Below are 144,179 nucleotides of genomic sequence, written 5' to 3' on the forward strand. Positions count from 1 at the left end.
CGTATTTACTTAACTGTAACCGTTTACCCGTTTATCCCTTTTTTATCCATTTTTCACCCATCTACATATTTTTTTAACAACTTGAAAATTTAAAAAAAAATTATCACACATACACACACACACACACACACATATATATATATATATATATATATATATTGTTTGATAATGAACAGAGTCCTCAGATAAGTTCATGTAGTCTAAATAATTATTCACCTCAAATTATATAACAAAGATACCAACTCAGCCAAAAGAAAAAGACAGAATGTTTAGAAAATAGGATGAAAAATGTATATATTGTCTAGCTTAATTTGCTAGCAAAGACTATAGAAAATCCCAATATGATCAGCCGCAGAGAGAGATGAGCGGCGGAGACGAGAGGAAGGGCAGCGAGGAGAGAGATGAGCGGCGGGAGTCTGGGTGAGAGCGTCAACAATTTAAGGTTTTAGTTTTTTTTTTTAATTTCATATATTAAAATAAACAGTTAAACGGATATCAATTTATAACCGCGGATAATACCCACAATCACTCTTTAAATTTCACTAGTAAACGGTTATATCCATAATCCATAACCGTTTAGATAAACGGTTACCCATGACCATAACTGCGAATTTTAAATAGACGGATAACTACGGTTACCCATAACCGTGGGTGTTTTGCCCATCCTTAAGTCTAGGTACAATTTCTTAATTTTTAAACGTTTAAGAATTAATCGAAGCAATAACCAACAGCCTAACGTCTAGCTGGATTTTTTTAGAACAGAACAAATCACAAGATAAGTCTTGCTTCACTCTCCATTTCCCATACATCTTGCTAACTCATGCTATCTTTTTATAGATATAATATTCCAGTGAAACATCATGGCATTTTTCTTTCAGACGAAACAGTTTTTTGTCGACTCGTGGTTTTCTAAGAAAATTTCACCGACTGACTAATTGGCAACTTCATATACTTTCTGATAAATGATAGTGAAAATGAACATGATCTCAATTAAAGATCTACTACACAAAATACAAAATGCTGTACTAATTGAAAACCAAAGATTAATTGCCTTCTGCCTTTTCTCCAATAAGCTAGTAAATGCTGGAGTGTACGTATACTTGTAAGATATGAACATGTCATATACAACACCATTTTGTCTTCTCCAGTTGCTCAACGTAGAAATTAGTTTATGTGCAGACGTCTTTGCTTCAAATATAATAGCTGATAAGAACGTTCTCCTCAATAGAAGATATCCAACACGATAAGGAATTAGATTGGAACTAGAAGTATTATTCACCTGTTAGATTTGAAAATCTATCACACACGAGAGAGCGTGTGAGAATGAATCCTACATTAATGAGAGGAGGGACCTGGCATGTGCATATCAATATTTGGGCTAGTTCCCATATTACCAATTGATTTTATGATGGAAACCCAACTTTCTTCAAATTTAACCCTTTGCCCACCAAGGTTTTCTAACTTCTCTCTGCTAAATTACTAAATTTTTCTTTTTAATTTTATACAATTCTGTCTATATAACTTAAATTTGAGATGAAGAAGTTGAAAGTGATTTTATACAATTCCGGCTGTATAAACTAAATTTGAGATGAAGAAGATGAGAGTATTTATGTGGATGCTGAGCTGTAGAGGCGTCATTTTGTTGTCTAAAGATTGACGTGAGGAAAAAAATGATATATTTTCTTGAACAAAAAGATGAAATTGTTAATTTTCGAAATGTTCTGATACTGCTGAAACTTCTGAGATTTCCAAATCCAAACAGACTAAAAATTCCAAAATTTTGGAATGGGTAATGTGAAATAAGTGAATGCAACAGTCTTCTATAATTTTTCAAGATCAAAATAAGCAAGTTACAACTACTTACTGTTGGGAAAGTTGATAATTTATTTATTTCTTTTTGGTATTTTACATCTTAGTGTTGTGTTTATTAGTAGTTCTCTCCCTATCAAAGAGAAGCTGCCAGCAAGAAGTGGGGAGAGTGGGATAGCCAACTCTCCTCCAACAGTTATCCTGAATTCAAATTTTAGGTCTTCTAATTTTTCCACAGCTCCATTTATTATTTAATGCCACATGATAAAGTGCCCAACTTACACAAAATGAATGATACTTAGCAGAGCCGGCTTTTAAGGGGTGTGACCGGTGAGATCAAATCTTCTGCCAGAGGGACTAGGGCCGGCGGCAGAGAGAGAGAGAGGAGAGAGATGTGTGTTTGTAGAATTGTAGGGGAATGTGTGTGTTGTTATCCCTCCTACATTGTGCCTTTATTTATAGTAGTAAAGGGAGAGAAGATATTCCTTCTTCTCCAAGTAATACAAGTTGTAATAGGAAAGGATAACTAGAATCAAATCTTATCTAGGATTTACACAATCATACTTAAACTAGGAATGTTTACAACACTCCCCCTTGAGTGTGTAAATACTCAAGGTAGATTCAGCATCATGCAGAAGTTCAGGAAGTCGACTCGTCGGCACTGATTCCAAGGAACAACGCTTATTCTCAATAAGGTAGGAACTTGCATAAGTAGTAAGTCTCACTAAAAAACCCTAAGGCTATGGCAAAAACCCAAGTAGGGACAAAATCCATAGTCTAAGGAAAAATGCGTGAGAAATGCAAAGTCAAAAGAAACGTCTACAGGACGTCATCAGGGATATGACCAGCCCAAGGTGGGTGCCTCGTTAAAACCTAGTTAGGTAGCAAAAACCCAGTGGGAAAAATGCTCCTAATCGTAGGGAAAAAGAGTACATTAAGATCAAGCAAGTATCTAGAAGATACTCCCCCTGAGTTTGACATAATTCCAAAGAGAAATAGCAAAGTTACAACTCAGAAAGTTTACGCATACCAATTCCATGAACAAGCTTCTGAAACGTCGCCTTCGGTAGTGATTTGGTGAAGAGGTCGGCCAGATTGTCTTGTGATCGGATTTGCGTGACTTCAATCTCCTGATGCTCTTGTTGTTGATGTGTAAAGAAGAACTTCGGCGCAATATGCTTGGTGTTGTCTCCTTTGATGTAACCCTTCTTGAGCTGTTCGATGCAAGCTGCGTTGTCTTCAAAAATCGTCGTCGGGGCATTAACGGTGGGATGAAGATCACAGGAGCTTCGAATATGGCCCACTACTGCTCTCAACCAAAAGCATTCCCGAGTTGCTTCATGTAAGGCGAGAATTTCAGCATGGTTAGACGAAGTGGCAACTAAGGTCTGTTTAGTTGACCTCCAAGATATTGCGGTGCCTCCAACGGTAAAGACATAACCCGTTTGAGAACGCGCCTTGTGCGGATCAGATAAGTATCCAGCGTCGGCATAACCAACAAGGCGAGAATCAACCCGATGAGCATAGGGTGCGGCATCACTCGAGGATTCGTAGGGATAGAATAAGCCCAAATCCGTAGTACCCTTAAGGTAACGGAAGATGTCTTTCACGCCAGTCCAATGTCTGCGTGTTGGTGCATTGCTGTATCTTGCCAAAAGATTAACAGCGAAGGAGATGTCGGGTCTAGTGCATTGAGCTAAGTACAATAAAGCGCCTATCGCACTTAGATAAGGAACTTCAGGCTCCAAAATCTCTTCATCATCCTCATTCGGACGGAAGGGATCTCGCTTTGCATCTAGCGTACGAACGACCATAGGAGTACTCGAAGGCTTCGCTTTATCCTCATTAAAACGGCGCAACACCTTCTGGGTGTAGTTCGATTGATGTACTAGGATTCCATCTGAACAATGCTCTATCTCGAGACAGAGACAGTATCGAGTCTTACCTAGATCTTTCATCTCAAATTCTGACTTCAGGTGCGAAGCAGTTCTCGCGAGCTCTTCAGGAGTTCCGATGAGATTCATGTCATCGACATATACTGCAACAATCGCAAATCCGGAATGTGACTTCTTAATGAACACACAAGGGCATAGTTCGTTATTCACATATCCCTGACTAGTCAAATACTCACTTAAACGGTTATACCACATTCTTCCGGATTGTTTCAAACCGTATAGTGAACGCCTCAGCCGAATTGAGAGCGTGTTCCGGGGTTTGGAAATATTTGAACCAGTCAATGTAAGTCCTTCGGGAACTTTCATATAAATTTTCGTATCAAGATCCCCATAGAGATACGCGGTTACTACGTCCATTAGCTGCATATCCAGTTTTTCGGAAACTACCAAACTGATAAGGTATCGAAAAGTAATCACATCCATAACGGGTGAGTAAGTTTCGTCATAGTCAATCCCGGGGCGTTGTGAGAAACCTTGTGCTACAAGACGAGCTTTGTAACGCACAATTTCGTTCTTCTCATTACGCTTCCGAACGAAAACCCACTTGTAGCCAACGGGCTTCACATGTGGAGGAGTAGGAACTACAGGTCCAAACACCTTACGTTTCGCAAGTGAATCAAGTTCGACTTGGATTGCTTGTTTCCAGTTTGACCAATCAGCTCTACGTCGACATTCATCAACGGAACGCGGTTCAATGTCATCGCTCAACATGATCTCAGTAGCTACTGCAAATGCTAATGCATCGTCGACAATCATCTCATTTCTATGCCACACATCATCTAAGCTAGCATAATAGACCGAAATCTCACGATTCTCGGGAGGAGGATTCGTCTCTTCAAGGACGCTTCCATAATCTAGAATTTCCTCATGAGTTGGGTAAAATGAGTAAGCGATAGTCGGATTCACGGTAGGCTCTTCAGGACCTTGTGCCATGGTTTTCCTCTTCCGGGGGTGTGAATCCTTTGAACCAAGGGGTCTGCCACGCTTTTGTGTAGGGGCAGATGATTGGCTAGCCGCTAATGTACGTGGATCACCAGAATTGGCGTCCCGGGCTTCCAGGAGGGTAGTCCGTCGTACATTTGGTACATCCATCTTTGCAGGCGTATTCGCAGCTGGAATATGTGATCTTGTCACGCGCGCTAGATCGGTGAAAGCATCTGGCATGCTCTGAGCTATGCTCTGGAGATCTAATATGCGCTGCACTTCAGCTTCAGACTGAGCGATGCGGGGATCTAAATGAGACAAAGTGGGAGTCGTCCACGATAATTCGCGTCGTTCATTAGGAACGTTGACGTTCTTATCTCCCCCTAACGACGGGAAGACTGTCTCATAGAAGTGACAATCCGCGAAACGAGCGGTAAACAGATCGCCTGTCAAAGGTTCTAAGTAACGAATAATCGAAGGAGAATCATATCCGACATAGATTCCCATCCTTCGTTGAGGCCCCATTTTTGTACGTAAGGGCGGCGAGATCGGCACATAGACCGCACAACCAAAAACGCGCAGATGCGATATGTCGGGTTCGCATTCGGTGACCAACTGAAGGGCACTAAATGGTTGTGTCGCAACAGGCCTCAGGCGGACCAACTTTGCTGCGTGCAATATTGCATGGCCCCAAGCAGCGATCGGGAGCTTGGTACGTATGACCAACGATCGAGCAATCATTTGTAAACGCTTAATGAAAGCCTCTGCCAGGCCGTTCTGGGTGTGAACATGGGGTACAGGATGTTCAACTTCAACCCCAACCGACATGCAATAGTCATCAAAAGTTTTAGATGTGAATTCTCCAGCATTATCCAATCGAATAGATTTGATCGGATAATCAGGGTGGTGAGCCCTGAGCTTGATAACCTGAGCCAACAGTTTGGAGAATGCAGCGTTCCTTGTGGACAACAAGCACACGTGTGACCAACGTGTAGAAGCGTCAACCAAAACCATAAAATATCTAAATGGTCCGCAGGGAGGTTGAATCGGTCCACAAATGTCCCCTTGAATCCGTTGTAGAAAAATGGGAGGATTCGAACGAATCTTGTCATAAGAAGGCTTAGTAATAAGCTTTCCCATAGAACATGTTTGACATGCAATTTCATGGATCGAACCTAAGCTTCGGGTTAGTGGATGCCCGTGTGAAGTTTTGAGGATACGGCGCATCGCTATTCGTCCAGGATGTCCCAAACGATCATGCCAAAGTGTAATTTCGTGCGCGGTCCCTGTGGTAGGGCCGGCCACATAGTGGCATTCTATGGGGCGTATGGTCGTAGTATACAGACCACTCGGGTTACGCTCCATCTTCTCTAGAATACGCTTCTGGCCATATTCGTAGGAAGTTACGCACAGAAATTCAACTCCGTTTTCTACGTGGGTTTCAGCGTGGTAATTGTTATCTCTAATGTCCTTGAAACTTAGTAACGTTCTTCCGGAACGTGGAGAATAGAGTGTCTCAGCAATGGTCAAGATTGTACCATTGGACAACATTATACGTGCCTTACCGTATCCTTCGATCAGGTTGGATGGGCCTGAGAGGGTTGTCAGAGGTGCATTCTTAGGTACGAAGTTAGTGAAATAGATGCGTTCACGCAAAACAGTATGCGTGGTTGCACTATCTGCCAGACAACTAACTTTCCCACTAGTCATACCTAGAATGAAAAATTAATTTGAATCGGTCACATGCATAAAAGTTTATAAAAACAAGTATCAATTCAAAATAATTTCATTTATTCAAGGATTAAAAACTTAATATCCAAAATAAATCGCCAACTAATAATCCAAAACATAAAGGAAAATTGTTCAAAATCAACCAAAAAAAAACAAGGTGGGGTTCGGCCACAAGGTGGAATTCGGCCCCAATTGTCGTATTTTAACTGAAAAATAAGTCTATGTCTAAGATTCTAATCTTCCATAGGAGTGGTATCCTCCTGAAAATCAGAAACCTCCATCTTTGTAGTCTCCGGTTCGTCCACTTGCAGGAAGTTTGATTCAAACTTCGTACGACGAGAATGATATGCATCCACAACCTTCTTGGGAGCACGGCAAATACGGGACCAATGGTCCTTGGAACCACAACGATAGCACATATCGTCATTCATTGTGGCAGGTGCTTTGCCCTTATTCTTGAAGTTCGGGGCCTTGGGAGCGAGGTTTGGGCGCTTCTGGGCTTTGTTTCCTCCCTTGGATGGGCCTTGGCTCTGTTGACCTTGGTGGGATGGCTTTTGGCCGCCCTTACCACGCCTCTTTTGGCGTTTTGGGTGCTGATTAGTGCTATAATGTGCTTCAGGCACAGCAGTAGCCCCAGTAGGTTGAGCTTGATGATTCTTCATCAACAGCTGGTTCTGCTTTTCAGCAAGAAGTAAAACAGAGATCAAATCCGAGAACTTAGTGAACTTCTGAGCTCTATATTGTTGCTGCAGGACAATATTAGAAGCAGAGAAGGTCGAGTAGGTCTTCTCCAGGAGATTCTCTTCAGTCAAAGTTTCATTGCAAAACTTGAGAAGTGATCGGATTCGACAAACTTCAGAATTATATTCATTCACAGACTTAAAGTCTTGGAAGCGCAAGTGCTGCCAGTCGTGTCTTGCTTCAGGCAAGAATATGTCCTTTTGGTGATCGAAACGATCAGCCAAAGCGACCCATAATGCACGTGGATCCTCCTCAGCAAGGTACTCAGTTTGTAGAGCGTCATGGATATGTCTTCGGATGAAGATCATAGCAGTGGCTTTTTCAGCCTCGCCAACAGGTTTATCTGTTGCTTCTTCAATAGCAGGACGTAAGTTCTTTGCAGTGAGGTGGAGCTTCACATCTTGAACCCACTTGAGGTAGTTCCTTCCAGAAACCTCCAAAGCGGTGAAGTCGAGTTTGTTCAAGTTCGACATGTTCCTATCACAAAATAGATGGACAAGATGTGGTTAGTGTAATGGAGAAAAATCAATCCATTCACATAGGAGTAGAACATACAGGTTCTAATAGACATGTATTGGTTTAATTTTGCATGAAAAACTTCGGGTTTTCATGGGTGATATGTTTAAGTGAAAACTTCGGGTTTTCTAACAAGGCATGTGTATAAGAAACTTCGGGTTTCAAAGTAATTATGAACTTCAGGTTCATATATTCCTGCAGGCAAACACAAATATATATGCAAACAAATATGCAAAGAATATATGCAGAAATATTGTATAATGATAAGTGAATTAATTTATTTTTGGTCTTCGGGGCCAAATTAAAGTGTGGGTGAAAATATAAAACCCATATTATTTAAAAGTATTAAATAATAAAATCTCGGGGCCTAAAAATATAGGCCGAGTACCCCCGGGTGTAGGCTGCAGGCCCACGGGGTGAGAAAGGAATGGGCTGCTGTGTGCAGCCCTAAAAAAAATTTCTCTTTTGTTTTCGGTATGGGTCGCTGCAGGCGAGCCCAGGAAAAATAAAAAAACAAATTGTTTTCTTTGTGGGCTGGGCCGCTGCAAGCGAGCCCAGCAAAAAAATTGTTTTTTTTTTCTTTTGTTACACGGGCCGAGAGACAGAGCCCGAGTAGGGTTCGGGAAAGAGACCCAAAAGAAATCTCAGCCGTGCTGGGTGTGCGATGCCGAAGAAGAAAGCCGGAGTTCGTGGACGGCGCCATGGCAGGCGGTGTGTCTAGGGTCGAGCAAGCCATGGTTCGTCGAAGAACCAGGTGTTTGTCGTCGAAGAAGAGATCTCGACGTCGATGGAAGAAAAAAAACCGAATGAATTCAATTGAATTCGAGTGAAGACCCATGAAATTCTTCTGGAATTTCTAGAAATCGTTGGTGAAAACGATGGGTGGTGTCCAAGTTTGCACGACTGCAGGTCGTGTTGTGTCGGAAAATCGACGGCGAGGACCTAGGCTTTAGGCCGTAGGTCGGGACAAGGTGCTTCAAACGCACCGTTTCGGTTCAAGGCTTGCGGCCTGGGTTCTCGGTTTGGGTTGGGCCATCGCAGGCTGCGGGCCTGGTGGCTTGCGGCCTTGCATGGTGCAAAGGCACGGGTTCGACTAGAACCCTAATTCCCCAATCACAAAATTTTTTTTTCAATTCAAATATATTACATGTATAATTTTAATGAATCACATATTTACGTTGATGCATATGCAAATAATAGTTTCAATGCATGTACATATGTAAGATTCAATTCATGACAAATATCAAATTCACATAATTGTAGCAATTTTGATTATGAAGCATACACAATTTATGTAGAATCTAAAATATGTTAAACGTAAAGTTGGGTCATGCATCATGGTGAATGTTCATGCTATCAGGGCTTGCAAAATATCGAGTTAAAAACCGTTGTTTGGAAAGAACCTGATTGCGTGATGATATGGATGAACTGGTTTGATGCAGAAAAAATCTCCAACGTCAGATTCCTAAGCGCAGCGGTAGGAGCGTGCTGATAACGTGTTGTGGTCTATTTTATCTGACAGAGGGACTAGGGCCGGCGGCAGAGAGAGAGAGGAGAGAGATGTGTGTTTGTAGAATTGTAGGGGAATGTGTGTGTTGTTATCCCTCCTACATTGTGCCTTTATTTATAGTAGTAAAGGGAGAGAAGATATTCCTTCTTCTCCAAGTAATACAAGTTGTAATAGGAAAGGATAACTAGAATCAAATCTTATCTAGGATTTACACAATCATACTTAAACTAGGAATGTTTACAACAAAATTGTTAATTTTCGAAATGTTCTGATACTGCTGAAACTTCTGAGATTTCCAAATCCAAACAGACTAAAAATTCCAAAATTTTGGAATGGGTAATGTGAAATAAGTGAATGAACTAGCTGCAACAGTCTTCTATAATTTTTCAAGATCAAAATAAGCAAGTTACAACTACTTACTGTTGGGAAAGTTGATAATTTATTATTTCTTTTTGGTATTTTACATCTTAGTGTTGTGTTTATTAGTAGTTCTCTCCCTATCAAAGAGAAGCTGCCAGCAAGAAGTGGGGAGAGTGGGATAGCCAACTCTCCTCCAACAGTTATCCTGAATTCAAATTTTAGGTCTTCTAATTTTTCCACAGCTCCATTTATTATTTAATGCCACATGATAAAGTGCCCAACTTACACAAAATGAATGATACTTAGCAGAGCCGGCTTTTAAGAGGTGTGACCGGTGAGATCAAATCTTCTGCATCCAAAATGGGTGTGGTCTCTTTGTAGCTTCAATAAGTATTTGACACATATTAAATTTATGACAATAAAATTAAGAAAAGTTAAAATATTGAGTACGTGTCAGACATTTATTGTGGCCACAGAGATGCCACACCCATTTTTGGATGCAAAAGATTTGGTCTCGGTTCCATTGCACAGGGTCCCAAAATTTTGGGAGCCCCCAAAAATAGTTTTTTATTGAATATAATAATATATAAAATAATATTATATGAAAATGATATATAAAAATATTAATCAAATCAAATATATATCTCTCTGATGGGGCCAAAAGGCATCAGATATTGCCCTCAAAAATAAATTTTTACTGAATATAATAATATATAAAATAATATTGTGTAAAAATACTAATCAAATCAAGAAATATATATATCTGATTGATTCTCATCACTGCCGCAGCTTTCTACTTTTCCTTCTCTCATGCCAAATCACATCGCTGCTCCCCACTTTTCTTCTTTCACATCATAGTTCCAGACATTAGAATCCCCCGCCGCCAGTGTCCATTGTACTTTACAGAGGCAGATTGTATGCCCTCCCGTTATGGTGTCATTCCTATCTCCTCCTATTTGTGCGATCACGATTAAATCACGTCAATATTTTATATTAATTTTTTAATAGAGATAATAAGAAAAAAATCAATAGAAATATAAAATATTGACGTGGTTTAATCGTGACAGCACAAATATGAGAGGATAGGAAGGACACCATAACTTGAGGGCAGACAATCTGCCTCCCTACTTTACTTCTCTCTTCTCATTGTTCTTTTTCTCACAAATTATTAAACCTTAATTTATAAGTTCATGAAATTGAAGAAAAACTTCCGAATCATAAAGACAATTCAACTGATCAGAATGATGTAAACTTCGATTAAAGTAAGATATTTACTAATTTAAGTATATTGACTTGGAGTTTGAAGATTTGGGTATTTCTCATTTATAATAATTTTTTCCTTTTGTACTTTTCAGGCAAAATCAAGAGGAGAACAATCACAAAAAATCACTAGACCCACACGTATTGTGGACTATCAGGTTTCATTGTTCATACTAACTATAATTTTATTGTGATCTTGTTTGAAATATAAAAGATGACACCTACTAGAAAATATTCATCTGGCTACTTGAAGCGTCAAAATTGACTATGAAGGTTTAAATGGACTTGCTTTGATATCGATTGAAAGTGATTTTTTAGACAAAATTGACTATGAAGGTTTAATTGATGATTTTGCAGCAAAGAATGCACGAAGAGCCATCTTTAAGTAAAACTTCAGTGCTAAGACTTTTTTAAGTTTTGTTTATTTGGTTTCTTTAGGTTGAACTTATTGTTAGTTATTAGTACTATGGTTACTTTGTAGCTTTTTGTACATTTAATAATTTTTAGAAATAAATGGTTAGTGAGTTTTAAAGTTTATTTCAATATTACTTTTTAGCATCAATACATTGTTCAATTTGTTTTAAAATGTCTTATAAGAAAGACCCCTTTTATGAATTTCGCACAGGGTCCCTAAAATCTCAGAGACGGCCCTGGTGTCACCGCAGAACTTAAAAATCTGCAGCTTTTTGTTGGTCTTCTTCCTCCATTGGTGAGAAAAGAAGGTCGAAGTGGGAAGGGAGAGTGGGGATCTTGCGGGAGTGTGGGAGTGATTTGGTGAGGGTGAGGCCGCAAGGGTGGGTGCAAACGAGAGAGGGAGGGAGGGAAAGAGGAAGGGGTCAGGGAGAATAAACCCAATTTTTTTATTTTTTTTTAATTTTTTTTTAGTTTTTGTTATTTTATTAATTTATTTTTTTAATATCTACGTGGCGCTCAATCATTGTCCACGCGAATGCCACATCATAAGTTAACTGCAAATTTAACAGCAACCTTAACGAACGTATGAAAGTGTCTCAAAATTATAACTTTATATACCATTTAGGAATAAAAAAAACTTCATATATCAAATATTGAAAATCAATAAACTTTAAGATAGTAAATTCAGACTAACCCTTAAATTAATTATACACGTGCATATATATCCACCTGCTGGAACCAATTGACAGTAGCCTTACGACAATGATATTTCCAAACTGAACAATCACATCACTTGCATTGGATTTTCCAAGTGAAAACGGAAGTATCTCAGTTGAGGTTATATGTTTTTTAATTCAAAGATTACAACTTCGATTGATGGCAACGTTCTCTATACAGACACCAGAGTCGGCTTTTACGGGGTGTGATCGGTTCTATTGCACAGGATTCCAAAATTCTTAGTGCCCCCAAAAATAATTTTTTAATAAATATAATAATATATAAAATAATATTATACGAAAATGATATATAAAAATATTAATCGAATCAATATATATCTGATGGGGCCAAAAGGCATCAGATACCTGCCCCCAAAAATAATTTTGTACTGAATATAATAATATATAAAAATACTAATCAAATCAAGAAATATATATATATATATATATATATATATATCTGATGGCTGATTCCCATCATTGCCGATGCTTCCTACTTTTCTTTCTATCACGCCAAATCCCATCGCAGCTCCCCACTTTTCTTCTTTCTATCAGTTGAAAAGTCTACTTTACTTCTCTCTTCTCATTGTTCTCTTTCTCACAAATTATTAAACCTTAATTTATAAATTCATGAAATTGAAGAGAAAATGAATCATGAAGACTTTTCAACTGATCAGAATGATGTAGACTTCGATTATAGTAAGATATTTACTAATTTAAGTATATTGACATGGAATTTGAAGATTTGGGTATTTCTCATATATAATAATTTTTTTCTTTTGTACTTTTTAAAGCAAAATCAAGAGGAGAACAGTCACAAAAAATCAATAGATCACACATATTGCGGACTATCAGGTTTCATTGTTCATGCTAACTATAATTTTATTGTGATCTTGTTTGAAATATAAAAGATGACACCTACTAGAAAATATACATCTGGCTACTTGAAGTGTCAAAATTGACTATGAAGGTTTAAATGGACTTGCTTTGATATCGATTGAAAGTGAGTTTTTAGACAAAATTCACTATGAAGGTTTAATTGATGATTTTGCAACAAAGAATGCACAAAGAGTCATCTTTAAGTGAAACTTCAATGTTAGATTTTTTTTTAAGTTTTGTTTATTTGGTTTCTTTAGGTTGAACTTGTTGTTAGTGATAAGTATTATGGTTACTTTGTAGCTTTCTGTACATTTAATAATTTTTAGAAATAAATGGTCAGTGAGTTTTAAAGTTTATTTTGATATTACTTCTTAGCATCAATACATTGTTCAATTTGTTTTAAGATGTCTTATAAGAATGAACTCTTTCATGAATTTCGCACAGGATCCCTGAAATCTCAGAGACTGCCTTGCCCATGGGTATTTTGCCCATCTCTAGTTTATAGCATGGAAATGCTGGCATATGCTAAAACCTAAACTTTTTTTTCCCTTCACTTCATAAATACTAGCATATTCTACACATTTTGTGTGTAGGAAAAACCAGTAAAGTTTGGATATGTGAAATTATATTAGTACCCATCATTTTTTTTAAGTGATATAAGACTATATAATCACTCTCTTTTAATTGACAGAAAAAATTCTATTAATAAGTAGTTCTATACACACACACAGTTATTTGTTTCTTTATATTTTAACTCTCGTAAGGGAAGCAAATTCTTCATTTGTTTGGAGTTGGCTAATTTCACGAATTCACGCAGTACTGAAATGAATAGAATTATTGGATTTGCTTGATAAACAACGTAGTATTACGTACATAAATTTGTGTTAGAATACAACCTTAGCCATGGAAGTTACGTACGTAGTTTATCATCAATCTTCTTCAAGTCAAAACTTGCTTTTTATTGGTCTCTAATAGTTTTATTATGGTGGTTTTTTTCACACTTATTTTACTTCTCACATACCATGTTAAATTCTGTCATTTGATATTGGGTCATTTTGGTTCTGGTCCCTTATCAACCTAATTTTTAGAATAAAACCTTGTTTGTTTAAATAATTTGATCGAGGTCCTTTGACACACCCCGTCCCGAAGGAGGGCATGCTGGCCGTCACGTGAGAGTGACGTAACCATTTGCACAATACGGAAGCTTTAAGATACAATTTATAAGTTGATACACCCGAAGGTGAGTCCTAATTTTGTCCAATCTGTCAGAACACCGTCAAATTCCTCGTAGTCACCACACCTTTGTGATTCCTGAACCTGGAGGGGCGCAAAACCAAAATTGAGTGGGTCAGTAAAACCATTCTTTTCCAAATCCAAACATTTCTCAAAACGTTGTAACCCCTCTCCGTAAAACCCGTATACTTTCCCAGAAATGTAAAATATAAATATACATATATATTCTCAAGACTTCAAGTCATTAACTCAACATTTTCATCATAATTATGCCATGCCAAATCATCTCAACATTTCTCATATTAATTATGCCATGCCACATCATCTCAACAGTAATAAGGTATGAATGCATCAACATAAATCATATCAGGTGCAATAAAGTAATCAACCGGAGGCCCTCTATTAGCCCGGTTGAACCTAGAGCTCAAAATCTATCACTCTCACGCTCTGCCGGAGTCACTCCGCGTGATCTGTTCGGCCTTCTGCACACAAGTTACGCTCTAGTGCTTTCTCATCAATCATCTGTGCACATAATCTAAGGTCACCCACCAGTCGGAATCTCACTAACACTCTCGCGACTGGCCTGTCGTACCCACTCCGCGTGGACTGTACGACTAGCATCTACTTGGATCCAAGACGAGCGTGCGATGCGGTGAATACTATAAGCACTAAACCATGGTGCAGGATTTGAGCTCAATATACATTAACATCATCATATCAGTATTTAAATACTCACCTGATACTCACTTGTGCGTCCGCCGCACCATTCATTCATATGCATCATATCTCAATTTCATACTTTTCATATCATTTCATGCATGGCAATTCGATTCACATTTCTATATACTTTTCATATACTTTTATGCATGGCATCTCAATTCACATTTCAATATACTTTTCATATAATTTTATACATTGCATTTAAAGCATACTTTCCTTCAATTTCAATTTCTGGGAAAACGTCAAGTATATATATATACGGAAAACAAAACTGCCCACTCACCTGGAGTTCGCCCTACAACTCCCTAGCACAATACGCCAAGGCGTCATGACGATCGGCGCCTAAAACAATAATCAATTCCAACCTCAGAATTCATATCGATAGAATATATAACTTATATAAAATACGTCACTACGTAGTTCAATCCGGAAGATCCACCACTCAGATTTTAAATCCATAACTTCCAGAGGTCCACAATATATCTCTAGGATAACATCCTAAAATTTCATTACCATCCAACGGTCGGATCATCAATTCACATTTTCACCTAATGCGAAAACTATAAAACGTTATTCGAACACCTAACCAACAATCCTTAATAACTTTCTCATACGGTGCTCAACTTGGGTATATGAATATACCACAGTGATCTACTCGACGTCACGGACGTCGACATATTTTTAAAATAATTTTTTACTGTAGCACGCGCCCCCACGCGCCAAGGAAGGCACGGGTCCACGCGCGCCCACGCGCACCTTCTTCCTCGCGGGTTCGCCGGACTGGTTTTTCCGGTGGCCGGAAAACTGGGGAATTTTCAAATGCTTCGTTCTCCTTCGTTTCTCAACCATTTTCTTCGTATAATATATCAATTTAAAGCCCTCAACATGTAGAATCACAATATACTACTTTTAAGCTTCAAAAACAACTAAATCTCACCGGAAAAATCCAAGCAAAACCGGCCAAACTTAACCCTCGTGATCCCGACGTCCAAATCCTTCCAACGAAGCACTCCGAGCTTCCTTGGGACCTCACTAAGCTCACTATGAGCTTGGATTGTCCTAAAAATCAACCAATTCAAAGCTCATGAACAGTACACATTCACGGCAACTTTAGAAACTAGGGTTTTCGAAGTGAAACTTACCTTAAACTGGTACCTACGTGATCGTGGAGTCCTCAGGAGTGCATTGGTGGTTTTAAATCCGGCGTTGGTAATAGTTTTAGGTGGTTTTGATGGTTGCCCGTGTGTTCGAGAGGGTGAGAGAGAGAGAGTGAGGTCTGAGGAAGAGAGAGAGAGTATGAAGGACAGTATACGGGAAATGGGGAGGGAAATAAGGAATGGGGATCCCACGTGGTCCTTTTCCAATCCCCAACTCTAAACCACAAAATTTTAACCTAAAAATCTAAGTTCCATCCTTATTAAATTCCATTTTATTTTCAAAACTTAGGAACCTAGATAATTATCAACTTGAGCTTCACATACTTAGTATTTCTTAAGGGCAATTTCGTCCATTCACAGCCACGAATGTAATATTTTGGAACGGGCTGTGACAATCTCCCCTCCTTATAGAATTTCGTCCCCGAAATTCCAGCAACCAACTAAATCAACCATACTCCAACAATAGCTTCGGGTAAATCTCTCTCATCCGATTCTCTTTCTCCCACATAATTTTCTACTGAATGATTTCCTTCACAAAGCTTTTACCACTTACTCTGTCTTAATTCTCAGGACCTTCTTTTTTCCAATCCAAAGTCGTCCTTGGTTCCTTATCAAGTCGAATCCAATTTAATTCTCAATAGTTGCACTAGAATCTCATGTGACGACTCTGCCACCTAGCGACAACGCATCGAACACAAAATACATTAAGTACCGTTGCCCTGTCTGGGAAAAAGTTATTACTCAGCACTGGAGTAATTGTACTAACTTGGTACATTGACCAACTATCACTTCAAATTCGATCATAACCATCTTGTGTACAAGGAAGCTTGTACACATAATCCAAAGTAATATCTTTCCATTTCCACTGCGAAACAGAAAATAATTATCTCAATCCAAAGGTTTATCTCTTTCTGCCTCAATCTGCTGACCAAATAAAACTGTCAAATGGTATGATAAATCTTATTACTTTTGGAATATTTCAGAAGTTGAACAGTGAACTTCGTCCAATATTTGCTTGCTTCAAATCCTCAGCATTCGGTACATACTTCTTACTTTCTTGTATCCACATACCATTTGATTCACGAATCATTCTTTTTCTTTTCTTTCCTTGCCTTGGTTAATTCTTAAATTCCTCGTCAAACATTTAAGTTTCGAGTACGACCTTACCAAACAGGCCTAACTTGAAAATTAACAAGTATAACTTCTTCTCGATCTTTCATTCTTAACTTTACTTTAATTGATTTTCAATCCACGAGAAGATAATCTTGGCAAGCGTGCCTGACATTAATCTTACTGTAGTCTTCTCACCAAGTGCTTCAGCTAGAACAATTCTACGATCACCCTGATCGTACAATCATGTTCATTAAGCAATACAATTCACTTTCGCTGCCTCATATCAAAATCCTTCCAAGTAATGGATATTGAAGACTTTTGGATTCGTAAAATCTTGCATTCTTATCAACATTTAAGGTCTCCATAACTTCACAACAAGGATGGTAATCGCCAATCTTAAATCACAAGTAGGGTACTTCATCTCATGAGATTCCATTTGTCATGAAACATATGCCATCACCCTAACATTTGTATCAACATGCCTCCAATACCATTCAAGAAACATCACTAAAAATTTATGATTACCACTATCTTCTAGGATTACTAAAATACGTGTATGAGTGAGGAAATACTTTAGTTGTTGAATCCCTTACTCACAATTTCCTTCCCACTTATACATAACTCTTTTTCTCAACAGTCTCGTCAATGACAAAGCAATGACTGAAAAATCTTTCACAACCATCCAAGATAGCCTGGTAAGTTAAGAAATTCCAAATCTCAATTACGACTCGTGGTTGTTCCAAATTCTCAATTTCTGCTATCTTTTAAGGATTCACTTGAATACCTTAAGAATATATAACAATTCTCAAAATGCCACTTGATTCATTTAACTTTAGCCTTTGCTAAACTTAGCATACAACCAACGTTCTCTCAATCTTTGCTTCATCGACTTAATACATTTACATGCTCTGCTCTGGCTTAGAGTATACCAGAATATCGTCAATGACAAATGATATCAATCTATCAAGGCATTATTGGAATACTTCATCCATCAACTCATAAAACAGCATGAGTATCCATATAGCATCACCAAACTTCATAAAGACTATAACAAGTCCAGAAAACCATCTTATGATCAACGTCACTTAAAATATTCAATTGGTAGTAACCAGATCTCAATTCAATCTTTGAATCTTCGCAATTTACTTCTGAGCTGGTTAAATAAACATCAGTACATCACCATGGATAACGGTTCTCAATCGTTACCCGACTCCATTGTCTATAATCAATGGATAGCCTTAAAAATCCATTTTCTTCCTCACCAACGAACTGGGGTTCCCCCAAAGCGTTGTACTAGGTTGAATAAAACTTTTATCAACCAATTCTTTCAACTGAATTTCCAATTCCCTTAACTCATCCTGAACCAATCTCCAATATAAATTTATATCTAGCAACAATTCAATAGCGAACCTCATATCTCTGCCTGAAGGCAATCCAGGTATACTTTCAAGGAAGACATCAAGAAAAGTCTAACCCCTTTTTCATTTTTTCACACTTCTCCGAGCAACATCCTTTAGTACCACATGAACTAAGTATTTTTGGGCAGCCTTTCAAAACAATCTCTTTGCTTTCACAGCATAAATAATGGCTGAACTCACTTCACTTTGCATGCCCACTCATTAAGGTAACCTCTGATCATCCAGATCGATGGAAAGTGACTGGTTTCCCATAACATTCCATCTAGTCACAACTATAAACAATCAATCTAATGGAATAAAATTAACTGACCCAATACATACTTATTATTACTGAACATTCTAAATAAGTACAACACTAACATAAAATAACCTACCGGTTTGCTTGCTTAACGAATCCACAAATGAGTTATTAATATTACGGTCTGCAGCCCGCAATACTGATAAATCATCGTTGTCTCGATAAGTAGGCAACCACTCTCAAAGATATAACATACATAATAAGAAATATATCAGCCGAAGTCAACTAGAATGATCAATACGGCAGATTCAACTCTTATCTCAATAATACGTCGGCCGGATCCACTCCGCGTGGTCGGTACGGCCGAACCTATAACTCACCAATTTCTCATGTGTCAGTCGAATCCATTTCTCATGGTCTGTACGGCTGAACATATAACTCATCAAATCTCTCTGTACTCACGGTCAATCCGACCAACTACTAAGTTCATAAACTTGCTTAATCGACACTACGATGTCATAGAAAACTGTTGGGTACAACTGATTCTAGGGACGATTCACAATTCTGTGTCCCCTCTGTTCACATAAACACATTCATTAATTTCACACTTCCCAAAGTGTTAATTTTGTACCTGCTGCACAAAGTACATTTCCTTTACTCGAGACACCTTGTCTCAAATATCTGGGATTACCAGTATATCCATCACTTTTACTCTGACCAGCGACATTAAAACCTCAGCTGGAAGAATTAACTCTAGCTTCACTTCTTTCGAAGCTCTGAATCTTTCTATATCCTTGATAAGACGAATCATTAACTTTATCGTCTTCTTTTAATTCCCATTCATTTCTTATTCTTCTTTATTCTCGTTGATCATGTTCTCAGAGTCCTCAAGACTCAATAGCATCTCGTATATTCCTGGTAAGAAGTATAATGGATAGTGGTCACCCAAAATACCACTTCCCTTTTTGCCACCCAGCTTAAAACAACATAACACCTCCACCAAATTAACAACCATATCTGGATGGAACGAGGCAAGTCTGAAAACTTTCTATAATATCCCTCGATCATCACCTTCCTTGTCTCATATTTGTAAACTCTTGTTTACTACCATCGATAAATGTCGGAGGGATAAACTTTTCCTTAAACAAGTCCTTAAACAATTTTAAATCGGCTGTTCCTCCGGTGACAACACATCATACTCCTGTTTCCACCGGATACAAATTCATACCCAAAACCAGGTAGTCGTCTCGACCCCCTGTCAGAAGGAAATTTCCTTTGACTTGCATAATCTGAAACATCTTTTCCAAATGGTTAAACCGTTACTTCGCTCTCTCAGGTTCATCATTTCATAAGGTGATTCAAGTTCAACTCATTACCCATCTTAAAATGTCCCTTTAGACAATAGACTGAAACACCATAGTAATAGTTTCCCCCCTAAACCGCTAAATCAGGGAGACTAAGTTCCTCTAACTACGTGGCTTGCTACGAGGCGGTGTAGTTCTGACAGAATTCACTAGAACTTCTCAAGATGTCCAAGATTGCAACCATACTCTGATACCAACTGACACACCCCGTCCCGAAGGAGGGCATGCTGGCCGTCACGTGAGAGTGACGTAACCATTTGCACAGTACGGAAGCTTTAAGATACAATTTATAAGTTGATACACCCGAAGGTGAGTCCTAATTTTGTCCAATCTGTCAGAACACCGTCAAATTCCTCGTAGTCACCACACCTTTGTGATTCCTGAACCTGGAGGGGCGCAAAACCAAAATTGAGTGGGTCAGTAAAACCATTCTTTTCCAAATCCAAACATTTCTCAAAACGTTGTAACCCCTCTCCGTAAAACCCGTATACTTTCCCAGAAATGTAAAATATAAATATACATATATATTCTCAAGACTTCAAGTCATTAACTCAACATTTTCATCATAATTATGCCATGCCAAATCATCTCAACATTTCTCATATTAATTATGCCATGCCACATCATCTCAACAGTAATAAGGTATGAATGCATCAACATAAATCATATCAGGTGCAATAAAGTAATCAACCGGAGGCCCTCTATTAGCCCGGTTGAACCTAGAGCTCAAAATCTATCACTCTCACACTCTGCCGGAGTCACTCCGCGTGACCTGTTCGGCCTTCTGCACACAAGTTACGCTCTAGTGCTTTCTCATCAATCATCTGTGCACATAATCTAAGGTCACCCACCAGTCGGAATCTCACTAACACTCTCGCGACTGGCCTGTCGTACCCACTCCGCGTGGACTGTACGACTAGCATCTACTTGGATCCAAGACGAGCGTGCGATGCGGTGAATACTATAAGCACTAAACCATGGTGCAGGATTTGAGCTCAATATACATTAACATCATCATATCAGTATTTAAATACTCACCTGATACTCACCTGTGCGTCCGCCGCACCATTCATTCATATGCATCATATCTCAATTTCATACTTTTCATATCATTTCATGCATGGCAATTCGATTCACATTTCTATATACTTTTCATATACTTTTATGCATGGCATCTCAATTCACATTTCAATATACTTTTCATATAATTTTATACATTGCATTTAAAGCATACTTTCCTTCAATTTCAATTTCTGGGAAAACGTCAAGTATATATATATACGGAAAACAAAACTGCCCACTCACCTGGAGTTCGCCCTACAACTCCCTAGCACAATACGCCAAGGCGTCATGACGATCGGCGCCTAAAACAATAATCAATTCCAACCTCAGAATTCATATCGATAGAATATATAACTTATATAAAATACGTCACTACGTAGTTCAATCCGGAAGATCCACCACTCAGATTTTAAATCCATAACTTCCAGAGGTCCACAATATATCTCTAGGATAACATCCTAAAATTTCATTACCATCCAACGGTCGGATCATCAATTCACATTTTCACCTAATGCGAAAACTATAAAACGTTATTCGAACACCTAACCAACAATCCTTAATAACTTTCTCATACGGTGCTCAACTTGGGTATATGAATATACCACAGTGATCTACTCGACGTCACGGACGTCGACATATTTTTAAAATAATTTTTTACTGTAGCACGCGCCCCCACGCGCCAAGGAAGGCACGGGTCCACGCGCGCCCACGCGCACCTTCTTCCTCGCGGGTTCGCCGGACTGGTTTTTCCGGTGGCCGGAAAACTGGGGAATTTTCAAATGCTTCGTTCTCCTTCGTTTCTCAACCATTTTCTTCGTATAATATATCAATTTAAAGCCCTCAACATGTAGAATCACAATATACTACTTTTAAGCTTCAAAAACAACTAAATCTCACCGGAAAAATCCAAGCAAAACCGGCCAAACTTAACCCTCGTGATCCCGACGTCCAAATCCTTCCAACGAAGCACTCCGAGCTTCCTTGGGACCTCACTAAGCTCACTATGAGCTTGGATTGTCCTAAAAATCAACCAATTCAAAGCTCATGAACAGTACACATTCACGGCAACTTTAGAAACTAGGGTTTTCGAAGTGAAACTTACCTTAAACTGGTACCTACGTGATCGTGGAGTCCTCAGGAGTGCAATGGTGGTTTTAAATCCGGCGTTGGTAATAGTTTTAGGTGGTTTTGATGGTTGCCCGTGTGTTCGAGAGGGTGAGAGAGAGAGAGTGAGGTCTGAGGAAGAGAGAGAGAGTATGAAGGACAGTATACGGGAAATAGGGAGGGAAATAAGGAATGGGGATCCCACGTGGTCCTTTTCCAATCCCCAACTCTAAACCACAAAATTTTAACCTAAAAATCTAAGTTCCATCCTTATTAAATTTCATTTTATTTTCAAAACTTAGGAACCTAGATAATTATCAACTTGAGCTTCACATACTTAGTATTTCTTAAGGGCAATTTCGTCCATTCACAGCCACGAATGTAATATTTTGGAACGGGCTGTGACATCCTTAGCATCATTTAAGATATTTAACTCATGCATTTATTCATTTAATGTCCCACAAATTATGAAATTTAAACAAATTTAAATAATATTTTTAAAATATAATAAATACTTAAAAATCAATTTTAGAGTAATATTCTTCTTCACAAAAATTATAGCAAAAAATAATGTACCCACATAATTATTAACATATTTTGAAAAATAACTATTGATAGATTTTAAAATATAAAATAAATACATATAATTAGTATGGGTACATTTAGCAAAATTAAAAATGGGTACAAATACAAATAAAAGTTTAAAAAATATGGGCACAAATAGGAATTAATATATGGATACAAATTAAAATTAAAAAGAAAATTGGTACAATTTTTTTTTAGTACAACGATTAAAAAGAACGAGCTGACCTAATATTGGTACAAAATTAAAAGAAGGGTTGCAAATTAAAAATGGGTACAAACAAAAAAAATAAAAATATATAATAAAAAATTTAGCAATACTTATAAATATACCAAATATAACGTTTTTAACACTCATTGAATATATTTAGAAATTAAAAATATTTTATTATTGAAATAATTAATGATGTTTATTAAAATCTAAGGACCTTGATAAAAAATTAAACAACAAGTTAATATAGGTCAACATGCAAGTAACTCGTTTCAACTAGTTTATAACTCACAGTTGATTCTTATAATATTTTTGGATTTTTTGTGTGAAATGAAAAACATGGATTGTGACAATCCGTCCCTAAATTCTACAATATTATTAATTTTAAATAGGTGAATGGACAAAAATACCTCTAGAGACGAGGGTGTTGACTTTCGTTGATTAGCATATAGTGAGATGTACGAAAAATTCTTGTAGTGTTCGACGATGCAAACGCGTAGACGCAATCGAAATCAAATTTGAAATTACGATGAAGATTTTATTGAACTACGAAACTTAATGGTGTTTAATGAAATTTGAAATTTTTGGATATTTTATTATTCTAATATTTTTTGAAGTCGATATTTTAATTATTTTTAAAAAAAAATATTCAGGTCCGTGGGACCCACACCCACACAAGCTCTCCACCAAATTCACGCCACATGTCCCTTCTCTCTCTACCCCTACTCTTCCGGACCTCCTCTCAAATGTTGCCACCTCACCCCCTCACTCAAACTCCCTCATCTCTCTCTCCCTCCCTCTCTGCAAGTGCAGAAAAACGACCATACCACCCTCGCCGTCGGCGAGCACCACCACCACTCGCGACTCCCTGCGACGAGCGTCATACCACGTATTATAGACGAAGACCCGAGCTTGGACTGCCACGTTCTTTCTTCTCTCTCTCCCAGCAGTGGCGTCGCCACTGTTCAAGAATTTTCCCTGGCGAGTTCTCGCAGTTCCCGGCAAAGGTGAACAAACTCTTTAAACCTTCTTGGATCACGTTTTAGAGTACGATTAGGGTAGTTTTGAAATGTTTTGGTGACGTTTGGCGCAGGAATCAACGTTGAGGGAAATTGCCCAGTTTCCGGCGAGAAAGCCGACGGCTGTCGAGCCGTTTTTCGGCCAACTCCGGCCACGGCCGAGGAAACCAAAGGTATATTTTGGTTCGTTGTTCTTTGAGCTTCGATTTGATATTATGCTTAAGTGCGACTATTAGTTTCCATTTATACATTTGAAAAAGAATTTCATACGCATGCCAAGATTAGACTAATGCTTATAAGAATTTGCGAAATAACAGAAAATTACAAAATTATCATAAATCCTAAGGGATGCACATTTATGCATACTTTATGGAATTTTAATTACGGCCATAGTTAATATTTTATTTATTACTACTATGTCAATGTGAATTATCGAATCATTGTGACATGACTATATTTCTGTTATCTGCTCATCATTTGTTGCACCAATGTTAATACTCGCCCGGGCCAGGGTCAGTCGTTCACGTGTATGTTTACATCACAACGCACGCTCGCCTTGGATCCAAGTAGGTGTCGGTCTTGTTATACAGGCTACAATAGGCAACCCAGACTTATATGTGACCGCGCATTAGTGCCAGCTTTCACATGATTGTAGTACTAGACTGTATATTATAGTTACACATAGTCATGTTCATATCAGAATATTTTTGCATGGACTCGTGTGTCAGCATGTGTCAATGAGCATTCGATTATGATATGTTTGCTTATGCAAGATTATACGATAACAATCGTCATGCACTTATTTATGAATTATTGTGCCGTATTGAATTATTGAGATTTTGCAAGCTACGATAGGTATTTCTTTACTATACGTAGTATGTATATTTTGGAAACTATACTTGTTTTACAGCGAGAGGTTATTATGTTTTCAAAAAGGTTTTTATAAAGCTTTATTTTCAGGGCCACTTACCCTTATTTTTCGCCCCTCTTGGTTTTAGCAGCTGTACTTTCATATCGACGAGGATTTTTGGCAAATCTCGGTATAGATGGCTACCTTTGATGGTATAATTCGCATCCTACTTTACTATATTTTACTTATACTCTGACATCACTTGTGAAATTGATTCATTCCCACTCACAAGTGCACTCTTATATTTAGGTACTTTTAGGTTTAAATTTATTCACATTTTTCACACCAATACACTTTATGGCTTCGTCACCCTTCAGGTGTCGGCCAACACAGCTCGATTTGGAGTCCAGGTGGACAATCTAGGTCGAGGTGTGTCATGGATAGGAAAAGATTTATAGGAAGGAAAGAAGAGAAAAAATTTACACTTATTTGGATAATTTTTTTTTTTAAATTTTACTCCATAAAAAATTTAGGGTTGTTGGAATCATTGTTGGAATCGTACGACTAGAGGCTTGCCACGTGGATTGGACTATCCGCTAAATTTGCAATTGACTGTTGTGGTGAGCCCCACACCGGGATACTAGAGGCATTATCCTCTCTCCAGGTAGGTGTGGGGCAAGTGCCTTATGCAAAAGATAGCTACTCCTTATTTTTTTAATAAACAATAACGTTAGTTGGTTAACTCTTGTAAGACGAGGGAATCAGTGGGGATCTCACACCATAGTGCAGCAAATGCATATCTGCACTGCCTTACTCCTTAAGCTCTTGCAAGTTTTTTTGTTCTAAGAGGAAAAAATTGATCTAGAGTATTAGAAATGCAATTCAGATTGCCTTAAGGGTTATGTTTGAGTAAGCAATTTTCAAGTTTCAAGGGATAGAAAACAAATGAGTAAGAAACGGACCAAAAATTGTTGACTCAATTTATTCTAATTGCAAGTAGTGATATTTCTTCACTTGTAATTTAGAGGTTTTTAGTTCAAATCTCGTAAATGACGAGTATTAAGTTCAAATTTCATAAATGATGAGTTTGATACCAATTTATTCTTGTTCACTTGTATTAAAAAAAATTTGTTACAAAAAAAAATCCCGTTCGACCGGAAGCCAATCTCCCTCCAAATTGCGTATCCCTTGTATTTTTCAGCCACTTCATTCTAATTCCAGTGGCAAAGTGGAAACAAACTTCGAATCACAAACCATGCCACAAATCTCACATGAAAATCCCCACCACCCTCCTTAAAACCAAAACCAAATCCCCTCAAATCCAAAGTACCCCAAACAAATCCATGATTTCTGCACAACAAAGCAAAAAACCAAATCCTACAAATTGGTCTTACATTATAAGGAATCACCTCTCTCAAGGATCATCCGCGGAGGCGCTTCTCGTGCACACCCGAATTCGTCGAGGCCCGTGCTTCTATTCCGTGTATAAATCATGGGAAGGAGTTGCACGCTGAGTCTATCAAGTCTGGAATGAATTCTGATGTCTTGGTTGGCACGTCACTGGTTGACATGTATGCGAAATGCGGGCAAGTTTTCAAGTCCAGGGAAGCATTTGGAAAAAATGCAAGCTGAAGGCTTTAAGCCAGACGAATTTACTTTTGTCAGCGTTTTATCTGCCTGTGCTCAGTCTGGGCTGTTGGACCTTGGCAAGGATATGCATACAATGTTAGGCCACAGAAGTATAAAGCTTTGTCAGATTGTTCTGAATGCACTTGTAGACATGTACACAATATGCGACATGGTTTGGGGCGCTATGCTTGGGGCTTGCCGGATTTATATGGATATGGAGATGACCGAACAGGCAGTAAAGGATGTTAGCACCCTCGATTCAAACGTTGGATCAGGCGATAATTCACATTTATGTGCTTCTGTCAAACATATATGCTGCCTCTGATAGATGGGAGAAAGCTGAACGGACGAGGATTGACATGATAAGCGAAGGCTTTCAAAAGACACCAACTCACGGTTCATTTATCCCCAGTGGCACATAACATGCGTATGGTACCTCTTCTAGGTAAACCGTTTGCTCTCTGGCGGAGCAGTGGCATACGACATGGGGATATCTCCCGCCCCAGTTACTGCAGTTCAAAATACCTTTGTTCAAACGACCAGATAGCAAAGAATTGGCTCAGGCTCCACCGTCAAACCAGAGGAGTCAAATCTTGGATGTTTTAGGCATTGAATAAAACTGGAGTGGCAGCATGTGTCCACTTTGAACATGAAATCACGGCAATGGATCTTCAAAAGAGATTTTAGAGGAAAGAAAAAAGGAATTCTGCACATTCAACACAATTTGCCAATGTTCGTAACAATGAACTCTTCTATGCTGCAGACACGTTCATTCTTTTCCCTTTGTGTATATTACAAGTATGAAAATCAAAATGAAGAGTTTCATCTGATGCTACCTCATGAGTCATGTTACAAAAAAAGATCACTTAGACAACACGAAAGGAGTCGGCTATTTTTTTCAAGTCCTTGTAATGCCTCTTCCACTGAAGACCTACAAAACCCAAAGCAAGTATACGGTTACTTTGTCTTCAGGTATGGCTACTGAATCACTTATTTTTTCATAAAAAGCAGCACGTCAAAGTGGAGTAAGTATCCTTACCACTTCCAGTTACGTTAAACAAGTACAGGCGGTTCCCAGCTGCAGTTGCTGTTATCAGAGCATGAGGTGGCTCCAACTCATACTGGTAATATGTTCTTCCAGAGTCTTGTACGACATTTATGCTCATAACCTTTCCTTCAACATTTTCGCCAATAACTTCCGGTCCAAATGCGTTGATTACTGTCTCTGGACGTCCAATTTTTTCAATTGTGGCATCTCCATCAAGATCTGCGCAACAACCAAAGTTTAAATTTCATGTTTAAGATTGATTCAACTAATAGACCTGCACTTGCATCTAAGTTTTTAGGTCCTGTTGCTGAAAGAAACTGAGAAATGTTGATTGTTTCAAGACTCACTATCTGCAAATCTCAGAACGGGAGCAACAATGACAGAAATGCGTCCCTCCTTGGGGCTACCAAATCTCAAATCGATCTCTGTACCGCCTAGATCCGCTATTGATACTGGAACCTGTTGCATGGAATACAAGACAAATACGTAAAATTGAGGCAGGTTTCAGACAGAAGGTAAAACACGATTTCTTGGGGGAGAAGATACAAGACAAGAAAACTCAAGCTTGAATCTTTCGGTGTTCTTTAGCAACACAAATATCATGTACAACGTAAGCTCTTGGCTTTAACGGATTGGATTATTACCTCTTCCCAATCTTGAGGAACTGAAAAGAGATAAGGGATGATAGGGCTCCAACCAACGCCATGCCCTCCGGACTTCTCATCCGGTCTCCGGTACGTCCTCCAACCTGTCTAAGCATATACTTCAAAGTGAATTAGACTGCAGGATTTTGTTGCTAACTTGCTATGAGCACTGTAAGAGGAAGGATACCAACCTTGTTCATCCGGTTCGGACAGACCGGGAATCCGGCCGGCCAGAAGACCTTGTTTCACCACTGCCAATCCCTCTCTCGGAAAACCCAACACTTGAGAAGAAAGCAAAGAAACTCCTGCGGACAGCAACACTGATCGTCTCTTCAAAATCCCGGAGAACTTATCAGCTTCTCCATCAACCAAACCATTTTCTGTCGAATTTGAGGCAGCTTTTGTCCTGCAAGTTCCACGTTCCATTGAAGACTGAACCACCAAACCGTGCGAGAATCTGCAACTGGTAAGCAAGGCTGTTGTCATTTCCTCTACCACTTTACTAGCACAAGAGACAAGTGAGATTTTCAGTAAATTTTTCAGTTTGTGACCAGATAAATTTAAGACCAATAGAATCATGTGGAAGTTGTGGTTCTCGGTGCTTCTGATTTTTTGAGTATTTGTGGTGCACAAATCTTGGATTTTTCCTCAGAATGACACGTGGAACTTTATATCATTTGTGATAAATAAATCTTTTTCTTTACCAACCACACCGTTAATAATATTAATGAGTTAAATTGTTAGTTGTTAAAAAAAAAAGAAATCGGTAAAAGTCAAACTGATACTAAAGTGCATAAATAGAATTGTTTTCTACCACTGCAGTAAAACGTTATCTGCAATAAATAAAGCCCTTTGGCGATTACATTTTTTTGGATACAAGGAGGGAAATTGAAAAGTATAAACACTTTCAACTATCAATACACAAAATACAACAATAAATTTAGATATGAAAAAAACGATATGAAATTTGGAACGAAAGAGAAACTATAGAAAGAAGTTGTACAGATGAATCCATGCCACAGTCAAGGCAAAGGCATCGGCGGTCTCCAATCAGAAAATTCTACCAAGTTTCTATTTACAACAGATCCATTGTGCAACCAGAATGTTTCCGTCGACTGGTGAAACAGCCTCACTTTCCTCTGAAGCTCCCAAAGAATCCCATGCATTGCCGAACACGAAGCTGATTCTGAAGCATACGCCCATAAACATCGTACTTGTCTGCCCCGGCTTATCATCCCCTCTATATTTTTATCTGCAGGAGAGGAATAACGAAGAACCAAAACATTAAAAACAGAAAGAAGAAAGCTACGATATGCTGAAACAAAATTTAACCCGGTGTAAGATGTGATGGAGTGCTGCATTTGACCTGGTATTGACTCTAGGTACTGCAAAAGCTCGGGACCTATTAAAGTAGATGGCCATTTAATTGATATCTGGGTGTAGTCGACAACATTTTGGAAAGGCAGTTCCACTTGATCTGATAATAGCACAGGGACACACTCCTGCAGCAGCAAGAAAAGCATTAAATCTATGACCAAAAGACTTATATGTAAAAAGCACAGAGTGAGAGAGAGAGAGAGGGAGAGACCACAAAAAAAGCCTCGTAAAATCGAAGAGTCCATGATGACTCCCCACGTGGGGCAAGACAGAACTTGGCATTGCGCAGGTGTTCAAAGTAATCTATCCTTCCCAATTTTTCAGGGCCACTGAACTTCAACTCTGGACATTCCAACTGTTTATAATATCAACAGGCATATTTGAATATCTCTCCTTAATAACAGAGTAAAAGCTAAAGTACTAATTTACCAATTAAAGATAATCATGTCCAATGATACAAATCAGGCATTTGAATCCAAAAACAAACACAAATTCCACCAAACCAAACAAAACAAATGCATAAACTAAAGGAGAAGGTCTAGGTCTTTAACATAGCAAAAGTCTAGCGACACAATCACAGCTCAAAGCCAACGTCCAAAGTCAAATGTTCAGTTCAAAGATTAAATTCCAAGGGTTTAAAGACCTGAAGGTTGGTGAAACACGAAGTTGGTACCTTTTTTGTGCCTTCACAATTTCTTCAAACCGCATAAAAACATTTCAAAGATTATACACAAGCTATTTGTATTTAGCGTTCACAAGTTCCAACTAGTTATGTGCTTATCAAGTAAATGCACCAAATGTGCCTTCATTTGCTTAGTTCCACAAACTTTCTAAGTGGATAACCATTTAACAGAATCAACAAATATCTGGAGGGTAAGTAGAATCCTACAAATATTTAAACTTCATATTTGAAATGAACACCGCATCAAAGCTGGAAGAACATCACATGCATAAAATTCCACAATTCATGTCATACAAGGAAATACACCTTATCTGGAAATTTCTTTGAAAGCTCTATCAACTTAAGACGGCCAGCCTTTCCTTGTGCACGGCCTAAATAGTTTGCCAGATACTTCCTCTTTGATATGGGCAAAGGGTGGACCAAGGTGGGCCCGTTTGTAGTCATACCGTCCTCAACATTTCCGGGAATTATGATATCTTTCCATGTATTAAAGGCACTTGTATCTTTCTTATCAGTCCGATCACCCTGCACTAACATATATATTAACTATCTTTAATGCAATCAAACAAATTACAACTAGCATAGCAATGCCATTACCAAACTGCTTGAAATGTGGAAACAACAGATACCAAAGAAACTTGTACGTCCTATATATGTAACATGTTACATGTATGATCTATATATGAAAAACAAAGAAAAAAAGAGTGACAATGAGACATGTTGAACTTTATTTTCTTAACGATAACTTATTTCAGGTGGAATCTTCTAATATAAGTCAAATATTGGATATGTAATACCACCGTATATTAAAGCCCTCTCAACTTATTCTAAGTTAAACAGTTCAACCATGCCCTCTTTTTCTCTGGACTTTCATTGGGAATAGCAACATAGATTGTGACGTTTCAAACACATCTAGCACTAAATTTAATTTTGTTTTGTGCAATAGAACCATTTATTCATACAAGGTAATGTTTAATATCAAATAGTGATAATACAAAAAGGCATGAGGTTTGACAATCAAGGGTTGATAACATCACCACTGTGCCTCTGACATTTACAGATTCCTAATGTGGAAATTGAGGTCAACTTGATTGATACTAAATAGTTATGTCCTTAATGATAATTTTAGCCAATCAATAGCACTGCAAAATTTGTAGAATACCTTAAGCATAAAAGATAAGCTGGAATAGGGAAATACCTCAGGGGTAAGAATAATGGAACGATTTATAAATGTTGCCCAAGATCTAAATAAGTGAGCTCCAGCACCACTGCAGTTGAGAAAGCAAGAAAGTGAGCATCATTGACAGAACAACTTGACAAAGTTTGATATATTACTTTCAGAAGAACAAAATTTTCATAAGTAGTAACTTTTGACAAGTCCTTTGCATTGTTATGATAAACTTTAAACAATTTTCTCAAAATTAAATATAGGGAAATATGATAAACTTATCACATTTTCCATGGAATATTCATGCAATTGAAAGTCCGAAATCTTCATTTCCATAAAAAATGACAACAAAAATATAATGTTCAAGATCTGATTTCTTCCTTCTATCCTAGGTCAGATAAAAGGATCTGCAGGATTTAAGCGTTTTACATCCCAAATCACACAAATAGGGCAATACCGGAACCACTCAGTTAATTCATTTTACTGACTGAGCTAAAGACCCATATTAGTTGTTTCTTATTAGCCTTCTTCCAACATGTGTGCTCAACATTATGTCCCAAATATTGCTCTGATACATATACACAACAAAAAACAACTACTTGTCTGGTTATGCTCATCCCCCAAATAAAAGATTTAACGCTGGCACAAGGTATGATTTCAGGCCAAAACCAAAAGGAAAAATCATTAATGACCTTTAGGAAACAACTATACCTTGGAAATACGAAAATGTGGTCACGGCCACCAGATCGCCTGAAATCCGGCATTTGACTTAACACCTGCAAGGAAAATTTTGACGGATTGAGCATCACATAACAAAATTTAAGCTTATGCAAAGAGACAAGAAACGCGTAGGCTAAAAGTTTTCGAAGGTAACGAAAAAGAATTTACCTTCACATATGTCTGGTTAATCTCCTTATCATTAAGACCCCCCATCATCCGAACGCATTTAGTATATGTAGGCACAAAAAATAGGTCTGCTTCATCTTTCTTCCTTGTCCGGAATCTCGAATTTAGCAGTAGCCTGTGTATTTTAACCTACATTTCATAACCAACCACATTCAAGGCCACATATCTGACCACATACTTGCAAAAAGAATTTCAAAAAAGTTCCTTTTTTCATCAATTAGCAAGTTTTTCAGTGAAAAGACACAAAATCCGTGACCAATAATTCTACAGAAATTAAATTCTCTTAGAAATTTAAGTTCATTAAACGACTAAAAAATTGAAGAAATTTTAATTTCAAGCAAAGCAAAAAACAGTGGGAAAAAAGGAAATTACTTGCGTGCCCCACTGGCCTTTCAAGCAAGCCTTGGGGTCGATGACACCATCGCGACCACGCATCAATGCCTTGAGGCCGTCGATCTCGCGGGCATCGTAGACGTAGATCTTGAGGTCGAGTTGGGGGCCGTACCCTCGTTGGGGCCACAAGAGATCTCGGCCGCCGGTGACTTGGACGGAGCTCCGTGAATTGGGGAGGAGATCTACGGCGGGGAAGTGAGAGGCGCAGGGGCGGAAGGAGCGGTCTAAGAGACTGGTGAAGAAGAAGGTGGCGGCGACCAAGAGGAGGGCTCCGATCTGGTGCGTGCGGGTGCAGAGAGGCTGCTGGTGGTGCTGCGCGCTGAATGGTCGGGGTTTGTTGCTTACGCTTCCCATTTTCAGGGTGTGGAAACGAGTATCATCAGTGCTGGTCCTGCTGGATGGCAGTGAGGTTCTTCCGCTTCTGGGGAAGAAGGGAACGAGTTGAACTCTTCTGTCACAGTTTTATCTGTCCCTCCCTGTCCCTGTCCTATTTGGTTGACACCTGTACAAACTTTACAAAACCGCTTAACCCCGCGAGAAAACTTGCATAACACGATATTGTTATGCTTGTTAATCGCAATTCAAATTCAACTTTGATAACGACTTGCCAAATCTTAAATAGTATGGATGAAAAATGTATCAAATAATCAGTTTCGAAAAGACACAATCTTTGAGAGACCAAAAGGAGGGAAAGAGAGCGAGGTCGAAATCATGGGTTGGTTTCTTACATGTTTTGGTTCTTCCAAAGACAAAAAAACGCAGGAATAATCAGAGGGAGTTATCAGGAGAGCATGGTGGTGTGTGGAAGGGATTACAGGATTTGGTTGGACGGGGAAGGAGATCCTCTGTTCTTTTTTTCATTTTTTTCATTTTCAAATTTATTTAAAAGGTGGTGGTGGTTTGGGTTTGCAGGAATTTGGATGGTGGTGGTTTGGATTTGCAGGGATTTGGTTTTGCAGGGAGGGAGAAAGGGTGCAGGAATTTGGATTTGCAGGGAGGAAGGAAGGGTGCAAGGATTTGGATTTACGGGGAGAGAGGAACGGTCCAAGGAGGGAGGAAGGGTGCTGCTGACTCCTAACCAAGGAAGAAAATATCGGTAATATCGGAAATATCGGTAGTCCGAAAACACGGAAATATCGATGGAAATATCGGGATAATATCGATATCGATAAAAATTACATGGAAACCACGGAAATTGTAAGAAAAACTTGGAAATTTTTATTGAAATTTTGCAGGATGTTTATTTAGTCAATTATCTATTAGTTTATCACAAAAAATTGGAAGGAAATGCATTGCATGATAGATTTAACATTATCAAGTTGATTATATAGCGAGCTGACAAACATTGTGAGTGTAGAAAATATGTAGTAATTAATGAAAGAAGTCTAAACACACCATAATCATTTATATATAATGAATTAGTACAATATTTTACACTTTATACATTGCATTTTTTGTTCTTCTCTGACAGAATTTGGTCTTCACGTGGAGAAGAAGATAAAGTAAGCATATTTTTTTGTTCTTCTCTGACAGAATATTTGGTTCTTCTGAGCAAAGTCACTTTCAATTCTTTCATACAAAACCGTGTGCCACACACACACATCCTCAAAGTTTTTTTCTTTTTCTCTCGGATAACACACACACACATAACCATACACACACACACACACACACACACAAAACCATGGTTTTATACAAAACCATGTGCCAAAACTCTCTCGGATAACACACACACACACATAACCATACACGCGAACACACACACACACAAAACCATGGTTTTATACAAAACCATGGTTTTATACAAAACCATGGTTTTATACAAAACCATGTGTCAAACCGTGTGCCACAAACACACACACACACACACACCCTCAATGTATTTTTTTCTTTCTCTCGGATAACACACACACACACGCACACACCCTCCATCTACAGAGATCAAAGATCTCTCTTCTCCCAAACACACACACACACACAGAGATCGGAGATCTCTCTTCTCCATTCTCCGATCTCTCTTCTCCCTTCTCCGATCTCTCTTCTCCCAAACACCCACATACAAAGAGAGATCTCCGATCTCTCTTCTCCCAAACACACACACACACACAGAGATCTCTCGATCTCTCTTCTCCCTTCGCCGTTGATCGTGGCTCTGGCGAAGTCGGAGTTGGCTCAGTCGTCTTTGGCGGTGCGCCGTTGAGCAAGGATCACGTTCAGTCATCTGGTTCGTCTTCGTCTTCGTCAGGTGAGATTCCATTGAAACCCTAAACCCTAAACCGACTTCACATATGTTGAATCGTTTATGCATGCGTGAAATCTGAAGTTTATATGTGAAATTGATGTTAAAATTCGTGCTTTTGCAAGGTTTTTGGGACGAAATCGGCCCGGGAATAGGCACACCGTCTCCGGCGTTCTTCTTCGACGTCGCCTCGGAGTCCGATTGCACCAAACTCAAAAAAATTTCGCCGATATTTCCAAAATATCGCGATAATATTGCGATATTTGGCCGAAAACCATTCGGATACCACTTAGAATATCCATCACCCGAAAAACCGATAATATCGGCGATATTTCGCCGATATTATCGGCATTTTCTTCCATGCTCCTAACCTACACCACAACTGGGCTCGGCTAGGGATGAGCAAATAACTATTGGTTATGGGTAACCAGTACCCACCTATTTAAGTTAAATGGTTACGGTATGGGTGACCATTTAGATAAATAAACGGTTATGGGTATAACTGTTTACCCGCGAAGTTTAAATGGGCGGTTATGGGTTTAACCCCGGTTATAAACGAGTAACCGTTTATCTATTTATTTTATATATGTAAAATTAACACAAACCATGCTCTTTAGGGATGGAAAAAAATTACCAAAAATTCCAAGCTTAACCGAAAAAATCCTGAAACCAAACCGAAAATTTCAATAGAGAGAAAATCAGCCAGCATCTTATTTTTCACATTTCATACCATTGACGCGTCTAGATAGAAGCTACAAAATTGGTCATAAAGTCGTGTCATTGTTGATCATTGATCCAAAACCAACAAATAATTCAGCCAGCATCTTAGTGGTGTTGCTAGTTTTGCCAAGTTGAAACAGTTAAATATATATATATATATATATATATATTTAGACACACAAAGAGCTTAAGGGGAGAGATCCCTATTTTTTAAAAAAAATAGGGATTAGATGTGGGGCCCACTTCACATCAAATTTCAACGATCCAAACCGTCTATTTTGTTAGTCTCGATTCATAGATCATTATTGCAAAAATTCAATTCAATCCGAAACCATTTGCCTATCTAATTATCACTATCAAATTTCATATTTTCTTATATAACAAAGTATTCGTTCATTTCCTTGAACCTAATTAGATGTCTTAAACATTTCCAATTTAGCTAATATTTTGCAAGGATGATCTATGAATCGAGACTAACAAAATAGACGGTTCGGATCGTTGAAATTAGATGTGAAGTGGGCCCCACACCTAATCCCCATTTTTTTCAAAAAATGGGGATCCCTCCCCTTAAGCTCTCTGTATAGACACATATATGTATATGTGTGTATATATATGTGTATATATATACAGTGGCGAAGCTACGTGAGGGCGAGGAGTGGCATCCGCCCCTCCCCTCGACAGAAATCAAGCCTAGAAGCGGTGATTCCGCCCCTCTAGTCTCGTCAGAAGTGGTGAAATTCCATCTGGTTTTCTGGCGTTTTGGGTTTCCCTGCTCTGTCGCAGAACAGGCTGATTGCAACTTCTGGAGACTGAAAATGAATATCTGCATTTTGTAGCTTCTGGAGACTGGAAATGAAGTTCCAGTTCGGTTTGAACAAAGAAGAAGAGAAAGGAAGAAGAGAGAGACTTCTTTCTCTCCCATCCCACCCCACGTGAACTTTCAGAATTACAATTTGTTTTGTTTATTCTTTTTTAAATATTGGCCAATCAAGTTGCACCACCTAACCTGCTATTGCTGTTTTATCGATAGTCGTTCTGTTGATGGCTCTGCAGTGGAACTGTGGAAGTTAAAACTGATGATCGTTTCGAAAATCAAGAGGATAGTATATTAGTGTGGGTACCGAAAGGAGACATAGAAGAAATTTTCACAAGAATAAAGAGATTAACATTTGTTTTATTTTTTAATTATTGTCCAATTAATTTGACCATTATTCTAATATTTTTTAAACCACTTATTTGACAATATTATTTAGCTTAAAATTCACTATAAATTTATACGAACTTCAAAAAATAATTTGTAAAATATTACGAACTCGTAATTATTTGTTTTTTTTTCTTTCTCTTACCATCAAATTCAACAAAGTAATAAAGAAAATTTGTCATTATTTTTATATATTATATGTTTTATAATCAATTTTTTTTGGATATTATAAGCTATATAATAAATAGACAATTATTTATATGGTATATAATAAATTTATTTAAATTTGCCTAGAATCTGACCTAAGTGTAAAGTCATGTCTATCGCCCGATTAGAGCTTAGCATCTTTTAAAACTTTGTTAATTATACAATTAAGTAATAGGACGATACAACAAGAAACGATGCTAAATCATCCTTCAAATAATATTGTTGTTCAAACCCTCCTTCGACTATTTTGAGTATTCCAAGTCCTTTTTTGAATATTTCGGTTAGTGCAAATTCTTCTATGAATATTACAGGTAGTTCAAATAATCTTCTTGCAAATCCTGAACTTAGACCTCGAATGAATGTTCACATTTTTTAGGGACCCTAAATTTTTTGAATTTCGCCCGTCCCCATGAGAATTCCTGGCTTCGCCACTGTATATATATACACATATACACACACGTATATATTATGAAACAATCAGATGTGGACTTTCCGTACTCACACACACACATATATACATGAAACAATCAGATGTGGACTTTCCGTCCTAGTCATTGCATCCGATTTTCCCTCGGTAGTAATCGTGGACCATATCTGAAAATTTGGTTTGAAATTGGTAAAAAAAAAAAACATGTAGACGGATAAAAAATAGATAATGGTAAAAAAATAAGATAAATGGGTTAAAAAGGGTAAATGGGTAAACGAGTATTAAACGGTTACGGTTAAATAGGTATGCGGTTATGGGTATGGTTAATCGTTTATAAACGGTTATGGGTATGGGTATAACCATTTAGGCAATTACCCAATGAGTAAATGGTTATGCGGATATGAGCATAAACGGTTATGGGTAAATAACCACGGTTACCTGTCCACCATAACTGTTGCCCATCCCTAGGCTCGACGTCTTGGACATAGCAGCAGCTGCGCTGCAGACGGAGGGAGGAATCGGACCTCACAATGGTGGACATGGTTCGGCAAGAACCATGTGGAATAGCTGGGAATATTTAATTAGACTGGATTCCACATATATGCCACGTGAGCCACTATCAGAAGTTTTGACGGAAATTTAACGGAATAATCACATTGATTTTCAACAGTCATATTCAGGGACTACATTGAATGATTTTCAATTTCAAAAATTACCTTGATTGGGTGCGTCAATTTCAAGAATTATTTGTGATAAAAACCCATTTATTAAAGGACCGTTTGGATTATCTCTTCCATAGCACCAGTTAAGAAACCAGCAGGAAACCCACCTTTTCTTGAATCACTCACTGCCACAATCTCCCGAGTGCCTCCATTTTCCTTCAAATTCTTCATGCGTTGAGCTATAAATTGGCAAATAGCTTCAAAAGGAAAGGGCTGTAGGACACGGCCCTTGTTTCGTAGGGCTTTCCTGATTTGAACAGGAACTTCAAAGTGATTGCCAGTCACAATAATGAACCACATTAGGTAGTAGCTGCTTGCTTAGACAAAAATGCTTCGGATTAGTAGGATTAACTGATAACTAACATAGAAAGCTCGATGCAAGAAAAAGCTGAAGTGGGACTGTGGCAATAAGCTGCATGTCAAGGATAACTACTATCTTGACCAATCACACTGAGATAAATAGAAAAGAAATAAAAAGACAGCCCTCAAATCCTAGTAATCAGCAGCTCTCCAAGACACTGTAGGCTACGAACGTTGGTCGAGTTTTGAGTGTCATAGCATTATATGGTATGGTCGAGGTCATAAATCAACGAATTCTATGACGTAGCAGTCCTGCAAGGGACATATTATTTATTGAGCACAAACGACATAAACTGACAATGAAAAAAATGATTTAAACTGCATATTTAGAACGTTTAGAAACTTGACAGTACTCAGGAACTTCGGTTTAAAGTCAAATAACATATCTCAAAACCAATGTGATGCTTTTGGTTTAAAATGTGACTTCAACTCATTTCCTGATGGAGCTTAATTCTAACTAGAGGAAAGTTTCAGTGTAATTGATAAATCTGACCTAGTAATGTGGAACACTTTGTTCCAACTTAACAACAGAGTTATCTTTTAAGCATTCTCGACCATTGATTCGCTAGCACATGATCAATCTAATTATATGCCTAAAAACAATTTTTTTCTTTGATATTTTCCATTGCCTTCATAGATATAGTTCTTGTATCTTCCCCTGTCTCTCTCCCATCTACTATTTACATCGGTCATCCATTACCTTTAGGACTATAGCAGGTGTCATGGACGATAATGGCCTTTTTCCTGGCCTGATAAAATTGGTTGGTGCTGGTGGTTGACTTGTAGAATCATTTCTAGGTATAGAGTGTAAGAGCAACCATATAAGCTTTATAATAAACTAGCCAAGAACATAAGATTTAACCAACTAAATCACAATCATAACTCCAAATATATTCTGTATATGCAAATACTGAAGTAATATCTGCAACACATACCTGCAAACTATTTGCCGAAGTCTTTCCCGTGTGTTCTATCACAATAGTCCTTCATAATTTGTTGTATGATCTCCCTATCCCACACATGGTGAAGATTGGATTTGTGTCTATACCAACGCAAGGCTATTGAGTTTCCTGCCTCATCTGATAGAACCCGACATGCTTGGCTGATGAATATCTCCCACAGCAACACACATGTTCTTCACGGCATTGATCACAGGAAAGAAAGTGCTAGACACCATATCATAACTATGTTCAACAAATTAGGATTAAGAGCCATTAGAGAAATCTACACACAACCTTCTCCTCTCTGCAAAACTCAATGCTCTCCAAGTTATAGGTAATTGGAACAATAAGAGCGTATTTTGTGAGAGCAGGGGCTTGTGGTTTTATACTACAAGACCTGGATTGCCCTATAACAATCCCACAAGAAATACAAGACTGCATTCCTTATATCAATATGAGTCCTATAAACGAGCAAACACAAGAGTCCTCAATATACCAATATGATTGGATTAACTCTTGTCAACATGATTTAGACTTCTTTATAATATCAATTATCCCAAGACTTGCAAGAATCATACTCATACTCTTACATAGAGAAGTCCATTTCATTGTTTAAGACTATTCCAGTACTTGACGATAGTACATGTACACCGAAGTATCCATTCACGGTACTAGTCATGGAGATGGCATTTTCCTGAGGATCTATGACAGATAAATGACTAGTGTCGTGATCATCGATCTGACTCCACTTAGTGTCTCAGCAGATACAGGCTTCCTCAGCTTAACTCTATAATTTTACAGATCCTTCATTCTTAGTATTCCTCCAAGCTTCTGAATATCACCAACCACTCTCAATCTAATCGATCAATTATACAAGGCTATGGGACCAAACTCTGAAATTTGACCGAGTGTCTCTACCAGTTTCATGTTACGGCATGTCTCACCTGTCTTCAAAAGAGTCCCGTTTAATGTAAATATATGACGAAGTCCCTCGTCTGCCAAGGTTCCTGATTTTGTCTTAACCATTTGCATGTGGAGGTATGGTGAAATCATAAATCCTAAACGAGCAGACGAGCAGCAGGTCTTACAAGTCTTTCCCACGAAGCCCTTCCATCCATGTTTCCAAGTTTCGTAAAGACCCGCTAGTTCTCCTAGAATTGCTCCAGAGAGAGCACCTTTACATTTCGGAGTTTCATTTGCCAACATCGATATTCTGGAAATTAAAATAAATATAAAAAAAGCTAAATACGCGATGTTTGTTATCGCAATGTTTTACGCAATAGTGATTGTTTTCACTCAAGTGATAGTCAATTAAGGAAAGAAATTCAGCAAAGCACGTAAAATACAAACCTCAGAAGCAAGCAGGGGGCAGTTTCTCTTATATCAAAGCCTTGTGCTTCACCGCTGGCTAGCCTTACAAGCATGAAAGCTCCGCTCCAAGCCCGCTTGATGCTGGCACAACCTCTAAGCACAAAGCAGCAACTACTGATGCATCAACGGCGTTGCCACCTTCACGAAGAAAATCCATCCCAATTCTAGAACATTGGTGATCATCAGTGGCGAGGTGCACTGAAATGACCCTCTCGCCTTCTTTTGGTGAAACCGCTCGTAGCATCAATGCTTGAGAGGAACACAAGTACGATGGTAAGCAACAACAACGGCATCAGATATGCAAGTAAACGTTGGATATAAGTAAACAATCTGTGATAATTTATATATGCTAATAAATAATAAATGCAATAGGAATTAACAGAATATAAACTAGAATACGAATTATAAAAACAGATAACTTGAAGATCGAGGTTTGCGTACCACAATATCCTTGAAACAGAAATTTCGCCTCTACTAAGTGCTTGTAGTTCTACGGACGTCTGCTTCACTAGGATTCAACGATCTAAGTCAGAAATTCCAGCACCGGAAAATTGACTTCTGGTGAATTTTAATGTGGTTCTCTCAGAAAGGATGTTTATGATTGCAGGAGAAGATTTATGATTTTTCTGTGTATTAAATGTCATGCAGATGGATGTATATATAATGTGATTATACCTGTTCGCAACAGGTATGAGGAAGGGATGCATTTGGGAGACATCCACTGAAAATGGTGTTTTTGTTTTTGCGTTTTCACACTTCAGACTTCATCTGAAAAGATGAGTCTGTTGGTAAAAATAAATAAATAATTAATTTAAATTCGAAATTAAAAATAATTAATTAATTTCGAAAATAATTAATTAATTTAATTATTAGAGCCCAAGAGCCCCAAGGCCTATTTTTTGACAATTAAATATATATTAATTATATATTAATTACCAATTAATTAGTACACCCCAAAGCCCAACCCCAAGGGTGAGCCCAATTTTAGTCTCCAAGCCTATTACTCCAATCACTTTCTATAAAGAACAAAGCCTTATAAAGTGATAAAATCTTTTGGGAATGGCCAATGTGGGACAAAAAAATTTCTACTCAAACTACTCAAATTTCCAACAAAGAATCAACAGGAGAAACATAATCTGATTAACAACTTTTGACTCTCAAGTCTCAACCAAATGAAAATAAATTGGCCACAGGAGCAACATAAACACATTGAAACACATGTTATTTTCATCGTGAATTCATGGTAATTAAAAATTTACTTCTCACATTTGACTCCTATGAGGGTAAGTGATGCAATGCACGACATTAAATATAGTTTTTATATTAAATTTGATTGTTTGTGGCTTTTCATATTTCAAAGCTATGTTTTATTAGGTTTCTAGTAACTATAATGGTTAGTAATAAGTATTTATCCTACCAATGTTTGTAATCTCTCTATTTAAAGGACTCCATATGAATGTTTAGGAAGACTTGAATGAATTAAAATATATTTTGCTTTGTGCAATTGAAGTGAGTGATTTCTCCTTCCTCAATCAAGCATTTGGCTTGGTCGTGTGAGCAAATCCACGATTAGCGACGTGAGCGAGATCCATTGCCCCCCATTGAGTGAATCTCAAGTTATCTATCTCCCTCTCCTCGATACCCTTGCTTTTGTCTTGCATCAGTAAGGCTTTGATTGTTACTCAAGCTATGATCCATTTATATATCATAGAAAGTCTGGTATTATTTAATTTATTTTGGTGGTGCTATTCACGTACTTTTTTTACCTTTTGAACACCATTCTTAATTTTCAATTGTCGGATCGAATGAAAATCAAATAACAAAAATGAAAAGAGGTACATGGAAGATAAAAAAAGGTGTGTGGCCAAGTTATCCTTTACTAGAGTTTCAATGTAGTTTGTACTGAAATGAAACAGTTAAATGATGACATGGAAAACACATGTACTGGCTTGGCTGGCTTTGATGCTTTCTCTTCTTGTATTTTTTTTTTTATAGAAAAATGTTAGTAACCCTTGCACTAAATTTTATATTTGAACTTTTTTACCTTTTCAAATGACACGCCTATTTTTTTACATAAAAAACTATCTTTATGTTGTAGGCCTATTTGATTGAATAATCTAGGGTTTAGAGAGAGAGGGGGCCGGCAATATTGGGGGAGAAGAGAGAGTGATTTAATTGTGAGATGTGTGTGATTCACCTCATTGTGCCTTTATTTATAGTAGTAGGATAGGTAAAAACCTTTCCCTTTAAAATTACAACATTTAATAGGTAATCTACTCCTAATAGGAATATAAGATACATTCCCATATCTACTAGGATTTACACAATCACATTCTTATTCTAAATATGACTACAACACTCCCCCTTGATTGTGTAAATACTCAACAAATCATTGCATCGGATCTTCAACAGATAAGGTAGAATAGTTGATAAAGTCATCGGCACAACGGATGATCACGAGTCTCAAATTTAAGTGAAGTATGCATTTGTAGTAAAACTCACAAAAACCTCGCTATGGTAAAACCCAAGGCATGGGAAAAACCCATAGACTAAGGAGAAAAGTGAGAAGTATGCATAATGTCTTTAAGCAATCATCAAATAAGACAAAGGTAGTGGACTCAGCGGAGTATGATCATCACAAGATGGATGCCTCATTAAAATCTCGTTAGGTAGCAAAAACCCAATGGAAAAAATGCTCCTAATCGTAGGAAAATGGTACATTAAGATCATGTGAGTATGCTTCTAAATACTCCCCCTAAGTTAGACATAACTTCTAAATAAGAGAACTACAAGCGATTGAACTCATATAATTTATGCATATCGATTCCTTGGACGAGCTTCTGAAAAGTAGACTTGGGGCATGACTTGGTGAAAAGATCGGCCAGGTTGTCCTGGGAACAGATTTGCTTGACTTCAATGTTCTAATGATGTTGCTGCTAGTGTGAGTAAAAGAACTTTGGCGTTATGTGCTTGATGTTGTCTTCCTTGATGTATCCATTCTTAAACTACCCAATTCATGCCGCATTGTTTTCAAAGATTGTCGTAGAAAGGTTAACGACTGATGTAAGACCACTAGTGCTTCGAATATGTCCCATAACTTTTCTCAGCCAAAAGCACTCACGCGATGTTTCATGCAGGGCAAAAATCTCAGCATGGTTCGACGAAGTCGTAACTAGTGTTTGCTTGGTAGACCTCCAAGATATAGTGGTGTCTCCAACGGTAAAGACATAACCCGTTTGAGAATATACCCTATGTGGGTCAGAATCAATCCGATAACCATAGGGGGCGGCAACACTCGAAGATTTGTGGGTATAGAACAAGCCCATATCCGTTGTACCATTGAGGTAATGGAAACTGTCTTAAACACCAAAAGATTCACAGCGAATGTGATGTAAGGTCTAGTGCATTGAGCCAAATAAGGCCCCAATTGCACTTAGGTAAGGAACTTTGGGTTCCAAAATCTCTTCCTTATTCTTCTTTGGACAAAAGGGATATCGTTTAACAACTAGAGTCCAAACGACCATGGGTGTACTCGAAGGCTTCGCTTTATCCTTATTAAAATGACGCAACACATTTTAGGTGTAGTTCGATTGATGTACTAGGATTCCATCCGAACAATGCTCAATCTCCAAGCCGAGACAGTATCGAGTTTTCCCAAGATCTTTCATCTCAAATTCTGATTTCAAGTGTGCAGCAATTTCCTCAAGCTCTGCGGGAGTCCCAATGAGGTTCATGTCATCGACATAAACTGCAACGATTGCAAATCCATAATGTGACTTCTTTATGAACACGTATGGGCATAATTCGTTGTTCACATAACCCTGACTTGTCAAATATTCACTCAAACGGTTATACCACATCCGCCCGGATTGTTTCAATCCATAGAGTGACCTCCTCAACCTAATTGAGGGAGTGTTCCGTGGTTTAGAACTATTTGAACCAGTCAATGGAAGTCCTGCTGGAACTTTCATGTAAATTTTCATATCTAGATCCCCATAGAGATACGCAATTACCACGTACATAAGTTGCATATTTAGTTTTTCGGAAACGACCAAACTGATTAGGTAGCGGAACATTATAACATCCATTACGGGGGAATACGTCTCCTTGCAATCAATCACAGGGCACTGAGAGAAGCCTTGCCCTATGAGGCGTTATTTGTATCGTACTATTTCATTCTTCTCATTACGTTTCCTCACGAAAACCTACTTGTAGCCAACAAGCTTCACGTGTGGTGGTGTAGGAACGAAATGAGACATAGTGGGAGCATACCACAACAATTCGCAATGTTCTACGGGAACATTAGCATGCTTATCTCCCCCTAACGACTAGAAGACTATCTTATCAAAGTGACAATCCACAAAACGTGCTGTAAAAAGATCTCATGTCAAGGGTTAAAAGTAGCGAACAATTGATGACGAATCATAACCGACATAGATTCCCATTTTTTCTCTAAAGACCCATTTTGATAAGTAGCGGCGACATTCTTGGCACATAAATGGTGCACCCAAACACTTGTAAATGCAAGACGTTAGGCTTGTATCCAGTGACCAATTGTAACGGTAAATGTGGTTGAGTAGTGGTGGGCCTCAGGTGGACCAATATAGCTGCGTGCAATATTGCATAGCCCTAGGAAAATACCGGTAGTTTGGTTCTCATAACCAAAGTCCAAGCTATCAATTGAAGCCGCTTTATGAAAGCTTCTGCCAAGCCGTTTCAGGTGTGAACATGGGGTACAAGATGTTTCACATAAATCTCTACTAACATGCAACAATCGTCAAAAGTTTGTGACGTAAACTCTCTAGTGTTATCCAGTCAAATCGACTTAATCGGATAATCAGGGTGGTGAGCCCTTAGCTTAATGATTTGAGCTAGGAGTTTAGCAAACGCGGCGTTGCTTGTGAACAACAAGTAAACATGTGACCATCTTGTCGATGCATCAACCAACACCATAAAGTATCTAAATGGTTCACATGTTGGTTGGATATGTCCACAAATGTCCCATTGAATCTTCTGAAGAAACTTAGGGGGGTCGTGAATAATCTTTGTATATAAGGGTTGAGTATTCAACTTCCCTAAAGAACACGTTTTGCATGGTGGGAATCCAACATAGGGATGTAACTTATGCTCGTGTGAAGATTTGAGGATACAGCGCATCATGTCACGTTCAGGATGTCCCAAACGGTCATGCCAAAGCAACAAAATGTCTTGGAACTTAGGCATAAGGCCGGCCACACTGTGGGCTTCTATGCCGCGAATGGTTGTGATGTACAACCCACTCGGCAATCGTTCCAACTTTTCATGAATACACTTCTGGCCATATTCGTATGAAGTGATACAAAGAAATTTAGAACCATTATCTTCAATGGTTTCAATATGATATTGATTATCTCGAATATCTTTAAAACTCAGCAACGTTCTTCCGAAACGTGGAGAATAGAGTGTCTCCTTAATGATCAAGATTGTACCATTAGACAACATGATACGTGCCTTCAGGTTGGATGAGCCTGAGAGAGTTGTCAAATGAGCTTTCTTGGGTATTAAGTTAGTAAAATATTGTCGTTCACGCAAGATGGTGTGCGCGGTTGCACTATCTGCTAGACAACTAACTTTTCCACTAGACATACATAGAAATAAATTGATTGAATTGGTCACATGCATAAATATAAGTCCATTCATTCAATTAAGCAATTCAAGAAAATAATATTCATTCAAATAACAATCCATAATTCAAAACAAACCAAAACCAAACAAATTATTCTAAATACTTAGAAAAATTGTTCAAAATTAAACCATAAAACTAGAAAAATAGGGGGGGTAGGGCCGGCCACTCCTAGTGGGTTCGGCCACTAGGGGTAAACATCCTAAAAACATGTCTACTTTATTTATCCATAGACGCTGACGCCTCCTGAAAATCCGATATCTCCATTGATGTAATTGCATCTTCTAGATGATCCACATGTGCAAAGTTAGACTCACGACGGGAATGATACTTGGCAATAACCTCAGAGGAAGCTCGGCATACGCGTGACCAACGATCCATTGATCCACAATGATAGCACATGTCCAGTTCAGTAGAAGCGGGTTGAACGAGAGCTTTGCCATTATTCTTGAAGTTTAGGGCCTTAGGGTCGAGTGGTGGACGTTGCTGGGTCACATTTCTTCCTTTAGGTGCGGCACTCTGCTTACCTTGGGCCTGTGGTTGGGCTTGCCACCCATTGCCACGGCCACGACGATTCTTTTACGATTCTTTCATTGTTTATAGCTACTAGAATAGGTCGCATGCGCTTCAGGTGTGGCGTTCGAGCCAGTGGGTTGAGCTTAATGATTCTTCATCAAAAACTGGTTCTGTTTTTCAGTGAGAAGTAAAACAGAGATCAAATCAGAAAACTTGGTGAAATTTTATGCCCTATATTGTTGCTGCAAGACAATATTGGTGGCATGAAAGGTGGAATAGGTATTCTCCAAGAGATTTGATTCGGTTAGTTCCACATTGCAAAATTTCAATAGTGAACGGATTCTACAAACTTTATAGTTGTATTCATTCACAGACTTAAAGTCCTAGAAGCGAATATGCTGTCAATTATGTCTTACTTCAGACTCTGGTGGTCGAAACAGTCGGCCAGAGCAAGTCAGAGGGTGCGTAGGTCCTCCTCAACGAGATACTCACTCTGTAGTGCATCATGGATATGTCTTCATGTGAAGATCATTGTAGTATCATTATGAGCTTCGTCAACAGGTTTGTCAGCGATAGGTGCCTCGATGGTGGCTCTAATGCATTTTACAATCAGATGGAGCTTCACTTCTTGAACCCACTTCAGATAGTTTCTTCCAGAGACTTCTAAAGCGGAGAAATCTAGCTTGTTTAAGTTCGATATATCCCTAAAACAGAGGGAAAAACGTGAGTAGTCATATGGTAAGCCATAAACATATATCGTAGAACATACACGTTTTATAGACATGTATTGGTTTAATTTATGCATGAAAACTACAGGTTTCATGTGGTATGTTTTGAATGAAAACTTTGGGTTTCAAATGCACTAAATTTGAACTACATGTTCAATTTAGTTTTATGAACAATTAGTTCATAATGAGAGGTTCCTGCAAGAAACACATAATGCAATATACTAATTTGAATATAGTGGATTTGAGGTTCTTCGGGAACTCAAGTGTGAGAGATTCGTTACTACGAAAGTATGTCACGGTTCAAAGTATAAAAATAAATTATTGAATCGTCAATGTCCAAAAGTGATATTCAAGTCAATAATTTTGGATTCGTTATTAGATTAATGGATTGCATGTCATTTTTAATTAATTCAATAAATCGGGCCATACGGGGTCGATTGTAGAAACTAAATAATGTTAAAATAATATTATTGGGTCGAAAAAATAGCATAGCCCAAAGAATGGGCTGGGTGTCGTGAGCAAAAGGGCTCGGGTGGCTGCTAGAAACAGCCTTCGGGGTGGTTGCAAGCCACAGGTCCAGGGACAGGGGCAGGCTCAAAGGCCTACGGGTGGGGGAAACCTTAGCTGTAGCTAGGTTTCTGGTCTGGGCCGAAGGGGGGCGTATGTCAGGTTCGGCAAAAGCTGGCTTGCAAGGCTGCCCGCGAGGACAAAGCCTAGCCCGTGGGCAAAAAAACCCAACCAACTGGGCTGGTGGAAGCAGCTGTGGGTCGAGGCAATAGCGAGGTCCATGCATGCATAAAAGCTTGCAGGTGCAAGTGTGGATAAGGCTGCAGGCCCGTGGTGAGAAAACCCAAACCAGGCACATGGCCTGATTGTCAGCAAGGTGCCATGGTAATGTGTAACTTTTTCCCTTTGTTGTTTTTTCGAAATCCCCTAGGGTTTAGGAAACCCTAAATATACTTCTAATTTATTTTATATAATTTGACTCACATATTCCACAAAACAATTTAATTGTGCGAAACATGAAACAAATATATATATATTAACAAATATATGAACATATACAATATATATATATGTATATATATTGAAAGGAAAATATAAACATAGAGGGGTTCATGCATCATGGAGAGTGTTTTCATGCTTCGTGGACGTTTCAAATATCTTCATTTATTTTAAGCGTACTTGATTAGCAGAAAACGAATAAGCCGATGATAGCCTCCTCCTACGATGCGTTCATTCCTCAGCTTCTGGCAAGAGGGTGCTGATAACGTGTTGTAGGCCTATTGGATTGAACGATCTAGGGTTTAGAGAGAGAATGGGCCGACAATATTGGGGGAGAAGAGAGAGTGATTTAATTGTGAGGTGTGTTTAATTTATCCATTTGTGCCTTTATTTATAGTAGTAGGACAGGTCAAAACTTTTCCTTTTAGGATTACAACCTTTAATAGGTAATCTACTCCTAATAGGAATATAAGATACATTCTCATATTTACTAGGATTTACACAATCACATTCTTATTCTAAATATGACTGCAACACTTTAATATTTTTCAAATTATATTTTCTATTTTACATCATTAATTTCTAGTGTAAAAAAATGACACGTGTCATTAGAAAATGTGAAAAGTCCAAATATAAAAGTCAGTGCAAAAGTTGCTAAGATTCTCTTTTTATATACTCTTCATATATTTAGGCCATAAGTTATATTTGATGTATGAAGTTGAAATCATTGTCACACTATTGCTAAGTTAGCAACCGTTCGTATTCTCACAACGCTTATCATGTATAGAGCATGTGTAGTCATTAGATTTCACGCATGGACTAACATGTCATTATACCCGAACAAAATTGTAGTTCTACACTAAAATCAATTGGCATAACTTTTTAAGCAAATACAAAATGCTCAAAAACGTAACAAATAAATGCTTTCGACTAGTGAGTGGGCGTAAGAGAGATTTTTCAGTGTGACCGTTATACGGGGTGGTACACTACGTGTCACTATACAAATTGTAGGATATGTGTGCTAAAAAGTGAATAACTTAAAAAATAAAATTTCCCACCGCTCTTATTAAAACACGTGATGTACCACTTATATTCCCGTCACAACTAAAAATTTCTCGTGGGCGTAATTCAATCCATGAGCATCCATTTATCGTAGGACCAAGGGCCCGATATTGATGGCAGAAACACTTATCTCTTGTTCTCCCCATTTAATTGGAGGCCACTGCTCTCTCTGCCAAGCATATGAACCTGATATGAATATGCACACTGAAAACAAGGTGCTCTTAAAAATTTATGTATAATTTTGGTTAGAACAGTAAATAAGTATAAATCGAACTGGAGTCAGTGTGAACCGAACCGTATGATTTTAGTAATAAATTTAAACAAAATAACATCGAACTAAATCATTGATATTTTCCGATTTCAATTTGAGAGTGAAACCAGGCTAAACCGAACCGTACCTACCCCTAATCGTATGAGAAGAAAAAGAACGATGAAGTAATTCACCAATCAACACCCAAATGTCCACATTTGAATGAAACAAATCATGGAAACATATTTTAAAGTGCAAAACCTACTTACATGACATTTTTCTTTGATATATTTGATGAAATGTTGAAAATATGTGGATTAGGATGGTTTCTTAGCTGAATTTGGATTTAGTTTTGAGTAACCAAAGGAAGGAAAAGTCAAACAAAATGAAAAATTTGAAGCGATTACTTATGATGCTATAGTTAGAAGATATAATTATGAGACATAAATTCATGATAGAATAAATACGAAAATATAATAAGACTTAGAAAAGAACTTTAAAGAAAATACATAAAGAACTTTGAGCTAACAAAAAAATTGGCACAAAACTGTGCACAATTACGTTTTATGATTCGTATCACCCACCTTCCTTAGATTGTTGTTGGTGGTGTTATGAAATTAATTAGAAGCAAATTAGCCAATGTTCATGTAATTAGTTTCCTATTTGAATTTGGATGTGGTTTTAAATTTAATGAATTTGATTTGAAAGGGATGTCTGGTATTTGCGCGATTGGCAACACCACACTCTCTCTTACCAAAACCTTGGACCCCAAATTTGATCCGAATCCATCACAACCATGGCTCGTCACAGAGACGAATAAGACGACGAGATGGAGGAAGAGGAAGAATACGACCCGGACCAAGCTATAGACGAGGATGACTAGGAGGAACGAGGAGGAGGAGGAACGAGGAGGAGGAAGACGGCGGCCCAGTCAGAAGCGGAGGAGATCGGATTTCATAGACGATGTAGCAGAGAAGGACGATGACGAGGAGGAAGAGGAGTACGATGAGGATGACGAGGCTTATGGTGGTGGTGGTGGTGCGAGTCGTAAGAGGAAGAACAAGAGGCCCTCTGGGTCGCAGTTTCTCGACAATGAGGCCGAGGTCGATACCGACGAAGAAGAAGAAGACGAGGAGGGGGATGATGGTACGCTCTACTGTTCCTTCTTCTACTCTTGTTTTGTTTAGTTATTAACTATTTTGTTGGTATTTTACAGAAATTTTGTTGCTTTTTTTGAGATTTAGGGTTATGAATTTGGACTGGGTTGGAATTTAGGTTATAAGCTATTTTGGCATTAATGAATGTTATAGAAATTTTAGTCGGCAAATGCTGGTAATGAATTGTAATTAATTTAGGAACGGTAGTGTATTAGTATTGTGGGAATCCTTTGATTATGGTTGTACTTAGGTTCTTACAAGTTTCAAGACTGATCAATGTCTTCTTTTTGTTCTTGTGATATTTCTTATATAAGTTTGAACTACGGTTGTTCCATACGAAATTGAATTTTGGTGCTGGGATTTGTTTTCATTCATAGTTCTAGTTTCTTCTTTTTCTTTTGGTTAAGGTTTAAAAGTTATATGGGTGTATTTGAAGTCTTTGGGCCTTATAAACAGTCATCTGATTTTCCTTGTTCGTCGGATATCCAAGTACAGGTGCAAAATGGTATCATTATGAGGAGAAATGTGTTTAGCACTATTCATGCCTCCTTTGCTGGAGTTATTTTTCGTGGTCCCTGTAATTGCGGACTTATATCCACTAAATAATCTTTGCGACTTTTTATGAGTTATGTCTTGTAATATGCTTCTTTTTATAATTAATTGCCATATCGTTAGGGATGCTATGAAATTTGACCCTCTAGAAGACTGCCTTGTAATGTCACTATCAAAATTATGAAAGATTAGGAATTATGATAAAAGAGGTCTACGAGAAGGTCTATGGGAGGAACTCAATTCGTAGGAGGCATGTGAATTCTTTGTCCAATTTCCATTCCTCTACACTGAGAGCTGAAGCATACACTAGTAGCCCTTAATTTGTATAGAAACTCGTGGTCTCAATAGAATTAGGTTATAGGCCTTCATTTAAAAAATGTCTAGAGATTAAGGATGGCTAAAGGTCAACTTTGGCCGTTTCTTTAGTTTTTTGTTTTGGGGGGTTTGTTAACTTGGCAAGAAACCATGAGAAAACAAACTTGTCCTTTTGCTAGGAAGTTCGTAAATAAGTTGTGTGGGGTGGTGACCTTCACTTGAGTAATGGAGGGACAAGTGTCTCATCACAATGAATAATGCTATGTATGTTCCTGTTAGAATCAAAGATAAAATAAGAAAGTGCTGTTGAATTCAACCATTTTTTTGTTTTTTTCTTTCAGTTTTAAGTCATTTTCCATGGAATTCTTGTCTTCCGTACAGTTTATGTAGATATCCGTTCAAATTTAAATAATTAAATTATTTTATTAAATTGAGTTTGGACATGTGCAAAGAAGGCCTACTGACGCTCCGGTTAGAAGATGCGACTACAGGACAGAGGTCCAGGGCCGAAGGGGTAGAGGAAGACCTAGGAAAACTTTGGAAGAGACTCTAAGAATTTACTTAGGGTACTTGGATCTTGTTGATGCACAAAACCGGAGGTCTTGGAACAACGTAAATCCGACCGTGAATTCTGCACAAACGCTCAAGAACACGAAGAACACAAAGAACACAAGGATTTTATCGTGGTTCACCCCAATGTTTGGGCTACGTCCACACTGTAGTTGATTCTGTTTCTCTGTAATTGTATGGATACAAGTGTTTGGGGGAAGTCCCCCGGAGGAGAAAGAAGAGAAGGGAGAGGAGAGCCTCGGTGGTGTGAGGTCTCTCCTGAATGTAATGATAGCTTCTCTTAGCCTTCTTAGGCTTGGCTCTTTTGCCTCCTCTAGAATGAGGGGAGGAGTCCCCTTTTATAGAATAAGGGGCTCCTCCTCTTTTACAAAGTATGGGCTTTAGTGTGAGGCCCAAATACAAGGCCCAAGGCCCAAATATACGAGGCCCTAAATATGGTATAAACAGTAGTCCCCCAAGTCTTCAGTCAAGAGAGTCTTTTGGCTGGAGACTTGAAATTCAGTCCATGTGTGGGCCGAAGTAACTAAATGTCGTCTAGAACTGATGCTCGATATGAGGCGGTGCCCAATCTGAAATGATGCTCAACTAGAAGTAGCACATGTTGTGAGGCCGCTTTGCTTGTAGCTTGTGTTGCCTTGGTTGGCTCGGCTTGTGACGTTTGAAGGTGAGGGAGTCCCTTTTATAGAATAAGGGCTCTCTCCTCAATACATAAGTGATGGGTTAGAGTTGATGCTCGCAGTGAGACGGTTGCTCAGTAGGCGGCGATGCTCTCTAATGGTGGTGAGGGAGTCCCTTTTATAGAATAAGGGATCGCTCCTCAATACATAAATCATGGGTGATCTTCAATGAAAGTGAGGGAGTCCCTTTTATAGAATAAGGGTTCGCTCCTTAATACATAAATAATGGGCTAGAGTCCCCCAAGTATTTTTCATGAGGCCCAGTTGAGGCCCAATATATGGTACATAATGTAGTCCCCCAAGTCTTCGGTCAATAGAGTCTGTTGGCTGAAGACTTCAAATTGAATCCATGTATGGGCCGAAGTGGCGGTTGTTCGGATGTGGTATTTGTATACCCTGCACTGAAGCTTTGTAAGTGAAGCTTTGCAAGTGAAGCTTTGAAGCTAGAGCTCTGTAAACGAAGCTTTCGAAACTGGAGCTTTTGTAAATGAAGCTTTTGAAGCTAGAGCTCTGTAAATGAAGCTTTTGAAGCTAGAGCTCTTGTAAATGAAGCTTTTGAAGCTAGAGCTCTGTAAATGAAGTCTTTGAAGCTAGAGCTCTTGTAAATGAAGCTTTTGAAGCTAGAGCTCTGTAAATGAAGTCTTTGAAGCTAGAGCTCTGTAAATGAAGTCTTTGAAGCTAGAGCTCTTGTAAATGAAGTCTTTGAAGCTAGAGCTCTTGTAAATGAAGCTTTTGAAGCTAGAGCTCTGTAAATGAAGTCTTTGAAGCTAGAGCTCTTGTAAATGAAGCTTTTGAAGCTAGAGCTCTGTAAATGAAGTCTTTGAAGCTAGAGCTCTTGTAAATGAAGCTTTTGAAGCTAGAGCTCTTGTCAATGAAGCTTTTGAAGCTAGAGCTCTTGTGAATGAAGCTTTTGAAGCTAGAGCTCTTGTGAATGAAGCTTTTGAAGCTAGAGCTCTTGTGAATGAAGCTTTTGAAGCTAGAGCTCTTGTAAATGAAGCTTTTGAAGCTAGAGCTCTGTAAATGAAGTCTTTGAAGCTAGAGCTCTTGTAAATGAAGCTTTTGAAGCTAGAGCTCTGTAAATGAAGCTTTTGAAGCTAGAGCTCTTGTGAATGAAGCTTTTGAAGCTAGAGCTCTTGTGAATGAAGCTTTTGAAGCTAGAGCTCTGTAAATGAAGTCTTTGAAGCTGATTTGACATGAATGATGCTCATGGATGTTTATGTTGATTGACATGAGTGATGCTCATGGATGTTGACATGAGTGATGCTTATGGATGTTTATGTTGATTGACATGAGTGATGCTCATGGATGTTATGTATGATTGGCATGAGTAATGCTCATGTATGATTTGAAGTACTGGGCGTACTTTTGATCACCTGATTGGTGGTAATAGTGGCAGGTTGTCGAATAAATGTGGAGTACTAGGCGTACTTTTGATCGCCTGGTTGGAGCTATTTTGGGCTTATGAGCCTTCGATCTCCACACAACATTCCAGCCCATTTATTTTGGGCTTTGCCTTTTTTTTTTTTTTTTTTTTTTTTTTTTTTTTTTTTTAACCCTCTGATGGGGTTTATACATATTACTCTCTGATGGAGTTTATACAGATATCTCCGAAAGATAATAAAAATAAATTACATCATTCAAAAATACTGCTTTTGAAGGTGAGTATGGCAGATGGTTGGATAATGAGATAGTATCTGCATAATTGAAGGCTGGGTAGTGGAATGGCAGATGGCTGCAAAAGCTTTTGCTTTTACTTTTTCTTTTCCTTTCTGCTTTTCCTTTCTGCATGATCCCTGAGTCCCCCGCAATTATCTCTGGTCTTCCGCAATTATATCTGTCCACCCATGTTTTATGGCCTTTGGAGACCATCTAATTTTAAGTTTTTAATTGCCATTGCTTTCCTTGCTTTTCTCTAGGATGACAGCTGCTTGGACAGACACCACCCATATGCCTTTCTTTATCTCTCCACTCCTTCTCTGCCCACCTTGATTTGTAAGGTATCTTTTGCCAAACCCACTTGCTTTGGTCGTGCCCATCCATTATCTTTTGCCAAACCCACTTGCTTTGGTCGTGCCCATCCATTATCTTTGTCTCTGTCTTTTCCTTTTTCTATTTTACTTTGCTTTTGCTGTCTCTGTCTCTGTCGTGTTTGCCTACACCTTGCAGCTGCGTTGAACCCGGCTTGCTGTCATTGGGAACGAGCTCCTGCAGAGCCTTCATCCTCTCTGCAATTCTCTCTCTCCGTAATCTTTCGGCTATGTTGTGCGGGTCAGTGACTTGACCTCTTCTCGCCTTGATTCTGGACCTTGATTGAACTTAGTTGCTTATATCAGCTTCCATCAACATCACTCCCTTGCTCTGGTAATAATCATCTAGCGCTCACTGATGTCTTGACTGATTTAATCCAAAATAGCGTGCCAATGGTCGTCCAAACTTGAATGAGCCTTCTGCACTTTGGTGACCGCATTCTTAGAAAATCCTTGACATCGAGCCATCGGACGAGGAATCTGAAGATACGGCAATGGGCTTCAGCAATTGCTGAGGCGTCTGCTGGACCGGGGGCGGGGCCGCCTTTTTGGGGGACTCAAAGACCGGCGTGATCATTTTCCGGGGAGATTCAAAAACCGGTTCGGGCGGCGTCATAAAGACAGTGTAGGACCCAATCTTGCCAATCATTGGAAAGGAAGTGGAGTCCCTGTTGATGGCCATCTGGGTTGTATTTGGTTCGGAGGAAGATGGGAGAGAAAGTGAGGCTCTGCTGAGCTGCTGAGCAGCAAGAAGCGGAAACAGCTTTGGGAGACATAACCGGCGACGAGACTCTATTAGTGGGCGATCTCCTCAAACAGGTGCTGGGCATGGAGATTTTGGCCCCGGAGAGATGAGAGAGTGAATAAACTGGGCAGCTACGGTGGTGTCGGCAACGGCGGAGTCGTGCGGCTGGCCCTGGAGAGACAATAGAATCTGGAAATTGGAAGGGAAGCACGGTCTGGAAATTGGCCTGAACCTGGCGATCGAGCGGCTGGGTGGAGAGAGGCGAAGAAGGGTCTCCGAGCCTCCTCCCTCGTCGTTATCTGCCATCTTAAAGGACTTGAAGCTTCAGGAAAGCGTAAAGTGATTCGATCTAGAAGGTCCGATCGGGGATCGGAACAACGCCGTTTTGATATGGTTGAAGGTTGGGTATCGAAAACTGTCAAGAAGTGGGGATCTTGTATGCAGAGATTTCATACTGCAAATATGCAAGAGGCCCAAATGCCAAATTCAAAGTCAGAATTGAAGTTGAAGAAACCATGGGGAGAGAGAAAGAGGCAGAGAGAAAGTGGTGTTCTTGGTTTTTATGCTTTTGCAGATTCACAGTGGTGAGATTTGATGAAAAAATGAAAGAGAACCGATATAGTTTTTTGTGTCGATTCCCACAGACGGCGCCAAATGTTGATGCACAAAACCGGAGGTCTTGGAACAACGTAAATCCGACCGTGAATTCTGCACAAACGCTCAAGAACACGAAGAACACAAAGAACACAAGGATTTTATCGTGGTTCACCCCAATGTTTGGGCTACGTCCACACTGTAGTTGATTCTGTTTCTCTGTAATTGTATGGATACAAGTGTTTGGGGGAAGTCCCCCGGAGGAGAAAGAAGAGAAGGGAGAGGAGAGCCTCGGTGGTGTGAGGTCTCTCCTGAATGTAATGATAGCTTCTCTTAGCCTTCTTAGGCTTGGCTCTTTTGCCTCCTCTAGAATGAGGGGAGGAGTCCCCTTTTATAGAATAAGGGGCTCCTCCTCTTTTACAAAGTATGGGCTTTAGTGTGAGGCCCAAATACAAGGCCCAAGGCCCAAATATACGAGGCCCTAAATATGGTATAAACAGATCTAATGGAGGACATGACACAGAACCGAGTGCAATGACGTTCTAGGATTCATATAGCCGACCCCACTTAGTGGGAAAAGGCTTTGTATGTTTTTTTCCCCTTCTAAGTAATGTTTATAGAACGGCTGTAATTATCTCTTCATGTGTGTGTGCATGATGGTTATTTTCCACTTGAATTTGATGGGGATGTTGAGTAAATAAAAAATCATGGTGATTTTCTTTCCGTTCCTGTGTATTGGTGATGATTGTTAAATTGTCTCTGTGCAGACTTTATTGCTGATAATGCACCTGATCTACCTGAAGAAGAGGATGGTAGAAGGATACGTCATCGGCCGTTGATGCAAGAAGATGAGCAAGAAGATCTTGAAGAGATTGAGAGAAATCTTCAAGAGCGGTATGGGAAGTCAAGTCATAGGGAGTATGATGAAGACACCACAGATGTGGATCAGCAAGCTCTTTTACCTTCTGGTAGGGACCCAAAGTTGTGGATGGTGAAATGTGCGGTATGATTATTTCTCTTAGCATCTTAAGGTCGTAGTTCCAATTTTTGAGGGAACGCTAATGATTTATTTGCTAATGCTTACCAGATCGGTCGTGAGCGGGAGGTAGCTGTTTTGCTTAATGCAAAAGTATATCGATAAACCTGAACTGCAGATCAGATCTGTTATTGCTCTTGACCACCTTAAAAACTATGTCTACGTTGAAGCGGACAAAGAAGCCCATGTGAGGGAGGTATGCTTTTGTTGGTATATGCATAAATTTGTGATGGTTTATTTATCCACATAAGGCTAAATTTGACATTTGCACCATATGGAAATTCTTACGTCTTTGATTATTGTATTTGTTTTGGTTTCAGGCTTGCAAAGGTCTGCGCAATATATTTGGCCAGAAAATAATGCTTGTTCCAATTAGAGAAATGACTGATGTTCTTTCGGTTGAAAGCAAGGCTATTGATCTTTCTAGGGATATGTGGGTCATAATGAAGATTGGGACATATAAAGGAGACCTTGCCCAGGTAGGGATGGTATTTTTCTTACAGTGTCCTGTGATACTTTGTTTAACCGCAACACTTATTTTCTATAGGTTGCGGATGTGGACAATGTGCGGCAGAGAGTTACAGTTAAATTAATTCCAAGGATTGATTCACAAGCTCTTGCAAATAAAATGGTAAAGTTCGTCGTATATTTTTTGTTGCGTCTGTCCAAGTCTTCTCTGTGTACATGTGTAATCTTTTTATTTTCATTCCTATTTTATCCATTTATTGAGGTATGCTTTCATCAAATTGATTCTTGGAATTATCATTTTTGGTAATATTTCCACCTCCCCATAAGCATGTATTATCCAATAACATTAAAAAGGTCGTACCCAGTGCACAAGGCTCCTGCTTTACGCAGGGTCTGGGAGAGGTGAATGTCGGCTAGCCTTACCCCCATTTATGGAGAGGCTGCTCCCAAGTATTATCCAATAACATTGATCAGGGTAATTTGAGATGACTTGTTTATGACACAGGATGGAAGAGAAGTTGTAGAACAAAAGCATTTGTTCCTCCTCCACGTTTATTAAATATTGAGGAAGCAAGGTAATACTGTAAAACTTTCTTACAATGGTGTCTCCAGTCAATGTATTGTTAGATTAACTTCTTACACTGTCCCTTGTAAACTTTTTGCAGGGAACTGCATATTCTTGGAGATCGTAAACAAGATCGGATGACTGGTGATTATTATCAGACGATTAATGGCATGATGTTTAAAGATGGTTTCCTGTGTAAAGCAGTATCAATCAAATCAATTAGTACTCTGAACCTACATCCCACGTTTGACGAACTTGAAAAATTTCGGAAGCTCAGCGAGAATGGTGATGAGATATTGCAAATCTGTCAACTTTATTTTCAAACAGAAAGAAGGGACACTTTCTAAAGGGCAATGCAGTTATTGTTGTCAAGGGAGATCTAAAAAATTTGAAAGGATGGGTTGAGAAAGTTGAGGAGACTGTTCATATCAGACCCGAAATGAAAGAACTCCCAGTAAGAAGTACTTATTGTGGTGTTTTTTTGATGTGATATCTGAATTAATTTTCAATATTCCTATTGATCTATTGATTTAGTGGTGTGGCTACTTGTTCTTACTGGGATTTGATTTTCCAGAAAACACTTACCATCAATGAAAAAGAGCTTTGCAAATACTTTGAACCTGGGAATCATTTGAAAGTTGTATCTGGCGCTCAGGAAGGTGCAACTGGTATGGTTGTTAAGGTTGAGCAGCATGTTCTCATCATCTTATCTGATGTAACGAAAGAACATGTGAGGATTGTTATCTTCTGGTTTTTCAGGAGCAAAGTCATGGACTTCAGGAATAGTTTTCTTGTAAAATAGTAATGTGGAATTTAAATGATTCTTTCTTGTTTGAAGATCTGTGTGTTTGCTGATGATATTGTGGAGAGCTCTGAGGTGACATCTGGTATTATCAGAATTGGGGCATATGAGCTTCATGATCTCGTGCTACTGGACTGAGTTGCTATTCCATGGTGACCAGTCATCTGTTCTTTATCATGCTTAATTATTTAACTTTAATTTGTGTTTGATGTGATGCAGTGGTAATAGCTTCGGTGTAATCATACGCGTAGAAAGTGAAGCATTCCAGGTAAGCACTAAGTTTATTTTTTATTTTTGACAAACATTTCAGGTATTTAATCTCAATATACAGTCTATCTTGTGCTCTTTTGTGCGTTTCATTATTATTACCTGTTTCCGGGTTCTTAAGAGCAACTCCACTGTTGCTAAGACCCCCTAGGGCAAGTCACTATTGAATAGCCTCAAATGAACAGTAACTGTCTTTTGCATCTCCATCCCTACACTAAATAGTCTTGGCAATAGGCAATAAAATATTAGTATTTTTTATTTTATAAAATAATTTTATTCTTCGTCAAAACCCTCTTCAACGTCACCCACTTCCGCACCTTGCTCGGCACCAACAACTACCCCTTCGCCATTGACCTGGCTTTACCCGTCCCTGCCGGACAAAAGGTCATCGTCCCCTCACTTGCCTCTGCCGCAATGGCACTGGCGTCTCCAACAAGCGGCCTCAGTACATAGTCAAGTCCGATGACGACCTCGACCACATAGCCACCGTCCTATTCTCGAGGCTTGTGATGTACTAGGAAATTGTGACGGTGAATAAGATATCCGATCCCCAGTCTGATTTGGATTGGGTAGAAGCTGTGGATTCCGCTGCTGTGTAGCTGCAATGTGGTGGATGGTGAGAGGGTGGTTCATTACGGACACGTGGTGGCGGCTAGGAGCTCGATGGAGGCGATTGCAACAGAGTACGGGATGACCCAGGACGTCAGCCTGACGCAAATATTTTTAAATCGTGGCTGACGTCAGCCATGCATCACTTGGGCCTCAGGCTCTCGGGCTGTGGATTCGTGCCTGGCCTGTCCACCGGGCCTCCCCTGAGCCCCATTGCCCGCATGGGCTGGAGCTGATCACTAGGGCTATTGACTCATTTCTGTCGCTTGTCCATCGAGCCAAATACCTCGATGGAGTTGCTCTAAGGGAGTTCTTGGTAGACTTGTGGTTGCCCTTGTCAAGTTAAGAGAGATCAAATGCAAGATTGAGAAAAGTTTTCCTGTGGAAGTTTAGTATAAACACAAGGTATCTGTGAAGGATGTTGCAATGTGATGAGAACACCTCAAGTTGCAATGTGATGTGAAAAAACAAACAATTGACTAAAAATTGGTCATACTGTTGTTGATTTTCTGAGTTAGTGGTGGTTCTGGTGATGGTGATTGCAGTTAATAGTTCTAAGATCTGATGTCATATTATACATGGAAATGCTTTTTCTTCCTTTATTTTTTAGTTTAATTTCTCTCCTTTTTTTTTTTTCCATCTTTGATCATCTTACCTTTTAATCCAAGTTAATTAGGGTTAGGGAGTATTTATAGATAATATATTTAAAGTAATTGGGGGAGGAGATGGGGATGTAAGTGGAGGGAGAGGAGATGGTGCTCTGCACTGCTCTCTCTTTGTGTTTTTTATAAGGATGTTTATATATGTTTATAAGCTGCAGAAATAAAAATAAGATGAAAAGAGAATGGGAGGCCCCATCTCTCTCTCTGCCCATTTTCTCTCATAATTTCATTTCCAAATCCTCTCTTATTTTTATTTGATCAGAATTGTTCATGTGCTTTGCTCATTATCTATGTACAAACTTCAGTGATAAGAACACCTCAAGTTGCAATGTGATGCCATGGCCATGAAAAATGAACTGCAACAAACTAAACTAAGCGAACTGCCACATGACTGAACGTTTCTCCGTGATCCAAACTTTGATGTTCGTCATTCATCACGCTTTTGAGCATTGACAACATGTGGGATCAACCAAATTGGCAACAGTAAGAATATTAGCATACTTTGGACTAGTTAAAAATACCCTTGCGTGATGAAATTTTAAAAATCGTCGTGCAATGTATTTAAAAAATATTTTTGTTTAATTTTTTAAAAACCTCGACCTGAAATGTCCACTAGGACTCCGAATTAAGCTGTGCTGGCCGATACCTGAAAGGTGACGAAATCATAAAGTATAGTGATGTGGAAAATGTGAATAAATTTAAACCTAAAAGTGCCTAAAGACGAGAGTGTGTTGTGAGTAGGAATGAACACATTCTACACGCAACGTCAGAGCATAAGTAAAGTACAGTAATATGGGTAAAGATCATACCCTCAGAGGTAGCCATCTATACTGAGATTCACCAAGAATCTTCGTCGATACGAACTTTCAGCAACTAAAATCCGGAAGAGTGAAAAACAAGGGTAAGTGGGACTGAAAATAAAGTTTTAATAAAAAAACCTTTTGAAAATGTTATAACCCATTGCTGTAAAAGCGTATAGTTTTCAGAAAATAATACTATATATATACATATGAAAACCAATGCATAAGGCCAGTAAAAACTAAAGTATGCCATGTCATAATATTTCCGCACCAAAAGATGTAAGATAGGTAAATCAATATAAAATAATATGCCAGTCAGAGTTACTTAATGTGAGCTGTACGATTGAACCCATAGCTCATCAAGTATGCCTGCACACTAGTCGGAACCACCTATTGTGGTATGTACGACAAGGTTGGGTGTAATTAAGTACGCTCAAGTGTTACGATCACTTGAAGGCTGTGCGAATAATCGCGAGTCACCTACGAGTCGGAACCACCTATTGTGATCTGTACGACAGGGTTGTGCACCAAACTTGGATCCAAGGTGAGCGTACGGTGCGGGAGGTGAACATCACGTGAAGAACTGTGTCCTGGCCAGAGGCAGGAGCACTAACATCGGGCTGCAGGATAATGAGCTCAAAATGCATCAACGTATAACCACACACAACGCAACCAATACCATCATGATGCACTAACATCAGGAAGATCCGTACATCAGATTTTCGATCCGTAAGTTCTTATGATCCTCAAATATTATGTACTATAATGTATTAATGTCACGTCCCGATCCCGACATACGTCCATGATCGACACGTGACGTCACCAAATACTTGTATCTCTTACATACCCCATCTACGGAATGTGGCAAATCACAACTCGAGAATCAAATTGCAAAGTAATTTTTCGTTTATTTTATGGCTGCATCTAACATTCTCGTTAGACTGTCTACGTACCCTTAATAGGGATCAAGCCATTAGTAGTTCCACAATCGTCAACTCTAATCTTTCCGTAAAATACTTCTAACATAAAATCATAAGGCACCATATTACACATCAACCTTACGTCAACAACAATTATCATCTTTCATACACGCATGTAACCCATTCTCACACATATACTTTCCAATTCATCCATCATATAAATCACTCTGTTTCACATAATACCGCAAATCATAGTATGTAACATATCAAAGAACCAATGAAGCACAATGTTATTCTCAAGTCACATTAATCAATTACTCTAATCATAATAATCTCAATCATACCCAACGTCATTCCACAATCACATCAATTAATTAATCATGAATAAAAGATACATGATCTTAGCATTTAATTGTTTAATCAATGAATAACCACCACTAAATGAAACCCAAGTTAGATACGATTCCGGAACATCACTCAACGGAATCGTGGAGTAGAAGGGATTCTGGATCATCTCTCAACGAAATTTGAGTAGATACGATTCCGGATCATTACTCAACAGAATCGCGGAGTAGAAGGGATTCTGGACCATCACTCAATGGAATCCAGACCATGATACGATTCCAGACCATCACTCGACGGAATCGCAGAGTAGAATGTGTAACACCAATCAATGAAACAATACATGGATCAAGTTCTTCAAGGTACAAAGACTCAACGAAATGAGAATGAAATAATGACACGAGATTTGAAACATGTTTCGAAGTAACAAACCCCATAACAATGGGTTAATGGTCCATTACTAGCCCTCACATTTCATCACATCAATCAAATCATACAATACAAACCATATTTCCAATGTACAAGTCAAATTATACTTAATGAAAATAGATCAATGACCAAAAATAAATAACACTTCAATAGAATTCACATTTAATTAACATGGGTCTATGGCATATATATATAATTCACATTTCAATATGCAATTCGAATCACCTTTTTCACAAATAATACTCATCCATGAATTAAATCACATTTAATAAAAATAGATCGATGACCAATTATAAAAGAATCACATTTAGTAGAAAACACATTTATAAAACCATGTCATATCCACAAATGATATTAATACCATCACTCAATTAGTAGTAAAGAAGATTAGAAAGGAATCTGGAAAGAAACTAGGTGTGGCAAAAACAGTACTCTGCTTCTCCACAAAATCTGCAGAAAACAGCACCACTGGACCATGTTTAGGCTCCCTTTGGAACATTCAAAACTAAACTAAATCATGTAATATTATATGGGTTTTGAAGCTTGTGTTCTGTACTTTAAAAGCATACAAAGTTTGTAGAAAACAGAGCTCTAAATAGGAAGTTATGCCAAAAGAAAAACGGAGTCTTGAAACTGGACACCCAATTTTCTGCTACTGTTTGGCAGCTTGCGACCCAAGTTTAAATAAGGTTTTGATCAACCAAAACTCAACGGATCTGAGTGAAAACAATTGGGTTACGACCATGAACATATGTGCTTTCAACACACACAAATTTTTCTCCAAAGGAGCACATAGAGGCCTAGAAATTAAGAGCCAAAGAAGGCTACTCGAAACTTGAGTTTTCTTTGCAAAGAAATCAATTTTCTGCAGCTTACATAACAGCCCACTTCCAATTCATATAACAAATCCCAAAATACTTCCAAGTAGTCCAGAAGTCATGTATACAACATCCAAAACTAACATGACTCAAAATTAACAAGAAAATGACCTTTTGAACCAAACCCTTGATTAAGAAAGTTGATCTACACACTCAATCCGAAATACCCAACTCTAATTCATGTTTAGACTAGTTCATTGAATGGTAGAAAACCCTAAACAAAACCAAGGACTCCAAATATATCATGGTAGTTTCAATTCAAATATATATGTAGCAAGCGTCGACAACACCGACTAAAACCATAAAAGAAATTGAAGTAAAAGAACCTCATGCTCATTCATTGAATCTGATCAACATACACCACACACAAACGTAGAACAACAAATATTGTAGGACATGTGAAATTAACCCATGGATATCAAACACATTTTAAGGCATTCCGTCTGTTATGCTACTCACCATTTATATGTATAATCTCTTGGTAGTCTTGCTAAACTGAAGGGCATCAGAGTGATAGGACCAACATGGAGTCCATTGAATTTGCATCGGCATCAATCGAAAGGTGAGAGTGTGTGAACCGAGAGAGAGACTCCTCCCCCTTCCCTGAAAGAACAGAGATCAGAGAGTCCTTCCCTCCCCCTCATTCCTTCTCGATAGTTCTCATTCTCTCCCATTTTTCTGATGGTCCCTTTCCTTTCGCTCTCATCTTCTCATTGGGCCTCCTTCCCACAAAGTGGGATTTTAATTAATTAAAAACTATAGTTTAGTAAATGATTTCAAATGTCCATAACTATACCGTTATAATCCGGACTCGTAAACGGCTTTCGCCCATGCGTTCGTGGTTTCAAGATCTATTCGAAAACGTTACTTGTGACCTCGAAAGGTCAATGAATTTTAAATAATTATTTTCTAAACTTCACTCTTGGTAACTAATTTAATTGAAATCTAAATTCAATAAATTAATATAAATTTTAGAAAAATAATGTAAAATCTCAATAATGCAAATACGTAGATTATAACAGTGAAATCCGGAAATGAGATTTCACAATTAAAGTTTGGTGACGATCCAACGGTCGGATCGTCGACTACCATTCTAATCAAGTGGTGGACCTTAATGGAACTAGGTTCAAACGACAGAAATTCGTCAATTGGACTTCACAAATGGAATCAGGGTATTCAAATTTAGCCTAGGAAGGTCAAGGGATGTCTCGGCCCACGTGTTGTCGTAGGTGGCGGTTGGTCGCCCTGACTCGCCGGAAAAATCAATTATTTCCAAAAATTACCAAATGTTACTGACAAGTAAATTTCAGTAATGGGAACATTTTCATACCTGTGGCCAAGTCCAATTTGGTCGGGAAACACCTGAAAACCATCCTGGATACGTTGGAAACCCTTGAAATGAGTGTTCTTGAATTCGACCAATCCGTAACACCACCGCCCCTAAATCTGTTTGGGCTTTGTTCCTGGCCTCAGGAGAAGTGGTTTGATGGTGGTGATGGTCGACATTACTTTCACGATCGTCGGATTTCGTCGTGGCACCCTCGGAACCCACAGGTTTCGTTCTACTCGAATTCAAGCTCAAACCCAATAAAATTTGGTTGGAAATGGAAGAGGGGAAGATAAGGGTTAGTTTGCAAATGGTGGTGAGGTTTAGATCGTCGAAAAACCGACGGAAAAGTGTCGGGAAGGCGGCGGTATGGGTCGGGTCCGATGGGTTACATGGGCCAACCCGTGTCTCCCCCTTCTTCTTCTCTCATTTCCCTTCCTTTCTTTCGTTTCTTATTGGTCGGTTCCATTCCTCCTTTCTTCACTTATTAAAATTATAAAAACCGTAAAATTGGGAACAAGTCGTTACATTTTTTGTGCAGCGAATCAACATTTCATTGCATAAATGCATTTTATTTTATTTTATATTGTTAAACTAAATTATTTTCTTTATTTTTTTTGTTATTTTCTTTGCGTGACGAATTAACATTTCGTCACCTAAACACTATTTATTTAATTTAATTTATATTTTAAATTGCAAAATAAAATTATTTCCTTTTTTATTTATATTTTAAATTGCTAAATATTTCGTCGCACAAAGTACCTTCGCGCAATGAAGACTAATTTTCGTCGTGCAAACCCTATCTTACGAGCTTTGTGTAATGAACCCTGCAGGACAAAAATTTCTTCACGCAAGGTTTTGAGTGACAAAATCATACTTTGCACGACAAAACTTATTTCGTCGCACAAAGGTTTTTTTGTAGTAGCTATTACCACAGGATGAGAGGTAGTATTAACCACAAGTAGAATTCATTGAGAAGATAAACCAATCATGAAAGTATTAAAAGGAGAGTGATGTAATTGCTCAAATCTAAGGAGGTTTTGTGAAACCATGTGCACAAGATAAACCTCTTGTTGCAACACTTGCAATTCATTTCTTGTATTTCAAGTCCATTTTTGACAAAAAAGACACGAGGTTTGACAAACAAGAAAAGAAAACAAAATACAGGAGGAAAAGTATATTGGTATCACTATCTATTATCTCACATATTTGAATAAGATTTCAGAATTATGATCTTAAGTTCTAAACTGTCTTATCAACATTGAAATTGTAAGAAAAAAAATCATTTCATCACTAAAACAGGATTCAACTACGTAACAGTCTTCTAAAACACAATCCTCTAAAACCACTCTCTCCCTATTGGGAACAAGGTTTTAAAAAACGTTAAGCGCTAGTTGGACGGCGGGTTGGGACCTAGCGCCTAGGCGGCTAGACGGGATCTAAACGGTCTAAGTGGATTTAATTAAATCTATTATCATATAACTGGTTCTACCTCAAACAACACGTTACATTTGCTCTAGTCAAAGTGTAGTCTACAGACACGTTACATTTGCTCTAGTCAAAGTGTTGTCTACAAGTCAAAGTGTAGTCTACAGACACGTTACATTTGCTCTAGTCAAAGTGTAGTCTACAGACAGGTCCTACCAACCACAAAAGACCAAGACATTTATATTTTCCACAACGACCAAGACTTTGGTATTACGAAGGTCACTCTCACTCTCATTCTCTTTCCAGTTTTGGACAATGAAAAAAACTGCACGGCAATCTCACCGTTCATTATCAAATGTTCAAGAGTTTCGCTAGCTATATATATGGACCCCTTGATCATTGATCGCAACATTCTCCCTTAAGACCATCTCCAATGATGGCTTATAACCTAAATTTTTCCTTTTTTCCCCCCCAAATCCACTTCAACCCAAAACCTAAACCAAACCTAAAACCTAAAACTTAAAATGAAGGTAAATATAGGTCACAAATTTAGCCCACAAAAGCTGCTGAGACCCACGGATGAGAGTGAAAAGTGGGTCTTGTCTTGTAGCCAACGGCTACTTTTCTTTATCGGGTGGTGGTGGTAATTGGACCGTTGGTTAATCCAACGGTCCACATTCAATTTATTTTTTGTTTTATATTTATATATTAATTGAATCCAACGGTTTAAATCGAATATAATCAAATCTAACGGTAACGGTCCAAATTTAAATCCAATGGCAAGAATAATCTTAAAATTTATCGGAATTTAAATATTTTTTTCCAACAGCTAGAATAATTTTTTTTATTTAAGTTTATGTGGTTTATCATGATTTTCATGTATTGATTTAGTGATTTTTCAAAATTTATCGGAATTTAAATATTTTTAGGTTAAAATGTTCATAAAATTAATTTAGGATAGTCTACATAAATTTTTTTTTTAAAAAAAAGTTATAACAACAACAACAACAAAGCCTTTTCCCACTAAGTGGGGTCGGCTATATGAATCCTAGAACGCCATTGCGCTCGGTTTTGTGTCATGTCCTCCGTTAGATCCAAGTACTCTAAGCCTTTTCTTAGAGTCTCTTCCAAAGTTTTCCTAGGTCTTCCTCTACCCCTTCGGCCCTGAACCTCTGTCCCGTAGTCACATCTTCGAACCGGAGCGTCAGTCGGCCTTCTTTGCACATGTCCAAATCACCGGAACCGATTTTCTCTCATCTTTCCTTCAATTTCGGCTACTCCTACTTTACCTCGGATATCCTCATTCTCAATCTTACCCTTTCTCGTGTGCCCACCTAAACCCTTTTAAAAAAAAGTTAATTTAAAAAAAATTAGCCTTAATTCATTTTGTGATAATCTGGGGCTAAAATTTTAGGCCAAAAGGGTTGGAGTAGAAAAACTGTTTCTGGGTTAAAACTTAAATTTTCTGGGCTAAATATTTTTAGGTTTTAGGTCAGGATTGGAGATGGTCTAAAAGAGAAGATCTTGAGTACGGTTGCCTTATGCAGCATCACGATTATAAGAGATCCATAACTGTGGTTCCGACATATTGGGCACCCGTACACAAGAGTCTTAATGGAGAGGCTAAGTAATTTTATTTGGTATCCATAGGATTGGGACTTGTAAGATCCCAGCCTCCGCATATTTGACATGAGAAAATACACATTAAACCTGTGAACAATATAGAAATCAGCTAAGTAATATGATTGATTCAATCAGGACGTCTAATCAGAGTGGCATTGTCATTAAAACATCATTAGCTGGAAATTTAAGCTACTACAAGTACAACACTAGAACAACAAGAACTGGAAAATGGAAGTTTGGAGATGCCACTGCCACGTGGCAATAACCCATCGTAGGAAGCAGACGGGTTCTTAGACATGCCCATCTTGGGCGCCATTAATGGTAATTGATTCGTCAGCAGTAGTTGCAGCACCATTGGGCTTCGTGGTGCCACTGCCCTTGCCCTTGTTGTCACGGTAGATGAAGTACAGGATCAGCTGCAGTGCCCCTAAGACACTCCCACACCCATTTGGAATCTGCACCACACATCAGATCATTCATAAGACGAAAGGTCTATTAACGCAAAAGTTTAGGTTCAATCGGATGAATATCATATTGTATGTCTATATCTCTTTTGTCGGGTGATAGATAATGCGAGAAGGAAGATAGTTATAAAGATATGCATATTTTGTCACACCTAAATTATTATCGGGTTAACAAGTTCTAGTTTTCAATTTGAATTGAATCACATCTCAATTTGTGTATTAGTCAATTAAGAGGTTAGCGAGAAAAAATGCCGAGAAAATTTAAATAGAAAAGTTCATATATATGGTTAAAAGACAAACATAAATTCAAAGAGGTGGATACTTACAGCAACAAATGGATCACGGCCAAGCAGGCCATAGATAAACCATGAAGTTCCACACAAGAAGGAGAAAAGTGACAAGAAAAATGGCATAAACTCAACACTCTTAGTTCTCACCACTGTGCTCTGCATTACACACAAATTAACACATAACTAATCCCAGGCAATTCCACATACTTAAGGTATCGTTTGTACGCAGACGGGATAGGACGGGACGAAACGGAGGGGGAGCAAAGATGCCCTCGAATGAAAATAAGGAGGAAGAAGAAGGAGACGGAAATGTTATAATTGTGTTCCACAGATGTGGAACGAGTCATTCCAGGGGGTGAGTTGGAACGAAAATTCACCTAAAATTCGTCCCGTGAAACAACGCGTTCCACCCGTCTTAGGCGCACCAAACGTAGGACGGAACGCCTCGTCCCACTCCGTTTCGTCCCGTCCCACGGACCAAACGGTACCTAACCGAACCATGAAAATTGAATGAAAGTTATGAGTGAATAATACAAGTAAACTTACCATAATCGACAAAGGAGAGCTGAACATGATGATCGCGAAGACGGTAGCAGCGAGGCCACAGAAGAGTTTCCGGGTCTTGTCGTGGAGGGCAAAAAGAGAGACCAATGCCACAGCAGAGAACAGAGCAAGCACAGCAGTGAAGAGACCAAGAATTTTGGCTCTCTCCCTTTTGGGGGCGAAAATGATGAAGACCAACACATATATGAGTTCCATGGCTGCACCAGTCCCATTGACTGTTGACACCAGAAAGTTGTTCGCGGACACAAATGGCAGCCCATACCTAATATAATGCAAATCATACATAATACATTAATTAAATTAATCCAAGTTATTAATTAATTACACAGAATTAACTAATTGTACAAACTGTTACGTCACACACAAAACATGGTATAACATGTAATACACAGACGACAATAGTACAGCTTACTCTGACCCAAATATCAAGAATCATATATTTTACGCACAAATCCAAACCATTTTTCAACCAAAATTGCCAATTTTAGTGATGAAATGCATTGTGATTACATAAAACAGTAATAGCAGAAACAGAGGTAAAACTGCTATATAATCCAATTTTTAGTTATAAAAACCATTGTGATTAAGGCAACAAGAAATCTAAGAGAGAGAGAGAGTTATAAAAACCATTGTGATTAAGGCAACAAGAAATCTAAGAGAGAGAGAGAGAGAGAGAGAGAGGAGTGAGAAGCAAAGCAGCATACCAAGCGTAGAGGAGGCAGTTGAGCATAGTCATCACGTAGGGAATGCCTGAGAACTGCTCTGTGCATTTCTTCCTCATGATCCTCTTAAATGTAATTCTACACATTTTAAAACCAAAACTACTCTATAAATTGCACAGAAAATTAAAGAAACCCTGTAAAGATTCAACCTTTTTTATTATCCAACAGATATACATAAACCCATTTAACAAAATCCAATTTATGACACAAAAGACATGATCTTTAGCCACAAAAAGCAAGAGAGAGAGAGAGGGAGAGGGAGAGGGAGAGATTGTTGCTCTTTGAACAATGCAGAATGTACAGAGAATCAAAATATCATAACCCATTGAACAAAATGAAAATTTAGGCAAAAAGGCATCACCTTTAGAACCCAAATGAAAGAATGTGAGAGAGAGAGGGCTTACGTGGGTGACAAGAAGAGGAAGAAAGCGGTGCCATTTCCTGTAAAAATGAAGAAACAGAGCATTAACAAACACAAACGCACAAATCTCAAAGGAAATTGGTAAGAAAGAATCCAATTGAGAAAAAAATCCGAAAACCAGAGAGGAAAAATTCAGAAACTCACCTAAGACTCCGAACAAAACCTTGAAAACATGCACTGTTTTTTGATCCATTTCAAACGAATCTTGAAACGAAAGAAAGAAAAGTAGAGAACGCAGTTGAGGACAATCCCCAGAGAACCAGAAACTACACTGAAAAGGAAAAAGGGCCAGAGAGAAGATGATGGGGGAAAGAGCAAGATGTTTCTTCACGAAGTGGGAAATGGGGTTTTTGAGAGGAGTGCAAGAAGCGGTTGGGGTTTTAAAGGAAAATCTAGTCTCCGCATGCGTTTGAGCGCATCACGCGCATGCGGAGATGCCTTTTTTCTAATCACGGGCGCTAAGCGCCCTAAAGATGTATTGTGTTAGCTATTTACCATAATTGTTCATTGGGCATAGACATTAATAGTGTCACTATAGTTTTAACTTAAGTTACAAACAAACTAAAATCCTAGTTGGTCAAAATAGTATTTCTCCAAGTTCAATGAAAATTGATTATTGCAAAAAAGCACATGCTCTTCTTCTTTTAACCAATCCAAGGTCAAATAAAATTGGCTCACTCTCTAGAGTGTTTTGTAACAGCCCACATAGAATAATAAGCATGGAGATCATAGTTAGCTACAAAAAAAATAGCAATTTCTACCTTGACTAAAAAACTTAAAACTCGTTCAAATGTTGTTAATGAGTATAAAATTAACAAATAAATAAGACAAAATGACCTAACAATTCAATCTCTATTCATTTCTTGACCTCCCAAATTTTATTTCCATGGGATAATGGAGAGGTCAATATTATTAGTCTTGAACTAATATTGTTTAAACCTTCTTACCTGGAAGAGAAAAACACAAACAGAGTGAAGCTAAACATGATGTTCCAAATCAACCTTGCAAGGAAAAAAAATGGAAACTATAAAATAAACCTAGCAACATATATTTAGTATTTCTTCTTCTTTATTTAATTTTTTAAGGCTAATTTGATATTAAAACTGACCTAATTTGAGCCTCCAAATCATCGAGCTTGGTAGCGTAAACCAACTCCACAGCCTTCCTGTGTTTTTCTTCTTTATTCATCCACTCCTCCCTCATTTTCTTCACCTCATCGTTCAAGCCACGACTTGAGCTGTGGCCATTGCCAACATCCATGCTAATATTGACACTCTTAGAAGGGAACTATGACACATGATTTTACTTATGTTTTTCAACCCACTTTTGTAAATATATATCAAACTTAAAGAATAGAGAAGAAGCTAAACGCAAATATTCTGTATGTTTACTCTTCCTCAATTTGGAAAGCTGCTTTGAGATTCCAAGTATGATATTGGAAGTGAACACAATAAAGTGATAAGATAGAAAGGCAGCAAATTAAACTAGATGGTGAAGAACATGAATAATTAAAATTACAGTTGGGAAAAATCGAACCTGTATGACCACGCTAGCGTTTGACAAACTCAGATTGTTCCTTCAAACATGCACAGTAGCATATTATTGCCCAAATTTCTATCCCTAATGAAAAAACTTGTGTCAATAAAATTAATAAACAAAGAAAAAAGGATAAATGAATGAAAAATCAATAAGAGAAACCCATCAAATGTCAGTCTCTCCTCTCTTTTTGTGCAAAACCCTATGATTTGAATACTTTATAAGCAATCGTGGCCTATAGTTATAAGAAAATTTGCTGGAAAAGGAAGAAGAACAGCTAAAAAAAAAAGAGAGAGAGAAAAGAAAACTCACCTACACTTGAAGTACCAAATGTTTTCGTTTGCCCGTTCAGGTTTCACGTTACTTTTCCTCAACTCAACCCTACACATCAACATCCAGTTTCTAGGGTTTTCAATCTCCGATCACCACCAATCCCCAGATCCATGGTGATGGCTTCAATGTATTTTTGTTGCTAAAGTTAATCACCAATGTCACTATCGTTTGGATGAGAGAGTGCAAACCCTTTGTGGAAAACAGTAACGAATGCATTAATCACTGTTGATGAATTACATATATCCAACATTGAAGAATAAAAATAAACAGTCGAACTACAAACAACAATTGTAGAGAGCGTATATATCAAAATGCAAACAAAAACATATGCAAATAAGAAAACTAAAGAGGAAGCAAAGGGTAGCTTTAAATAATAAGTCGCAACTGTTTGGGATAAAACTTGAACTTTGGGTTAAGAAGATGTTAGCTCAAAAGAAAGCCCAAAAGGAGGTTCAGAAGAAGGAAAAGTCCAAGGCCCAGCCGAAGTCTAGAAGCAAGAAGGGGCTTGTTTCCCGACCAGGTGCAGCTCATTTAAACTACCTGCTCACCTACCTAGGGGTCAAGTGGTGTAGACCAACCAGCTAATCAGCCCAAAAGTACTTTACAATGGCAGTACAAGTAAAAAGTTGATGAGTTATTGCCCTTCAGATGCATTCGGGCAAAATCAACACTCCAGACAGCCAAGCCAAATCGTCTATAAAAGGAGGAAGAAAAATCAGAGACAAGGACACTCAATCAAACAAACAAATACAGGCACAAACTCTGCTCAAACCAGATTTGCCTTCACGAAGCTGTAGTCAGCCCCTAGTTTTCATCCCTTTCGGGATCAACCTTCACCAGAAATCCTTTGTAAAAGCTCTGCTACCTTGTTTAAATCTTGCTGTAGTATCGATCACCTCATATAGATTCATCGTCCAATCTCCCCTTCTAGCATTCGAACATTCTGTAAATCACAAAAAGAGGAAGTTGCAAGACGATCAGCCTTGCCCGACCTTCTTTGTTGTTGTCTTTCATTCATAGATCTAGTACTATGATGTATGTTTCCATCTGCATCCAAGTTATTGCTAGTCAGTTTATGATTAAAAGACTTCTAATTGCATGTGAAAAAGAGGCATATGAAAAAGCTAGATGGACAGCAGGAAGATAGACTTCTCGAAGTGTCTTTCAGCGGTTAGGAGGGGATTCCCAACCTAGAGCTTTATCAGAAGTGTTTCGAAATCACGAAGCTTCTGAGGAGGCAGAAGATAAGGAGGCTAAAGGTATAAAAGAAAGGGAGATAAGGCATCCTCAATATGGCCGTGCAGGGAGAGAAGATAAAAGAAATGATAGGATATTAAATCCTGTCAAAAAGGAGAACCCTGCCCGTCTCGGACGAAAATGGTACGTGGTCGGGAAAAATGGCCAACCCACCAAACAAATGGGAGCCTCTATGATCAGAAGGGTCCAGAGGCAGCATAAAGCTTATATGAATTCTTTAAAGATTCCCGTGACATCTGAAGCCTCAAAGAATTAAAAGTTTGAAAAAACACCCTCTGGGTGAAGTAGTCAGTTTAATTGGAAGAGTAAAAAGGAGGTGTAGAAGGCTAATAGCAAAACAAGGGGTGAGGGAAACCATGTACCACAAAGCCTACACCCTGGAAAGTACAGGATATTGAGAAGAGCTCAAGAAGATATGATAATGATGCCCACTCCTGGATTGAGGACAGAGCCTATTTGTTTTGGAATTGTTTCGCCTGAGAAGAAGCTCCCTGGTGTATCATTGGATCCTTTCGGTGAAGTTCCCAAGCAGATTCCAGATTCGGGCATAAATCAACAGGGGGAGCACCAGAACCTTTACTCCTAGAAGATGCGATGACCTGGTTAGACGAATTTATGGAACAGATCGGGAGCAAGAAAGAAGACTTTCCAGAGCCTAGTACCTTTCATATCAACATGACATATGTGTTATTCGCCATGTTTGGTGCTGAGCCTGATCAGCCCGCTACTATGGAAGGTGACTATTTGACAATAGAACCAATGATGGCCCATGTTAGCGTTGAAGTAGCCGAAGAGGAAGAATTGGGAAAAACTGAATCATCCAAGACATTCCAGAATGGTCTGTTAAGAATTTATACTGATAAAATGGTGTTCAGCCGCCCAAACATGTTACTAGCCAACCATCTTAAGCCAATATATGTTACAGCTCATTTGGAGGGAGTTCCCTTCAAAAGAGTTTTGATTGATGGAGGAGCAGCTGTTAACATATTGCCCGCCAAGCAAATGAAGAAGATAGGAAGAGGTGTAAAAGATCTCATTCCCACAGATCTCACGGTCTCGAGCTTCTCCGGCGCTATCACCAAAACTCATGGGATATTACCTTTAGAAGTGGACTTGGGATCCAAGCGAATCATGCTGGCATTCTTTGTGGTGGATTGTGCTTCCACCTATGGAGCATTACTCGGAAGGGATTGGATCCACTAAAGTCTTGCCATACCCTCCACTCTACATCAACAAGTTGCAGTTTACTACAAAGTAGGAACAGGGGGACCAGGCTTTTGGGAGATGGTGGAGGCCGAGTCACGACCATTTCTTCCTACAGCCAACGTAGCGAAATCAAATTTCTACGATCCCAATGTAGGAATTCTGCAATGTTCAGGAGCAGATAAGAACAGCCGCCTTACCAAGGTGACGACCCAAAAGCTCTTAGAATAAGGAATGTTTCTCACTAGAGAAGAATGTGATAGACCCTGTATCGTCCCAACACCTCAATATCATCAATGACAGAACAAAAGAGGAAGGATCAGGTAACAGCAGTCAGGTTCCTGATCAAAAGACTGTTGGTGTATGGGAGAGACAGAAAACAAGAAAGAGAGCTCTTAGGAAAAGAAGAGCATGAGCGGCAGCTAGAAACTTCAATCGGCCAGGATGAAAACAGGGAAGAAAGTTGCGGAGAAGAATTGGAGATGGCTATATGAATGGCCGAGTGCATATATGATTTGGATGGACCAGACAACTTGCCCGAGAGCCCGGAGTTAGTCGAATTTTTGTGTACAGAACCTGACAAGCCACCACCAGAAGTGCAAGATCCTTTGGAAGTTATTGACCCAAGACCTATACAAATCAGTGGTTTATTAGAAACTAATTATCGGGCAAAGATTGTCTGTCTTCTGCAAGAATTTAAAGATTGTTTTGCGTGGCATTATACTGAGATGCCAGGTTTAGATTCAACCTTGGTGAAACACAGAATGCCCATCAAGGAGGGATATAAACCTGTCAAGCAAGCACCATGAAGGATGTCAAAAGAGATAGAAGAAAAGGTCAAAGAAGAAATTGAAAGACTAGTGAAAACTGGATTTATTAGGCCTGCCAAATATATAGAGTGGTTGGCCAATATTGTACCCATTTTAAAAGCCATAACAAAAGCAGTACGATGTTGTGTTCATTACAGAAACATTAATGGCGCCACACCAAAAGATGAATATCCCATGCCCATGGCTGACCTGTCCATGGATGTGGTAGCAAAACATAAAGTCTTATCTTTTATGGATGGAAATGTCGGATATAATCAGATAAAGATGGCCCAGGAAGATATACATAAAACAGCTTTTAGGTGTCCGGGTCATGTGGGGGCATATGAATATCTAGTCATGCCGTTTGGACTCAAGAATGCTGGTGCAACCTACCAAAGGGCGATGAATGCTATTTTTCATGATTTGATTGGCTATAACATGGAGGTGTACATCGATGACATCGTGGTGAAATCCAAAACAGAAGAGCAGCATCTGATAGACCTCAGGCAAGCATTGACAAGGATGAGAATCCATAAACTCAAGATGAATCCAAAGAAGTGCTCGTTTAAAGTAAGAGCGGGCAACTTCTTGGGATTCCTGGTTCATCAAAGAGGTGTAGAAGTGGACAAGAACAAGTCTCGGGCAATAATGGAGTCACTTCCGCCCACCAACAAAATACAACTTCAGAGACTGCTAGGAAAAATTAATTTCTTAAGGAGGTTCATTGGCAATTTAGCAGGCAAAATTCAGCCGTTGACTCCTCTATTGAGACTGAAGGATACAGAAAGTTTCGAATGGGGACCACCACACCAAAAGGCTTTTGACAGCATCAAAGCCTATTTAACTTCTCCACCAGTGTTGGTACCACCTCAAAGGGGAAAACCCTTAAAGCTATATATCTCTGCTTCAGAGAAATCAATCGGGAGTTTACTAGTTTAAAACAATGAAGGCAGAAAGGAGCAGGCAGTATACTACCTCAGTAGAATTTTGACTGAGGTAGAAACAAGGTACTCCCCTATAGAGAAGTTATGCCTAGCTCTGTATTTCACTGCTAGTAAGTTGAGGCATTACATGTTACTTTGTCATATGCACATCAATGCCAAAACAGATGTGATAAAGTATATATATTGTCAAAACCAATGCTAACATGAAGGATTGGGAAGTGGATTCTAGCATTATCAGAGTTCAGCTTTCAATATGTACCCCAAAGGGCGGTCAAAGGCCAAGCAATTGCTGACTTCTTAGCAGAGCACCAAGAGTCTCAAGATGAGATCGTCAATGTACCATGGATCCTGGAAGTAATTAATGTTTGGATCCCACCAGGCAATGGCATCTCGGACAAAGAAGAATGGGTCCAACAAGAAATAAAAAAGGGTAACTGGTCTCTGGATTACTCCTTGGAAGCTTTATTTTGATGGTTCGTACACTCAGAAGGCTTCTAGAGCAGGGATTGTCATCATAAATCCCCAAGGAGTTCACAATTATTATTCATTCCTTCTAGATTACCAAGGGAATACCAACAATCAGGCGAAGTATAAAGCCTTAATAATTGGCTTGGAGATCTTAATAGAGTTGAGGGCAATGGAGGTAGAGGTATTTGGTGGTTCAAAGTTAGTGATAAACCAGCTAAATGGAGAATACAAGTGCAGACATATCATCATGGCTGGGTATACTTGGCGACCACACAATTGTTGAGCTATTGGGATTCTGAAGTATCAGTTAATTATGTTCCCAGGGAAACGAGATGGCTCAAATAGCCTTGGGAGTACCAATCCAGGAAAGGAAGTATGGAGTAGATGTCGAGGTTCAAAGAAGAAATCTTCCTTCTATCTTAAAAAGGGGATTCAGTCTAGATATAATGGTCCTAGAAACCGAGATGGAAGACTGAAGATCACCTATCATTCATCATTTGAAAGATCCTTCTGCACCCACAAGCAAGAAGAATAGACAACAAGCAACTAAGTATGTCTTATGGGAGGAGAACTTGCTAAGGAAAACTCCGGATGGGCTCATACTGAAATGTCTAGGTCAAGAAGAATCTATAAGAGTAATGGCCGAGGTACATGAAGGGATATATGGGGCACATCAAGCTGGAACGAAGATGAGGTGGTTGATTAGAAGGTATGGGTATTTCAGGCCTGACGTAGAAAAAGATTGCAAGTTTTATACCCGAGGCTGTGAGGAATGTCAAAGGCATGGACCCCTCCAACATGTGCCTTCAGTACCTTTAAATCCGGTGGTTAAACCTTAGCCCTTTAGAGGATGAGCAATGGACTTCATCGGATAGATTTATCCATTTTCTAGCAAAGGGCATACTTTCATAATTGTGGCAACGGATTATTTCACCAAATGGGTAGAAGCATCAGCTGTAAAGACCATAACTTCAGCTGCAGTCAAGAAATTTATTGAGACCAAGATTCTGCATAGGTTTGGGGTGCCCGAAACCATAGTCACGGATCGTGGGCCATCTTTTATATCAAAAGATGTTGAAGAATTTGCAAGCAAATACAAAATAAAGATGATCTAGTCTAGTCCTTACTACCCTCAGTCAAATGGTCAAGCCGAAGCCAACAACAAGATTTTAATAATCATTATCAAAATGATGGTAACAGATAGCCCGGAAAAGTGGCATGAAACGCTAGGAAATACTTTGTGGGCATACCGAACCTCTAAACGGGCAGGAACGAGGACAACTCCTTATGCTTTGACGTTCAGGCAAGATGCGGTTCTTCCTATGGAAATCAATGTAAGTTCTGTCAGAATTCAAAATCAATTCGGGTTACATAGTGAAGAGTACATAGAAGCTATGTGTCAGAGGATTGAAGATTTAGATGTAACCCAAATTGAGGCCTTGAACCAGATTCAGGAAGGGAAGAGAGCTGTTGCCCGAGCTTATAACAAGAAGGTAAAACTGAAGTCTTTCAAGGAAGGAGATTTAGTATGGAAGGCAGTCCTCCCTCTAGGAGCTCAGCTTATGGGCTTTGGGAAATGGAGCCCGACATGGGAATGTCCTTTTATTGTTAGTCAAGTATTAGACAAGGGAGGATATTACTTGGCTGATCTTGAAGGAAATTGGCAAAAACATCCCATCAATGTCAAATTCTTAAAAAGGTATTGCCCTACATTATGGGATGTTAGGGATTGTTATATTGAAGAAGATGAGAAATAAAGCAGGTGTTGGAATGCAGTGTATTCATCAACCATTCAAGAAGACAAAAAGATAAAAGTTGTTAAAATGATGCTTCATTCATTTCGACGAATTGATAAAATTACATTGGAGCAAGTCTCAATGTGTCATGTTTCTTTCCTTCTACGTTGTGTTGGTGTCTTGACTAGTTTTTGGTATCTTCATGGACAAAACCTGGTCAGGCAGGTGATCGGGTTGTGCGGCCAAGATGAGCTTGGTAAAGGACCCTCGATAAGGATCATCACCGGATATGATGGTGAAGCCCAACTTATCAAAGCAACGAGCAGGAGGGCAAACCCTCAGGAGAAAACCGCCTGACCAAAGGTGTTGGGGATAGCGGGGTGTCTGACCAAAGGTGTTGGAGATAGTAAATATTTGATGAAAATCCTTTTTCTCACGAAAAATGAGTTTTAGGAACCTCCAATTGAATCCAGAGGAACCTATTTTCCAGGTTTAGAAGAAGACTAAGAAGGCAGAAACGTCTGAGGGTGATAAAGAGAATGTTGAAGATGATCTGTTGGCTGGACATGAGAAGTTTTGAGCTGGAATTTATAGGAACCTCAGAGGATAGCTCAAAGGTCATGAGAAGAGCAAGAGATGCAAGATTGCATTCATCCCATCTGGAAAACACAAGTTCCGAGAGTAGGTATACAGGCATGCAGCTATTCAATTAATATTGGCGCCTGGAATTCCAGCCTGAATATTAATTGAAGGGGGCACTGTTTGGGATAAAACTTGAACTTTGGGTTAAGAAGAGGTTAGCCTAAAAGAAAGCCCAAAAGGAGGTTCAGAAGAAGGAAAAGTCCAAGGCCCAGCCGAAGTCCAGAAGCAAGAAGGGGCTTGTTTCCCGACCAGGTGCAGCTCATTTAAACTACCTGCTCACCTATCTAGGGGTCAAGTGGTGTAGACCAGCCAACTAATTAGCCCAAAAGTACTTTACAATGGCAGTACAAGTAAAAAGTTGATGAGTCATTGCCTTTCAGATGCATTCAGGCAAAATTAACACTGCAGACAGCCAAGCCCAATCGTCTATAAAAGGAGGAAGAAAAATCAAAGACAAGGACACTCAATCAAACAAACAAATACAAGTACAAACTCTGCTCAAACCAGATTTGCCTTCACGAAGCTGTAGTCAGCCCCCAGTCTTCATCCCTTTCGGGATCAACCTTCACCAGAAATCCTTTGTCAAAGCTCTGCTACCTTGTTTAAATCTTGCTGTAGTATCGATCACCTCATATAGATTCATCGTCTAATCTCCCCTTCTAGCATTTGAACACTCTGTAAATCACAAAGAAAGGAAGTTGCAAGACGATCAGCCTTGCCCGACCTCCTTTGTTGTTGTATTTCATTCATAGATCTAGCACTATGATGTATGTTTCCATCTGCATCCAAGTTATTGCTAGCCAGTTTATGATTAAAAGACTTCTAAGTTCTAACCATTTAGGCAGACAAGATTGACCAATTAAAAGTCCTTGGTCTCAAGGCATAAAAAAGAACTTTATGTGGACTTAACCCATCCACGACAATCTTTATTCACCAGAAGTCCGAAGTTACTTGGGGCGCAAGTAATTGGCTTATTCTCTAGTTTTACTTCTGTTATATCATAATTCCCACATAACGTTTGAGTATAAAATTAACTCTGATAGGAAGCCTCAAGGCCATTACCTAAGGCCCGACAAAGGCACCTATTTAACTTCATTCTGCTCTGCGGGCTCGGGTAATTAACGTATAACGAGAGTGATACGTATGCAAGAATGAAACAACCAAGATGTGTTCAAGTATTCGGTTAGTTTTGATGGGAAGCCTCAAGGCCTACACCTAAGGCCCCACAAAGGCACCTTTCATAACTAACTAGGTCGCTCGGGCATATATATATATATACACCATAAAATTTTTACATCTGTCATGCTAAAGATGACAGTGGCACGCCTGGATTCTCAAAGTTAATTTTGATTGTGAGTCTCAAGGCCTACACCTAAGGCCCCACAAAGACACATTTTAGAATTAACTCTGTCCTTCTTTTACAGGCCGCCAATAAGCAGAATCCCGACAGACGATATCAACCGGCGCCAACCTCTCGGGGAGCTGTGTGCTCGTTGGCCAGAGAACCTCCTCACTGGATATTCCTCTAGACGAACAGCAACCATCTGGAATTCATCATCCATCATCCCAAATTGCACACTTTGGACAAAGATTGAAACTATAGCCTTTACCAATGGCCTCCGGATATCTGCAGTTTGAGATAAACCAATGGAATGGCCTCCGCCAATCCTCCTCGGCAAGGATATCTAATGGTTTGAGAAAAACAGATTTGCAAACATGGTGTAATTTCTCTCTTCCACGTTTGATTTCTAAATGGTACTATATTTACTATTTTATCCCTATTTTGTTGGGTAGTTGTTAATTATTTTCTGTATCAAAGTAAGGACATGATTGGAATATTAAAAACTTCACCTATTTGGGCTTCTCACTTTATATATACTAAACTCTCCGCACGCACGTTATGCGCCTCTAAAGGTGTATTATGTTAGTTTTTTTTTTTCTATTGTAATTGTCAAGATATATTTTAAATGTATTGTACAAAGAGGAACTTTTTCTTTATCTTGCATATCCTAAAAAGTTGTCATGTTTTTCGTAGATTCATAATGAAAATTTGAAGCATCAATCATGAGAAGATATGTGACATTTACTAACATTTAACAAACAGTATTGTATATATTTACCATGACAGAATACAATATAAACTTACACCTTAATCCATGTGATAAGGAGTAGTATTTTACAATATAAAGCTATCAATCTCATTGTTTATTTCAACCATCTCCCCATAATTGTTTCCTGTACAAATTTGTAGATGATCTTGCAATTGAAAAACCCAAATGTGCAGTAAAAACAACCAAGAGAAAACAGAAGCTAAAAGAAATCACACTAAAAAAAAATCAATTGAAATTAAACAATCACTGTGCACTTGATCGACCCTAAAGTGACGTACAAATGCCAATTGCCAAAAAATTTAAGAAACAATTTTGAAATTATGCAGACAATTGTTGTAATAAGAAAAAACCTCAACTGTGCAGTATAATTGAAATTAACTCCATTTGGAGGGAATTAAAGAATGCCAAAACCACAATAACTTCATATTACATTAAACATTTTGACTAATATGTTATAAGCACAACCAGCTCATCCATACTAAGAACCCAACATAAATAGAAACCAAATGATGCAATCTGCCAATTAATTGTTTCATGCATCAACTTGTGAACGAAAGGAAGATATGAACAGAAAATAACTTCAACAAAACTGGAAAAATGAAGAGAAGAAATTCCACTTATGAAAGGTGGTTAGGAAAAAAAACCAAAATGAATCAAAAGTAGAAGAATTCCATGACAGACCTGCGTATTTTTCCTATACAGCATTCGTTGTCAAACTCTTCAGTCGAAGCTCTACACATTGCTTCTATTTGTGAGATGAATACAAGCCGGTCCCAAGCCCGGGTAAAGGAGGAGGGGGAGGGCGTCAGGTAGTCGACAGCCGGCACTCCACAGTCACGTCGAATCCTTATGAAAATGAATTCAGAACGAAATCGCGCTAAAGCTAGGGCGTCACCCGTAAGTGGCGCGCTGTGTGGCCCGAGCATAGTGACAAGTGAGCAAGGGTCGCTGTATTTCCATAGGCACCCGGATGCAGTGTTAAATGAGCAAGGGGGCCATAGAAACTTCTTTTCGAACGACTCCACTCAAAGTTGTTTGGGAGCATATGCACCTATCAACTTTACACGGGACACACAAAAGAAGTACTTTGATTCCATTGGACGGGGGAGGGTGAAGAAGCTAGGACAGAAGGGTAGAGTTCAGGAGAGTAGAATGCGTTTAGGAACGTGGAATATAGGAACCTTAACGGGAAAATCTATGGAAGTAGTGGAAGTTATGGTGAGGAGAAGGATAAATATTATGTGCCTACAAGAAACTAAGTGGGTTGGTCTTAAAGCAAAGGATAACTCAGGGTTTAAACTTTGGTACTCGGGCACAAATAGAACGAGAAACGGTGTTGGCATCATCGTGGACAAGACCTTGACACAACATGTTGTAGATGTCAAGAGGGTAGGAGATAGAATCATGGCAATCAAGATTGTAATAGGACAAGAACTTATCAATGTGAATAGTGCGTACGCACCTCAAGTAGGGTTGGATATGAGTTCGAAGGAGAAATTTTGGGAAGACCTTGGAGACTTGGTGCAAGGAATTGCTCAGACGGAGAAGTTATTTATAGGAGGAGATTTAAATGGACACGTGGGCAGGGAGACAGGCAACTATGAAGGTTTTCATGGTGGCCATGGTTTTGGGGAGAGAAACAAGGATGGGGAAGCTATATTGGATTTTGCAATGGCATATGATCTCTTCTTAGCCAACACCTTCTTTAAGAAGAGAGAAGAACATGTGATCACCTACAAGAGTGGGTCGTCAAAAACACAAATAGATTTTCTTCTAATGAGGAAAGGGGATCGTATAACTTGTAAGGATTGCAAAGTTATACCAGGAGAGAGCGTGGCTAATCAACATCGCTTGTTGGTGATGGATGTACATATCAAAAGAGTGAGAAAAAAGAACAAGACTTGGAAGTGCCCAAGGACTAGATGGTGGAATCTAAAAGAAGAAAAACAAGTCATTTTCAAAGAGAAAGTAATCACCCAGTGTGTGTGGGATAGAGAGGGGGAAGCTAGCCAAATGTGGGATTCCATGGCTAGTTGTATCCGAAAAGTAGCAAAAGAGGTGTTAGGAGAGTCCAAGGGCTTTGCCCCACACCAAAAGGAATCTTGGTGGTGGAATGAGGAGGTACAAACAAAGGTGAAGGCTAAGAAGGAATGTTGTAAAGCCTTATACAAGGATAGGACCGATGAAAATGGTGAAAGGTATAGAAAAGCGAAGCAAGAGGCGAAGAAAGCTGTGAGAGAAGCTAAGTTAGCGGCTTATGACGATATGTATAAGCGACTAGATACCAAAGAAGGAGAGTTGGATATCTATAAACTAGCTAGAGCAAGGGACAAGAAGACAAGGGACCTAAACCAAGTGAGGTGCATCAAGGATGAGGATGGAAAGGTTCTTGCTACAGAGAACGCGGTTAAAGATAGATGGAGAGGTTATTTTCATAATCTTTCCAATGAAGGACATGAAAGGAGTGCTTCTTTAGGGGAGTTGAGTAACTCAGAAGAGTGTAGAAACTACTCTTTTTATCGTCGAATCTGGAAGGAAGAAGTGGTTGTAGCTTTGAAGAAGATGAAGCATAGAAAAGCAGTAGGCCCAGACGATATACCAATCGAAGTGTGGAAAGTTTTGGGAGAGACAGGTATAACATGGCTCACTGACCTTTTCAATAGGATTTTGAAAACGAAGAAGATGCCAAATGAGTGGCGAACGAGCACTTTGGTGCCTATCTACAAGAATAAGGGCGACGTACAAAATTGCATGAACTATAGGGGTATTAAGCTAATGAGTCATACAATGAAGCTCTGGGAGAGAGTCATTGAGCATAGATTGAGGCAAGAGACACGGGTTTCGGACAACCAATTCGGGTTCATGCCAGGGCGCTCAACCATAGAGGCAATCTATCTCTTACGAAGATTGATGGAAAGATATAGAGATGGGAAAAAGGATTTACATATGGTCTTTATAGATTTGGAAAAAGCGTATGATAGGGTCCCAAGAGACATTCTTTGGAGGATTTTAGAGAAGAAAGGAGTACGAGTAGCATATATCCAAGCTATAAAGGATATGTATGAAGGAGCAAAGACTGCCGTAAGAACTCATGAAGGACAAACCGAAAGTTTTCCCATAACTGTAGGATTACATCAAGGCTCATCCTTAAGTCCTTACCTTTTTGCGTTGGTAATGGATGAGTTAACAGGACATATTCAAGATGATATTCCTTGGTGTATGCTTTTCGCAAACGATATAGTGTTGATAGATGAAACTCAGGAAGGGGTAAATGCAAAGCTTAACCTTTGGAGAGAAGTGTTGGAATCTAAAGGTCTTCGCCTAAGCCGATCAAAGACAGAATATATGGAGTGCAAGTTCAGTGCAAATGGAGGCCAAAACGAGTTAGGGGTGAGGATCGGAGATCAAGAAATACCAAAGAGCGATCGTTTTCGTTACCTAGGATCTATCTTGCAAAAGAACGGAGAATTAGATGGAGATCTCAACCATAGAATACAAGCTGGATGGATGAAGTGGAAGAGTGCATCCGGCGTATTATGTGACCGCCGTATGCCACTGAAGCTCAAGGGAAAATTTTATAGGACGGCAATAAGGCCGGCGATGCTGTATGGCACAGAATGTTGGGCGGTGAAGCATCAACACGTACACAAAATGGGTGTAGCGGAGATGAGGATGCTTCGTTGGATGTGTGGGCACACAAGAAATGATAAGATTAGGAATGAGGATATCCGGGGTAAAGTAGGAGTAGCCGAAATTGAAGGAAAGATGAGAGAAAATCGGTTACGGTGGTTTGGACATGTGCAAAGAAGGCATACTGACGCTCCGATTAGAAGATGCGACTATGGGACAGAGGTTCAGGGCCGAAGGGGTAGAGGAAGACCTAGGAAAACTTTGGAAAAAAACTCTAAGAAAAGACTTAGAGTACTTGGATCTAACGGAGGACATGACACAGGATCGAGCACAATGGCGTTCAAAGATTCATATAGCCGATCCCACTCAGTGACTTGGATTTTCCAAGTCTCCAACCGAGAAGTTTTCCTCACTCGGGAAATTAAGGGAATACTACCTCAACCTACATGCTCCACTCACAAAGCTTCAACATACAAGCTTCAACAAAAGAAAATTCAGAGAACTTAGCGAAGAAGGCTTTGGTGTATTCAACACAATACGTTGAAATGAAGGAAAGCTATTTATTGATATCCCTGATAAGTCACAAATATGTACATATACAGGAGTCAAAATAAACAAACAAGAGGGAGCCTTCACAAAGGTTGCTTAGGAGAAGTCTCAGTAGTCGGTAGAGCCCCAGAAAGAGCAGGCACTGGAGGGGGATCATTTGGAGCCTCAGTACTGGACAGAACCCTAGAAGGAAGAGGCAGCAGAGGTTGATCATTTGGAGCTTCATTACGCGGTACAGCCCCAGAAGACGAAGGCAATAAATGCCTTTGGAACAAACCCACAAATCTCTGATGATCAAGTAAAACCTGACCATCAGATTCCTTCATCTGGTCAAGCTTCCTTTTCATGTTTGTAGCATAGTCATCTGCGAGCCGATGCAACTGTTTATTCTCATGCTTGAGCCCTCTAATCTCCTGTTTGAGACTCATCACTTCAGCCGCCAATGATTCAACTTGGCGGGTTCGAGCAAATAGGCGTTGGGCCATGTTAGACACAGAACCTGCACACTGAACACTGAGAGCCAGAGAATCCTTAACAGCCAACTCATCAGACCGTTTGGAAAGTAGTCTGTTATCTTTGGGAGTGAGAAGGTTCTTGGCCACTACCGCAGCGGTCATATCATTCTTCATCACGGAATCCCCAACAGTAAGAGGACCAGTAGGGGAGACGAAGGATGGGCGCCATATGTTGTCTGGAGAAGGCGTGGCTGCCTCTTCAACAAGGTTCAAGTCAAAACGACGGTCGGAGGGGCCAGACATTTTCAAAGGTGTTGAAGAGAGAAGAGGTCGGACAAATCAAGATCTTAGAAGTGCAAGAATGGAGCTTCTACTGGTGGAGATTCAAGTGTGCTTTGGAACTTAATGCCAGCCTCTATAAAAATCTGCACTCGACGGAGCTTCAGAAATCGAAGAGGCGTTTGCTTTCTCAAAAGCTGGGCTGCTCAGAGACCACGAGACGTTTGCTTTCTCAAAAGTTGGGCTGCTCAAAGACCACGAAGGCCGATCTCAGAAATCGAAGAGGCGCTTGCTTTCTCAAAAGCTGGGCTGCTCAGAGACCACGAGGGCCGATCTCAGAAATCGAAGAGGCACCTACTTTTCCAGCCTTGTCAGCACCTGTCAGCTTTGCGGAAATTATGGGCATTATGTCGAAGATTTCTGGTGAAGTAGAAAGCACATGAATCTTACTGTTCAATCACCCACTTCCCACACGCAACATTAGCTCATGGGTACCACAGATAACTTTGCCAAAATTCTCTGACAAAGTTGAGACACGTGAAGCTTGCAGCTCCCAAAGTTTAGACACATAAATTTTGAAGGTCTAGCTACCATATTATTACCCACAAGGGTAAAGGAACAGTACCACTGCTGGATAATTGGAAAATCCCTGTGTGTCAACCTCTGTGCTTCGTGGTAAGATAGACTAGCAAACATGCCCAACTTTTTCTCACATTCGAGAAAACACTCCCAACAAGACTGCTTGCTCCAAAATCGAAGAGGCACCGCCCTCCGAATCTCGAGAGCCAGACTCCCAACATGATTACTTTCTCAAAAATCGAAGAGACACCGCTCTCCGAATCTCGAGAGCCAGACCCCTAGCAGGATGGCTTTCTCAAAAATCGAAAAGGCATCGTTCTCCGAATCTCGAGAGCCAGATCTCCGACAGGATTGCTTGTTCGAAAACCGAAGAGGCACCACTTTCCCAACTTCAAGAGCCGGATCTCCTTGGATAAAGCTTGTCTGTAATCTTTACACGCAACATCAGCTTTCCAGATACCACAGATCACTTTTTCAAAGTGCTCTGACAAAGTTAAAACATGTGAAGCTGGCAGCTCCCACTACCGTGTTATGACCAAGCAGGGTAAGGGAATAGCATTACTACTTGTTGTTAGGGAGACTCCTATATATGTTGACCTCCATCCCCAACAGACAGGCAGACCTGCAAAAATGCTCAACCATTCCTCATATCTGAGAGGGCACTCCCAAAGAAGCCTTTCGAAATATTCAGCTTTCTTTCCCCCCGATAATACCTCTGCAAACAAGCTATACTAGAGCAAGAATATCTCATATCATCAGGGTTAAAAGCAAGAGTATCCCATATCATGTTTTTTCCCTGTCTTTTCCTTTGGCCTTGTTCTTACCTACAAGACAAGGAGAAAGAGAGCAATCAGTCAGCACTTGGAATCAAGCTTCCAGTTAGGAACTGACTGCCTGGAACCCCTTACTTGATTACTTACCTGGCATTGCTCTCGAGTACTCATCTTCAACATCTTATGCTTCCAGGGAAGATACCGCATCTGCCTGAGGAACATATAGGGCAAGTGAAAAGGATACAAGGAAGCATGTGGAGACAAGCGTAACAGCACACGTGCCGATACATCCACTACTCTGTCAAAAGCAAAAGTATCCCATATCAGCAGGGTCGAACGTACTATAGATTTGATGGACTTGTTTTGACCCTCAAATTCTTCAGTCGGCCTTATACTCTGGAGGAAACCAGAAAACCCTCCAGCCCAGTTCAAGAATAAGCCTGTGGAAAGTTACTTCTTCAAAAGCAAAAGTATCCCATATCGTCTCTTCTCATTTTTCTTCTCTTTATCCTTCATGCTGCCTGCAAGATAGGGAGAATGTGAACAATCAGCCGGAACTCGAAATCAAAGTTCTGATCTGAGACTGATTGCTTGGAGCTCTGATTGCTTACCTTGTCTGTCACCTCTTTCAGCAAATCGCCTAGCTTGGCGACTTGGAGGACTCCTACTACATGGTTTGTATCGCGCTTGACCAAGCCTGAAACTACAAGTAAGCTTCAAGTGAAATTGATACATTACCTTGTGCATCTCCACCAGTTAAAGATACCACCCCTGGATGGAGGAAGAGTGCTTCCAGAGAAGATGCCACATCTACCTACGAGACAGATAAGGCAAGTCAAGACGATACCACACTCCGGAACTTAGAAGTTTCATGATTACGAGATCATTCTCCCACAATATTTCCTAATGTCATTTGTACTAAATCATTCACTTGTACTCACTAAAAGAGAGCTTGAACCTATGTACTTGTGTAAACCCTTCTCCAGATCGCCTAGCTCGGCGACTTGGAGGACTCCTACTACATGGTTTGTATCGCGCTTGACCAAGCCTGAAACTACAAGTAAGCTTCAAGTGAAATTGATACATTACCTTGTGCATCTCCACCAGTTAAAGATACCACCCCTGGATGGAGGAAGAGTACTTCCAGAGAAGATGCCACATCTACCTACGAGACAGATAAGGCAAGTCAAGACGATACCACACTCCGGAACTTAGAAGTTTCGTGATTACGAGATCATTCTCCCACAATATTTCCTAATGTCATTTGTACTAAATCATTCACTTGTACTCACTAAAAGAGAGCTTGAACCTATGTACTTGTGTAAACCCTTCACAATTAATGAGAACTCCTCTATTTCATGGACGTAGCCAATATGGGTGAACCACGTACATCTGGTGTTTGCTTTCCTATCTCTATCCATTTATATACTTATCCACACTAATGACCGGAGCAATCTAGCGACGATCACAAAAAGCGACCGTTTTCGCTACCTAGGATCTATCTTGCAAGAGAACAGAGAATTAGATGGAGATCTCAACCATAGAATACAAGCTGGATGGATGAAGTGTAAGAGTGCATCCAGCGTGTTGTGTGATCGTCGTAGGTCACTGAAGCTCAAGGGAAAATTTTATAGGACGGCAATAAGGCCAGCGATGTTGTATGGCACAGAATGTTGGGCGGTGAAGCATCAACACGTACACAAAATGGGTGTAGCGGAGATAAGGATGCTTCGTGGGATGTTTCGTGGGATGTGTGGGCACACGAGAAAGGAGAAGATTGTGAATGAGGATATCCGAGGTAAAGTAGGAGTAGCCGAAGTTGAAGGAAAGATGAGAGAAAATCGGTTACGGTGGTTTGGACATGTGCAAAGAAGGCCTACTGACGCTCCGGTTCGAAGATGTGACTACGGAACAGAGGTTCGGGGCCGAAGGGGTAGAGGAAGACTTAGGAAAACTTTGGAAGAGATCCTAAGAAAAGACTTAGAGTACTTGGATCTAACGGATGACATGACACAAAACCGAGCGCAATGGCGTTCTAGGATTCATATAGCCGACCCCACTTAGTGGGAAAAGGCTTTGTTGTTGTTGTTGTTGTTGATAGAACACTCAAGATTTGTCCAGATTCTTACAGCCTTTCAGAAAGCTTTGCACTGTTCACTTTTTTTGCCTGAAGCAGCAAAATGCCCACTCCTCGCATCATGATCTGCCACAATTTAAAGAAGTCGAAGTAGTAGAAAGTCTTAGCAGAAAAAATTGAAAACATAAAGCATAAACCCAATTAGAGTCATAAACTAATGAAAAAAGAATTTGTCCCGCCCACGCAACACACATCACATTTATCTCCACCGCCTGCACCAATACAAATGATTTGAAACGTAATGGAAAAAGCATGATAAATAATTGGAAAATGGATTAATATAAACAAAAACTCCCCAGAGCCAAGAGTTTCCTTGTAAGCATAAGAACCTCAACAACGGGCTCAATTGGAATGTAACGAATGCAGAGGGAAACATAAAGACACTTACATGGAGAAGAAACAAATCCAAGTTTTTCACTCAAAAGGAAATAACCAACAATCATAAATGAAAATAGAAGGAAAAATGAATTTGGTTAATGGTGGACAACCGCTGGAAAGAATGCAGAGATCATGGAGAATCTGAGATTGAAAGTTACATGCGATAAGAATCAGTCGATGTAGAGAAAGAGTCTTCGTCAATATATCTACCTGTCTGTTTCTCCCTCCCCCTCATTGTCTTCTCCTTGATTTCTGCACGACTACAAATAAACTGCCAAAATTAATATGAAACTAAACTTACCCAGTGAAATTTGAACACAATGAATTACTTCTCCAGTAGAGTTCAATCTGCAAATATTTTCAATCAAATAATTTATTTTTCCGTGGTTGTGCTGTCATATGAGACGCATTCACTTCTTGGTCATATTTTCATAAAATCCTTTAATGTCATATAGAGTATGTAAGCTTAATGTCATATGTTAATTGTTTATTGATTTGCTTCATATGTGAAAAGGATTTAGTTTATGTTTCTATCAATTATTTTGCTCAATTCCAAATGGTACATAGCTTAATTATCGAACTAAGAAGGCACACAGCACACCACTCCATTACAAAATTGGAAAAAGAAAAGTGAGAAATATTCAAGGAATCAATTCCAACTATCTCTGAATCACATCACACGGCACAAAGCACACCACTTGATTCCAACTAAAATATTGAGCATTCAAGGAATCTAAACTCATACATGATTACTAACTTATTTTCCACTCAGCCAAATATGTGGTAAACTGCAAAAAAAATATCCAAAAGTTAAAAGCTGTACTGAAAAGCTGAAACATGCAAGGAGGGCTTTTGAGATCGATGAAGAGAAGTTAAGAAAGGCTTTTGAGATAGAAGATGAAGACTGTAGACATTGAAATTTCGGTGAAATAAATGTTGACCAATAATTAAAATTTCAACGCTCACGTGTCACATAAATTTTACACATAGCATGTGACTCAATGAAAAATCGAAATAAATCAGAAATGTCATCAAATAGAATACGTGTCAACACCTGGTAGAAATGATTCATTTCATATGATTATTCAAATCCAAAAATCAAGTTTTGGAATTCTATAAATAGGAAGCCTAATTCACATCACACCAAAACCTTGAAGCTTTGAAACTCTAAAGCTCTCAAGCAAATCCCGAAGGATCAAGAAAACCCTCTTCGTTCTTCGTCAAATCCTCCTTCAAGATCAAGCCCCGACGGCCCTTGAAGAAAGTGTTCATCGTTCATCATCCATTCATCCTAAGATCAAGCCCCAACGATCCTTTGGATCAAAAACATCAACAAATTCATACATCCAACCGTTCTTCAAGATCAAGCCCAAAAGCCCTTGAACATCCATTCATCAACTGTTCATCAAGATCAAGCCCCAAAGGCCCTTGAAGATCCGTTCATCAACAGTTCTTCAAGATCAAGCCCAAAAGCCCTTAAAGATCCTTTCATCCATCAACCTTCAAGATCAAGCCCAAAGACCCTTGAAGAAACTTCATTCAACCTTCAAGATCAAGCCTTAATGGCCCTTGAAGAAACTTCCAACCGTTCATCCAAGATCAAGCCTCGACGACCCTATAATCAATTGCACATCCAAAAATCAACACCTTACCGAGATTGAATCAGATGATCAAATTTGAGAGAGATTGTAACCCCAAAATATTATTTTGTACACGTATTTTTGTTCCATTCATCGCAGGAATTTCCGTGTTCACAAATTTGGCACGCCCAATGGGACTATCTCTACCTCTCATCTCTTTCTCCGTTCAAGAAATCAAAGCGCACCTCTAAAAGCAATGGCATCAAGCAAAGGACAAGCCGTTCTCGCAACCACCAAGGGAAAGAGCCTGAGCACTTCCTCCGCGAACGGAGCATCCATTGGCACCATAACCACTCATCAACACGCCGCTTCAAAGTTTGTGCCATTAAGGGAGCAAGGGAAGCATAAAAACATGAACCTATCATCAACCTGACCTCGCTGGGGGAACTGAAGCATGTTGCTGAGGCGCACAAGATGACACCCCAAAACAGCCAACTGGGTTCTTTGTCAGCACCCTGGATGTCTGAAGGAAAGCCGCGTCTGTTGGTCGCACAAGTCATGACCATCGCCATTACCTCCATCGAAGAACGGCTGGCTCAAATGAGCGAAGCAATTGCAAAGCTTACAAAGATCGCGGAAGAGAAAGACTTGCAGATCGCTGCACTCGTCAACCGACTGGTGGTGCAGAATGACGAAAACCCTAACCCAAAGGTTAATCCGTTAGAGAGAGGAGCTTGATGCGGAGAAAGTCGAAAAGAAGTCGGAGCCATACTAAGCAGCGGCATTCATGAGATAACTTTCTATCCAGTAGATGTAAGAGATGATCACCAACATCATCAAGGTGCAGTACGAAGGGAACTCACATACCTTCGTGTTGTACTCAAAGCCCTACTCCAAGAAGATTGACGCCCTGAAGATGCTAAAGGGTTATCAACCACCAAACTTTATGCAATTTGATGGAAAGAGAAACCATAAGCAGCATGTCGCCCATTTCGTTGAAACTTGCAACAATGCGGGTACGGAGGGAGACTACCTCGCCAAGCAGTTTGTGCGCTCGTTGAAAGGAAACGCCTTTGAGTGGTATACGGACCTAAAGCCTGAGTCCATCAATAGTTGGGAGCAATTGGAAAGGGAATTCCTTAACCGCTTCTACAGCACCCACCGCACTATAAGCATGTTGGAGCTTACAAGTACGAAACAATGAGGGGACAAGCCAGTAGTGGACTACATCGACCGATGGCGCACTCTAAGCCTCGACTGCAAAGACAGACTCTTGGAGATCTCCTCGATCCAGATGTGTGTCCAAGGCATGCAATGAGGATTACACTGCATCATTCAAGGCATCAAACCGTGGACCTTCAAAGAGTTAGCCACCCGTACCCATGACATGGAGTTGAGCATCGCCCATCATGGGCAGAAAGAACCGATCGCCGACTACAAGAACAATAAAGTTTTTTTACCAAAGGTGGAGAAGGCTGCGTGGAAACCTACCTAGGAAGCAATGACGGTCAACACAGCTCCTGTCAAAATCTCTACACGAGGCAAGGCGATTCAAGTCGAAGCTTTTCGTGATTAAGAGATGCGTAGACGCACTTTGAAGGAGCTTGAAGATAAGACTTATCCATTCCCTGACTCTGATGTGGTTGTCGTGTTAAAAGACTTGCTTGACAAAAAGGTGATCAACCTACCTGAGTGCAGACGGCCGGAAGAGATGAATCGTACTGACAGTCCAAGGTACTGTAAATTCCACCGTTTTATCAGTCATCCAACGGAAAAGTGCTTCGTGCTAAATGATCTCATCATGAAGCTGGCTCAGAAAGGAATTATCGAGCTAGATCTTAACAATGTGGTGAAGTCAAACTATACCACTATCACTTCCGGCTCTTTCGACTCAAAATCTTCACCTCAACTGCTGGGGGCATGCTCCAAAACCATGTCAGTCAAGTCAAGTAAAGTTGAAGGATGGGCTCATGTCAATCCAAAGAAATTGCACAAGAAGCATACGTCTCCCCCCAAGTTCATCAATCTGAAAGGGGGCAAAACAACTCTCGTTAACCTCCAAAACTACATGAAAGTGTTAAGGATGATGAAATTGCAACACGAAGATCGCCCGTTGCCATCACGATGAGCGATTTCTTCCCGGAAGACTTCTTCAATCACTCGGTCAAGACTTATTGCTATGAAGATTGCAAGGAATGCCTCTCTAAGATCGTTTGACAAATTCACATGCTCCTCGTTCGTACCAGCCTAAAAGGTGACAACAAAGCTCCTCATCCGCACGAGCATAAAAGGTGACAACCAATGCTTCTTGTTCGCACGATCATAAAAGGCGACAAACAAAGCTCCTCGCCTGCACAAGCCTAAACTGGATACGGCAACAACGCTCCTGGTCCGTAAGAGCATAAAAGGCGACACCAATGCTCCTGGTTCGCACGAGCATAAAAGGCGACACCAATGCTCTTTGTTTGGACGAGCCTAAAAGGTGACACCAGAGCTCCTCGTCCACACGAGCATAAAAGGTGACAACCAAAGCTCCTTGTCCGTACGAGCCTAAAAGGCGACAACAAACGCTCTTTGCCTGCACTGAAACTGCAAACGGCACCAAGATGTTCCTTGCCTGCACGAGCTGAAACTGCAAAAGGCACCAAATGCTCCTTGCCTGCATGAGTTGAAACTGCAAACGGCACCAAGATGCTCCTTGCTTGCACGAGCTGAAATTGCAAAAGGCACCAAGATGCTTCTGGCCTGCAAGGGCATAAACTACGTACGGTACCAAAAAAAATACTAAAAAAAATTTGTATTTGAACTACGTTTTGACTTTATCTCTTTCTTTGGAAGGGTACGTAGGCAGCTCGAGCATTCAATTTCGAGTTCAGTCACATAAAAAAAAAAGGTTTGATTAAAGTTTCATTGATGAAGTTCAATTTTATAACAAATTTATTTTGTTAAAAAAAAAATTGCAATTTTCTTTGTACAAAATTAAGTTACAGTTTCTTTGAAAAAAAAATGAATACATATGTTATTATGTATTTACAGAAAAAAGAAAAAGATACAATTTCTTTAAAAGAAAAAAAGAAATATATATATATATGTCTAGGCCTAGCAGCAACATAAGGCACTAGCCCAGGCCTCGTTCTTTCTCGATCTATACACCCCTCAAGCCACATGCTCTGTCATCTTCTTCAATGCCTCATAGCTTCAAATTGTCTCCCTTTTTCTTCTCTCCTTCCACGACGGATTCAACATACTCCATAACCTACAAGGTGATGTTGTTGCTACAGATATCGTTGAATTCAACCCACAGCGCGATACTGAAAATGGGACTGGAATGGTTGTCGCGATACTATCTAGAGGGAGGAACTTTTCGATGGGGTCACAGCACCCGCGAGGTCAGAGTTTGAACTTGGGGCCAAATGACTAAGATGAAGGCGGCCTGGATCTCTTCTCGAAGAATCGACGGATTCTTTTTGTAGCTTCCTCTTCCTCCGAAGACAGTTACGATTCCCTCTCTCTGTTCTCCATAGCCGCAGCCGCACATTCACTTAAAAAAATATGTGGTAAACTGCGAAAAAAATATCCAAAAGTTAAAAGCTGTACTGAAAAGCTAAAACATGCAAGGAGGGCTTTTGAGATAGATGAAGAGAAGTTAAGGAAGGCTTTTGAGATCGAAGATGAAGACTGTAGACATTGAAATTTCGATGAAATAAATGTTGACCAATAATTAAAATTTCAACGCTCATGTGTCACATAAATTTTACACATAGCATGTGACTCAATGAAAAATCGAAATAAATCAGAAATGTCATCAAATAGGACACGTGTCAACACCTGGCAGGAAATGATTTATTTCATCTGATTATTTAAAGGATTTTTTTAATAACACCCCACTTAATATTTAATGTTAAATTACTTGTATAAAATGACTATTTAAACCCTATTTTTCTCAAAAAAACCTAAAATAAAAAAAGAAGCAATTATTTTCTTCCTACACCCCAAATCATGAAAAATAAAATCCTAAAACCACCCGTAAGTTTATTTATAATTTTGTAGTTTGTACACACCCTCACTCACAATGTCTTGTCATTATGTTTTTTATTAACTGTTAAATATTCTACAACATAACAGATAAAGATATATTCTGAAATATTCAAATCTTCTTTGAGATAGTTTAGTGGTGTTTTTTATTCTTTTGCTAATTTTTTTTAAGCATGCTTGCTGTTTATTTCTTAGGATGGGTGGGGTTGCATTACCATTCAAGCATGATTGCAGAACCGAATTTTTAACCTAGGAACAATAGGGTATAAATGGTCTCTGGTAAAAAAATGATCTTTGTGGCTAAATTGGTAGTGGGCACTGAACTTTTTGGATTTGACATTTAGATAGATTAGTAAATTATGAGCTATGGTAAAAAAATTATCTTCATGGCTAAATTGGTATTTAAACAAAGCAAGTGAATACCATCATCCCTAACCAAGATGCTAACACATAGTCCCCTACGTTAACACGAGCCACCGAGAGATAGTTTAACATGTTAAATGAAAGCAAAGGAGAAAACCAAAGTAGCAAAACTATCTATTGGACAAAAAGAAGGAAACGAAAGATCATTCCATGGAAAATAATGAAAACCACATAAGCAAGAATATAAACTCAGATTAATTTTTATAATGTTTTATTTAAGGTAACAGATGCATTGACTAACATAACTTTAATATAATAAGATTTAAAAAATGTGGGGTGTAGGTTGAGAATGTGGAGTGTGAGGGTATTATGGAGAAGTATGTGGGGTGTGTTAGGATAATTTTTAGTTGAAAAAGTAAATATGGGGTGTATTAAGTATGTGAGGTTTATTCAACAATATGTGGGGTGTTAATATAATAAGTCTTATTTAAATCCAAAAATCAAGTTTTGGAATTTTATAAATAGGAAGCCTAATTCACATCACACCAAAACCTTGAAGCTTTGAAACTCTAAAGCTCTCAAGCAAATCCCGAAGGATCAAGAAAGCTCTCTTCGTTCTTCGTCAAATCCTCCTTCAAGATCAAGCCCCGACAGCCCTTGAAGAAAGTGTTCATTGTTCATCATCCGTTCATCCTAAGATCAAGCCCCAACGACCCTTTGGACCAACAACATCAACAAATCCACACATCCAACCATTCTTCAAGATCAAGCCCAAAAGCTCTTGAAGATCTATTCATCAACCGTTCATTAAGATCAAGTCCCAAAGGCCCTTAAAGATCCGTTCATCAACAGTTCCTCAAGATCAAGCCCAAAAACCCTTGAATATCCGTTCATCCATCAACCTTCAAGATCAAGCCTAAAGGCCATCGAAGAAACTTCCTTCAACCTTCAAGATCAAGCCCCAACGACCATTGAAGAAACTTCCAACTGTTCATCCAAGATCAAGCCTCGACTGCCCTAGGATCAATCGCACATCCACAAATCAACACCTTACGGAGATTGAATCAGAGGATCAAATTTGAGAGAGATTGCAACCCTAAAATCATTAATACAAAATATTATTTTGTACACGTGTTCTTGTCTCGTTTCATCGCAGGAATTTTCGTGTTTACAAAGACGACACAGTAGGATACAAAAATTATCATGCACATTCATTGTTGTTCATCTCATGCTTCTGAAAGTTAACATGCCAACTAAACCTATCATATTACATTTTGCAAGTGATTTCAGCATAAATTGTAAAGGAAATGATGTCGATGGAATGAAAACTCTTCTAATTAACTTCCAACCAAAATAGTGGGAGTGTAATTAAGTTGTTAGATGTGGTAAAAAAACATCATATAAATGTTCTGATAACCATTTGCATGTATAACATAGGTGGCCATTCATAAAATGCAAACACATAAAAAAGTGCCAATGCTAAGGTTAGGGGAAATTTTGGAATGATTGGTTTGGTGGGTCAGGAACTGTTGTGCCAGCCATCCCTGCTACTGGTGCAAGTGAGATTAAAGTCAGTAAAAAGAGGGGGAGGAATGAGGTGCCCACTGAAATAATTGAGGTTAAGCAGGAAGAGTTGATGGAGAATCGGCCAAGAGAAGACCAGGCTAAGTTAACAGGAATAACCTTCAGACATTCTTATCAGGTATCAACATTATGTCCTTGTTTTTTTTTTTTATGATCTTTTAGTTCTATCAATTGAAAGTGATTTATATCTTTTGACTTCTGCATTAACACCTTTTTTTTCATTTATATTGTTGAGAGCTCAAGGAATTGTGTTGCTAAATTTTAATGCATAGTGAAACTATTTGCAGTATGTTTTTATTACTATGCTATGAATTTGAGATAGATAAAGAGAAGTTAAGGAAGACTTTTGAGACCGAAGATGAAGACGACACAGAAAAATAAAATATCATGTACAAACAGGACATGTTCGTTCATCTCATGCTTCTCAAAGTTAACATGCCAACTAAACCTTTCATATTACATTTTGGAAGTAATTTTCAGCATAAATTGTAACGAAAATGATGTCGATGGAATGAAGACTCTTCTAATCAACTTCTAACCAAAACAGTGGGAGTGTAATTAAGTTGTTGAATGAGGTAGAAAACATCAGATAAATGTTCTTATAACTATTTACATGCATAACATAGGAATTTGTATTATAAAATGCAAACACATTCGCAAAGTGGTAATGCTAAGGTTAAGGGAAATTTTGAAAATAAGTCGGTGCCAAAAGCAAAAAGCCACCTATTACGCTATTCTCACCTTGCATTTTCTTCAAGGCTCACTGCCAACAGGACTTTTACGGCAAGAATAGACTTTCTCAACTTTCCTTTTCTTCGAGCCCCGACGAATGGGTTAGCAACCAATAAGCCTGTACAACCATTAAAAACGATGAATTTTTTTGTTAGTAACATGAATTGATGTGTTTTAAAAACTTTAGTCGTATTTACGAAAATTTGAAGACAACGAAAAAAGAACATGTGAATCACAAAAAAACAGTAATAAAAATTATTCATTACTCCAGCAAAATTTTAAAACACCGATTTTCTTTTATCTCTTCATGTTGCTTCTGGTGACATGGGAATCAAATGAGGATGGTGGTATGTTGTTGCCGCAGTGAATCAGAGAGTCAAAGTTCACTGCCTGAAATTTTCTTCATCCTTTGCCCCTCCCCTCCATTAAGGTTAGTAGGTCAGAAGTTGATTTGAAATGTGAAATCTATCCAAAAACTTAAACTGCAGCCGAAATCATATCCTTCATAAACAAAGAAATCGAACATTTCTAGAAAACCCAATTCGATGAACAAATAACTTTGATTGAATTTACAAAAGTTGAATTTGTTTGGGTTAAAACTTGAACTTTGGGCTCAAAAGGGAGTCGGCCTAAAAGAAGGACTAGGAGGAAAGGAGCTCGAAGCCCAGCAAAAGCCCAGAAGGCAGAAAAGGCCTTTTCCCGACTAGGTGCAGATCATTTGAACCACTTGTTCACCTACCTAGAGACCAAGTGGTGTAGACCAGCCAGCTAATCAGCCCAAAAGCACTTTACAGTGGCAGTACAAATAAAAAGCTGATGAGTCATTGCCCTTCAAGCTGTATTTGGGCAAGATTAAAGCTACAGGAGGCTAAGCCAAACTGTCTATAAAAGAAGAAAGAGACAGAGATGAGGACACTTAATCAAACAAACAAATACAAGCACAAACTCTGCTCAAACCAGATTTGCCTTCACAAAGCTGTAGTCAGCCCCTAATCCTTCATCCTTTTCAAGATCAGCCCTTACAAAAGCCATCTTTTGTCTAGTTTATTAGCTCTGCTGCTCACTTGTAGTATCGATCTCCTTTATAGTTTTCATGTACAACTCATTTTCAGTCATTTAAATTACAAGTAATCTGCAAAATTAGTCACTTTCCTCTGTCATTTACATTTTCGAGCAACCTTGTCATTTACACATTGTTCTATCTCTCCATATAAGTAAAGTCCTTATTTTTAAGGCAAAGAAAGAACCTTGATTTGAGCAATTCCCACTCAAATGGCACAATCTCTTGATTTGAAGTCAAAAGGTGCAACCTCAATTATTCAAATCCCGTCTACTAGCGGCATCTAGTAGTGGCACGCCCGCACCCACCAATCTCGTATGTGAAGTAAATCCCCGCTATGCCCGCAAGGTACCATGGCGGATTTAGGGAGTGAACATATTTTGGCACGCCCAGTGGGACTCCTTTAATCAGATCTTACTTACCAAAGAAATATGTACAGAAAACCTGAAGATTTAAAAAGAGCGGATGTTCTAGAACATTTTGATGAAGACTTGCAAACTACCTTGTTGCAAATGTTACAAAGACTGGAGAGCGCCTCTGCAGGCTTCAGAAGGAAAGCAGACCTGGTTGTAAGACCAACTATTCATATATCTTTACCTCAACTTGGGGAAAAAGATAATAGGGAAAGAGAGAGACTTAAAACCAACCAGCCAGAGGAAGCAGTGGTGGGCAAACATACAGATCCCTTCTTAGAAGCCCTAGTAAATATGATCAGTATGGCATGGGCCGAGAAGGGGAAAGAAAAGGTCGCAAGGGAAATAGAAGAAGGAAGACTGGCTGACAAATCCACAAAAGGGGTGATCAGATTGACCGAACATCCAAAAGCAGCTATAATCAAAAGGATGGTTCTTTGTAGTAAATGCCAATGCGAGTGTGAGCTCGAAATACCACCAGCAGGAGTCCTCATGGATCATAAGCTGATCAGGAGGAAGGAAGAAGAAGAAAGAAAAAAGGCCCGTGAGAAAGCTAGGCGGACTGCAGGAAGAGATAATTCTCGAAGTGTTTTTCAGCGGTTAGGAGGCGATTCCCAACCTAGAGCTTTATCAGAGATATTTCGTAATCATGAAGCTTCTGAGGAGGCAGAAGACAAGGATGCCAAAAAAACCAAAAGAGAGGGGTGTAGAACATCTTCAATATGGCCATATAGGAAAAGAAGTCAAGAGAAATGATAGGATAACAAATCTTATCAAGAAAGATAACCCTGCCCGCCTCGGGCGAAAATGGTACGTGGTTGGAAAAAATGGACAGCCCGTTAAACAAATGGGAGCCTCCATGGTTAGAAGGGTCCAGAGGCAGCACAAAGCTTACATGAATTCTTTAAAGACCCCCGCGACGTCTGAAGCATCCAAGAATCAAAAGTTCGAAAAAATGTCATCTGGGGGGAGTAGTCAGTTTGGCTGGAGGAGTAAAAAAGAGGTGGAGAGAGCTAATAGTAAAACAGAAGGTGAAGGAAACCATGTACCGCAAAGCCTACACCCTGGGAAATATAGGATCTTGAGGAGAGCTCAAGAAGATATGATCATGATGGCAACTCCCGGATGGAAGACAGAGCCTATTTGTTTTGGAACTATTTCGCCTGAAAGAAAACCACATTCTCTATCATTAGTGGATCCTTTCAGTGAAGTTCTAAAGCAAACACCATATTCGGGCATGAATCAACAAGAGGGGGCACCAGAACCACTGCTTCCAAAAGATGCGATGGCCTGGTTAGATGAGTTCATAGAACAGATCATGAGCAAGAAAGAAGAACTGCCAGAGCCTAGCAATTTTCATATCAACATGGCGTATGTGTTATCTGCCATGTTTGGTGCCGAGCCTAATCAACCTGCCACTATGGAAGGAGACTATGTGACGACGGAGCCAATGATAGCCCATGTCAGTGTTGAGATAGTTGGAGAAAGAGAGTCGGGAAAAGCTGAATCTTCCGAAGCATCCAAAGATGGTCCTTTAAGGATCTATACGGATAAAATGGTGTTCAGTTGTCCAAACATGTTACTAGCCAACCATCTTAAGCCAATATATGTTGCAGCTCATTTGGAAGGGGTGCCTTTCAAAAGAATTTTAATTGATGGATGAGCGGTTATTAATGTACTGCCAACCAAGAAAATGAAAAGAATAGGGAGAGGCACAAAAGATCTTATTCCTACGAACCTCACGGTTTCAAGCTTCTCGGGCGCTATCACCAAAACTCATGGGATATTGCCTTTAGAAGTGGATTTGGGGTCCAAACAAATCATTTTGGCATTCTTTGTGGTAGATTGCACTTCCACCTATGGAGCCTTACTTGGAAGGGACTGGATCCACCAAAGTCTCGCCATACCCTCCACTCTACATCAACAAGTGGTTGTTTATCATGAGGCAGGGACAGAGGGACTAGGCTTTTGGGAGATGGTGGAGGCCGAATCACGGCCATTTCTCCCCATAGCCAATGTTGTGGATGCGAGTTTCTACAATCCCAACGTAGGAATTCTGAAATGTTCAGGAGCAGATGAGAACGGTCGCCTTACCAAGGTGACGGCCCAAAAGCTTTTAGAACAAGGAATGCTCCTTACTAGAGAAGAGTGGGATAGACCTTGTATCGTCCCAACACCCCTACACCATCAATAACAGAATAAAAGAGGAAGGATCAGGTAATGGCAGTTAGGTCCCTGATCAAAAGACTGTTGGTGTATGGGAAAGGAAGAAAGCAAGAAAGGGAGCTCTTAGACAAAGAAGAGCAGGAATGGCAGCTAGGAACTCCGACCAATCAGGATAGAAGCAGAGAAGAGCTTTACGGAGAAGAATTGGATATGGCCATACGAATGGCCGAGTGCATATATGACTTGGATGGGCCAAACCATTTGCCCGAAAGCCTGGAGTTAGTTGAATTTTTGTGCGCAGAACCGGACAAACCACCACCAGAAGTTCATGATCCTTTGGAAGTCATTGATTTGGGGACAGAAGAAGATCCAAAACCTATACAAATCAGTGGCTTGTTAGAAACTAATGATCGGGCGAAGATTATCTGTTTTTTATAAGAATTTAAAAATTGTTTTGCTTGGCATTACACTGAGATACCAGGTTTGGATTCAACCTTGGTGGAACACATAATGCCCATCAAGGAGGGGTATAAACCTGTTAAGCAAGCACCACGAAGGATGTCAAAGGAGATAGAAGAGAAGGTCAAAGAAGAAATTGGAAGACTAGTAAAAGCTGCATTTATTAGACCAGCTAAATATGTAGAGTGGTTAGCCAACATTGTACCCGTTTTAAAAGCCATAACAAAAGCAGTGCGATGTTGTGTTGATTACAGAAATATTAATGGCGCCACACGAAAAGATGAATATCCCATGCCCATGGCTGACCTGTCCATAGATGCGGTAGCAAAACATAAAGTCTTATCTTTTATGGATGGAAATGCTGAATATAATCAGATAAAGATGGCCCAGGAAGATATACATAAAACAGCTTTTAGGTGTCCCGGTCATGTGGGGGCATAATAATATCTAGTCATGCCATTCGGGCTCAAGAATGCTGGTGCAACTTACCAAAGGGCAATGAATGCCATCTTTCATGATTTGATTGGCCAGAACATGGAGGTGTACATCAATGACATCGTGGTAAAATCCAAAACAGAAGAGCATCATCTGATAGACCTCAAGAAAGCTTTAACAAGGATGAGGATCCATAAGCTGAAGATGAATCCAAAGAAGTGCGCATTTGGAGTTAGAGCGGGCAACTTCTTGGGGTTTTTGGTTCATCAAAGAGGACTAGAAGTGGACAAAAACAAATCTCAGGCAATAATGGAGTCGCCTTTACCCACCAATAAAGTACAACTTCAGAGGTTGCTAGGCAAAATTAATTTCTTAAGGAAATTCATTGCCAATTTAGCAGGCAAGATCCAACCACTGACTCATCTGCTGAGACTAAAGGATAAAGAAGATTTTGAGTGGGGACCACCACACCAAAGGGCTTTTGACAGCATCAAAGCCTATTTGACTTCTCCACTAGTGTTGGTACCACCTCAAAGGGGAAAACCCTTAAAGCTATATATCTCAGCTTCAGAAAAATCAATCGGAAGTTTGCTAGCTCAAAACAATGAAGGTGGGAAAGAGCAGGCGGTGTACTATCTCAGTAGAATTCTGACCGAGGTAGAAACAAGATACTCCCCAGTGGAAAGATTGTGCCTAGCTCTATATTTCACTGCCAGTAAGCCGAGGCATTACATGTTACCTTGTCACGTGCACATCATTGCCAAGGCATATGTGATAAAGTATATGTTGTCAAAACCAATGTTGACGGAGCATAAAGAGTTTCAAGATGAGATAATCAATATCCCGGGGACCCTGGAAGTTACTAGTGTTTAGATCCCGCCAAGCAAAGATATCTCGGGTAAAGAGGAGTGGGTCCAGCAAGAGATAAAAAGAGTGACTGGCCTCTGGATTACTCCTTGGAAGCTTTATTTTGATGGTTCTTACACTTAGAAGGCCTTTGAAGCTGGGATTGTCATTGTGAACCCCCAAGAGGTTTATCATTATTACTCGTTCCTCCTAGATTACCAAGGGAACACCAATAATCGGGCAGAGTATGAAGCCTTAATAATTGGTTTGGAAATCTTGATGGATCTAGGGGCAGTAGAGGTAGACGTGTTTGGTGATTCAGAGTTAGTAATAAACCTGCTAAATGGGGATTTCAAGTGCATACATATCACCATGGCAGGGTATTACTTGGCGGCCATGCAATTGCTGAGTTATTGGGATTCTGAGATATCAGTTAATCATGTTCCCAGGGGATCCAACCTAGCGGCCAACAAGATGGCGCAATTAGCCTCAGGCGTGCCAATACAGGAAAAAAATATGGGGTAGATGTCGAGATTCAAAGAAGAAACCTTCCTTCTATCCTAGAAAAAGGATTCAGTCTGGATGTAATGGTTCTAGAAACCGAGATAGAAGATTGGAGGTCGCCTATCACTCATCATTTAAATGATCCTTCTTCACCCACAAGCAAGAAGAATAAACAGCAAGCAACCAAGTATGTCTTATGGGCGAAGAACCTGCTAAGGAAAACTCCAGACATGTTACTATTAAAATGCTTGGGCAAAGAGGAATCTATAAGAGTGATGGCCGAGGTACATAAAGGAATATGCGGGGCACATCAAGCTGGAACGAAGATGAGATGGTTGCTTAGAAGGTATGGGTATTTCTGGCCCGACATGGAAAAAGATTGCAAGTCCTATGCCCGAGGCTGTGAAGAATGTCAAAGACATGGACCGCTACAACATGTGCCTTCAGTACCTTTAAATCCAGTAGTCAAGCCTTGGCCCTTAAGAGGATGGGCAATGGACTTCGTCGGGCAAATTTATCCAGCTTCTAGCAAGGGGCATACTTTCATAATTGTAGCAACGAATTACTTTACCAAATGCGTAGAGGCATCGGCCGTAAAATCCATAACCTCAGCTGTAGTTAAGAATTTTATTGAGACCAAGATTCTGCACAGATTTAGGGTGCCCGAAACTATAGTAACGGATCGTGGGCCATCTTTTATCTCAAAAGAAGTTGAAGAGTTTGCAAGCAAATACAAAATAAAAATGATCCAGTCCAGTCCTTACTACCCACAGTCAAATGGCCAGGCAGAATCCAGTAACAAGATGTTGGTAAACATTATCAAAAGAATGGTGACAGATAGTCCGGAAAAGTGGCATGAAAAGTTGGGGAATACTCTGTGGGCATACTGAACCTCTAAGAGGGTAGGAACAGGGACAACTTCTTATACTTTAATTTTCGGGCAAGATGCAATGTTTCCCATGGAGATCAATGTAAGTTCTGTCAAAATTCAAAATTAGTTTGGGTTACACAGTGAGGAGTATATCGAAGCCATGCGTCAAGGGATTGAATACTTAGATGTAGCCCGAATTGAAGCCTTGAACCAGATTCAGGAAGGAAAGAGAGCTGTTGCCCAAGCTTATAACAAAAAGGTAAAGATAAAGTCTTTCAAGGAAGGAGATTTAGTGTGGAAGACAGTCCTCCCTCTAGGGGCTCAGCTTAGGGGCTGTGGAAAATGGAGCCCGACATGGGAGTGTCCTTTCATGATTAGTCGAGTATTAGACAAGGGAGGATACTACTTGGCGGACCTCGAAGGAAATTGGCAGAGACATCCCATTAATGTCAAATTCTTAAAAAGGTATTGTCCTACATTATGGGATGTTAGAGACTGTTATATTGAAGATGATGCAAGATAAAGCAGGTTTCGGGATGTCAAAGTACAATGTTTGTTCATCAACTATTCAAGAAGACAAAAAGATAAAAAGTTGATAAAATAATGTGTTATTCATTTCGACAAATTGGTGAAATTTACATCAGATTCTGCCTCAGTGCACTATGTATGGTTCCTTTTGGATGCAGTAGTGTCTCAACCAGTTTTCTATTATCTTCATGGATAGAACCCGATCAGGTGATCGGGTTGTGCCGCCAAGATGAACATGGTAGAGGACCCTCAATGCGAATCGTCACCAGGTATGATGGTGAAGCCTGACTTATCAAAGCAACGAGCAGGAGGGCAAGCTATCAGAAGGAGACCACCTGACCAAAGGTGTTGGAGATAGCGGGCTGTTTGACCAAAGGTGTTGGAGATAGTAGACATTTGATGAAAATCCTTTTGCTCATGAAAATGGAGTTTTAGGAAACCCCAATTGAATTCGGAGGAACCCATTTTCCAGTTGAGGGAGATAAAAGAGAAGGCTAAAGAGGATCTGTTGGCTGGACAGGAGCAATTTCGAGCCTGAATTTATAGAAACCTCAGAGGATAGCTCAAAGGTCATGAGAAGAGCAAGAGATGCAAGATTGCATTCGTCCCGTTTAGAAAACACAAGTTCCGAGAGGAGATATACATGCATTCAGCTATTCAATCAATATTGGCGCCTGGAATTCCAGCCTGAATATTAATTGAAGGGGGCACTGTTTGGGTTAAAACTTGAACTTTGGGCTCAAAAGGGAGTCGGCCCAAAAGAAGGACCAAGAGGACAGGAGCCTGAAACCCAGCAAAAGCCCAGAAGGCAGAAATGCCTTTTCCCGACTAGGTGCAGATCATTTGAACCACTTGTTCACCTACCTAGAGACCAAGTGGTGTAGACCAGCCAGCTAATCAGCTCAAAAGCACTTTACAGTGGCAATACAAGTAAAAAGCTGATGAGCCATTGCCCTTCAAGCTGCATTCGGGCAAGATTAAAGCTACAGGAGACCAAGCCAAACTGTCTATAAAAGAAGAAAGAGAAATCAGAGATGAGGACACTCAATCAAACAAACAAATACAAGCACAAACTCTGCTCAAACTAGATTTGCCTTCATGAAGCTGTAGTTAGCCCCCAAACCTTCATCCTTTTCAGTATCAACCCTCACAAAAGCCATCTTTTGTCTAGTTTATTAGCTCTGCTGCTCACTTGTAGTATCAATCTCCTTTATAGTTTTCATGTACAACTCATTTTCAGTCATTTAAATTACAAGTAATTTGCAATATTAGTCACTTTCCTCTGTCATTTACATTTCCGAGCAACCTTGTCATTTACATATTGTTCTATCTCTCCATATAAGTAAAGTCATTATTTTTAAGGCAAAGAAAGAACCTTGATTTGAGCAACTCCCACTCAAATGGCATAATCTCTTGATTTGAAGTCAAAAGGCGCAACCTCAATCATTCAAATACCGTCTACTAGCGGCATCTAGTAGTGGCACGCCCGTACCCACCAATCTCGTATGTGAAGTAAATCCCCAGTATGCCTGCAAGGCACCATGGCGGATTTAGGGAGCGAACATAATTTACAAAAGTTGAAGAGAAAGAAAACTAAAAAGATGAATCACTAACCCGATGAAAATTTTCAATTTTCGGAGAAGAATTTGTTCCGAAAGCTCCAATCTTTTATGAATTTCTGTCATTGAGTTTGTTGATCTTTTTCTATTTGGAATGAACTGAAACCACACAGTGAACTTTTGAAAACTAAAATTAGCCTCCTTCCAATTATTCATCTCTAAATACTGGTGGTATGCAGGTGGTTAGCGTTGAACCTCCCAACTCAGATTGTGGAAATCTATGGGGTAGGAGAAAACTGCCCACTACCGCTGAGCAGTTTGAAAGGCTTAAGCACATCTACTTGTTTTGCTTATTTTTTTCAATTTTCCATTTTCTTTTCCAATACTTTTTGGATTTTTTTAAATTTGTGTTTTTAAATTGTTTTAAAAATTTGGGGATGTTCGTGACGTTGAGTAGGTCATGATGGTATATTTAAACCCTAGGTTTGAGCAAACTATGAGGGTTTTATTTTGTTTTCCGTACATGTGCTTTAATTAATTATATTTTAGTTATTTCGCATATAGGGGAAACGTATCCCGAGGACGTTTGAGGCCAAGCTAGGCTCGGGTGTTACGACCCAGCGACGTACTTGTGAGTGGGCAGTTTATTTTTATATCTATATGTATTTATAGTTTCCAGAATTGCATAAATACATCACTTTACGTATATATTGCCAAATAATTGATTATTGCGACATAATTGTAATAAATGTTGTTATATGGTTGAGATATTACTGTCATGACATTCATACATAATTGTACATGCTCATTTTGCTGCACTGGTGTTAGTACTCGCCCCAGGGCCAGGGCTAGTCCTTCACGTGTATGTTCACACCACACAGTTTACTCACCTTGGATCGAAGTTAGGTGTCAGTCATGTCGGGCAGATTGCATTAGGCAATCCGACTTGTATGTGATCGTGCTTCTGCACCAGCCTTCACGTGATCATAGTACTAGAGCATATTGATTACACCCAGTCATGTTTGTGTCAGAAATTATCTGTTTGAACTCGTGTGTCAGCCTAGATGGATGAGCACTTAGCTATACTTGATTATCACATGATTATATTATTGTGGCATTTGGTACATCATGATTTGGCATATTTCTGATTTCTATACTACTATAATGTTGTTGATTTTATTGTTTACATACGTATGTAGTATGTTTTAAGGAAACTATACTTGTTTTACGGCAAGGGGTTAGTATATTAAAAAAATAAAGGATTTCGTATAAGCATTGTTTTGCTGACTCACTCAACTTTGTTTTTTGCCACTCCAAGACCTAGATAGCTGTACTCTTTGTGGCACTCGAGGAATCTCGGCAGTTCTGACATTCTCTTCTGTTTAGACATACGAACTTATCACTGTTGTGTAATAAGTATACTTAGTTGCTTTGACTACTCTTATGTAGTCTCACTGTCTATTAGCTCTGAATATTTGTAGCGGGTTCTTCCCACGATTGCGCACTCTTTTACTATTTAGTATAATTAGTTCCAATTATTTTTAAATTTAATCACTTTTACGTCACTTACCATTATGGTTACGTCACCTCACGGTGATGGCCAGCATGGTTCGACCTTTTCAGGTCGGGTGTGTCAGTCTAAGAACTAAAATCAATTTTTAATCTTGTATAAGACATTTTTTTAAACTTCATCTTCTTTAAGGATTAAAATTTAATTTTTTTATTCTTTCTTTTGTATACCGTAGTATTAGCTGTACTTATATCCTCATGTTTCAGCTCTTCAATTTAATTTCCAGCTCCGGAAGTCCATGTTCACAAACAGCCTTCAACCTTCCAATCAATAATCATGTCAGAGCACATAACAAATCAATACTGTCCAGACATATTAAGCTATTGGGTCCTATAAAATTGAAGGGTTTTTGCAGTCGCTCCATAACACGAGCCGAAGGTTCAAAATTTACCCACTCGAGTTATCATAGTGAACCTAACTAACTTGAATTTGAGTTGGTCTGTATAAGAACAACTTACAATATAGCATCCCAATTTTTTCCGAGACACGAGCTGAATCCAACTTGAAATTGCTCCAACTCTTAATTGAAACTAATCGAATTCTCTCACCTGGAGCTTAATCCGGATTCCCAACTTCAGTTTATAACAAGTTATTAATTGGATTTCCCGCTTGCAATTTGAAAAGAAATCAAGCTCGTTTTATTTGGAATTGGATCCTCTCCGAGGCATATCCTCAGGATCCTCTTGACCGGGGTTATTGGGCCGTTGGATTTTTATCCAACGGTTACAATTATTATAACTTTTAGAGAGTCTCTTATTTGTAGCTGTTGGATAAAAATCCAACGGCCCACTAACACCAGTCAGGAGGATCCCGAGGGGTTGCCTCGGAGAGGATCCAATTCTGTTCTATTTATGCTCAATAAAATGGAAGTATTATGTTATCATATTCTTAGGCTAGGCCAACTATGATTACATAGCTGTTGGAAATTATATATTATAATATGAAATATTTTAATATATAATTTTAATAATTGAATGAAAAATAGTGTTAACCAATTTCTTAGAAAGGTTATGTTGTTTAGGTGTATTCCCTTGATAAATGATGTATACTTATAGATGAAAAGTTACATCTCTTTAATAAGTAGAAATTGGATTCTATATAAACCCATGAAACCATTGGTATTAAATATAGAAGATTATAGTTAATTTTTACTCTTGAGAAATAGGGTTTCCCCACTTTGTTTCTCTCATGTTTCGTGTGTCAAATTCCGAATCGTGTCTTGGGAGTACGAAATATATAAAGTTCGCCAGAGTCTGAAGATTGAAGTGCTTTGACTTCAGATTATAGATTATTGAATCCTGGGAGATGGACGTCTGTCGAACTACAAGCACAAGAGTATGGGCGAAATTCTATCTTTAGGACATTGCATTTATGCAAGCCTCAATCTTCAAGTTTGTCAGTTTTTCTAACTTTATCTCTAGTTGTTCATATTAATCTCATATATAATTGATGTTGTGAAATTTCTTTATGATTATTATTATTGGAATTTATTTATACCATATTTAGGGCCTCGTATTTAGATCTCGTACAAATACTCGGATGACTTAAATGTAATTATGTGATAAAGGAATGGGCAAATATGTAATAAGTGAGGAGTCCTTATTCTATAAAAGGACCCCTCACTCTCACAATTAGGAGAGGCCATTTTCTGAGGCCAATTTCTAGGCCCTCTCACCCCCTCTCAACGCTCTCACTCTCAGAGCTGTCTCTCCCTCAAATAAATACAATCAGTGTGGACGTAGCCTAAACCTTGAGGTGAACCACAATACATCTTGTGTTATTTACATTTCATTGCAGATTCACGGTCGGATTTACGTTGTACCAAGACCTCCGGTTTTGTGCATCAACAAAATTCTTTTATATTTCTCATATTTTCTAATATTGCTCCAACAATCTAAAGATAGAAATACTTTATGGAACAATTAGAAGATATGGATGTGTGAAATCTCATAATGTAGAACAACTAACATCATGAGATATTGAATGAGTCTAGCCATCATTTGGAAGAAAGAAACACTTCTCTAATACATTTGCAGGTTCCTAAGATCGATGTGCATATATATATGTGTGTGTGTGTATGTATGTATGTATGCTGCTATAAATACATTTGGAGAAAAGTAGTTATGATTCTATGTGGCTTCCTTTTATTGATCTGGTTTGAAAAACACGGTTAGATAAACATATATGATACTTGTTATGTCGATTTTGTCTACGTTAGATTAAAGATTAAATACTTGAGTATCAGAATGAGTGGAAATTGTCTGGAATTAAACTCTGAAATTATAATTACGTAGTTACGAGTTTTCAAATTGAAAAGTTGGTTACTCAATGAAACTGTATGCGACTCTCCTAATATGCTTTGATCAGTTTACAGTTTGTATCTTTGGCCAGATAAGGAAACAAATTGAGAGCCCATGTATGATTTGAACTGAGTTCATACGGAAAGGCACGATTGTTTCCATCGTAGGGTCATGGATTTGGTTCATTCAAACCGTAACAATTCGGTTACTGGTTATGGAGATGATAGTTCTTTCTCAGGCTGTAACCTTTGGTAGTTGTGATGGTGCCTAGATGCACGTCTTTGGGTGAAAAGCCATCATATGATGTTTGTTGCCGAAACCGCAAAGACTTCCCCAAATGCTTGAAGCCGTGCTTCATGCATATAGTTGTTCTGATGTAACAAGAAGGCAAGCAAAAATATGACAATAGTCAAAATGTCTTGTCCTTGTATATAGTCATGGGAAGTTCTTGATCTTCGATATGTGAAGATACACTTGTGGGCACTGCATGTATATATAGAGGCCTCCATCAATGTAGGCAAGAAGTCAAGCAATTGAGCAAGAGTTTTGTCCTGAATTACCACATGACGTTGTACCAAGAAGCTTTCATACACACGGCATCAGAAGTGATGTTCCATTAGTCAAGGCATAAAGCTTCATTATTTGGGATGAAGTTGCTCTCCTCTTAGTAAGATGACTATTAAATTGTGGGGGTCAAGACTTATGTTGAAGGAAATAAAGAGACTTCAAAAGTATTAGAATACTTTGCACAGTCACTTTGATAGGCCAAAGCCTAAACTCAAAAGGGGATGACATTTCCTTTGTGAGGATTCCAAATCTGTCATCCATGGCAATTTGAAAGTAGGCATAGGATGAAAGCCAATAAGTGCTTTGCCTAGAATTGTGTAGTGAGGCATATTAAGGCCTAAGATGTTAGATAGTCTATATATAAGAAGATAGAGTCTATATCTTAATCATTTCCTTCTTCTTAAACTACAAATGTGATCAATTCAACGATAAAGTTAAGAATTACCCACAATTATGAAAGAATTGTGGGGGTCGCTTATTTATCTTTGAGATATGAGATATGCATAAGAAGAATGGAAATGTAATTTGTTAATTGAGTGAGACAATCAAAATGTCATCTCTTGTAATGAGTAATTGTTTAATGTATGACAAGGTTAGAGACCATCTTACAAATACCTTAAATGTGGGGGAGTTTACCCAAGTGTTAGCAAATTACATAGTAATTAAGTCCTAATATAATTTTGAGGACTTGACATTTCAAACAATGTCAAACAACTACTCTCATATGAAATACAGCTTCATAAGATGGATTGTGCACACCATTAAAGATAGTCAACCTAGTAGTGGATCCAATTATTAAAGGTTAGACTAGAGAGTAAGTTGATCATCGAGGGGAATGAGGCTAAAGCCAACATAACTACTGAATTAGCCGAGCGGAAACCTAATTTAGTTGATTGGAGATCTCATGGTCTAAGTTCAATAGGCAAACTGGTTGGGCATGATTCAAAGAAGTTAACACACTATATACCTCATTCCTATGATGGAAGAAGTGTGTTGTCTGCAGACGTTTTAGGTTGTATATTTATACTTAAAGACAGTGATATCTTATAAATAAGAGGAATAGAGCATACTATTCTTAATCAGTGGTCACCTATGTGAGAGTAGAAGTGGATCGCTTCTATGAGAATGAGATGGCTAAATTCTCTAAAGCTCTCAAGAATCCGGGATTTGTCCAGGACCAAAATGAACACAACCGTATGAACCATAATATATTAGGATTAGTGATGTGTGTTGCTTATTGTCTCGGTTTACTACTGCGGTGAACAGTTCAAGATTTTATATTCACTGCGTCACCAAGTAAATCCGATAAGTATTCACTAGGGTAGGTTCAAGTCCAAAAGACACCTCTTTCGATGCATCTCTTGTCCGCCTGTACTCTCAAATTCTTCCAAATTTTTCATTCATGTGGGAGATTGTTGGAAATTATATATTATAATATGAAATATTGTAATATATAATTTTAATAATTGAATGAAGAATAGTGTTAACCAATTTCTTAGAAAGGTTATGTTGTTTAGGCGTATTCCCTTGATAAGTGATGTATATTTATAGATGAAAAGTTACATCTCTTTAATAAGTAGAAATTGGAATCTATATAAACCCATGAAACCATTGGTATTAAATATAGAAAATTATAGTTAATTTTTACTCTTGAGAAATAGGGTTTCCCCACTTTGTTTTTCTCATGCTTCGTGTGTCAAATTCCGAGTCGTGTCTTGAGAGTACGAAATATATAAAGTTCGTCAGAGTCCGAATATTAAAGTGCTTTGACTTCGGATTATAGATTGTTGAATCTTGGGAGATGGATGCCTATCGAACTACAAGCACAAAAGTAGGGGCGAAATTCTATCTTTAGGACATTGCATTTATGCAAGCCTTAATCTTCAAGTTTGTCAGTTTTTCTAACTTTATCTCTAGTTGTTTATATTAATCTCATATATAATTGATGTTGTGAAATTTCTTTATGATTATTATTATTGGAATTCTTTTATATTTATCATATTTTCTAATATTGCTCCAACAATGGCTAGGTCGTAGGTTTTTGATTAAGTTGATTAATGATTTCTCCCAAAGTAACTTATGATTCACATCCACCCCTATGTGAGAATGTGGTGTGAAAGTAAAGAGTCTCATATCAGTGAAAGGATTAACTTTGTAAGAGTTTATAAGAAGTTGCTTCCTATATTGTCGATTGATCTTATGGTCAACCTTCTTCATAGTATCAGAGTAGGTTGACAACCACATGTGTTCCACGTCACTCAATTCGTATTGTTCCCCACTTGAAAATCAACAACACTTGAAAGGTGTGTGAAAATGTGTGAAAGTAAAAAAGTCTCAGGTTAAAACAAAAACCTTACAAAAACTCATAAAGAGTGAATATTATTCTCTATATTATTAATTAATTTTATAATAGTACCAACTTTCTTCATCCTCGCCACATAAGTTAAGACATTAAGGGTGCGTATATTGCACCGGATTATTTCATACTGGACTAGCTTCAAGGACTAAGCTGGACTGATTTAGTGAAGTGTTTGGTGCAGTGTCGGACTAAAAAGCAAGATTCTAATATTATATTATTTAATCTATATCTATAATATGTTATTATTATTTAATATAATCTACTAATATCATTTTCTGTTTTCTAGAATCATCTTCCACTTCCTCTATCTACTTGGGGGGTGTAGTCAATTTGGATTTTAGAAGATTTTAATGGATTTTTTTAAGTGACAAATTTCATAGGATTTTAATAGATTCGACAATTCCATATGGATTTTGACTGATTATTATGGATTTCTATTATAGATTTCTATGGATTTGTAAGGATTTCTTTCATGAATTTTTTAGGATTTCTTTTTTGACTCCTACAACATAAATTCTTTTCTCAGTGCACAATCTGAAAAAGACACAAACATATATATATGGAAATATAAACCAATCAAATATGTCTTTTCTTTCCCTTTCTCATTTGAATTGTGATTTCTTTACGAAAAATAATTTTAACTAACCAAAACAAGTAGTGCTTCTAAATCAAATGTCTCAAAATTAACCCTTTTTCCTCAACAATTGATTAGTTCATAATGTGTTGTCCAGTCTAAGTACATCTACCATTATAAATAGGCTTTGGAAGATGCTTGCACCCTTGCACTAACATGATTACACAAAAAAGAACATAAAACTTGAATTGGCAATAAGATTCTTAGTAGTAATTTCCAAGAGTTCAATTAACATGGGAAAAAAATTAACACCTTCAAATAGAATGCATAATCATTACAAGAACTATTAGTAGCCATTAACACTTTCCATCAAAGCATTACAAGAAATACTATTACACAGTCCAAAATAAAGGAAATAAAAAATTCAAAAAAATATTGTACAATTCAAAAAATATAAGTTTGCAATTGGGACAGTGACGAATGAACGTGAAAGGAAATCATGTTGATAGGTTCTATGACCGGAAGAAAATGGAGAGTGAGAAAGAAAGATCGAGTTGCATTATGAAGAGAGGGAGAAAGAGAAACAGCCAGGGGGTTGAAAAAAAATCCTAGGGGTGGAGGTAGGATTTTGTTATGCTTATAATCCCTTCTCAAATTCTACAAAATCTCTTATTGAAAGAAATCTTTCAAAATCTATGAATTTTTTAATACCTATATATTTGCATGGACTCTATAAAAATCATTTAAAATTCTAGTTGACTGCACCATGATTCTAAAGTCCTAATTGACTACACCATGATTCTAAAGTCTTTTAAAATCATTTAAAATCCTCTACAATCCTTATTAAAGAACTTGCTCCTCCGATCTTGTCAAACCCTAGTCAGTTGGACCATGTCCTCGACATTGATACCTTCCATTACACCCAACCACATTCGACCCCACGGACTCCTCCTTCCCTTTCAACACCGATTGTCGTTACCTCCCTCCCTCACTCCCTACCGCTACCTACCCCAGCCTTCCATTCTCACCCACCACCTCCCACTACTCACGTGAATATTGAACCTGCCAACACCACTTCACATACTGGTTCATCCACTCATCCTATGATCACGCGTGGTCAACAAGGAATTCGCAAACCAAATCCCAGATATGCTTGCATCACTAATGTTACTAATACTTTGGTTGAGCCCACATGTTTCTCATAGGCCAATAAGTCTTCCCAATGGCGCCAAGCAATGGCGGATGAATTCAACGCTTTACAGCGTACCGGCACTTGGACTTTGGTACCCTACAACTCTTCTATGAACGTGTTACCTAATAAATGGGTGTATCGCATCAAAAAGAACTCTGATGGTTCCATCGAGCGTTTTAAAGCTCGCCTAGTTGCCAATGGCTTTCATCAGCAAGAGGGCATTGATTTCTGCGAAACCTTCAGTCCGGTGGTCACACATACCACCATTCGGCTCATTCTCTCTATTGCTCTTCACTTTCAGTGGCCTATCCGCCAGCTTGATGTTCAAAATGCCTTCCTTCATGGCACGTTGAATGAGGAAGTTTATATGCGCCAACCTGCAGGGTTCGTTGATCCACAGTTTTCGTCTCATGTGTGTCGACTTCGACGGTCCCTATACGGTTTGAAACAAGCACCCCGTGCTTGGTTTCAATGTTTTTCCCAGAAACAAGAAGACTTGGGCTTCACGGCTTCCCAAGCTGACTCGTCTCTCTTCACCTATTTTGATGGCTCAACAATCATTTATCTTCTCATCTATGTGGATGACATTTTAATCACAGGGAACAACACTGCTCACTTGTCTCAGTTCATCATGCAGCTTCGTACTCATTTTGCAATGAAAGATCTTGGGCCCTTACACTACTTCTTGGGGATGGAGGTTTCCCGGACGCCTTCTGCCTTCTATCTCACTCAATCCAAGTATATTTTGGAACTTCTACAGAAAACTAATATGGCTGACGCCAAGCCCATCTCAACGCCAGTTCCCAGTGGTAAACGCTTGAGTTTATATGATGGTGAGCCTCTCTCAGATGGATCTTCTTTTCGCAGTGTTGTGGGCGCCCTTCAATACCTTCTATTTACACGACCTGATATTGCTTACGCTGTCAACCAAGTGTGTCAGTTCATGCACTCTCCAACTACTGCGCATTGGGCTGCAGTCAAACGCATCTTACGGTATTTGAAAGGCACACATGATCACGGCTTACTTTACAAACCCAGTCCCCTCACTCTCACTGCCTTCGCTGACGCTGACTACGCTGGCGACCCTGATAACCGTCGTTCCACTGGCGGTCACTGCATATTTCTTGGTGAAAATTTAATCTCCTGGAGTTCGAAAAAGCAACGTGGAGTGTCACGGTCTAGCACAGAGGCGGAGTATCGTCAACTTGCCTATACTTCTGCCCATCTCTCATGGTTTCGCAATCTATTCCGTGATTTATATCTTCCATTACAGCCACCTCGTCTCTGGTGTGACAATATCAGCGCCATTGTTGTTGCTTCCAATCTTGTTTATCAAGCTCGCATGCGCCATGTTGAAGTGGATTATCACTACATCCGGGACAAGGTCATCCGCAAGGAAATAGAAGTTGGTTATGTGGCTACCACATACCAAATTGCCGATTTTTTAACCAAGGGTTTGTCCTCTGTCCGATTCCATTATCTTATCTCCAAGCTTCATGTTCGTCAACGCCCCGTCAGCTTGCGGGGGCGTGATAAATCTAGTTCGGATAACCCTAATAACAACTCCACTTCAGCACCACCAATTCCACCACGCTGCAATCTGTAATCAACTTGCTGTACAGCTTGGACAAAAGGAATGTTGCACATGGAACCCTGACAGCTAGACTACCACATGGTTTCTGCACCTTGTGTTCTGGTTGCTGCATCGTGGGCAGCAAAGACATCACTTGTAATGCAATTGTTTATTGCATGCGTATGTAACAGTGTCCACTTGTATTACATTTGTTTATTACATGCATATGTAACTGTGTATATAAAAGCTGATGTCCATTGCAGCAAGATTAATAAGGGAAAACATTATTGAATACCAAGTTCTTCAAAGCATAGTCATCACGTAGGGAATGCCTGAGAACTGCTCTGTGCATTTCTTCCTCATGATCCTCTTAAATGTAATTCTACACATTTTAAAACCAAAACTACTCTATAAATTGCACAGAAAATTAAAGAAACCCTATAAAGATTCAACCTTTTTTATTATCCAACAGATATACATAAACCCATTTAACAAAATCCAATTTATGACACAAAAGACATGATCTTTAGCCACAAAAAGCAAGAGAGAGAGAGAGAGGGAGAGGGAGAGATTGTTGCTCTTTGAACAAGCAGAATGTACAGAGAATCAAAATATCATAACCCATTGAACAAAATGAAAATTTAGGCAAAAAGGCATCATCTTTAGAACCCAAATGAAAGAATGTGAGAGAGAGAGGGCTTACGTGGGTGACAAGAAGAGGAAGAAAGCGGTGCCATTTCCTGTAAAAATGAAGAAACAGAGCATTAACAAACACAAACGCACAAATCTCAAAGGAAATTGGTAAGAAAGAATCCAATTGAGAAAAAAATCCGAAAACCAGAGAGGAAAATTCAGAAACTCACCTAAGACTCCGAACAAAACCTTGAAAACATGCACTGTTTTTTTATCCATTTCAAACGAATCTTGAAACGAAAGAAAGAAAAGTAGAGAACGCAGTTGAGGACAATCCCCAGAGAACCAGAAACTACACTGAAAAGGAAAAAGGGCCAGAGAGAGAGAGAAAGAGAGAGAGAGAGAGAGAGAGAGAGAGAGAGAGAGAAGATGATGGGGGAAAGAGCAAGATGTTTCTTCACGAAGTGGGAAATGGGGTTTTTGAGAGGAGTGCAAGAAGCGGTTGGGGTTTTAAAGGAAAATCTAGTCTCTGCATGCGCGTGAGCGCATCACGCGCATGCGAAGATGCCTTTTTTCTAATCACGGGCGCTAAGCGCCCTAAAGATGTATTGTGTTAGCTATTTACCATAATTGTTCATTGGGCATAGACATTAATAGTGTCACTATAGTTTTAACTTAAGTTACAAACAAACTAAAATCCTAGTTGGTCAAAATAGTATTTCTCCAAGTTCAATGAAATTTGATTATTGCAAAAAAGCACATGCTCTTCTTAAGTTACAAAAAAACACATGCTCTTCTTCTTTCCAAGGTCGAATAAATTTGGCTCACTCTCTGGAGTGTTTTGTAACATAGAACAATAAGCATGGAGATCATAGTTAGCTACAAAAAAAAAAAATAGCAATTTCTACCTTGATTAAAAAACTTAAACTCATTCAAATGTTGTTATGAGTATAAAATTAACAAATAAATAAGACAAAATAACCTAACAATTCAATCTCTATTCATTTCTTGACCACCCAAATTTTATTTCCATGGGATAATGGAGAGGTCAATATTATTAGTCTTGAACTAATATTGTTTAAACCTCCATACCTAGAAGAGAAAAACACATAAACAGAGTGAAGCTAAACATGATGTTCTAAATCAATCTTGCAAGGAAAAAAATGGAAACTATAAAATAAACCTAGCAACATATATTCAGTATTTCTTCTTCTATATTTTATTTGTTTTTTTTTAAGGCTAATTTGATATTAAAACTGACCTAATTTGAGCCTCCAAATCATCAGGCTTGGCAACATAAACCAACTCCACAGCCTTCCTGTGTTTTTCTTCTTTATTCATCCACTCCTCCCTCATTTTCTTCACCTCATCGTTCAAACCACGACTTGAGCTGTGGCCATTGCGAACATCCATGCTAATATGAAACTAAACTTACCCAGTGAAATTTGAACACAATGAATTACTTCTCCAGTAGAGTTCAATCTGCAAATATTTTCAATCAAATAATTTGTTCTTCCGTGGTTATGCTGTCATATGAGAAGCATTCACTTCTTGGTCATATTTTCATCAAATCCTTTAATGTCATATGAGAGTATGTAAGCTTAATGTCATATGTTAATTGTTTATTGATTTGCTTCATATGTGAAAAGGATTTAGTTTATGTTTCTATCAATTATTTTGCTCAATTGGTACGTAGCTTAATTATCGAACTAAGAAGGCACACAGCACACCACTCCATTACAAAATTGGAAAAAGAAAAGTGAGAAATATTCAAGGAATCAATTCCAACTATCTCTGAATCACATCACACGGCACAAAGCACACCACTTGATTCCAACTAAAATATTGAGCATTCAAGGAATCTAAACTCATACATGATTACTAACTTATTTCCCACTCAGCCAAATATGTGGTAAACTGCAAAAAAATATCCAAAAGTTAAAAGCTATACTGAAAAGCTAAAACATGCAAGGAGGGCTTTTGAGATAGATGAAGAGAAGTTAAGGAAGGCTTTTGAGATAGAAGATGAAGACTGTAGACATCGAAATTTCGGTGAAATAAATGTTGACCAATAATTAAAATTCCAACGCTCACGTGTCCCATAAATTTTACACATAGCATGTGACTCAACGAAAAATCAAAATAAATCAGAAATGTCATCAAATAGGACACGTTTCAACACCTGGCAAAAATGATTTATTTCATTTGATTATTTAAATCCAAAAATCAAGTTTTCGAATTCTATAAATAAGAAGCCAAGTCGTTCATTTTGATTCACTAATTCACATCACACCAAAACCTTGAAGTTTTGAAACTCTAAAGCTCTCAAGCAAATCCCGAAGGATCAAGAAAGTCATCTTCGTTCTTCGTCAAATCCTCCTTCAAGATCAAGCCCCAGCGGCCCTTGAAGAAAGTGTTCATCGTTCATCATTTGTTCATCATAAGATCAAGCCCCAACGGCCCTTTAGATCAACAACATCAACAAATCCACACATCCAACCGTTCTTCAAGATCAAGCCCAAAAGCCCTTGAAGATCCATTCATCAACTGTTCATCAAGCTCAAGCCCTAAAGGCCCTTGAAGATCCGTTCATCAACAGTTCTTCAAGATCAAGCCCAAAAGCCCTTGAAGATCCGTTCATCCTTCAACCTTCAAGATCAAGCCCAAAGGCCCTTGAAGAAACTTCCTTCAACCTTCAAGATCAAGCCCCAACAGCCCTTGAAGAAACTTCCAATCGTTCAAGCCTCGACGGCCTTAGGATCAATCGCACATTCACAAATCAACACCTTATGGAGATTGAATCAGAGGATTACATTTGAGAGAGATTGTAACCCCAAAATCATTAATACAAAATATTATTTTGTACACGTGTTCTTATTCCATTCATTGCAGGAATTTCCGTGTTTACAAATTTGGCACACTCGGTGGGACTATCTTTACCTCTCATCTCTTTCTCTGTTCAAGAAATCAAAGCACACCTCCAAAAGCAATGGCATTAAGTAAAGGACAAGCCGTTCTTGCAACCACCAAGGGAAGGAGCCTGAGCACTTCCTCCGCGAACGGAGCATCCATTGGCGCCACAACCACTCCTCAACATGTTGCTTCAAAGTTTATGCTGTTAAGGGAGAAATGAGGGCATCAAAAACACGAGCCTATCATCAACCTAACCTCGTTGGGGGCATTGAAGCATGCTGCTGAGGCGTACAAGATGACACCCCAAAACGGCTAACGAGGTTCTTCATCAGCACCCTGAATGTCTGAAGGAAAGCCGCATCTGTTGGTCGCACAAGACATGACCATCGGCGTTACCTCCATCGAATAACAGCTGGCTCAAATGAGCGAAGCAATTGCAAAGCTCACAAGGATCGCGGAAGAGAAAGACTTGCAGATCGCTACACTCGTCAACCGACTAGAGGTGCAGGATGACGAAAACCCCAACCCAAAGGTTAATTCGTTAGAGAAAAAGCCAGCGAAGCAGATGAGCCTGTGGTGGAGAAAGTCGAAAAGAAACCTGAGCCAGACCAAGCAGCGGCACTCATGAGATTTCTTTCTATCTAACAGTTGTAGGAAATGATCACCAACACCATCAAGGCACAGTACGAAGGGAGCTCACATACCTTCATGTTGTACTCAAAGCCCTACTCCAAGAAGATTGACGCCCTGAAGATGCCAATGGGTTATCAACCACCAAAGTTCATGCAATTTGATGGAAAATGGTAACCCTAAGCAGCACGTCCCCCATTTCGTTGAAACTTGCAACAACACGGGGACGGATAGAGACTACCTCGCCAAGCAGTTTGTGCGCTCGCTGAAAGGAAACGCCTTTGAATGATATACGGACCTAGAGCCTTAGTCCATCAATAATTGGGAGCAATTGGAAAGGGAATTCCTTAACCGCTTCTACAGCACCCACCACACTGTAAGCATGTTAGAGTTGACAAGTACGAAGCAGTGGAAGGACGAGCCAGTCGTAGACTATATCAACCGATGATGCACTATAAGCCTCGACTGCAAAGACAGACTCTCGGAGATTTCCTCGATCGAGATATGTGTCCAAGGCATGCAATGGGGATTACACTACATCCTTTAAGGCATCAAATCGCGGACCTTTGAAGAGTTAGCCACCCGCGCTCATGACATGGAGTTGAGCATTGCCCATCATGGAAAGAAAGAACTGATCGCCAACTACAAGAACGACAAAGTTTTTGGACCAAAAGTAGAGAAGGTTGCGTGGAAACCCACCAAGGAAGCAATGACGGTCAACATAGCTCCCGTCAAAATCTCTACACGAGGCAAGGCGATTCAAGGCGAAGCTTTTCATGATCAAGAGATGCGTAGATGCACTTTGAAGAAGCTTGAGGATAAGACTTATCCATTCCCTGACACTGATGTGGTTGCCATGTTGAAAGACTTGTTTGATAAAAAGTGATCGACCTACCTAAGTGCAAATGACCGGAAGAGATGAATCGTACTGATAGTCCAAGGTACTGTAGATTCCACCGCTTTATCAGTCATCCGACAAAAAAGTGCTTCGTGCTTAAAGATCTCATCATGAAGCTGGCTCAGAAAGGAATCATCGAGCTAGATCTTAACGATGTGGTGAAGTCAACCTATACCACTATCATTTCCGGCTCTTTTGACTCAAAATCTTCACCTCAACCACTTGGGGCATGCTCCAAAACCATGTCAGTCAAGTTAAGTGAAGTTGAAAGATAGATTCATGTCACTCCAAAGAAACTGCACAAGAAGCATACGTCTCCCCCATAAGTTCATCAATCGGAAAAGGGGCAAAACAACTCTCGTTAACCTCCAAAACTACATGAAAATGTTGCGGATGATGAAATTGCGACACGAAGATCGCCCGTTGCCATCACGACGCGATTTTTTCCTCGAAGACTTCTTCAATCACTCGATCAAGACTTATTGTTATGAAGATTGCAAGGAATGCCTTTCTAAGATCGTTTAAATTCACATGCTCCTTGTTCGTAGAGCCTAAAAGGTGACACCAAAGCTCCTCGTCCGCACGAGCATAAAAGGCGACAACAAAGCTCCTCACTTGCACGAGCCTAAACTAGATACGGCAACAACGCTCCTGGTCCACACGAGCAGAAAAGGAGACACCAACGCTCCTGGTCCGCACGAGCCTAAAAGGCGACACCAAAGTTCCTCGTCCGCACAAGCATAAATAGCGACAACCAAAGCTCATTGTCCACACGAGCCTAAAAGGTGACAACAAACGCTCCTTGCCTGCACGAGTTGAAACTACAAACGGCACCAAGACGCTTCTTGCTTGCACGAGCTGAAACTTCAAACGGCACCAAATGCTGATTGCCTGCATGAGTTGAAACTGCAAATGGCACCAAGATGCTCCTTGCTTGCACGAGCTGAAATTGCAAACGGCACCAAGATGCTCTTGGCCCATAAGAGCATAAATTGCGTACGGTACAAAAAAATACTAAAAAAAATAATATGTATTTGAACTACGTCTTGACTTGATCTCTTTCTTTGGAAGGGTACGTAGGCAGCTCGAGATTCAATTTCAAGTTCAGTCACATAAAAAAAATGGGTTTGATTAAAGTTTCATTAATGAAGGTCAATTTTATTACAAATTTATTTTGTTAAAAAAAATTTGTAATTTTCTTTGTTATTATGTATTTACAAAAAAAAAAAAACAAAGGATACAATTTCTTCAAAAGAAAAAAGGAAATATATATATATATGTCTAGGCCCAGCAGCAACAAAAGGCACCAGCCCAGGCCCGATTCTCTCTCGGTCCGTACATCCCTCAAGCCACAGGCCCTGTCATCTTTTTCAATGCCTCATACCTTCAAATTGTCTCCCTTTTTCTTCTCTCCTTTCGTGATGGATTCAACATACTCCATAACCTACAAGGTGATGTTGTTACTGTAGCTGTCGTTGAATTCAACCCATAGCTCGAGACTAATAATGGGATGATTGCAATGGTTACCGCGAAACTGTCTAGAGGGAGGAACTTTCCAATGGGGTCGCAACACCGGCAAGGTCAGAGTTTAAACTTAGGGCCCAATGTCTACGATGAAGGCGGCCTGGATCTCTTCTCGAAGAATCGACAGATTCTTTTTGTAGCTCCATCTTCCTCTAAAGACAGTTGCGATTCCCTCTTTTTGTTCTCCACAGCCTCAGCCTGAGCCTCACTTCAAGTTCCTCGCGACTCGGCCCAAGTAAACTCCGCTCCACCGACTGCTCTGCATCATTCCTCTACTCCAAGCTCTTCCGCCTTTCATTTCATGTAGCACCATGCAGTGGCTTCCATGCAGTGACGAAGCAGCAAGAAGCTCCGCTTCAACTCAGCCCACGTCATCTCTATCCACTCCAAGCTTAATAAGCGGATCTCGTCGGTCCTGAAGTGCAAAAATTGTCGGTGACCTCTTGGTGTTGTTGTCACTTACAACCAAGGTTCTAAAAAACGCTAGGCGCTAGTCGGGCGGTGGGCTAGCGCCTAACGCCTAGGCGGTTAGGCCGGGTCTAAGCTAGCGCCTAGGCAGCCTAAGCAGATTTAGGTAAATTTCTTGTATATTATATGAATTAATTAAATTTACTATATCAGATGTAAATAATTATTGAATAATATGCTATTTCTTATAGAAGAACATACATATGTGAATGTTTTATGTACATATATAGTATGCTTGCCTAGAAAAAAAAAGCAAAATATTATCTAAATAATTTATAATTTTAATTTATATAACATTTATATATATAATAATAATATATTTCTCAAACTTGTAAGTGGATGATGACACATAACATTTATATAAAAAGCCCCCACAAGTGGGTGGTTTTCATAATTAAAAATTTAAAACCATCTGACCCTTGTAGTAGTTGTCCACCCTATTTCACCTCATCCAAGGTAGACCTCAGTCATCACTCATCACCAGCTTTTTACCTTGGAAAGTGAAATGCCATTCGTTTCTTCTTCTTTACGGTTTACCTTTTCAAATCCAAAAAATTTGATCTTTTAGTCTCTCTCTCTTGTTCTTTTTCTAGAAACCTCTAGCACTCTTTTAGTCTCTCTCTCTCTCTCGCTCAGTTCTTTTTCCAGAAACCTCTAGCAAAGCAACCATGGCTATATTCAGATGCAGATGCAGATGGGAGTTTCGATGCAGATGTGAGAGTTAGAGTTGCAGATCCGATGAGAGTTCGAGACGGCAAGAGTTGCAGAGCCTTCAACATTGGCAAGAGTGGAGACCGTGAAAACTGGAAGAGATGATCGACGACGATGGCCCAGAAAACCTCTCGAAGTCGCTATGGGTGAGTGCACTGCAGTTGAGGAAGAAGAGACGAAGTGGCTGACGACGATACTTGGTTTCTGAAATTGGTTTAAAAAAAAAAATCGCCCAGCTTCGCCTAGCCGCCTAAGCGAACGCCTAGAGCCCGGCCGATTTTTCTGGCCGATTTGCAAGAAAACGCCTCGGATGGTGACCGCCCAGCGCCTAGGCGGCCGCTTAGGCCGTTTTTTAGAACACTGCTTACAACGACGAGAGGCTGTTCGATCCTAAAAGCTCAGCCCTCCTCATCAGCATTCATCAACTACCTCAAGCTTCATCATGCTTCTCCGTCATCCTTAACACCATTGAACACCCAGCTGCAAATCCAAACAGCGTCGCAAACACCAGCACCCCCACAGGTCTTCTGCATCTCCTCCTTGCTGTTGAAGTAGACCAAGTCACCATCTCCTCCACTTATGCCATTCGCAGTGATCAGCCTGTTGTCAACTCTTCTTCCCCAAACGTATCGGCAACATCAATACGAACAACGCGCTTCTTGACTCAAAGCTCAACAATGGCAGTGCAACAGCTTTCGTACAGCAGCCTTCATGCTGCAGCAAACGGTGGCAAAACACAGCAACGTCACCACCAAAGGAAAACTGTGACCAAAAGACACTACACAGCAAAATCTCATCGTAGTCTTTTGCATAGCACCACACGGTAACGTCACCACCGAGGGAAAACTATGACCAAAATGCATTACATAACGAAATCATGTTGCAGTCTTCTGCACAGTGCCACACGGTAAAAAAATGACGCACTTCATAACAAAATCCTGTTGCAAACGTCACCACCAAGATCAAAGTTGGCGAAGAACTTCAGTGATCGCCATCAAACGACTAGCCGGTCACGAAGCTCGACGCTTTGCACTACCTCAAGCTTGTCACTCTAGGCGCCATGATCAAAGTCGACGAAGAACTTCAGTGACCGTCATCAAACGACTAGCCAGTCGTGAAGCTCGACACTTTGCACTACCACCAAGCTTGACTCCAGCTCTCCGTCCATCTTTGTCCTTCCCTGCAAATTCCCTAGCCCATCATCAAAATTTATACAAAAAAAAAGGTTAAACTATGTTTACTACCCTCACGTTTTGTGATTTTCAACATTTAGTACATCAAGTTTTTTTTGTCCCAGAGTCATACTTAAAGTGTAAATTTTGGGACAATCGCATACATTTGTTAGTCAAACTGTTAAGTCTTCCGTTAACTGATGACGTGTTGCCCACGGGGACAATGACTGGGCGCCACGTGTCAATAAGGGTTCCGCATGGATATTTAAAAAAAATTGAAAATTACAAAAAAAAAAAAAAAACCCTTCATCTTCCCCAAAAAGCAACCTTCTCAGAAGAATTAGGCCCCCTCTTCTTCTTGAATCCAACAACTGCAAATCCAATCAAAATTACAATCAGAGCCATCCAAATTATCAACCCTTTTGTTCCCAAATCCAAAGAAACCCTAATTCACAAAACCCAAATCCATTTTCAAATCAAACACGCAAAACTCACAAAATCTAAAAAAATGAAGCAGAAACAACCCACTAAGAACCGGATCGTGTTCACCAGCTTCTCCATCAACGACGTCTCTGTGGTCTTGTCCAGAGTCTCTACCGTGGCGACCCAGACAGGCCGGTTCGCACTGAGTCGGCGGTGTGAAAGGTGGGAAGTGGATGGCGATGACGACGAAGATGTAGATTTCAGGCCGGCGAAAGAGGGGACCTTGAGGGTGGCGGAGAGGGAGACCTGGTCGAAGGTGGAGTTGGAGCCATAAGGGGAAATGGCTCGGGCTAGGAAGACCTGGGACAGAGCCACAGAAGTAGACGAAGTCATGAATTCTGCTGCTACTCTGTGGTAGGAGGAAATGTTAACCCAGACCTTCTAACCTCTTCTCTCTCTGTGTGGCTTCAATTCCCATAAAATCCATTCCTTAAAAATCAAAGGGAAATGAAATCGAAAGCCCAGAAAATGCAAGAAAACCAGAGGGACTTCGAGAGGTAAAATTGAATTTCTCCTTAATCAAAATTGAAAATCTTCAAATCCGAAACGATTGATAAGTTTTTGGGAAAAATTTGGGTTTTTAAATTGACTCTGACTCGGAGCCATTGGAGAAACAAATTTGGAAGGTTGGAGAGAGAATAAGATAAGAGAGAGGGAAGAAGAAGGATGAGGAACTTACACGGCGAGACGAAGATGGATCGGTTGAGAGAGGTCGGGCGGTCGAATGAGAATCGTATGGACTGGGCAGAGGGGGTCGCGGTCGCGACATTAAAGTGCAGGGGGGGAAGTGGGAGGAGAAGCTGGAAGTAGGGGAGGCGAGGGCGCGTGGGATCTGGGTTGGGTGGTTCTGCTTTTATTTTAGATGTTGGGTCAGCTGGGATTTAGAGAATAGAGGGAAAAGAATAAGATGTTCGAAAGAGAAGAAGAGCGTTTTCTTTTTTTTTAATTTTAAATTTTAAATATCTACGTGGAACCTTTATTGACACGTGGTGCCTAGTTATTATCCACGTAGGCACCACATCATCATTTAACGGAAGACTTAACAGTTTGACTAACGGATGTATGAGACTGTCCCAAAATTTACACTTTAGGTATGACTCTAGGACGAAAAAAACTTGATGTACTAAATGTTGAAAACCACGAAACATGAGGGTAGTAAACAGAGTTTGACCCAAAAAAATAAAAAATAAAAAAGGGGGATAGTGGAGCAAAGTGATGCGGCACCACGTTAAAAGAAAGAAAAAATAAATAAATAAATAATATATATATATATATATATATATATATATATATATATATATATATATATATTAAACTTTGGGTGCTTCATGCACCATATATATATATGGCCGACAAAAGATTAAAAAAAAAGACAAAAGGTGCCTCAGGCACCATGTAAAAAAAAAGTATATATAAAAAAAAAGTTTGGTGATTCACGCACAAAAGAGTAAAAAAAAAAAAGAAAGGTTCATGATGGTGGTGGGTGTGAGCACCGTCGAAAGCAAAAAAAAAAATTAATAAAAATGATTTGAAAACTTTGAGTTTTAACGATAAGGACAAAATAAAGGGTAAAGTGAACAGTACCAAGATTGACTTTTTAATGTAAAAATGTGATTTTTCGTTAAAGTGAACAATACCATGGGCTTTTCGTTAAAGTTCTCTAAAAAATGATGGTGGACGACATCATGTGAAAAATAATAATAATAATAATATAAAAAAAATCATAAAGTCCTTTCGTGCTTCTGGCACCATGTGAAAAAAAAAGTACACTAAGTGAAACAAAGCTCATTTATTAATTTCTCTAAAAATTTACATAAATGTACATTTTACATGAGTCAAAAAAAAAAAAATATATATATATATATATAATAGGAGCATTCATAAAGGTTGATCAAGTAGCGCCTCATCACTCGGCGGAACTCCAGGAAGAAGAGGCACTGGATGTTGATTGTTTGGAACATCAACACTCGGTAAAACTCCAGAGAACGAAGGCAATAGGTGCCTTTGAAGTAAAGCCATAAACATCTGATGGTCACTCTTAATCCGACTTTCAGATTCTTGCAGCTGGTAAAACTTTCTCATCATGCTCGTCGAGTAACTATTGGCAAGCATGTGCAACTCTCTGTTTTCACGCTTAAGCCCTCTAATCTCTTGCTTAAGACTCGCCACCTCAGCCATCAGTGACTCGACTTGACAAGTTCGAGCAAGAAGGCGTTGGCCCACATTTAATACGGAGCCCGCACACTAAACACTAAAAGTCAGAGAGTCCTGAACAGCCAACTCATCAGACCGCTTGGAAATGATCATGTTGTCCTTGGGGGTGAGAAGATTTCTAGCTACCACCGTAAAGATTATGTCATTCTTCATCGCAGAGTCCCCAACTGTAAGAGGACCGATGAGGGATAAAAAGGATGGGTGTCATATGTTGTCTAGAGAAGACATATCAACATCTTCCCCAACATTCAAATCAAGACGACGATCAGAAGGATGGGTACCATTACTAGCTGTCGGGAAATTCCTATATATGTCGACCTTCATCCTCCATAGTAAAGCAAACCTGCAAAAATGCTCAACTCTTTTTCACCTTCGAAAGTACACTCCCAGCAGAGCCTCTCGAAATACTCAATTTTCTTCCTCTCCGGGAATGCCTCTGCAAACAAATGACACCAAAGCAAAAATATCTCATATCACCAGGGTCGAAAGCAAAAGTGTCTCATATCATGCTTTTTCCCTGTCTTTTCTTTTACCCTTGCTCTTACCCACAAGAAAAGGAGAAAGAAAGCAATCAGTCGAAACCTGAAATCAAACTTCCAATCTGAAATTGATTGCCCTTAACCTTTGCCTGGTTGCTTACCTTGCATTGCTCTCGAGTATTCATCATCGCTGAGAAGTAATGCTCTGAAGGACCATTTAAATGCAAAAGTTGCATTCCATTCCTGCATTGGGGACAAATACTGCAAGAGATTGAAGCAGAATGATCAATGATGAGCCGGAGCAAAGCACTATAGCACAATGCCCTTCCTTGCAGAACCGTATAACTTAGATGAAGGAGTCTAAATCAAATCCAAACTCAGCATCGTTGCCCTAATCAAAGAGCTTAAAAAGCTTCAACAGCCTTTCGCTAGCACCGTCACTGAAGAGCAAAGCCTCGTTGTGCAACGTTATCAAATCACCACCACTTCTTCGAAAGTAAGAGTATCTCATATCATGCTTTCTCCCTGTCCTTTTCTTTGTCCTTGTTCTTACCTGTAGGACAAGAAGAAAGAGCACAATCAGTCGGAACTTGAAGTCAAACTCCCAATCAGGAATCGACTGCTTGGAACCCTTCCCTGATTACTTACCTAGCATTGCTCTGCCGGGGAAATAGACAAGGTAGTAGAAGATACCACATCTGCCTGAAGAACAAATAAGGCAAGTAAAAATGATACATTGAAGCATGTGGAGACAAGTACAAGAAAACACGTGCCAATTCATCCGCTACTTTTTCAAAAGTAAAAGTATCTCATATCATCAAGGTTGCAAGTACTCTAGATTTGGCGGACTTCTTTTGACCCTCAAATTCTTGAGTCGGCTCGCTAAAGCATGGTGAAATCACAAGTCTAATTCAAGATCAAGTGTCCACTACCCTTGAATCAAATTCAACTCTAGATAAAATGAGTAAATTCAGACATTTGGTGCAAGTTTGGCAGAAGAAACCGCCCAACCCAGTGCAAGAATGAGCTTGTGGAAAGTCAACAATTGGAGGAAACTAGAAAATCCTTCAACCCAGTTCAAAATCAAAGCTGTGGAAAGTTAACAAGCACAACAAAATATTGTTGATTCATCCACTACCAAAGCCAAAGACCATCTACCACGTGAAGCTCCTTATGGTCCAATTTCATTCAAGATCAAGCCTCGACGGCCCTTGAAGAAATTTCAAACAAAGTTCAAGAACAAGCCTCAACAACCCTTGAAGAAATTTCCAGCCTAATTCAAGATCAAGCATTGGCGACCCTTGGATCGACATCTACATTAAGGCACTTCAAAACGCATCTCCTACACATGACAAGCACATGTATACGACGCGCCTTGAAGTGGGGGCATTTGTAGACATCGAAATTTCGGTGAAATAAATGTTGACCAATAATTAAAATTTCAACGCTCACGTGTCCCATAAATTTTACACATAGCATGTGACTTAAGGAAAAATCGAAATAAATCAGAAATGTCATCAAATAGGACACGTGTCAACACTTGGCAGAAATGATTTATTTCATCTGATTATTTAAATACAAAAATCAAGTTTTGGAATTCTATAAATAGGAAGCCAAGGCATTCATTTTGATTCACCAATTCACATCACACCAAAATCTTGAAGCTTTGAAACTCTAAAGCTCTCAAGCAAATACCGAAAGATCAAGAAAACCCTATTCGTTCTTCGTCAAATCCTCCTTCAAGATCAAGCCCCGACGGCCCTTGAAGAAAGTGTTCATCGTTCATCATCCATTCATCCTAAGATCAAGCCCCAACGACCCTTTGGATCAACAACATCAACAAATCCACACATCCAATCATTCTTCAAGATCAAGCTCAAAAGCTCTTGAAGATCCATTCATCAACTGTTCATCAAGATCAAGCCCTAAGGGCCCTTGAAAATCCGTTCATCAACAGTTCTTCAAGATTAAGCCCAAAAGCTCTTGAAGATTCGTTCATCCATCAACCATCAAGATCAAGCCCAAATGCCCTTGAAGAAACTTCCTTCAACCTTCAAGATCAAGCCCCAACGACCTTTGAAGAAACTTTCAACCGTTCATCCAAGATCAAGCCTCGATGGCCCTAGGATCAATCGCACATCCACAAATCAACATTTTACAGAGATTGAATCAAATGATCAAATTTGAGAGAGATTGTAACCCCAAAATCATTAATACAAAATATTATTTTGTACACGTGTTCTTGTCTCGTTTCATCGTAGGAATTTCTGTGTTTACAAAGACGACATAGTAGGATAAAAAAATTATCATGCACATTCATTGTTGTCCATCTCATGCTTCTAAAAGCTAACATGCCAACTAAACCTTTCATATTACATTTTTCTAGTGATTTCAGCACAAATTGTAAAGGAAATGATGTCGATGGAATGAAAACTCTTGTAATTAACTTCCAACCAAAACAGTGGGAGTGTAATTAAGTTGTTGGATGAGGTAAAAAAGCATCATATAAATGTTCTGATAACTATTTGCATGTATAACATAGGTGGCCATTCATAAAATGCAAACACATTCGGAAAGTGCCAATGCTAAGGTTAGGGGAAATTTTGGAATGATTGGTTTGGTGGGTCGGGAACTGTTGTGCCAGCCATCCCCGCTACCGGTGCAAGTGAGATTAAAGTCAGTAAAAAGAGGGGGAAGAATGAGGTGCCAACTGAAATAATTAAGGTTAAGCAGGAGGAGTTAATGGAGAACCGGCCAAGAGAAAACCAGGCTAAGTTAACAGGAATAACCTTCAGACATTCTTATCAGGTATCAACGTTATGTCCTTGTTTTTTTTTTTTTTTTTTTGTGATCTTTTAGTTTTATCAATTGAAAGTGATTTATATCTTTTGACTTCTGCATTAACACCTTTTTTTTCATTTATAATGTTGAGAGCTCAAGGAATTGTGTTGCTAAATTTTAATGCATAGTGAAACTATTTACAGTATGTTTTTATTGTTTGCAGTATGTTTTTATTACTATGCTATGAATTTGAGATAGATAAAGAGAAGTTAAGGAAGGCTTTTGAGATCGAAGATGAAGATGACATAGAAAAATAAAATATCATGTACAAACAGGACATGTTCGTTCATCTTATGCTTTTGAAAGTTAACATGCTAACTAAACCTTTCATATTACGTTTTGGAAGTAATTTTCAGCATAAATTGTAAAGGAAATGATGTCGATGGAATGAAGACTCTTCTAATCAACTTCCAACCAAAACAGTGGGAGTGTAATTAAGTTGTTGAGTGAGGTAGAAAACATCAGATAAATGTTCTTATAACTATTTACATGCATAACATAGGAATTTGTATTATAAAATGCAAACACATTCGCAAAGTGGCAATGCTAAGGTTAAGGGAAGTTCTGAAAATAAGTCGGTGCCAAAAGCAAAAAGCCACCTATTCCGTTGTTCTCACCTTTCCTTTTCTTCAAGGCTCACTGCCAACGGGACTTTTACGGCAAGAATAGACTTTCTCAACTTTCCTTTTCTTCGAGCCCCGACAAATGGGTCAGCAACCAATGAGTCTATATAACCATTAAAAACCATGAATTTTTTTGTTAGTAACATGAATTGATGTGTTTTAAAAACTTTAGTTAGATTTACGAAAATTTGAAGACAACGAAAAAAGAACATGTGCATCACAAAAAACAGAATCAAAATTATTCATTACTCTAGCAAAATTAATCAAAATTTCAAAACACCGATTTTCTTTTTATCTCTTCGTGTTGCTTCTGGTGACATGGGAATCAAAGGAGGATGGTGGTATGTTGTTGATGCGGTGAATCAGAGAGCCAAAGTTCATTGCCCGGAAATTTTCTTCATCCTTTGCCCCTCACCTCCATCAAGGTTAGTAGGTCAGAGGTTGATTTGAAATGTGAAATCTATCCAAGAACTTAAACTGCAGCCGAAATCATATCCTTCATAAACAAAGAGATCGAACATTTCTAGAAAATCCAATTCGATGAACAAATAACTTTGATCGAATTTACAAAAGTTGAAGAGAACGAAAACTGAAAAGATGAATCACTAACCCGATGAAATTTTTTTATTTTTGGAGAAGAATTTGTTCCGAAAGCTCCAATATTTTACGAATTTCTGTCACTAAGTTTGTCGATCTTTTTCTATTTGGAATGAACTGAAACCACACAATGAACTTTTGAAAACCAAAATTAGCCTCCTTCCGATTATTCATCTCTAAATACTGGTGGTATGCAGGTAGTTAGTGTTGAACCTCCCAACTCAGATCGTGGAAATCTATGGGGAGGAGAAAACTGCCCATTACCGTTGAGCAGTTTGAGAGGCTTAAGAACACCTACTTGTTTTGCTTCTTTTTTTCAATTTTCCATTTTCTTTTCCAATACTTTTTTGATTATTTATTTATATTTTCTTTATACTGTAACCTTCTTTTATACTTCGTGTTTACATATATGGTAAAGATAATATATATATATATATATATATTTTTTTTAATTTGTGTTTTTAAACTGCCCACTACTGCTTAGCAGTTTGTGAGGGTAAATCGTTAAGCACGTTCGTTTATATAAAAAAAAAATTAATTTGTTTTCTGTTCAGTAATGGGTTTTTTTACAAATTTGTCCTCATTTTTGAAACTTTTGTGGTTTTTTATTGTGAAGGAAGCAAAGGGCAATATTGGGTTTATATTATATTATATGTACTAGCATATGGGCACATACAAAGTATGTGAGAAATTTTTTTATTTTTGTTTTTGAAATAGAAGGAGAGAGGAAAAGAGTGATAGAGAATGTGGGAGTGAGAACTTTTTTTTTAATTTTTTTTATTAGAGATATGTTATGATTACATGTAGGTGGGGCTATGAAAAAAAATAACAAAATTTGGTTGTGTAAAATTACATTTCTGCCTCATATTTCTTAAAGAAAACTAATAAAAAGGACTTCAAAATTTTGAATTTTAACAAAAAACCAAGTACTAAGTTTATTTAATGGTTAGGACAAAGTCCAACATCAAACTAGCCCAATAAGACTAGCCCAAGAAATGAGTTTCCAGTTTTACCCCTAAAGGCAACTCTGTTCCCGTTTAATCCTCTCTCCCTTTCTCGATCTCTCCAGACTCCACCGAATCTCTGCTTGTCGATCTCCAGGTCTCAACCTCTCCGCCTAATCTCGATTTCTCTTTTGCACAGAAACAATTCCTCCGCTTTTGTAATCGAATTGATCTCTGTACCTCTCTTTCGATCTCTCCACCTTATCTCTGTTTTCATTTTCAATACCATTTGAATTCACCATTTTTCGAATCACCATATTAGGAGTCTTTGAGGATGAAGGAATTTAAGGCTATTGGGTTCTGGGCATCCGCAGCATGAGCATTCGCAGCATTGGTGGTACTGCTAGGTACAGACACTTATCCATGACATTTCTTAACAAATTTCTCCAATATTACAGTTTCCCTTAATTTCTTCAAACATTTTTAAGTTCTAATCAATCTTTTTCGACCTTTAACATTCCCTAATACAATTGTTAATAAGTAAGTTCCATGTCTGCAAATAAAATAAAAAAACACATTTTTTACTTGTTATCTTTATATTTTGAAATTTCTCCAGCAATCCGTCATGATCTACCAAATATATTAGTTTTTAGACATGTATATATGCAGGTGTACCCCTTTGTGTTTGTATGCATAATTTTTTTTTAAATTATTTATATTGCTATGTGGAAATTGCATATTTTTTGTTATTGCTTCGTTGAATACGAAGTCAGTGCTTGGAAACGAAAACGCCAAAGCAAATTAAAGAAGAAACTTAAACAAGATTAATGATTGACAGCTCAATGGAGCATTTTAGGTACTTCATAGTAAAACCCATGTAGGAAATGTGGATAAATCGCCCCGAATTATGGAGGACCCGGAGTTCTCTGCAATTGTCTGGCTTAAAGAGAATTTCATGAATTTGAATATCAAAATAAAAGTTGTTTTCTAGGAATGATAATTTATGGTTTTTAGTTTGGTATTAGCATTTGCTGTTTGGACACAGGTACTGTTTTTGTGTGTTAGGTAGTGTATAATAACTTCAAGAAGGATAAAAATGGCTACTGGAAGTGGTTTGTTGGGAACCTGGCATCAGGCGGTGCTGCTAGTGCTTCATCTCTTCTTTTTGTATATTCTCTAGACTATGCAAGAACACATTTGGCAAGTGATGCCAAGGCTGCCAAGAAGGGTGGTTGAAAGGCAGTTTAATGGTTTAGTTATGTTGGAATTATCGTGTATCGTGGACTTTACTTTGGAATGTACGATTCTCTAAAACCTGTGGTTTTAACTGGTGGCCTGCATGATAGCTTCTTCGCTAGCTTCTTGTTTTCTTGTTGGGATGGGGAATTACGATTGGTGCTAGATTAGCTTCTTACCCCATTGACACAGTGCGCCACGGATGATGATGACCTAAGGAGCAGCAGTTAAATATGGTAGCTCTTTGGATGCATTTAAGCAAATTATAAAAAAACGAGGGTGCTAAGTCGCTGTTTTAGGGTGCTAGAGCAAACATATTGCGTGCTGTTGCAAATGCCAGTGTGCTTGTTGGCTATGACAAGTTGAAAGTCATACTTATTGGCAAGAAGTATGGGTCTGGCGGCAGTGGTTAATGATGCTATGTTGACATAAGCATTAGTTATTGTGTAAGCACCAACTCTAGTTGAAGAATTTGGATAAAGGAAGTGCTTTTATGTTTCCAAATGTTTGTATGGATCTGTTATTAGAAAGTCATAGTTACTGGGATGAAGAATTTTGAGTTTTGTGTGCTTGTTATCTGATTGATCTCTGAATGGAAGTGCTTTTACGTTTTTAAACGTTCCTTTGCTGATCAAAAAAAAAACTATTAAGTGTAGACGGATATCACTGCAATCATTATCGGAACGTAGATTTCTAAAGGAAAAACTAGAAGAGTCTGATATATTGAGAAACGACCAATGCTTTGATAAGTACTAATTTTCTTTTGTAAAATTTGATCTGACCACTATTTGATAATTACTAATTTTCTTAATACAATCTAATTAACATTTCAGGTTGTTCTGATTGTAATTAATTATGTTAATTTTGGAGTTTTCATGTGTTAATTACAATCAAATTGGGGTTCACAAAATAAATCATGTTAATTTGATTGTAATTAATTATGTTAATTTAAGGGTTTACAAAATAAACACCATTTTTGAAATAATATTTATGAAACTGAATCAAAATAACCCACATTATTTTGGAACTATAACAAATTACCCACACTTTTTATAAAACTGAATCGAAATAACCCACACTATTTATCAAACTAAACCAAAATAACTCACACTATTCTGCAACTATAACCAAATAACCCACACTATTTATCAAACTAAACCAAAATAACTCACACTATTTCTGGAACTATAACAAAATAACCTACACTATTTATGAAACCGAACCAAAATAACTCACATTATTTATGAAACTGAACCAAATAATCTACACTATTTCTGAAACTGAACCAAAATTGCCCACATTATTTATGAAACTATATCATGATAACCCACACTATTTATGAAACTTAACTAAAATAATTCACACTATTTTTGGAACTATAGCAAGATTACCCATACTATTTATGAAACTAAACCGAAATAGCTTACACTATTTCTGGAACTATAGCAAAATTACCCACACTATTTATGAAACTGAACCAAAATAATACACACTATTTCTGGAACTAAAACATAATAACCCACACTATTTATGAAACTAAACTAAAATAACTCACACTATTTCTGGAACTATAACAAAATAACCCACACTATTTATGAAACTGAACCAAAATAACCCACATTATTTCTAAAATTATAGCAAGATAACCCACACTGTCACAGCCCATCCCAAATATATATTTATCGACGGCGTGAATTGATGAAAACACCCTTGAACATTAGTTGTGTAATGTGGTTTAAGTGTAGCTTTGGGTTAATATTCTTAAATCCTAATTGTTTGAAACCAATTAGGATTAAGTTATGGTACTTTTTGGTGGTTGACCAATCCTAGGCCACACACACACATTCCTTATTTTCTCTCTCCCGTACCCTCTCATCTCTCTCGGACTCTCACTCTCTCTCTCCTTCGAACTCATACGGACGTCAACCAAAACCTTTGCAAACGCGACGGATCGAAGTGGAAAATGGCACCATTGTGTTCGTGAAACTCAGACGAACACATCCATACCATTTACAGGTAAGAACTACTTCGAAATCACGTGAAAACCCTAACCCCGAACGAGGTATTGTTCATGCAAAAACTTATGGCTTGTTTTTATGGAATTTGAAGCTTATAGGAAACTTTGTGATGTCCCTAGGAGGCTAGGGATAGTTCGTTTGAGGATTTTGGATGTCGAAAAGTGGAGATCGACACGTTTTAAATTTGACCGAAAAGTCGAGGTAATTTCCGACGTGTTCTCGTGAATTTCAAGACCCAAATGGTTATATCGTGTTTCTACTTGTCCTTAGCTTCATTTTGGTTTAAATTTCATAAGTTTTGGTGAAGAAATGAGTGAGAACAAGGGTTTTAAAGTTTTACCCAGTTTTCCAGCAACCGGCAACTCGCCGGAGAAGATAACAGCATATTCCGTCAGTTTGGACGGAATATGCTGACGCCGTCAGCCAATTTTAACGGAATCTGTTAGGTTTAACGGAATATTCCTTAACGGTGGTTAGGGAATCCATCAGGTTTGGCCGCGCGTGGGGGCACGTTTTGCCGTGCCCTTGCCAGCAAGTGGCGGCTCGTGGGAGGTCCAAAAATAATTCTAAAAATATGGGGATGATCCTGAGGTTGTGTAGATTACTGTGGTATATTTATATACCCATTTTGAGCAATGTATGAGAAGTTATTATCTAATTTTGTCTATGTGCTTTAAAATAACGTTTTTATAGTTAATTCGCATATATGTGAGACTTATCCCGAGGACGAGTGTATCCACGGACGACTCGGGGGTTACGACCAGTCGACATACCAGTGAGTGGGCTTTTGTTTTCAGTATATATTTATATACTTGATATATTTCCTATAAATGCATTTTAAAGAAAGTATGCTTTGAAATAAAATGCCAAATGCTTTTATATTTTGAATATGCATTCATGGTTGCATATATATTTAAATGTGGTGTTGTGGAGGCACAGGTAAGTTTAGGTGAGTTACATTTGGTTATGTGAATCATCGAGGATGTGATATGTGATTAAATAATGTTGAGCTCATAAAACTGCACCTAGGGTGATTGTGATTTAGCCAGAGATGTGAAGTACATGCCTATTTATTTACGTCACCTCCCGCACTATATGCTCATATTGGATCCAACTTAAGTGCACAGTCTTGTCGTACATACCTTATTCATGGTTTCGACTTGTAGGTGACTAGCGATTTATCGCCCAGCTATTATGAGAGAATAGAGTTGAGCATAATTATATTATACCCAATCTTGTTGTATAGACCCTTTCTAGGGGTTCCGACTTATATGTAGTATATTGCCGTATAGGTCATAGTAGTAACTCCGGCTAGATTGAGTTTGAGCTATGAATTCAGCCGTACATACTATCACAGAAGTTCCGACTAACATATCATATTTCTATGAAATTATTCTTACCTGGATTGCTTACTTTGTTATATTTTGGCATGGCATACATATGAATATGATTATGTGAAGCATGAACTGAATTGATATGATTTCAGATATATATATATATATATATATATATATATATATATATATATATATATATATACACAGAGAGCTTAAGGGGAGGGATCCCCATTTTTTGAAAAAAATGGGGATTAGGTGTGGGGCCCACTTCACATCTAATTTCAACGATCCGAACCGTCTATTTTGTTAGTCTCGATTCATAGATCATCCGTGCAAAATATTAGCTAAATTGGAAATGTTTAAGACATCTAATTGGGTTCAAGGAAATTAACGAATACTTTGTTATACAAGAAAATATGAAATTTGATATTGATAATTAAATAGGCAAATGGTTCGGATTGAATTGAATTTTTGCAAGGATGATCTATGAATCAAGACTAACAAAATAGACGGTTCGGATCGTTGAAATTAGATGTGAAGTGGGCCCCACACCTAATCCCCATTTTTTTCAAAAAATGGGGATTCCTCCCCTTAAGCTCTCTGTATATATATATATATATATGTATATGCTTATATCTTGATTCTGGGAAAATTATACATGTTTTACAGCGAGGGGTTAGTTATGTTGATAAATGAAATGATTTTGTAAAACATTTGTTTTTGCCCACTCACGTTTTCTGTTTTGCGCCTCTCCAGGTTCTAAGTAAACTTGCTGTCAGTGGCTCGAGATCGTCGGCAGTTCTGACCTATCTAAATAATAGTAGGATATTCCTGGTACTGTGTAACTAGTACTTGTCCTACTGGACTGCACCTAAACTTATTATGCTCTGATTAGGAGTGTATACGGTTGTAACTAACTCCAATCACTTCCTATTAGTAGTGCACTCTAGAAATGTGGTTTTTAATTATTCGTATATTTGCTATCTTTATTGTTTCCGCACTGTGCACATGGCTACATCACTCTCATGTGACAGCCAGCATGTCTTGATCTCGGTCAGGGTGTGTCACACACTATTTATGAAACTAAACCAAAGTAACCCACAATATTTATGAAACTAAACCAAAATAACCCACACTATTTCTAGAACTATAGCAAGATAACCCACACTATTTATGAAACTAAACCAAAATAACCCACACTATTTATGAAACTATAGCAAGATAACCCACACTATTTATGAAACTGAACCAAAATAACTCATGCTATTCATGGAACTATAGCAAAATAACCCACACTATATATGAAACTAAACCAAAATAACCCACACTATTTCTAAAACTATAGCAAAACAACCCACATTATTTATGAAACTAAATCAAAATAACTCACACTATTTCTGAAATTATAACAAAGTAACCCCCACTATTTATGAAACTGAACAAAAATAACTCACATTATTTCTGAAACTATAAGAAAATAACACATACTATTTATAAAACTGAACAAAAATAACTCAACACTTTTTTTTTTAATTTTATATAATACAATCAATTCCAAAACAAACTTTGAATTGAGAAAGTTATTGAACTAGGTATAAGAGTGATCATAAAAAATGACCATCAGCGGTGAAACCTCTGCAACCATATTCACTTCTTGAGGAATTTGGTGAAGAAGATGCCAAATGTCTTGTATGATCGAAGCAAATCTCTAAGGAATTTGAACATGTTTCTTTATGGCCTGAATAATGATCTTGTAATCTCCTTCGATATTAAAATTGAAAAATGCATACGTACCGTCTAACTGCATGACAGAAGAATAATTTAATCAACCAAAAGGAAATCACCTAGCAATAATAGTGTGACCGTTTCAATTTCTAATTAGGAAACCCCAAGCAGCCTCACCATTAAAATTAGTTTTGACACTAACATCAAAGCCAACAAACAATAAAGATTTTTTCCAGCAAAGGGAAAAAAACGTTAATGACTTTCTAAAATAATAAAGGAGAAACATTGATCCATATTGAACAATCCGAAAAATGAAATCAGTTTGATTTTACTTCCTTTTTTCCTTCACCCACGTTGGGTTTTACTTACCTTTCAGGATGAAGGGTGAGACCACAAGAAAAACACAAGAAAGAAAAAAGAAAAAAAAACCAGAAGAGAGACGGCAAAAAAAAAAAAAAAAAAAAAAAAAACTGAAAGAGAAGGAATTGGCTAACAGAATGGCATACTTGTAAATAAAGGGAAGTTTATTTCCAACAGAAAGGGCTGATAGAATGGGATTTCTGTTAGGGGCAAGGGTGGAAAAATAATTTATTTCGTTTTGGGCTTTTAATTCAGCCCATGTGTGTTAAATGTTTATGGGGCCTAAATAAATTAGTTTTGTCCTTATAATTAAATGTGAAGCCTTTTATTAAATAATAATATATAGTGGTTTTTGATTAAATAATAATATATAGTGGTTTTTGATTAAATAAAACTTAGCCCAACCCCTTTTTATTAAAGCTCTATATTTCTTATTCATGTTATGTTTTAATTAGAGGGTTAAACTGGTAATTTCATAGGATTTTAATTAACAATGAGTATTTTATTAATTAATATAGATATTATATCAATCTATTAAAAAAATCATTTAATAAATTTGACATCTGCTGTCAAGCTTTCAAATGATGTAAGAAATTGAAAGCTTGGTTGGAGCAATTTTGACATCTCCTTTGAAGATACTCTTAACCCCATGAAAAAACTTGCATAACACATCAACTGCTGTTAACATAAAGACGCATCCCCTTCGACGATATTGTTATGCTTATTAATCGCAATTCAAATTCAACTTTGATAACCGACTTGCCAAATCTTAAATTGTAATTTGCACAGATGAAAAATGTATCAAATAATCAGTTTCGGAATGCGATCAATGAAATGCCATTTTTTATCTATGGCTAAGTAGCCAAAATGATCCCTGAGATTTGCATAAATCATCATTTTGGTCCCTAACATTTCAAATCGATAAAAGTGGTCCCGAGATTGTCTACCATCCATTATTTTGGTCATTCCTTTAAAAACTCTGTTAAGTGTCCCGGAGCTCTTGGCCAGAAGTTTGGACAATTTTCAAAGCTTCGTAACTCAATCAATTCTGAACCAAATTCGACTCATAATATATCAAAATGAAGATAGGAAAGTGTAAAATAAGATTATACCTATTTGGAAGCCCAATGACTGCAGGAGATAGCCAGAAAATAGCCTCAAAGTTGACTGGTCCGAAGGAAAACTGGAAACTCGCCTGAAACTGGGTAAACTTTAAACGTTCATAACTTCTTCAATACTCAATAAAATCAAGTGATTCAAAATTGAAAACCATACTTCTCGATGAGACGAATAGAATGGTACCTTTTTCGATGGCTAACTCGCCTTGATTTGGCCGGAAAACAACTCGAAAGTAGATGTCTTGGTCTCAAGTTAGCCACTTTCGACCCATTTTTCGGCCAAACCACAGTGATTTAGCCATCTAAAAAGGTACCATTCTTTTCGTCTCATCGAGAAGTATGATGTTTATTTTTGAATCACTTGATTTCGTTGAGTATTGAAGAAGTTATGAACGTTTAAAGTTTACCCAGTTTTTAGCGAGTTTTCCAGTTTTCCCTCGAAACAGTCAACATTGAGGTTATTTTCTAGCCATCTCCGGCAGCCATTGGGCTTTCAAATAGGTATAATATTGTTCTACACTTTCCTATCTTCATTTTGATATATTATGGGTTGAATTTGGTTAAGAAACGATTGAGTTACGAAGCTTTGAAAATTGCCCAAACTTCTGGCCAAGAGCTCCGGGACACTTAACGGAGTTTTTAACAGAATGACCAAAATGATGGATGGTGGACAATCTCACGGACCACTTTTATCGATTTTAAATGTTAGGGACCAAGTGATGAGTTATGCAAATCTCAGAGACTATTTTGATTATTTAGCCTTTATCT

The 144,179-nt window shown here is 38.9% G+C and overlaps 4 protein-coding genes, 6 long non-coding RNA genes and 2 pseudogenes across 17 annotated transcripts; 5 read left to right on the forward strand and 7 right to left on the reverse strand.

Annotated features, from left to right (window-relative positions):
* Positions 1-14,011: 14,011 nt before the first annotated feature.
* On the reverse strand, positions 14,012-15,949 carry LOC139189070 (uncharacterized). Of its 2 annotated transcripts, XR_011572572.1 has the most exons (4): positions 15,911-15,949; positions 15,706-15,827; positions 15,052-15,110; positions 14,012-14,132 (listed from the first exon to the last, which is right to left on the reverse strand). It is a non-coding gene; the product is annotated as an uncharacterized lncRNA (long non-coding RNA). The 2 variants fall into 2 exon arrangements; XR_011572571.1 differs by having other exon boundaries at positions 15,052-15,827.
* Positions 15,950-20,249: 4,300 nt separating this feature from the next.
* LOC139189071 (uncharacterized) lies at positions 20,250-22,405 on the reverse strand. The gene is made up of 4 exons (XR_011572573.1): positions 22,223-22,405; positions 22,018-22,139; positions 21,364-21,422; positions 20,250-20,444 (listed from the first exon to the last, which is right to left on the reverse strand). It is a non-coding gene; the product is annotated as an uncharacterized lncRNA (long non-coding RNA).
* Positions 22,406-23,785: 1,380 nt separating this feature from the next.
* Positions 23,786-25,430, forward strand: LOC114827341 (uncharacterized). Of its 2 annotated transcripts, none has more exons than XR_011571688.1 (3): positions 23,786-24,024; positions 24,111-24,209; positions 24,997-25,226. It is a non-coding gene; the product is annotated as an uncharacterized lncRNA (long non-coding RNA). The 2 variants fall into 2 exon arrangements; XR_003776530.2 differs by having other exon boundaries at positions 23,799-24,024; positions 25,038-25,430.
* A 1,816-nt stretch (positions 25,431-27,246) lies between these two features.
* Positions 27,247-28,909, reverse strand: LOC114827340 (psbP domain-containing protein 4, chloroplastic-like). Of its 2 annotated transcripts, none has more exons than XM_029109077.2 (5): positions 28,399-28,909; positions 28,208-28,311; positions 27,911-28,022; positions 27,555-27,782; positions 27,247-27,446 (listed from the first exon to the last, which is right to left on the reverse strand). In XM_029109077.2, exons 1-5 carry the CDS (start codon positions 28,784-28,786, stop codon positions 27,382-27,384), a joined length of 897 nt encoding a protein of 298 aa, XP_028964910.1. In that variant the 5' UTR covers positions 28,787-28,909; the 3' UTR covers positions 27,247-27,381. The 2 variants fall into 2 exon arrangements, with proteins under 2 accessions (XP_028964910.1, XP_028964911.1); XM_029109078.2 differs by having other exon boundaries at positions 28,208-28,315; positions 28,399-28,735.
* A 115-nt stretch (positions 28,910-29,024) lies between these two features.
* Positions 29,025-33,805, reverse strand: LOC114827339 (probable beta-1,4-xylosyltransferase IRX10). The gene is made up of 9 exons (XM_029109075.2): positions 33,462-33,805; positions 32,713-33,244; positions 32,323-32,469; positions 32,146-32,210; positions 31,465-31,534; positions 30,573-30,791; positions 29,796-29,939; positions 29,574-29,709; positions 29,025-29,459 (listed from the first exon to the last, which is right to left on the reverse strand). The coding sequence occupies exons 2-9, from the start codon at positions 33,085-33,087 to the stop codon at positions 29,230-29,232; spliced, it is 1,386 nt and encodes a 461-aa protein (XP_028964908.1). The 5' UTR covers positions 33,088-33,244; positions 33,462-33,805; the 3' UTR covers positions 29,025-29,229.
* Positions 33,806-34,631: 826 nt separating this feature from the next.
* On the forward strand, positions 34,632-35,580 carry LOC114827342 (uncharacterized). The gene is made up of 2 exons (XR_003776531.2): positions 34,632-34,978; positions 35,098-35,580. It is a non-coding gene; the product is annotated as an uncharacterized lncRNA (long non-coding RNA).
* Positions 35,581-40,252: 4,672 nt separating this feature from the next.
* On the reverse strand, positions 40,253-41,165 carry LOC114827265 (glutathione hydrolase 2-like; annotated as a pseudogene).
* A 9,488-nt stretch (positions 41,166-50,653) lies between these two features.
* LOC103410379 (putative transcription elongation factor SPT5 homolog 1) lies at positions 50,654-81,870 on the forward strand (annotated as a pseudogene).
* LOC103419744 (bidirectional sugar transporter SWEET1-like) lies at positions 69,043-73,511 on the reverse strand. 5 transcript variants are annotated; one of them, XM_029109082.2, is made up of 9 exons: positions 73,247-73,508; positions 72,935-73,018; positions 72,507-72,635; positions 72,346-72,399; positions 71,382-71,418; positions 70,960-71,055; positions 70,238-70,517; positions 69,728-69,847; positions 69,043-69,392 (listed from the first exon to the last, which is right to left on the reverse strand). In XM_029109082.2, exons 6-9 carry the CDS (start codon positions 71,034-71,036, stop codon positions 69,228-69,230), a joined length of 642 nt encoding a protein of 213 aa, XP_028964915.1. In that variant the 5' UTR covers positions 71,037-71,055; positions 71,382-71,418; positions 72,346-72,399; positions 72,507-72,635; positions 72,935-73,018; positions 73,247-73,508; the 3' UTR covers positions 69,043-69,227. The 5 variants fall into 5 exon arrangements, with proteins under 5 accessions (XP_028964915.1, XP_070663376.1, XP_070663377.1 ...); XM_070807275.1 differs by lacking the exon at positions 72,346-72,399 and having other exon boundaries at positions 73,247-73,511; XM_070807276.1 differs by lacking the exons at positions 72,346-72,399; positions 72,507-72,635.
* Positions 81,871-105,888: 24,018 nt separating the features above from the next.
* Positions 105,889-107,331, forward strand: LOC139188395 (uncharacterized). The gene is made up of 4 exons (XM_070805701.1): positions 105,889-106,203; positions 106,393-106,730; positions 106,952-107,062; positions 107,229-107,331. Exons 1-4 carry the CDS (start codon positions 105,889-105,891, stop codon positions 107,329-107,331), a joined length of 867 nt encoding a protein of 288 aa, XP_070661802.1.
* An 11,463-nt stretch (positions 107,332-118,794) lies between these two features.
* Positions 118,795-119,582, reverse strand: LOC108170520 (uncharacterized). The gene is made up of 3 exons (XR_001786901.3): positions 119,351-119,582; positions 119,191-119,227; positions 118,795-118,869 (listed from the first exon to the last, which is right to left on the reverse strand). It is a non-coding gene; the product is annotated as an uncharacterized lncRNA (long non-coding RNA).
* A 16,136-nt stretch (positions 119,583-135,718) lies between these two features.
* Positions 135,719-137,470, forward strand: LOC114827343 (uncharacterized). Its single transcript, XR_003776532.2, has 2 exons — positions 135,719-136,024; positions 136,683-137,470. It is a non-coding gene; the product is annotated as an uncharacterized lncRNA (long non-coding RNA).
* The last annotated feature ends 6,709 nt before the right edge of the window (positions 137,471-144,179 follow it).

This window comes from Malus domestica, chromosome 10 (genome assembly GCF_042453785.1).
Source record: "Malus domestica chromosome 10, GDT2T_hap1".
NCBI classification, from domain to species: Eukaryota; Viridiplantae; Streptophyta; class Magnoliopsida; order Rosales; family Rosaceae; genus Malus; species Malus domestica.

Coding starts and splice junctions, on each gene's coding strand:
- LOC139188395 (XM_070805701.1), top strand. CDS start 105,889: ATGGACTTCGTCGGGCAAATTTATCCAGCTTCTAGCAAGGGGCATACT. Junction 106,731..106,951: donor AATGTCAAATTCTTAAAAAG/GTATTGTCCTAC, acceptor TTTTGGATGCAG/TAGTGTCTCAACCAGTTTTC. Junction 107,063..107,228: donor TCAATGCGAATCGTCACCAG/GTATGATGGTGA, acceptor ATGGAGTTTTAG/GAAACCCCAATTGAATTCGG.
- LOC114827340 (XM_029109077.2), bottom strand. CDS start 28,786: ATGATTCTATTGGTCTTAAATTTATCTGGTCACAAACTGAAAAATTTA. Junction 28,312..28,398: donor GTCCGAACCGGATGAACAAG/GTTGGTATCCTT, acceptor ATGCTTAGACAG/GTTGGAGGACGTACCGGAGA. Junction 27,447..27,554: donor GTTTAACGTAACTGGAAGTG/GTAAGGATACTT, acceptor TGGGTTTTGTAG/GTCTTCAGTGGAAGAGGCAT.
- LOC103419744 (XM_029109079.2), bottom strand. CDS start 71,591: ATGGATCAAAAAACAGTGCATGTTTTCAAGGTTTTGTTCGGAGTCTTA. Junction 71,056..71,381: donor TTCCTCTTCTTGTCACCCAC/GTAAGCCCTCTC, acceptor TAAAATGTGTAG/AATTACATTTAAGAGGATCA. Junction 69,848..70,237: donor GCTCTCCTTTGTCGATTATG/GTAAGTTTACTT, acceptor TGTGTAATGCAG/AGCACAGTGGTGAGAACTAA.
- LOC114827339 (XM_029109075.2), bottom strand. CDS start 33,087: ATGGGAAGCGTAAGCAACAAACCCCGACCATTCAGCGCGCAGCACCAC. Junction 29,710..29,795: donor TTTACGAGGCTTTTTTTGTG/GTCTCTCCCTCT, acceptor TTGCTGCTGCAG/GAGTGTGTCCCTGTGCTATT. Junction 29,460..29,573: donor GTACCTAGAGTCAATACCAG/GTCAAATGCAGC, acceptor CCTCTCCTGCAG/ATAAAAATATAGAGGGGATG.